This window comes from Staurois parvus, unplaced genomic scaffold, assembly GCF_062004578.1.
Source record: "Staurois parvus isolate SC_StPar_1 unplaced genomic scaffold, SC_StPar_1.0 ptg000642l, whole genome shotgun sequence".
Taxonomy (NCBI): domain Eukaryota; kingdom Metazoa; phylum Chordata; class Amphibia; order Anura; family Ranidae; genus Staurois; species Staurois parvus.
This window is the reverse complement of record NW_028318438.1, coordinates 106,582-228,477: the sequence shown is the minus strand read 5'-3', so window position 1 is coordinate 228,477 and position 121,896 is coordinate 106,582. Positions and strand designations below refer to the sequence as shown.

Below are 121,896 nucleotides of genomic sequence, written 5' to 3'. Positions count from 1 at the left end.
GCTTTCTGAGCTCCTTATGCAGCTGAGAACAGAGGGTATGTGATCACTTATAAAAAAGAGAAAAAAGGTGTTTTTATAATGTTAGTGTATGTGTTTTTTTTTTTTTTCTTTTTTCTATCTTTACACAAATGTTTTGTCTTTCATTTCTATCTTAAACTGAATGGGTTTTTTTTTTTTTACAGAGGGTTCACAAATACTTTAACATGTATTTGCTGTATATAGCCAAGGGAAGAATGAATCCTGTCAGCTTATTTTATGCTGATTCTCTGTCCTGCTAGGGGGTTTCCCTTCACTTCCTGTTTCAGAGACACAACAGAAAGTGATAGGAAAGTGAGGCATCATTCACTCCAAACAATATTCTTCCTTGATCTTAAAATGGGGAGTGGATAGAACTGTATCCATAAATGCATTCATGTTGCCTTGCGTTGCAGCAAGGCAAAAATAATGCTGCCTGCATAGTTCAGCAGGGGTTGAAGCTTTGAACTGCCTCTGACTGCTACTGTAACATGCATTAAACATGCTGTAAAGGCACCTATAGTGTTTGGGAAGCATTCAAGATGCGGATGCAGAGAGTTAAGCATGCTCAGGATAAGGAACACAAAATAAAATCGGCACAAAGGGCCTTTGAGGAGCATTACTTGTTAAAATTCAGTGCCGGTGGCCTTAGGCCTTGTTCACATGTATAGAGCAATAAAAACAGGTGATTGAATAGCAGTTTATTGCCCCTTGAAAGATCACATGCAGTCCCTCAGGGTGTTACACATGCAGAAACACAAATTATATATCATATTGCTTTTGTCGGGCAGTACTGCTGCCAAATGCGACCAAATCAAGTGAATGGGTGGTACCGCAAGCCAAATGCACAGTATTTACATAGAAAATCTCCATTCAGTTTAAAAACAAAAAAGGGGGGGGGCATTTAGGAGATGGCAGAATCACTTCCTTATAAAATTAGGTGCACCGCTACAGTAAACATAACCACATGTGTAAAATATGCATATATGAATATATAAATGAGAACATCCAATAAAGTGACCAGTGACAAGGTGCAAGCAAATCAAAGTGACTCAGTGGTATCATATAACTCTGTCACTATGTAGTAACCAGCGGTGCATGAAATAAAGTGCTATAAATGGTAATCAAAAATTGACCAAAATTGTGCCTCCCACTTGTTAAGGAACCAAAAGTAATGGGACAATTGGCTTCTCAGCTTTTCCATGGCCAGGTGTGTGTTATTCCCTCATTAACCCAATTACAATGAGCAGATAAAAGGTCCAGAGTTTATTTCAAGTGTGCGATTTGCATTTGGAATCTGTTGCTGTCAACTCTCAAGATGAGATCCAAAGAGCTGTCACTATCAGTGAAGCAAGCCATCATTGGGCTGAAAAAACAAAACAAACCCATCAGAGAGATAGCAAAAACATTAGGTGTGGCCAAAACAACTGTTTGGAACATTCTTAAAAAGAAGGAACGCACCGGTGAGCTCAGCAACACCAAAAGACCCAGAAGACCACAGAAAATAACTGTGGTGGATAACTGAAGAATTCTTTCCCTGGTGAAGAAAACACCCTTCACAACAGTTGGCCAGATCAAGAACACTCTCCAGGAGGTAGGTGTATGTGTGCCAAAGTCAACAATCAAGAGAAGACTTCACCAGAGTGAATACAGAGGGTTCACCACAAGATGTAAACCATTGGTGAGCCTCAAAAACAGGCCAGATTAGAATTTGCCAAATGACATCTAAAAAAGCCTTCACAGTTCTGGAACAACATCCTATGGACAGATGAGACCAAGATCAACTTGTACCAGAGTGATGGGAAGAGAAGAGTATGGAGAAGGAAAGGAACTGCTCATGATCCTAAGCATACCACCTCATCAGTGAAGCATGGTGGTGGTAGTGTCATAGCGTGGGCATGTATGGCTGCCAATGGAACTGGTTCTCTTGTATTTATTGATGATGTGACTGCTGACAAAAGCAGCAGGATGAATTCTGAAGTGTTTCGGGCAATATTATCTGCTCATATTCAGCCAAATGCTTCAGAACTCATTGGACACTTCACAGTGCAGATGGACAATGACCCAAAGCATACTGCAAAAGCAACCAAAGAGTTTAAAGGAAAGAAGTGGAATGTTATGCAATGGCCAAGTCAATCACCTGACCTGAATCCGATTGAGCATGCATTTCACTTGCTGAAGACAAAACTGAAGGGAAAATGCCCCAAGAACAAGCAGGAACTGAAGACAGTTGCAGTAGAGGCCTGGCAGAGCATCACCAGGGATGAAACCCAGCGTCTGGTGATGTCTATGCGTTCCAGACTTCAGGCTGTAATTGACTGCAAAGGATTTGTAACCAAGTATTAAAAAGTGAAAGTTTGATTTATGATTATTATTCTGTCCCATTACTTTTGGTCCATTAGCAAGTGGGAGGCACATATGCAAACTGTTGTAATTCCTACACCGTTCACCTGATTTGGATGTAAATACCCTCAAATTAAAGCTGACAATCTGCAGTTAAAGCACATCTTGTTCGTTTCATTTCAAATCCATTGTGGTGGTGTATAGAGCCAAAAATGTTAGAATCGTGTCGATGTCCCAATATTTATGGACCTGACTGTATTCGTCGTGTATATGGTGTTGTGGTTTTTTTTTTTTTTTTTTCTTTTTTGTAATACTGCGTTTTTTGATTCGTTTCAATGGGAAGGTGCTTGCTTCTTTTTTTTTTTTTTTTTTTTTTTTAAGCACATCAATGCAGGAAGCAAGATGGAAGAAACACTGATCAGTGAAAAAGGGGCCCAAGGTTTCCGTCTAGTGGTGATCTTCCAAATGAATCTGAATTTGTGTCCCTCAGTGGATGAGAAAAAAGAAAAGTTTTGTCCTTACCTCATCAGTGAGGGCAGAGGAAAAGCAAAGGAAAAAAGTATCAACCCCACCTGTTTTCTGTACTGGATTATTGGAGGATGTTTCACTACGTATTGCTTTCAGTAAAGCAGCTGCTGTGGGTATTCGGGTATTTGTATTCTTTTCATTGCAAAGGAGTCTGTAGCTTGTACGAAATATAAAGGCATTGCAAGGTTAGCTTGAAGTTTGTAAAAAACATTTGTATGAAAACTAACCTGAAGAAAAACCCACAAAATGTTCTTCATTTCTACAGAGTTTTTTCACCTGAATTAAAGTTGGCTGGAGCAGGAGATGCTGACAGTGGAGGTAATCATTGTGTTTGTAGTGTTCTTAAAGAATAAGTGCACCTTTCCACAAAAAATAATTAATGCACATTTTTTTTGCAGGTAAAAAAAATTTGCATTTATTATTTTTTGGTGTTGGGAGCCTGTAAAGCATTGCACTAGCGATCAGTAGATCGTTGGCGCCATGCAGGTCTTTTGCACACTGTCAGTGTATCTGCTTGGTCGTACATCCCGTACAGGGAAGCGGATACTTGCTGACAGGAAGACTCAATGAACTATGAAAGTGCTTACAGTGCTTGGGTAGTTCAGTGAGGTTTACAAGATGACCGCTGCTAAGGCTGTTGGGACTTGGAGTCCATTCATTCACAAAACACTGTCAATGAATGACATGGCAGTGTGGGTGGAGCGCCGCTGCGCTGTTTTTAAAAACTGACAGCTAGCATGGGGAACTTCTCCCTGTACTTCTGTCACGGGGGGGGGGGGCAGTGGGCTGCGACTGAAGGATCGGAAACATTTTACAATACATGTTCCACCCTAAAAACATGTGACATGTGAACTTATCCTTTCATGTATTTTTTTCCTAGCAGAAATGAAGTCCATAAATTACCATTGCTGTAGATGTAGTTTGCTTTTTTTTTTTTACCATCATGCCTTACTTCTTTGCTAGTGTCCTAGGAGTTTGGATGCCTTTTCATCAGCAACAGCTTTGACAGAAATTCCTGAGCTCAACTGAGCTAAATTGTGGGGTTAGCCTGGAATGTGACCTTTTGGGCACTGAGATCTGCTTTGTAGCCGTTTCCAGACGTCTGTGTACTATTAGCTGCAGTGTGCTCTCAATGCCCAGAGCTGATGCACAGCCTCTGGTGTGACTCAGTCTCAGAGGACAATGGTAACTGTTAAAATGATACTAAAGCTAAAAACAGCCCTTTGCTTGCCTCTATCAGGTCCTCGGGGTACTATTCCTCCCATTGACACCAAAAAGGAGGATTTCTTCCACTAGCACAAACTATGGGGCATTTTTCTTTCCACTGACACCAATGATGGGGCACAATTCCTCCCACTGATATAAACAAATAGGCACTATTCCTCCAACTAATGCCAAGGATAAGGGACTAATCTTTCCTCCGATACCAATGATGGGGAGCTATTCCTCCCCCTGACACCAATGATGGGGAGCTATTCCTCCCCCTGACACCAATGATGGGGAGCTATTCCTCCCCCTGACACCAATGATGGGGCACTATTCCTCCCACTGTCACCAATGATGGGGCACTATTCCTTCTAGTAATACCAATGATGGGGCACTATTTCTCCCCCTGACACCAATGATGGGGCACTATTCCTCCCACTGTCACCAATGATGGGGCACTATTTCTCCCCCTGACACCAATGATGGTGTCGGGGATCGCCCAGGCGCAGTGCACCGCCCTGTACAGGGACGCGGGCGCTGGGACCTGGCCGACCGCGACAATCGAGTTCGCGCATGCGCAGTAGAGACAGCAGGCACACGCCTGGCACCAATGACAGCGCAGGGCGGGATATTTAAATGGCCCTGAGCTGTCATTCAGTGCCTTCTGGTCTCCTTGTATCCTGTGAATAGTAAGTTGCTGACCCGGATTGTGCCCTGACCTTGCTGCTTTCTCCTGTCTTGACCCTTGCTTGCCTGACCTCTCTCCTGGATGCCCCCTATTGGATCTGACCTGCTGTTGCTGACCTGGCGTGTGACCCGACTATTCTCTGCCCGCTGCTTTGTACTGCACCGTCCCCATAGTTACCGACCCGGCCTGCCTGACTTTGCACTTGCTCAGCCATCCATCCATCCCTCTCAACGGGGTCTCCTGGCGAATACCCCTACCACTGACTGGTATCCTCAGTAGTCACGACCTGGTCCCGGGCTACTCCAAGTCCATCCCCACCATCAGGGGCTCTGGTGAACAAGTATTCTGGGGCTTAGACTCCGTACGCTGGGGACGCCTGATCAGTGGAGTGCTAGTGGTACCGCCGGGCGGTCCCTTACAGATGGGGCTCTAATCCTCCCCCTGACACCAATGATGGGGCACTATTCCTCCCCCTGACACCAATGATGGGGCACTATTCCTCCCCCTGACACCAATGATGGGGCACTATTCCTCCTAGTAATACCAATGATGGGACACTGTTCCTTCAACTAATACCAATGATGAGGCAGTATTCCTCTAGTGATACCAATGATGGGGCACTATTCCTCCCACTGTCGCCAGTGATGGGGCACTATTCCTTCTAGTAGTACCAATGATGGGGCACTATTCCTCACACTGATACCAATGATGGGGCACCATTCCTCCCACTGTCGCCAATGATGGGGCACTATTCTTTCTAGTAATACCAATGATCAGGCACTATTCCTCCCACTGATTCCAATGAGGGTGCACTATTCCTCCCAGTATCGCCAATGATGGGAGACTATTCCTTCTAGTAATACCAATGATGGGGCACTATTCCTCCTAGTAATACCAATGATCAGGCACTATTCCTCCCACTGATTCCAATGAGGGTGCACTATTCCTCCCACTGTCGCCAATGATGGGAGACTATTCCTTCTAGTAATACCAATGATGGGGCACTATTCCTCCTAGTAATACCAATGATGGGGCACTATTCCTCCCACTGTCGCCAATGATGGGAGACTATTCCTTCTAGTAATACCAATGATGGGGCACTATTCCTTCTAGTAATACCAATGATGGGGCACTATTCCTCCCCCTGACACCAGTGATGGGGCACTATTCCTCCCCCTGACACCAGTGATGGGGCACTATTCCTCCCCCTGACACCAGTGATGGGGCACTATTCCTCCCCCTGACACCAGTGATGGGGCACTATTCCTCCCCCTGACACCAGTGATGGGGCACTATTCCTCCCCCTGACACCAGTGATGGGGCACTATTCCTCCCCCTGACACCAGTGATGGGGCACTATTCCTCCCCCTGACACCAGTGATGGGGCACTATTCCTCCCCCTGACACCAGTGATGGGGCACTATTCCTCCCCCTGACACCAGTGATGGGGCACTATTCCTCCCCCTGACACCAGTGATGGGGCACTATTCCTCCTAGTAATACCAATGATGGGGCACTATTCATCCCACTGACGCCAGTGATGGGGCACTATTCATCCCACTGACGCCAGTGATGGGGCACCATTCATCCCACTGACGCCAGTGATGGGGCACCATTCATCCCACTGACGCCAGTGATGGGGCACCATTCATCCCACTGACGCCAGTGATGGGGCACCATTCATCCCACTGACGCCAGTGATGGGGCACCATTCCTCCCCCTGACGCCAGTGATGGGGCACCATTCCTCCCCCTGACGCCAGTGATGGGGCACCATTCCTCCCCCTGACGCCAGTGATGGGGCACCATTCCTCCCCCTGACGCCAGTGATGGGGCACCATTCCTCCCCCTGACGCCAGTGATGGGGCACCATTCCTCCCCCTGACGCCAGTGATGGGGCACCATTCCTCCCCCTGACGCCAGTGATGGGGCACCATTCCTCCCCCTGACGCCAGTGATGGGGCACCATTCCTCCCCCTGACGCCAGTGATGGGGCACCATTCCTCCCCCTGACGCCAGTGATGGGGCACCATTCCTCCCCCTGACGCCAGTGATGGGGCACCATTCCTCCCCCTGACGCCAGTGATGGGGCACCATTCCTCCCCCTGACGCCAGTGATGGGGCACCATTCCTCCCCCTGGCGCCAGTGATGGGGCACCATTCCTCCCCCTGGCGCCAATGATGGGGCACCATTCCTCCCACTGGCGCCAATGATGGGGCACCATTCCTCCCACTGACGCCAGTGATGGGACCTGTCACGTTTCCCAGAAGACTATGGGGAGGGAGGATAGGAGGACAACTTCCGCTTCAGATCGCCTGCGCGATCGCAGTGGAAGTGGTACCTGTAAAATTCGGGTAAATGTTAATTATGTTAAACATCACATCACACCCCTATCTTAAAGCAGAATTTAACCCCCCCAGAAATACTCGCTTCCAGTGATGCAGTGGTTACATCCCAGGCTGGCAGCTGTAATCTCCCCAGCTACTTCCAGATTTTTGGCCTCTTGGTTAGTGGTGGAATGACATCATGTTATGAATGCACATGGGAGTCATCCATTCTTGCACAGCCAGGGCAGCTCCATGTGCGTTCAGTAGAAGAGTGCAAGCAGGCACGTATGTGTTTGATATTGCAGAAAAGGCGAAGAGCTACTTGTTTGCAATTTTTTTTTAATAGTTAAAAATAGTAAACCCTCACCTATACCCAGTGACATGACTGGCCTTGGGTAATTCAGAGGTGAAACAAATCCTCCTACATAAGTTGTACCTGCCTATCTGCAGCCGTTTGTCCTGCACATCCTTGTTAGACTCAGAGATTAAAAGAATTTTTCACTGACTCCCAAAGCTGGAGGCATGGAGATACACACTGTACAAGAGCTCTGAGAACTGTTTGGAGGGAAGAGATGCACCCCCTTCACACAGCACTTAGCAACATAGCTGAGGCTGTCAATCACAAGCTGTGCGCTAGAGATCCCGATCCGCCGCCACCTTAGCTCTTGATGTCAAGAAAACTTGTCAGAAGTGGCTCATGATGATAGTAGAGGAACTTGACAGCAGAGAGAAATGACACTTGCTTGGGCTTTGGAGAGAGGCAAGAAAACGCTTTAGAAATATGTACTTTGCTGAGTTTCTTTTATGTTATGGCAAAAGACACATATAAAATAGGTGTTATCCAAACTTTGCAAAAGTGGAAAAGCACTTTTAAGAAAACAAGTTTGTTGAATAAGGCTGACTATATATTTTTGTAAATTTGTGTATTTGAACTTGTGTTTTTGTAACCTAGCATTTCTTTTTGTAATTCTTTTGCAGGTGTTGAAACAGCCAATTGTCTCAGTAAGGAGTAAGTAAAGTGGCAAAAAAATTTTTTTTTCTTTTTTTTTTTTTCTAGAACTTTTGTCAACTTAAAGCACAAATATTGTAATTCCTGCTATGCAAACAATTTTTACCTCTGCTTAGTGTGATACATTAGAAGACAATTTATAGATGTGATCACTGCATTAGTTTTCTTTTTTAATCTTTTTCTTTTCATCTGGTGATGTAAGTCTGTTATTTTTCAACAGAACAAGCTGTTCTATAGATGTCGCAGTTAGGTTTGAGACCTATAATTTGCCACTGACTGGGGGGTGCTTACAGATTTTATTTATGTAAAACCGTTATCCCAAAAAGAAAATTGTTGCTGTAACTGCTTTAAGTGTTAGCTGGAGAATGGCTTCAATTTTATTGTATCTAAATCTACTTGTCTAAACACTACCTGCACTACACTTCAGGGCACATATTTTCAAAGGGCCTCGAAAGATGTTAGGTAGTCAGGAAACTGGCTGTCGCATTTTGACAGGCCCTACAATTTGGTTTAAGAAGTTAAAGTTAAAAAAAAAAAATTAAAAGTACAAGTCCCTAAAAATAAAAAAAAATGTAAAAAAAAATAAAAATTGATTTTTTTTCTTTGTTACTGTTCTACTGTTACGATTTTACAGTTTTATTTTTATACATAAGTCAGTGTGGGCAGCGCTGTTGTTTGAGATTTTTCATCCGTAGTTAAAGAGCATATATGTCGAAGCATGGGGGCCTGGGGTGGCCAGTGGGTGGATGGCCCCTACGCTTTGGTATATATTTAAGAAAAAAAATTGGCAGAGATTTCTTCATCCACATCGACCGATATGAATAGAGGAATCTGTTAGGTCCTTTTTTTTTTGCTGAACGACAAAAGAAGAACATTTCATGTGTGCCCACCATTAGAAGTGGGTGCATGCAGGGCGGTATATTCTAATGGTGGGCATACCACACACTTTCTGGTAGAGATTATTTTCTCTTTTTTTTCATTCTGTCCACAGGCTGCATAAAAAAAAAAAAGAACATAGCATATACACCAAACAAGGACCAAAGACTGCAGCTGAAGGCATCATGCTGGTATAACTTTTTTCAGCCGGCGATCGGCTTTCATGTAAAAGCAATCCTAGTGGCTAATTAGCTGCAGGATTGTTATTATAAGCAGCGGGAGAAGATGCCCCCCTCCCCCACTTCCTTCCACGGCCTTCTCGGGCAGTCCTGTGCCATCGGGGGGGAACCTGAGAATGCAGCCGGTGTTTCTGCCAGCTGACCATAGAGCTAATTGGAGACCAGAATGGTGCCAATCATCTCTATAGTCTAATAAATTGGAAGCTGCGAGCATTTCATCACTTCAGTTTCGCAGGATATAAACAGCGCCATTTGTAATTGGGAAAGCATCTGATCACACCGATCTTGGTGAGATTAGATAATGTAAGGGCAGAGGAGAGATCTAGAGTCTGATAGACCCCAGATTTCTCAAAAAAGAATATGACAATGCCCATTGAAGTTATAGGGGATATTTGCATTCCCTGTGATAGCATTAAAAGTGATTAAAAAAAAAAAAATGAAAGGGAAAGTGTAAAAATTGAAAAAATCAAAATAACTTAAAAAAACAAAAAAACAAAACACCCTCTCCCCCCCCGCAGGGTCTGTCCTAACAGAGGGGTAAGGATTCAGGAGCTATGCCATTGTATGTTAATAAGAGGTAGCTTAAGCTATCCTTAGCCTTTCTTGTGGGACAGACTTGCCCTAAACATATTCAGAAATGCTTGCAGTTAGCCATTAAACCTTCTTCTAAGAAACATCTAAGACAGTGGTTCTCAACCTTCCTAATGCCGCGACCCTTTAATACAGATCCTCATGTTGTGGTGACCCCCAACCATAAAATATTTTAGTTGCTACTTCATAACTGTAATTTTGCTACTATTTTTAATTGTAATGTAAATATCTGATATGCAGGATGTATTTTCATCGTTACAAATTGAACATAATTAAAGCATAGTGATCACAAAAACAATTATAATTATAATTCATGAAGTGTTTTACCTCCAATACTTCTGCTTTCCACACAGTAGCTGCTTTCAACACAGTAGCTGCTTTCTGCACAGTAGCTGCTTTCTGCACAGCAGCAATATGTGTTTTCCAATGGTATTAGGCGACCCCTGTGAAAGGGTCATTCGACCCCCAAAGGGGTCGCGACCCACAGGTTGAGAACCACTGATCTAAGAGGTAAAAAAAAATGTTTTATAGTTGGTTTCCCAAATCTAATTGCTGCTTACTAAATCTAGAGGGTAGAAGAGTAAGTTTGAATACATACCTTATTTCTTGCTTCAAACGTTTTCCTCCATGATATGCGACCGCTCCCCTGAAGCCTATTGCTTTACCCTAAGACTTAACAAGCGTGTAACCATTTTTTTGGGGGGAGCGAGGCACTGCAAAGTTTATTATCTTAGCATATTCCCAGGAGTTCAGTTTTAATATTTGCGTTTTTAAAAGCAGAAATTTCACAGCTAAACACAGGGGATTAGGTTATTTACCAAAACAGGAGAATGCAAAATCTAGTTCAGCTCTGCATAGAAACCAATCGGCTTCCAAGTTTTATTGTCAAAGCTTAAAGTGTTACTAAACCCACAACATTAAAATCGGTCTGTATATGCAGTAAAGCATGCTTGTTATACTCACTGTGGAACCTAAGTTATTAATCCTCTGCATTGTGTATAAAGGATATTTAATCCTTTATTCTCTGCCCCGCCTCTTGTTGAAATTACCACCTGATATAGAGTGAACCATCACCTGCATATGCTCAGTTTGTTGTGTATTGCTAGAGAGGTTTTTTTTTTTTTTGGGAGGGTGCATGTGATCAGCACAGGGCCAATCGGCACTGTCCAGGCAGTGGCCAAAGGTTTCACATCCTCCTAGAGCAGAAAGAAAACTCCTCCTACAAGCTTTAATCAGTGCTTTGCTAAAGTCACAAGACTGCTCTAACTGATGAGAAAAGGTATTTAGCAGTTTATATTTACTAAAATAATTGCACTTCCATGTTCTGTGTACTGTATGAGACCAGATATAGTGAATGCAGGGTCCTGGGTTTAGTAACACTTTCATTGAGCAAGTTAGAAGCTGACTGGCTACCATGCACAGCTGTACCAGTTTCTGAGTGCACTGTCTGTAAACCTCTTCTACTTTGTAAATATGTGCATTGAAGTTTTGTTGTAAAAATCGTCTTGAGATAAAATATAGTTGCAATAACTTATTCAACTTAGTGAAATGACTCCTAAAACATTGGCCTTTATGCTGATTATTTGATATCTCCATTTACAGAAATGAAAATCCAGATAGTAAATGTCCCATAACTGGTAAGAAGGATTTTTATTTTTTTTCTTTTACTTGATTTGATGAAAAGATATGCGAGTGAAGATTTTTAATTCTGTTTGTACAATCTTTTCAGGAATGGACAGATTGCTTCATGGACCTCTTCAAGCTCCAGCTCACCAAGCAGAGGTATATGTGGTATTTTGCTTGTTGGAGTTCCTCCACCCTTCCAGGTTTTAGAGCTGTAGTAAAAATTGTGCAGTTCACTATGCCATGTTTGTATATTGTTTTTCCTATGAAAGTGTTCTTCAGAATATTTTAAAAGCTAGGTTCACCCTTGTTTAAAAAAATATAAATACTTTTTTTTTTTTTTTCTTCCCAGGAGCCTGCATAGCATTGCATCCACAGTCAGGGGATCATAGGTGAAATTTCAGGCTCCTGCAGACACTTCCTACAGCTCTCTGTCTCTACAGGCTGTCAATTTCAGAGCGATAGGAAGTGTCAGCAGACTACCAGCATGTTCATCAGCGCGCTCATAGTCCACTGAGAATTACAAGCCACCTGCCACGGTGGCAGATGGGACTTGTTTTTTCACTCACGAATTGCTGTGAATGACACACAAATAATTAACCAATTCCCAATATCGCTTTAGCCAAAATATGGCTACAGCGCAATCATCCAATTCTGGGAGGGGAACCATGGACTTTCTCCCAGAACATTGCCACCTGCGTGCCCCCCTGGGTTGTGCATCGGGTGCACTCTGTGACCGCTGTGTCCTTCGGATGCAGCTGATCGCAGATTGCGGTAAAAGACCGATCAGCTGTGTCCAATCACAGCTGTTCACATATAAAGAGACTTGCCAGTTATCAGCAGTTCTTTCCTCACATGCCGTGTCATTTTGAGGAAAGGAGTGCCAATAACTGGCAAGGCTGTCGGACACTAATCAGTGCAGCCTCATCAGTGCACATCAGTGAAAAAGAAAAATTACTCATTTGAAAAATGTTATAACCGGAACTAAGAAAAACGTGTTTTTTGGGGGTTTTTCACAATTTTCAGTTTGTTTTTTCATTTGTTTAGCAAAAAAAAAAAAAATTGAGTGGTGATTAAATACTACCAAAAGAAAGCTCTCTCTGTTTCAAAATAATTATAAAAATATCATTTAGTTACAGTATTGCATGACTGCTCAATTGTTATTCAAAGTGCAACAGCACTAAAAGCTGAAAATTGACTTTGGCAGAAAGGAGGCGAAAGTGCCCATTATTGAAGTGGTTCAATGTGACTGCAGCTGTGGGGAGAAGAACTCCTGCCTGCTGTAACGGGGGAAGGCTGGGGTTAGCTGTGTTTGTAGTAACAGGTTACACCCTAAATATGAATGTACCATGTTACTAAAGGTAAACGCAGCCTTTAACCACATCCCCACCATTCTATAGCAGATATACTGCTACAGGGCGGCAGGGGTGTGCAAAATCATATACATATATATATTTATTATAATGTGTGATTTTATATTTCCAGCTAGGGGGCGTGCGCCCTACCAGTGCCGCCATTCTGGGCCGCGACTGTAAATCACTGGGTCGCAGCCAGTGATTATCCGCTGGCGCCCTGTGATTACCGAGGATCCCCAACGGGGAAGAGGACTTGTGTACTAACAGTCCTCCTCCCTGTTGGCTCGGGCACACTGCTCTGGATGGCTGTGCACTGCACCGCTATCCAGTGCAGCATGCTTACAGTGAAGCACCAACACACTGCTCCCCAGTAAAACACTCCCAGCACACAGTTAACCCTTTGATCGCCCCTCATGTGTCAACCTCTTCCTGCCCAGTGTCAGTCCTTCTTTTTTTTTTTTTTTATAGCACTGATCACAGTATTGGTGTCACTGGGGATGTCAGCGACACCAAGTCAGTTCCCCCCAGTGTCAGAATGCCCACCCGCAGTCCCGCTATAAGTTGCTGATCGCCGCCATTACTGGTAAAAAAAGAAATTCAGTATATAGACCATTTGTATACACTATAACTTTCACATAACCCAATTAATTTACACGTATTGGGATTAATTTTTTTAGCAAAAACGTAGCAGAATACATTTTGTCCTAAATTTATGACAAAATTTTTTTACTGGACATGTTTAATAGCAAATGTCAAAAAAAAAATTTTTCTCAAAATTTGCAGTCTATTTTTTTTGTCATAGCACAAAAAATAAAAACTGCACAGGTGAGCAAATACCACCAAAAGAAAGCTCAATTCGTGGGGGAAAAAAAAGGATGTAAATTTCATTTGAGTGCAGTGTTGCATGACCGCAATTGTCAGTTAAAGTAACGCAGCGCCGTAACACAAAAAATGGCCTGATCGGCCACACAATACACACTGTATAGCACTGATGCAAGAAAAGCTAGCAAATTTTGAGTAAGGGTTTGTGGCCTTTTTGTGACAGACTCCTCTTTCCTGTCACTTTTAACCACTTGCCTTCCTGAGGATTTACCCCCCTTCTTGTTCAGGACTTTTTTGCGTTTACGGCGCTGCGTTAATTCAACTGACAATTGCGCGGTCATGCAACGCTGTTCCCTACTGAAATTTCGTCCTTTTCCCCCCACAAATTGAGCTTTCTTTCGGTGGTATTTAATTGCCTGTGCGTTTTTACATTTTGTGCTTAAAAAAAAACAAAAAACTGGCAATTTTGAGAAAAAAAAATATAGTAAATACTTTTTGCTATTAAACGTGTCCAGTAATTAAATTTAGGCCAGAATGTATTCTGTGACATGTCTTTGCTAAAAAAAAAAACAAAAAAACCCCCAATATGTGTAAATTTAAATGGTTTACGTGAAAGTTTTAGCGTATACAAATGGCAGTATAGATACTGGAATTTTTTTTTTTTAACTAGTAATGGTGAAGATCAGCAACTTATGGCGGGATTGCGGTTGGCATTCTGACACTGGGGGGAACTGACTTGGGAGTTTTTACTAGGGGGCTGTGTCAGTGTGCTTCACTGTAAGCACGCTGCTTTGGATGGCTGTGCTGTGCACAGCCATCCAAAGCAGTGTACCTGAGCTGACAGGGAGGAGAACTGTTAGTAAACAAAACCGTTCTCATCCCAGTCGGAGTTCGTCGGCAATCACCGGCTGGGATCCGGTGATTGACAGCTGCGAATGGCGGCACGGTAGGGTGCTCACGCGTAAGCCCCCTACCTGGAAATGCAAAATCAAGGGTATATATACGTGATTTTGCACACCCGTGCTGCCCTGTAGCAGTATAGCTGCTATAGGGCAAACGGGAAGAGGTTAAATAACTGGAAATAAATCATAACTCAAGTAAATGTCTTTTTATTTACTGGTTTTGTTCACATGACAAGTTTATACATTCTTCAGCTGTCTAAAATTGCAGAGAGTACAGAATGGTAAAGCATTTGTTTTTCTATTTAAACTATTTTATTTGAGTTATGCAATTTGATTTAAATGAAAGCAATTCCTTTAATAAAATCTCTGCTTATATGGAAGCTATTTTTCACCTATCCTACAAAAAAAATGGTCCTTTTACTTCTAGCTTTGCTGACTCAGAACATGCATACAGATACAGGATCAGCGCGATAATCAAGCAAATAGCTTTTTCAAAAAGTTAATAGCAGTTTTATCACCTGTTTATCGTGACATTGAGGCTGGTCATAGATCATTCATTTTTATTATGATCATCCAGCAAGTTGATTGAAAACATACAGATTTCCCTTATCCACAAAAGCGAGGGAGATAGAGGAACACGCCCTGCTGTGCTATTGTATTCTGAAAGTGGGGACAGTTGGATAGAACTGGACTTGAATATAAACATACACACACACACACATATATACATACACACATTTAGAGTATATGTGTGTATATATATGTGTATATATGTATATGTATATATATTTTTAGGATAACTTTTTAGTACTTTGCTCTTTCCATACCATCTCCATTTATTTATTTTTTTCTTTTATATAGTGGAATAATACGAACTGCATTAAAGAGCAAACAATTTATTTCTCATCCGACAACGATATGACTGCAAGCAATACAGTAGCTATTGATGGACTCATTGAAGAAAAACCAAGGAAAATAGATACCAGTTTATTTTTGGCAAGCTTAAAAGCCCCAACAAGTGAGGAATCTAGCAACTTTGATTTCAAGTTTTCAACAACTGGTCAGAAGCTTTGGGATTTTCAGCCTTCCACTACTTCATCTACTCAGTCAACAATAAAGTTTGGTGACTTTTTAGCACATTTGGGAAATGAAAGCACAACCTCTTTAAAAATAGAAGGCGTAGACAAAGAAAATATTTTTCCTTTTGTTTCTAAAGAAAATCTGTTCTCCACAAAGACCACACTTCCATTTTTTGATGCACAAGAAAATACAGGAAATTATACCTGTGTGTTCAGGGACCAAGAAGATGGGCTTGATTTAACGAAATGCCACACAACAAATATTACATCTTTCCTTCCAACAGTCAACCATCAACTGACCAATTTAAGTTCAGGCAACCCTTCCTATTCCAGCACTCGTAATAAACCAGAGTTTAGTCTTTTTGAAGGAGCCAGTGTTAAACCACTGAAATCTGTTTCCACTGAGCAAACTCTACTTTGTGAAGATGACATGGATATGACATTTAGTCATACAACTCGTATACGTAGTATTTTAAAGCAAAACCCTTCCCCTGATAAAACTAAGACTTCTGCTGCAAACAGTAATCAAAAGACCATTATTTTTAATGATGAAAATGAAATGGAACTTGCCAAAAAGGATTCAGTTTTCTTTAACAGCCGTTTTAAAAAAGACAGACAATCTATTCAAAGAGACAGTATTGTGTTCTGTGGGGATCAAGAAATACTTTGTCAAGAAGAGGATATGACCAGAAGCCATACAGTACCTATTGCTGGGCCAGCAATATGTGACATGTTTAGTAAGGATATGACTGGTGACACTATCCAGTCGGGAAAGAGACAGCGAAGTTTTGGATTACTGGTGCCTTCTTCCAACTCTAAAAGTAATATAAATGGACAACAAGGTTTGGTACAGTCGAATCCTTTATCCCTAAAGTCAGTAGGAGACATTACGCAAAACAAAACCAATTTAAGCAACACTGATGTTGAACATAAAGGTGGCAATGAGAATGTAAAATTTAAAAATCCATGTTCAATTTCAACAGCGAATGACCCACTTCCTTTCACTGAGAAAACCATTGTGTTTGCATGTGAGCAGGATGATATGGAGATGACCAAATCTCATACCATTGACAGTAATGCACCTGGTGTTGCAAGTAATACCTGCATTCCAAACCCAAGTCTTAATGATAAAAGAACACAATTTTTTGGTTTACAATTGTCTGGCTTTAATAAAACTGTTTTCTTTTCAGGTGATAGTGATGACGTGGATCGCACACAAAGTCATACAGTGCACATAGATCAGAAGTCTGTAGTAAGAAATAATTTACCTAATGGTACACAAACTTGTATTCTTAATGCTACTAATCGGACAAAACACCTTCAAGAGGACATGGAAATGACTGTGGCTGAACATGATTGCTTACAAATTAGGTCTCCATTAGCTGCATTGGATAGCAAGACGGTGGTATTTACAGATGAGCAGAAAAATATGGACATTACACAATCACATACTATTGCTATTGATGGTGATGCCTGGTACAAAGGATTCAAGTTGGATACTGGTGATGGCAATAACGAAAAACGTGATTGTGTTTCAACTGGGGAAATAAATAGAGTGCTTGGATCTAAGATAGACCGCAAACATACATCAGCGCAGGCTTCTGTAGATGACAAAATGACATCACTGACCAATAAAAGTCTTGGATTTCATGGCAGTTGTGTCCGCCCTGCTGGAGTACTGTCTAGGAAGTTAGGTGGCCAATACAAAACCATTCAAGATAATACCACACTTTTCCTCTCAGACCAGGATGACATGGAGTTGACTAAATCTCACACCATTGCCATTGACAGTAAAATGGTGTCTGTGCCAGAAAGTACCCATAGGCTAAATTCAATCCTTAAAGACAAAAAATCAAATGGTTGTTTAAGGTTATCTACCATACACAATAAAAATGTTTTCTTTTCAACTGATTGCGATGACCTGGAGATGACACAAAGCCACACAACTTGCATTGATCAAAATCATTTCACCAATGCAAAAGAAAAACGGTTTTCAAAAGCTGTTGATCAGACTAGACATGTGTTGGATGACATGGAAATGACAATGGATGAAACTGCTGGTTTACAAATGGGTCCTGCTATAAATGAATCCAAGAATAACAAGACAGTCCTATTTACTTGTGACCAACAGGATATGGATATCACACAATCACACACTGTTGCCATTGATGGTGACACCCTATCAAAAAGGTACCAGTCTGACACCTGCCTTGCCGATAACCAAAGGGATGCTTTCACTTTGGCTGTGCCCAGATGTCTACCTGACAAAAACATTGTACTTGAATCAAAGAATGATTGTGGGAGCTTTGGTAAAATGGAGTCCATTAAAGAGGATACCCTGGTGCCATTAAGCAAATTTAAATTAAGGTTACCAGACAGTTGTATGAATATCAGTAATATGTCTTGCCGGAAATCGACTAGTCATTTAAAAGGCAACCATGGTGTTGTCTTATCTAATGAAGATGATATGGATATGACTTGTGCAAACACTGTCAATATTAAGAGGATTTTAATACCGTGTGAATCTACAAATAATAAAGCAATGACCCATGCCCCTTGTCCTGATAAAACCATTGTGCTTGAAGATGACATGGAATATACAAAAAGCCACACAGCAGTCATTGATGGGATAAACACAAATGTATCACCAAGTCAGTCTGTCCTTTTGCAATCTAGGGCATTTTCTGCTGATGACATGGACATCACAAAGTCAAATACAGTTTTCATTGACAATATAGTAACAGATGAAAGGGCCAAAAATACCCAGCAAAATAAATCTAAAAATACCTATATAAAGTTCACTAGGCCTTCTGATCAAACTCCAGATGACCTAAAGATCACCTTTTATGCCAAACCGCTTATCACTGATAAGACAAAAGATGTTGAAAAAGTATCTACAATGTCTGTCCTGTCCAAAGACAAAACATTGAATTCACTGGACCAGGAAGACATGGATTTGACCCGGGCAAATACTATAGCTATTGAAAACAAAGTTTTGAGTGAGGTAGAGGAATTGCAGTCTACACATTTAAACAAAGCACAAAATGGCTTTGCATGTAATTTTGCATCATCATATAAAAATAATCAAGTCCATTGTTGTGTTAGTTCAGCAGATAGTAAGGAAGCTGATATGGACATTACAAAGTCAAACACAGTGTTTATTGATCATATACCTGCAAGAATGGAGACCCACTCCATGGTTAAGTCTAAAGAAGTTCTTCCTTCACAGAAGACTATTGCTTTACATGCTGGAACTGAACCTATGGCTGGTCAAACTGAATTAAAAGTTATTAATAGTGAAGAGGTAACCAATAATGCAAGAGCCCAAATAAATGAAAATGTTTGTTTGCTATATGAAACTTCAATTAATAGGCCTTTAATGGCTGAAAACAACACATCAGAAGATGAAGAGAATTTAGTGGTACTCCCCAGTAAACCTTTTATAAAGAAATTGCCTTGTGCACAAATTGAGTTGGACCTTTCCAGTTCAAACCATGTTTTCATTGGCACCTCAGCTACAGAAAGTATACCTTTCCACCAGAAATCTCTTTGTACCTTTGATGAAACTGTCTATCAAGTACATAACATGTCAGAGACCGCTGCGAACATTGATCTCATAATCGGCAACAACGATAAACACCCTAGTAAGGGTTTCTTTGATCAAACGATATGTAACCAAGGTGAAATGGAAATAACAAAGTGTCATACCACTGCCATTGAAAGTAAGATGATAGGGACTACTCCTTCAAAGTCTCCTGTGGAGAGTAATGCTCCTGTACATAAAGGAAAGGGTATGCCTGTGAAATTAGCAGTCAATAAAGATGCAGAGGTGTTAAAGAGAGACACTTTTACTGGAAATAAAGGAACCCATCAAAGACATATGAATGAATATGTGCGCCCATGTAAACAAGAAACTATGGAAATCACCAGAGCTCACATTGATGTTGCAAAAGTCAGCTCTGTTGAGGAAAATCGTTGCGAAAATGTACAGGTTGTAAAGTTTGTAGAAATGTCAGACAAACTATCTGGGACATCACAAAACTGTGAAGGCAATTTAAAATGGCCCACAGATCAAACCGAGAAAAAGGGATTTAAAAATAGTAACTTTACCGAATCCTTGCCAAGTGGGACAATAATTTCTTCTGAGGAAATGGAACTCGCACAGATTGATTCAATGGCAGTTGGTTTACCTGACCAAGGAGAAAAAGCTAACTATGCTGGTATTGAAAAAACATGCTTGTTTTTAGGAACGGAGATGGATGTTACAAAAAGTAACACTGTGTTTATTGACCAGGAGTTCAAAGAAGTTGAGCTTGGCACATTTAGAAATGAAATTAAGAGACCTAGCATGCTAGTGTCTCTCACGTCTGATCATTTTAAAGGCATTGTTTCAGACCAAAAGGATGCAAATACAGAAATGGATATGGCTTTAGATGACAAATCTGTTATACTTCATGGGCTAACAGAGCGCATTGCCCCATCTGTTGGTACAGAAGCTATACTGCTGAGTACACAGACTGCAGGTGATCATAAACCTAATAATGCTTTTTCACAGATTTCTGACTTGTGTGTTTCTTCTGAAACAAGTGCCAGTTGTGCATCTCAGAAGCAGGAAACTGTAGCTGAAAATCTCTGTAGTGAACAATCTGAGGCTTGTGTGATTCAGAACTATCCAGGTGCAGTGAAAGACTACCAGGTGACAAAAAAGCCAAGATTATCAAAAAGGGTATCCTTCTGTTTTTCTGAAAAGGACATTAGAGTTGGGGAATCTGTTGTAGAACCAAATACTGAAATTAATTTGGAAAACAAAGAAAAAATGTTCAATATCCCAAAAATACAATATGACAGGAGCCAGTTTAAGTCTGGAAATATAAATGAACACACTGGGAATATATCTGTCAAATTTGATTTTACAGACAAAATATTGACCAGCAGTTTACCAGAGAATAACCAGCATTTAAACTGTTCTGTTGCCGAAAATATTGTTGTTTGCGCCTTAGATAAACATGTAAATGAGGAAGTGGCTAATAATGTTCAAGAGGATGTGTCATTACTTGAACGAAAGAAGAATGAAGAAAACTCACAGAAAGAAAAAAACAGGCGTAGAAGTATTGCAGATATCCAACTGAAAATACGAAGTTTAACAGAGAAGTCAAAGAACAAGGCAAACAATCACACTGCACCAGTCCCATGTTCTGCTGCATTGTCCACACTGCCTCAGACTCCAAATCCCACGAGTAAAGGTTTTATACCTGAACAAACTTTGCTCAATGAACAGGTGTCCATCAAAGACGTCCAAGCTAATGAAAGTAAACCCAAAGGGAAAGACAGTGGACCAACAAAAGAAACGTGTTTGCAAAATAGACTGTCTGTTAATATGCTTCAGCCAAAGTTACCCAGTAAAAGGCATTCTGGCACTTGTAACTTTCAAGAGTTGGCTTCTTCCACCATTTCTAAACCACCAGCCCAAACTTCCCGGACATCCTTGAGTCTTCTCAGGGCATTTTCAGATGGTGACAATGGTCATTGTATAGATGAAGAGATTCTTCCTGCTTGCCTAGATGAGCACGATGGTAATAGTTTGTTCAAATATGAGGTACCAGAAGGTGCTTGGCAAGAGCTGTGTGAAAAGGAAGCTTTGCACAAAAACCTGAATGACTGTTTATCTAAAGACTCTGTAAATAGTCACAAAAGAGCCAGAGACACTGATCAGGATACAAAATTACATAGAGAAAAGAGAGTCAGAAGAAACGATGACGCACAAAATACACAGGTGGGTATGATTGCACACATCATTCCAAAACTTTTTAAAGATTTAAAAGGAAAAATGGTTCTGGAGCCATGGCAAAAATATTAATGTATCCGGAAATTGCCTTGCTAACCAATTTCATCTCATAATAGACAAATAGTTATGTTGCACTTGTTCATTGTTTTGGTTCATTTTTCCCAACAATGTCTGCTTTGGTGTATGTACCAAATGCACTTCAAAATGTTTGGTTTTGCAAACTTAGTAGCACTACCACACTGCATTGCCAAGGAAAATGAAACTGGTCTTATTTTTGCAACTTTTCTATCACCTCTCTCCTCACTGTCCAATTAGTGTTACTTGCCAGTGAAAGGATCACAGAAAGAGTATTCACCTGTTCCTATACCATTGCTCCCTCACTGGCCAAACCAGCTCAATTTCCTTCAGTTGCTGGCAAATGAGATGTTGGAGCCAGTAAGGGAACAACAAATTAGGACAAGGTGAGTAGACTACTTCTTTAGTCAAGGTTTAGAAAGTGTATCCAGATTTTGAAGGCTCTCGGTTTCCATTAAGGACTTTTCCTGCAACTTTCTTTCTGCTGATATTGTACCACTGTTTGACACAGGAGGCATCACTGGAACAGAGGGTAATGGAAAATGTTCCTCTTTGTAGACACAGACTTTAATTAACACCTGGCTGGCGTTCAAACTCTCATGCTTTCTGTAATTGGACCTTTACCACTTGGCATCTGTTGTAGTGTACTAATCTGCATTTTTCATGTAACTATCCCTATGTTGTATAGACATCTGTGGGTTTTAAAAGTCCAAATGAATGCTCTAGAAATGATTATTCTTCTCATCATACAAGCAAAACTATGGAACAAACTTACTGCAGTAGTAGCTCCCAAGATTCAAGAGGAGAAGGGATGTCTGTCGAGCTTAGCAGTGAGTATTTATCTGGTTGTTTTTTTATAATACAAATCTTCAAATTGACTATATGTGCATGGATGTTGTGTCAATGAAATTTGTTTTGAAGAAATGCAATGTCTTAATACAATTAAAGGGAATCTACTTGTTTTCACATTTATTTTTATGTTCCTAGTTTAAAAACAAAGCACCTCCAAAACTAATCATCCATTAAGAATAAACCACTGTCATGGATGTACATGTCACATGATTTAAGCCCACATGTTTATCAAACTCAATATATTCAGCATAAAAATACACTAAAGCTGATTTTAGCACATTTAACGTGGTACCTTGGCAATGTTTGGAAGTTATTGGGTTGCTTTACAGCAGCCTGAGTCACTTCCACCAGAAATCAGTTTTAGTCAGGAGTGTGATTAAAAGCACTTGCTACCAGCCACTTTTATATGCTTTCGGAGATTGCCGTTTTTACTACCTCTTAGTGGTAACAAAAGAGCCACAAGATAGAATTTCTTAACTGCATACCATTTTTGGTGTTCAATAATTTGTGGCTAATAGTCTTATTCTCTTTCCACAGGTCAGCAATACAGTCAGATGGACTCTCATTTACCATGGGATAATGGATGTGGGCAAAACTTGTGGCAGGTAAGTGATGAGATCCATTGAAATTGTACCACAAACTGTCTGCTGTAATAATGTTGTACATCTACATTAATGACTGATGGTTTTTTTGGCATTCATACAATATTAACTAGTGGTGTTCACGATACTTAAGTAAAGTTAAAGTGAACCTAAACTCAGAGTTAACATTTTCTGTTTTACATGTTAAATGTTTTTAAGCAATACGGTGAAAAATGTACTTTTTTTTGTTTTTTTGTCCTGATGAAAAATAGCAGTGCATTTCCTAGCATTAGACTATGACTAAGCACTGCTGTGCCTAAAGCCTTGCAGCTGTGTGTCTGCATAAGGAAAACATCTAAGGCACTGCTGCCTGTGACCAATAGTCTCACAAGTAGAATTTGTTGACATCACTATTGTGCTGCTCACTGTTCACCTTGTTGCAGCAAAAGCTCTACCTGGTGACCTATAGAGCAAGAATCACTGTTTTCTGCTCTTTGTTCTGTGGTTAGCTACTTTCTGCACCTCTAATGCTGCTTTCTAAACCACAAGTTATAAGAGGGTCAGCACTGGCATGAGAAATCAAAGCCCTGCCTCTACCAAGATGTTCGTCACTGCAAAGAGACACACTGCAGAACATTTCATGTTACATGTTAATCGGAAGAATAAGCTACAGGAATCCCAGAGATAATATTGGCAACTAGTCATTTTCCCTTTGTTTGCCATTTTTGGGCACGTCTTCCCAGTTCAGGTCCTTTTTAAACGCTTGTCTAAATTTCGTTCATTAAAGTCATGTGTGACCTGTCATTCTGTGGCTTTCATGTGCTTTCTCCATTGTGATGTGGACATGCAGCTTATTGAACCAGCATTGACAACAGTGGAAAAAAATACTACATGTCAGCAGTTCTTCAGCACACTAATGAAATGTCTGAAAACCTTCTGCTTAGGGCTCCCCCTCAATTGCAGTAGTGTGGAGTGGTTCTCTAATGTTTTATGACACTTCATTTGTGTTTTTGACAAGATAAGCCAGGAGTAATGAACGAATGAGCCAGAAGACCCTGACTTTTTTTTTTTTTTATACATGAAACAATGTTTCGTGTAATCAGATCCTCCAATAACACCCACTTCAAATGGTACAATATGTTTTGTGTCTGAACTTTCTGCATCTGGATTGTTGAACTTTATGCATAACAGCTTGATAGGTAATGTCCTTTTTGAGAATTGGTGCCCAAAACTGAACTGCATATTCCAGATTAGGTGTTACTAATGATTTGTACTGGGGCCAAATTTTGTTTCTCCCTCTCACTGGAGTCTTTACCTCTGCATGCAGCTTGGCATTGCATGCTTTTGTTAAAGTGGAACCTTGCCCATAACACCTTGGAAAAAAAAAAATGTTCTTTAGTAGGAACATACATTCCACATTAATAGTTATGCTACCAAAATGAGTGTGTGCTGTAGATTGCCTCCAGAATTGTTCCCGTTTGTTCTTGCTGGAGGCTGACATTTTGCTGCAGCTCAGAGCCCCCGAGCAGCAGTAAATCTTTAGACTGTCAGCAGATCGCCCTTCACAAATTTGGCACAGTGCCAAAAAAAGAGAGCAACTGCTCATGTGCAGAGTAGGGTGAGATGGTGTATTACTGGATTTTAAACAGTATAGGCACTTGTTTTTAATGTTTTACATACCTATACCTGCAAAAAGGGCCAGCCTGTAGTGATCTAGTAGGTTCTGACTAACGTTCCACTTTAATAAATTATTGTGAATGGTTTGCTTAAAGGAAAAGTATAGTGGATATTCAGTGCATTACTATTGTTTTTACTTAGAAGACTGAACATTTAAAAATGCGACACTCACAAATGTTTCTCTATGTTTTGTATTAACCATTTCAATACCGGGCAATTTTACACCTTCCTTCCCAGGCCATTTTTCACGTTTCAGCGCTCTCACACTTTGACAATTGCGCGGCTATACAACACTGTACCCAAACTAAAATTTTATCATTTTCTTCACACAACTAGAGCTTTCTTTTGGTGGTGTTTAATCACCGCCAGGGTTTTTATTTTTTGCTAAATTAACAAAAAAAGACCAAAAATTTTGAAAAAAAACCCACGTTTTTCTTTGTTTCTGTTATAAAAGTTTGCAAATAAATAATTGTTCTTCATAAATTTAGGCTAAGATGTATTCTGCTACATGTCTTTGGTGAAAATAACCCAAATTAGGATGTATTATTTAGTTTGTAGGAAAGTTATAAAGTTCACAAACTATGGTATAGATCTGAAAATTGATCAATCCTGAAGTACTGACAGCCAATCTAATTTCTTGAGGTCCAAGAATGTCAGAATAGTACAGATATCCCCAAATGACCCCTTTTTGCAGAGTAGACAGTCCGACGTACTTCATACGAGGCATGGCAAGTTTTTTTGAAGTTGTATTTTTTTGTAATTTTTTGGAAAATGAAAAAATTAAAAAAATTATTTTCACTATTTTTTTTTTTTCATACTGTCACCAGTGCAGTACAGCGTCATCATATAACTGGCATGGCGGTGAACAGGGACACTGACTGGTGACAGTATGGGGGAAAAAAAATATATATATTTTTTTTTATTACATTTTTTTTAAGATTTTGTTTTTCAGATTTTACTATGGCCAAAGTAGTACAATGTTACCATAGTAACATTGTACTACTTTGGGGAAGTGATCAGTAATTTTTTTTTTTTTCTACACAATTTGCTAATAGTAAAGAATTACTTTGCTATAAGCAAGCATTTACCTGAATGACATCGATTCATTCAGGTTTTTTTTTTGTGCTTAGCTGTGATTTGGCCACAGCTAATCACATGACATGTGCATGTGACCTGCTGTGACCAGTCACAGCAAGACACTAGTATACAATGGCTGGCATGAATGAAGCCATCCATTGTATACAACTGTCATGTGACCTGCTGTGATTGGTCACAGCAGGTCACATGGTACCGGCAACGGGGGCCGGTACTCAGATCTGTCATCGGCCGTGTCCGAGGTACACGGCCGGTGACAGATCGCGCCGCTGCGCGGCTCTGCAACCTCGCGAACTGCGCATGTGCGGGAGGACACCAAATGGCGTACACCCCAGAAAGCTAAACCATTTTTGTGGCCACCAAACGGCTATAGGCCGGGCGGCTAATGGTTAAATACAGCAGTTTGTAGATTAGTCACTAGAGTGAGTAAACGCTCAATTTGCACTCTTAATTTTGAGGAGGGCTACTAGTTAGTACCTCTAAGCAGGAAGCAGATCCTGCATATGTAATGGGTAAATATAGTCTCCCTCTCCTATATAGAACATTTTAAAATCATTAGCATATCGGCAAAATCAAATATGAACTTTCTCGTCTTCCTGGTCTATGTGGGTGGATGGAAGGTAGCACTGCACATAATTTCCCTCTTCACTGCTTGGCCCTCAGGAAACTACACATCGCATCACATATTGGGATGTTCGTTTTCTGGTTGGAAGTTACTTCGGAAGGTCTGAGTGGTGTCAGGGGAAGTAATTTGTTCTTTGTCACTGCGAGCTATACCTACAATCCATATAAATGACCAACTAGTGCAATATCCCCATATACAAATTATACGTCCCTGGTGGTATAGTGATAAACAACTGATACCTCTTGAACTGTGCAAATATACAAACTCAATAAACTAGTGCAATGTCCTCACATATAAAAATTATACGTCCCTGGTGGTATAATGATGAACAACTAATACCTCTTGAACTGTGCAAAGTGATACTTATATCCAATTAATTAAACCAATTAAATAAGATATTAATTACAATGAAATAAATTGTGATGCCACACTGTGCAAAATCATAAAAAGTGTTCAAATGACGTCACTCCATGCTGCAATTGTGCTCTTCGTGAAAATCTTGACGTGACTCCCCTCAATAATAGCCAAAGTGCCCCCTCACCGGAAGTACGTCACCCCTATGACCGGAAATACGTTGACGCGTTGCGCCACGATCACGTGGCTTCTTCAGGATGCCGCATTGGATGGCCGGACTTCCTTTTAACTACTGGGGATAATCTACAAGGGGCGTGTATATTTGCTCCATTTTCATGGAGCCCACTATGCATAGGACAGCCGCGATCCGCCGCTAGTTCCCCTGGTTTCCCATTATGCCTTCTCTACTGTTCCCAAAATAATACAAATAACCCCCCGATAAAAAACCTTTATTAAACCCCATGGTTAATATTATTAAAATATGGTAAATATTATTAAAATAGGTATATGCTCTATACCTATATATAATTATATGACAAAGGAAAATATAAATATATACACACATAATAGGGGGATAAATCAATATATGTGTAAAATCACACATATCCACTACTAATGATTCCCCTCCCCCATAAACATATTTTTAAAACTACCCCATTTCATAAAATTAATTTAATATATTCTAATTATTTTAAACCTATTAATTTGAAGAAATATTAATTAAATTAATTTACACCTAATTCTACATAATTTAATAAAATCCAATAAAAACATCATCCGATAAAGACTCCTGTATAATACCCATACCACATGTTCACATAGATGGAATCATATATTTTTAAAACCAATTTAAAACATTTTAACCTTTAAACCAAGTAATATCAAAAGTCATTAATGAAACAATTGAGGTCAAATTCAATATTTAAGCCTCTAGGTGTCAGCGTTTGCATAAGAAAAATCCATTTGGACTCCGCCTGACTTATTGTTCTCACTTTGTGGCTCCCTCTCCAGTGTTTTCTATATCGTTACACCCCCCAGAATTTCAATCCCGAGGGGTCATTCCCATGATGACTAGCGAAATGTTTGGAGACACTATGTTTTGGGTTACCCTTTTGTATATTTTTCACATGTTCTCTCAATCTCGCCCACAAAGCTCTTTTAGTGCGTCCCACATACTGCAGACCACAGTTACACTCCAGAACGTAAACGACACCTTCAGTTCTACACGTGATAAAATCTTTAATCTCAAATGACCTCCCATTGCTATTAGATGTAAACTCTTTCTTCTTTTGATTCTGCCCTTTTGTGACTTTGCAGACACTACATTTTTTACAAGGATAAAAACCTGTAACATTAAACAGGGTACTTTCTCTATTCACCTTAGGTGGATCTAATACATTCTTCATAATTTTATTCCTCAAAGTAGGAGCTCTCCTGTAGATAAATTTGGGTTGTTTTGGCAATATATTGCTTAGTAGGGGGTCCATCTTTAAAATGGTGGAGGCAGTGGAGGAAAAACACCTGGCAGAGATATATGATATATATATATAAAGCTTTATGACCCGCAAGGGTCGAATGTGGAAGGTGAGGGGGCACTTTGGCTATTATTGAGGGGAGTCACGTCAAGATTTTCACGAAGAGCACAATTGCAGCATGGAGTGACGTCATTTGAACACTTTTTATGATTTTGCACAGTGTGGCATCACAATTTATTTCATTGTAATTAATATCTTATTTAATTGGTTTAATTAATTGGATATAAGTATCACTTTGCACAGTTCAAGAGGTATTAGTTGTTCATCATTATACCACCAGGGACGTATAATTTTTATATGTGAGGACATTGCACTAGTTTATTGAGTTTGTATATTTGCACAGTTCAAGAGGTATCAGTTGTTTATCACTATACCACCAGGTACGTATAATTTGTATATGGGGATATTGCACTAGTTGGTCATTTATATTGATTATTGAGTTTGCATATTTATTTAGGTATGAGATAATCTTCACTATTATTTAAGTTGAGCGCTTCACCACTTATATAATTTTGTTTGCACATATCTTGCGGTATAGAGAATAGGTGATAGCAGCTAACTCACTAGGGTCTGTGGAGCGCAGGGGGATTTCTGTATATTTATACCTACAATCCGCTATTCACTGTGTTCTTATAGGAACGACTCTGATGGGCTCCACGTGTAATCACTGCACACCGACTTGTAACCTCCTGCTCAAATGGCATGCTGGAATGGCTTAGAATATGAATACATGCAGGAAGATCTTTCTAGATTAAATTACTAGCACCCATTGGTCTTGGAAGCTGAGATTATAATGCCATCCACAGAGGTACTCTAACTGCACAGTGGCTCAGCCTGATGAGATAGGAGCTTCTAATGTCTGGTCCCATGAGTGGGGCTTTAAGCTGATCTTTCAGCTATATCTAAAAAAAAAAAAAAAAAAAAGCCACTACATTTCCTTTTAAATTATTGGTGATTGTAACCACTTTCCTGCCACTTTATAGCAAAAATTACTGCTGCAGGGCTGTGCAAAATCACGTGTATATATCCGTGATTTGCATTCCCGGGTAGGAGGTGCGCACCGACCTACCCACGCTGCTATTGGCGTCTAGAGATGTCAATCACCGTGTCTTGGACGGCGATCGTCGGGTAAAGCTGATAGGGGAGAGACCTGTGTGTAAAAAAAACACAGGTCTCTCTCCTTGAAGCATGGACATGCTGTTTTGTATCTCTCTGCACAGCAGAGAGAAACAAAACAGCATGCCCACCTAGTAAAACACAGCACACAGTAAAACACACAGTCCTGCCCAGTGTCATTAGTAGTGTCAGTGCTTTTTATTAGCTCTGATCACTGTATTAGTGTCACTGGGGATGTCAGTGGCAGTTAGTTCCCCCCAGTGTCAGAATGCCTGACGCAGTTCAGCTTTAAGTCGTTGATCGCCGCCATTACTAGTATTAAAAAACTTAAAATTCCAGTATATATACCGCCATTAGTAGATACTATAACTTTCACGTAAACCAATAAATTTACACGTATTGGCATTTTTTTTCAGCAAAGACATGTAGCGGAATACATTTTGACCTAAATTTATGAAGAAATTTAGCTTTTTTTAAAAGATTTTTATTGCATATGTTTTATAGCAAAAAGTCAAAAATATAGATTTATTTTTTTTTTTTCTTCAAAAAAAGTTTCTAGCGCACAAAATAAAATCGCAGAGGTGGTCAAATACCACCGAAAGAAAGCTCTATTTTTGGGAAAAAAGGACATACATTTAATTTATGTTCAGCGTTGCAATTGTTCCACGCATCGCAATTGTCAGTTAAAGTAACGCAGTGCCGTATTGCGAAAAATGGCCTGGTCAGGAAAGGGGGAAAATCCTCTGGAGGGCAAGTGGTTAACTGTGTAAACAGAAGTCCAGGAGCTGAGGTTTTACATGCTGTGGAGTAGTACATATTGGTCTAATGTAGAGATCCCTGTTTTCTGCTCCTATATATTCTGTTGATAGCTAATTTCTACACACATTAAGCATGTTTTCCCTGCAGAAGAGATGCTTAAGGGTAGATATGATGGCAATATATAAATTTCTTTAGCATACATCACGAGACACAGAGCAGGCTATTCATGACTATGTGGGTTCTATGCTACCTATAGGTGAATGGACACTGCTCGACCAATCAGAGAGGAAATCCTCCCCATTTAACCCCTCCTACACAGGAAGTACTTCCGTTTTTTCGCCAGTGTTTGTAGGGTGGATGGTCACTAAAGTGTTGCTTGTGCTCCTGGGGCATACCTAAGGTCCTTTAAGAATCAGGGACTTTATTCAGATCCATTCAGAAAGCTATTAGCTAAAAAGGATGGTACCCGAGCCTTGCTGGATAAGGAGAAGAATCCTCCAGGTTTTGCCTGTAATGCAGCCTTAAAGCGCTGGACCCTGCGTAATGAAACCCTGTACAGTAAAAAACTGACCAAGATGTTTTCCAGTGGCCCCACTTAATGGGAACTGGGTCCTTGAAGGTATACATGATGATGCCCACCGTGATGGGTGAAGGTTGGTTCCTGGTGGAAGTCAGGGACCTGCGGTGGGACTGGTAAGCTACCTCCCTTTTTTTTTTTTTTTTTTTTTTTTTTTTTCCATTTAAAAATCATAATAAAAAAAAACAATATTTGGAAGGAAAAAGAAAGGTATGTTTTTTTTTTTTCTCTTAGCATTTGGCCAATTTGCCACCAGGGGGAGTACACCTGCCTGTTCTTCGTCTTCTTTTTTTTTTTGCGCCTTGCAGTATGGCTTGCTGTGGGGCACGCGCACATTTGCAGTAGCGACCGGAAATGGAAGTTGGTCATATTTATCTGACATCCTGGACACGTGCGCTGATGATGATGCTGCTGCACTCCTGTGGCTAGGATACAGAGTAGGCTGATCTAAGGGGGCACATGAGTACTTCCCTCGGGGGGAGCATTGACCAGTCAGACAGGAGGCTGCCTCTAGCTACCCATAAGTCAGCAGATTGAATTGAGTGTTTTGAATCACACTATTTGCATAGATGTATCTTGTCTCTGTGTTTACTGGTTGATGGTACACAGGTCTTAGCACTAAGGGGAGTAACGTCTTCCAGAAAGCAGAGTGCTCCGCTGTCAGGTCCTGATGAACCTAGTCGGAGATCCGCTGTGATATCCTCTCCTGAGAGGCCAGAAGCGACTGCACAATCTAAGCCACTGCGTTTATCTGGCATTGTGGCTACTACTTGTACATCTGCTTTGGTGTATGTAACCAAAGATGATCTTGCTTTAGCCTTAGCAGGATTAGAGGATAAGATCGCAGGGATGATTACGTCTGTTTCTTGGAGGAATAAGAAGCAGGAGAGATCTCCATCACTAGAGCCACCAGTCCTGGAGCAAGAATGGGTGAAACCTGAGGAGCTGGAAGAAGGTCAGGCAGTGGAGTCTGTCTGGGGGGGTCACAGCCTGAGGAAAAGCAGGCGGTTTCTGCCTCTCAATCTCAGAGATTTTTAGTCCAGGACCTTATTGATATGGTACATTCTGGGTTCAGGCTACCCCAGTAGAAACCTCTGAGGTTACTTATTCTTCTCTGGGCTCTTTAAAACTTCCAGAGTACTCAAGCCTTTCCAGTGCATCCTCTCCTGGAACAGATTATGTATGCTGACTGGGATCACCCAGAGAGGTTTTTTGTGCCACCAAAGAGTTTTTCTTTCTTATAACATGGAAGGGAAGTTTAAGAAGTGGGGCGTGCCTGTAGTGGATTCATCTGTTTCATCCCTGAATACGTTTTTAACATGTCCTGTGGATGATGTATAGGTCTTCAAGGATCCAGCAGATAAGAAGCTGGAATTCCTCCTTAAGGCTTCCTTCTCCCTGGCAGGCTCTGCCACACAGCCAGCAGAGGCAGCTATTGGCACTTGCCAGAAAACAACAAATAAAGGAGCACTAACAACCTTGTGGAAGTCAATAGTCACAAGCCCAGGAACAGTTAAAATCGAGGAATGTAGGAGTGTGCAGATTGATACATCACCAAGCCAGTGGATAGGGGAACCACATTCCCACAAGCTGAAGGATGACACATGATCCTGGACCCAACAGAAGTTTGCTCAGCCCAGGATCCTCAGGACACTGAGAAAGGAGTGTGGATGGCCGCTGCTGGGATCACTAAGACAGCACATTCACTGGAAGTCACATGTCCCATATCCGGTTGTTATGTCATACACCTGGCGAGAGACTGCCCAAGCAAGGGCTGGTCAGGGCAAACTGAAAAATATACAACTGGCATATGACACAAACCTACAGTAAAAAACAAAGCGTGATACAAAGAGTTAAAATTCAGACAATATTAAGTCCATGTCATAGGAAGTCCATACACATAAAAGCACCTAAAGTCCATAAAAGCACCTAAAGGCAGCTCCACCAAAAGACTAGAATGTTTCTCTGGGAACACAAGGCGGTGCCTCTAAGTGCAGCATTAAAAGAAAACTGTTTAAAAACCATAATTGTAGCACTCGCATTTGTGAAGAATTGAAATACCCATGAGAAATGACCATGAGTAGTGTAAGGACCGCTGCCACTCGTCAGATGTGTAAGTAGCGGCATCCAAGACCAGATGGAGCCGAAGGATGAACCGGACATCTGGGCTCCTTGGAGGGCATTGGCTCCTGTAGTTGAAGCAAAAAACCGGAACTGGAAGTGGCATAAAAAACCCCACTGTGGACCGGAAGTGGTGTCATGGATGTTGGGTCTGTAGCCTAGGGAACGCATTTTGGAGCACCAATCGGCTTCTTTGTCAAATCTGATTGGCTAGGATGGCAATCTCCATTTGTATTGGTGTGTGAAAATAAGGAAGATCGTGGGAACAGTCACAATCAATTAACGTAGCAGCAAATGTATCAAAACGGTCTTGTATGCTATTAGGGAAAGTTGTGGGAACAGTCGATAACATAGCGGCAATGTGTCAAAACAAAAAACCATGTGATGTGTATGCACTTATATCAACGCAAACACACATACACATGGGTGACCACATGAAAATAAAGAGGCAATAACAATGAAAGAAATCAGTAATAATGAAACAAAGAATGAAAAATTAATAAATATTGAAAAGAGAAATGTCAATTCTGGAATCCAGCACTATTTTACACTAAAAAGGTGGCTAAAGATATAATAATAATATGATTATTACATATATAAATAATGAGATAAATCATAGTGGTTTTTTTATATAGAGGTAAATAGTACTGTAATAAGCCTGATACATAAGAGGGGGGATATGGTCCAGAAAATGTGGAACGATGTGCGTGAGTCCACGACGTGGAACACAGCTATATTACCAAAAATCAAATAATAGTACTAATTTCATTTCTGTCTCTTCATTGAGACCCATGGGGGCCAGCGTGTCCAGAATGTATATCCAGTAGGTCTCTTGTTCACATAATCTTTTGTAACATTCAGAAGGGGGGTATGTGTTAGGGATCCCCTCAATGACTCAAAACATTAGACCTTCGGAGCATTCCATGGTGCTCTTTGAAGTGCCTAGGTTCACTGTGTTTTTCAACCCCTTCCTCCACGAATTGGCGATGCTCGCCGAAATGTTTCCTCAGTGTCCGTGTGGTTCTACCCGTGTAGAATAATTCGCAAGGGCATGTGAGGCAAAAAATGACATATTCAGAGGAACAATTGTGAAAGGCTTTGATATCATAAGTTTTGTTCCTGACCTGAAACTGCTTTTGACCATGTATAACATGTTTACATGTTAGGCATAAGGATTTTTTGCGCTGATACATTCCTTTCAAAGAAAGGGGTTTGGACAATGGTGCAGTTTGTTTCAATTTGCTGGGTGCAATTTTGTTTTTAACACTAGGGGCTTTTCTATATGTCATTTTGGGTGCCTGGGTGATAGCAGAGGATAGATGTGGGTCCTCTAACAAGATGGACCAATGTCTCTTAAAGATTTGTTCCATTTTCCCATGTTGACAATGAAATTGGGTGACAAAATGAACAGGGTTAGTGGTGTCAGCTGGACGTTTGGCAACAGAGTTCTCTTTGAGGTAGAGTTAATAAGCCTCCTTCACCTTGTCTGCTGGATACTGTCGCAAACGCGCGCATCAGAGATGGACACGGTTCAACCATTTTGGCTTCAACCTCCATCTTGGCAGAGGAATTGACCCTCCTGATATGTTATTCCCTCATTCTCGTCCCCCCCCCTCCCTTCCTGAAAGGCAAAGTGACAGATGTGTGAGTGTGTTAAAAGTGTCACAGGCCAGATCCCAGCAGGGAGCCAGGTGGTGCCTCACTGCCTGGAGAACATGTGTAATTTCACACTTCGTGAAAAGATAACAGAGCCTTCCCAGGAGTTGAAAAGGACTCTGGGCTAATAAACTTAACTCAGCATAGGTGACAGAATTAGCTGAACACTTCTCAAAAATAAATTTTTCCCCTATGTTTCATATCTTGGAATATGAGACTTGCATTAAAACCAGACTTCCTGTCAGATTGGCTAGGAGCAGGCGAACAGTTTGATGGGTCATTCGAATTATCTCGGACCATCAGGGGAGCCGGAACAAAGAACTTGCGAACTGTGCCACATATAATTTCATAATTCATATCTAAATAATCCTCAGGATTATCTGCATAATAAAATACCTGCGGGTGGACTGTAGCTTGTGCAGCTGGGAAGTTATGAACCAGAATATGAATTATGAAAGATGTGGGCTCCAGTTTAGGGTTCCGCCCGACGATCCCTCCCTGCACAAGGGATTGGTTTGTTACTTCAGAACCACCCCCTGCTGGGAAACTTTAAAACCGGCTGTCAAGCCTAAGGAAGGTAGAATTGAAGACATCTCTCATTTTTCCATCGTAACAGCGTGAGATCAAAGCACCATTCTGCTCTAAAAAACTTGGATCTGCTTACATCAAAGGCTTACTGGCAAGTAACTCAACCCTTTAACTTTTGTTATCTCTTTGCTGTGCTATGCTGTTTGTGTGTGTGTGTATATATGTATATATGTGTGTATGTGTGTGTATATCTATCTATCTATCTCTATCTAGATCTATATATATCTAGATCTATATATATCTAGATCTATATCTATTAGTTACATCTTCTCTGTAAATATTTTTATTGTACCTGTTTGAGCCTTTTAGTAATAAATCTCTCTTTCTGAAAGTGTTGAACTGTTTCTATAGTTCTTAATTGCAATTTACGAATCCCTGCCTTTTAAAGAGACGCTATTTTGTTTAACTCTCTGTATAACCGGCCTGTGTCAATGACCAGGTTATGCAGACGATTATTTCAATTATTATAGTGTTATAACTGATAACGCGAGTTTCCTCTTTCTCTGTACAAAAAGGAGGTGGTGGCAGTGTGGAGGGTTAGTTGTGTAATTAACCCGACCCAGTAACAATCGCTCAGGTCGCAGGTACATAGATTGTAGTCCATTAGCTGGAAAATCTTTGTGCAGGGTTTGGCTGGGCGTGGTATTGTTACGCACGTCACATCGTGGTTTGGATCGGCCAGTCCTTCGGTCACAAGTTTGGTGAGAAGGTCTGGGGTCTGACGCTGCAATCAGGACATATTAGACGTCGCGATCGTGAGATTGTCGCATGTTGGTGGCTGCGATCCGTGACAGATACCCCTTGTCGAGAAACTTTTGTTTCATGTATTGGCCTTATTGTGTATAGTCCTATGTCTTAATGCAGTTGTGGCGCAAGTGACAAAACTGGCTTTTGGGAATATTATTAACCCAACTGGGATGGTGACAACTGGAAAAATGTAGAAAGGAATTACCAGCCGTTTGTTTAGTGTAGTTGGTGGCATATAAGGTTTTCTCTTCGTGACATAGTGTTAGATCTAAAAAATCCAGAGAAGAACTGTTAAACACAAATGTAAAAGACAAATGTATTGGCAATACAATAGGAGTCAAAGGCGTGGACATCAGAATCTGAACCATCCCAAATGATGATCATGTCATCTAAATACTGCCCATAAAAAACTATGTGGGCAGAGTAGAGATTTTTCCGCCAAATGTAACGAGCCTCCCAGAAACCCATAGTTAAATTGGCGTAACTGGGGGCAAAATTAGCCCCCATAGCTGTGCCAGTAATTTGTAAATAAAATTAGTCGTCAAAACAGAAATAATTGTGGGATAAACAAAACCTGGTAGCTTCCAAAATAAAGTTGGCCTGTGAATGACTGACTCAAGGGGTCTTCCATGAGAAAGTGTTGCACAGTTCAGGCTTATTACAGTATTATGTACCTCTATATAAATAAACACTATGATTTCTCTCATTTTGTATATGTACTAATCATATCTTTAGCCACCTTTTTAGTGTAAAATAACGCTGGATTCCATAATTGACATATTTCTCTTAATATTTATTCTTCATTGTTTTGTATTTTTTGTTTAATTATAATTACTAATTTCTTTAATTGTTGTTGCCTCTTTATTTTCATGTGGTCGCCCATGTGTATGTGTGTTTGTGTTGATATGTACAGTTGCAAGAAAAAGTATGTGAACCCCTTGGGATTACGTGGAGTTTTGCATGAATTGGGCATAAAATGTGCTCTGAACGTCATCTAAGTCACAACAATAGAAGAACACAGTCTGCTGAACATAATACTCCACAAACATTAGATGTTGCCATGGTTTAATTTCACATAACATGTAAACATTCACAGTGCAGGGAGGAAAAAGTATGTGAGGCCCTAGCTTAACCACTTGAGCCCCAGAGGATTTACCCCCCTTAATGACCAGGCCTTTTTTTGCTGTTTGGCGCTGCACTAATTCAAATGATAATTGCGCGGTCATGCAATGCTGTACCCAAACAAAATTTACGTCCTTTTTTTCACACAAATAGAGCTTTCTTTTGGTGGTATTTTATCACCTGTGCGCTTTTTATTTTTTGCGCTATAAACAAAAAAACCACGAAAATTTTGAGAAAAAACAATATTTTCTACTTTCAGCTATAAAAAATATATCGTAAACTCAAAGTTAGTCATAAATTTAAGCCAAAATGTATTCTGCTACATGTTTTTGGTAAAAAAAATCCCGTGCATTAGCGGGCAAACTGGCGCTATCTAGGAGGGGCGCTAACACAATCGGAAGTCACCAGTGACACTAATACAGTGATCAGTAAAAATCTGTTCACTGTAATCAATGACACTGGTGACAGGGCAGTGAAGGGGTTAACTGGGGGGGGGGGGGGCGATCAAGGGGTTAAATGGGATTTCTGGTGCACTAGCGGGCAAACTGGCGCTATCTGGGAGGGGCGCTAACACTATCGGAAGTCGCCAGCGACACTGATACAGTGATCAGTAAAAATCTGTTCACTGATCAGTGACACTGGTGACAGGGCAGTGAAGGGGTTAACTGGGGGGACGATCAAGGGGTTAAATGGGATTACTGGTGTACTGGCGGGCAAACTGGCGCTATCTGGGAGGGGCGCTAACACTATCGGAAGTCGCCAGCGACACTGATACAGTGATCAGTAAATAGTGGTTCACTGATCAGTGACACTGGTGACAGGGCAGTGAAGGGGTTAACTGGGGGGGGGGGGGGCGATCAAGGGGTTAAACGGGATTACTGGTGTACTGGCGGGCAATCTGGCGCTATCTGGGAGGGGCGCTAACTCTATCGGAAGTCGCCAGCGACACTGATCTGTAAAAATCGCTTCACTGATCAGTGACACTGGGACAGGGCAGTGAAGGGGTTAACTGGGGGGGGCGATCAGGGGGTTAAATGTGTCCTAGAGTGTTCTAACTGTAGTGTAGTGCTTGTGTACTCACTTTTTGGATGTCTTCTTCTCTGTCTGGAACGGAATGTGTCCAGGCAGAGAAGAATGACATCATATCCTGCCCTGTGTATATGTCAACACAGGACAGGATAGGACAGGGACCGATCATGTGATTTCAGACAGAAATCACTGGCTGAAATCTAATGATTGATCCCTCCTGGATCAAATCGTGTCACCCGCGGGTCGGCGGGAGCGCGCGCCCCCTGCCGGCAAAAATGTCTGGAGCGCGGAACCCGTTTTAAAACGTGGTTTTGCGCTCCACTGCCGCCCTGCACACGTATATACACAGTGGCAGGGCGGCAAGCGGTTAATGACTTCTCCCAGAGCTAATTGGAGCCAGGAGTGAGCCAACCTTGACTCCAATCAGTGTGATGATATTGGATGTGTTGCTGACAGCTGTCCTGCCCTTAAAAAACACACACCTGTATTGGGTTTACTGGTTTCAAGAAGCACTGTCTGATGTGAACCATGCCTCGCAGAAAAGAGCTCTCAGAAGACCTACGATCAAGAATTGTTGACTTGCATTAAGCTGGAAAGGGATATAAAAGTATCTCCAAAAGCCTTGATGTTCATGTGTCCATGGTAAGACAGACTGTCTACAAATGGAGAAAGTTTAGCACTGTTGCTACTCTCCCTGGGCGTGGTCGTCCTGTAAAAATGACTGCAAGAGCACAGCGCAGAATGCTGCATGAGGTAAAGAAGAATCCCAGAGTGTCAGCTAAAGACCTACTGAAATCTCTGGCACATGCTAACATTTTTGTTGACACATCTACAATAAGGAAAACATTAAACAAGAATGGAGTACATGGGAGGACACCACGGAGGAAGCCATTGCTGTCCAAAAAGAATATTGCAGCACGTTTGAAGTTTGCAAAAGAGCACCTGGATGTTCCACAGCACTACTGGCAAAATATACTGTGGACAGATGACACCAAGATTGAGTTGTTTGGGAAGAACACACAACACTATATGTGGAGAAAAAAAGGCACAGCACACCAACATCAAAACCTCATCCCCACTGTAAAACATGGCGGAGGGAGCATCATGGTTTAGGGCTTCTTTGCTGCCTCAGGGCCTGGACAGATTGTTGTCATTGATGGGAAAATGAATTCCAGAGTTTATCAAGACATTTTGCAGGAAAACGTACGACCATCTGTCTGCCAACTGAAGCTCTGCAGAGGATGGGTGATGAAGTGTTGATAATTTCAAAAACTTTTGGATGGACATCTTGTTGAACACACTATACAGAAATATGAGAAGTGGTAGAAATATACTGTAAATATCTACATCCATGCAGGTTGAACTGGATGAACAGGTGCCTTTTATTCAATCTCACAAACTATGTAACTGTGTAAGTTAAACGTAAGTTGTTCACAAACCGTTTTGAATTACTTTGTTTTTTTGATCATGTTTGTTAATGGGTTGCAAAGGGAAGGAATTTAATGCAATAAACTTGAAAATTACTAACCTATTTTCCTCCATAGAAATTCCAAGATGGAACTATTACAGTTAAGGAGTTCTTTATGCTACTTAGAATCCGTATTCTGATCCAAAAGCCAAGATACAGTGAACTTCCAGTTAAGGTAAGTTTTTTTTTTTTTTTTTTTTTTTTTTTTTATTTTTCTGTTTTCTACCTTACAACTTTTCATAGCAAAGGTTGCTACAATTTTTCTGTACTAAAAAGTGAAAGCTGTCAAAGCATATGCTACAGTGCTGAGGTTACTTGAGTATGTGTTGGAGCTGCTGTCTACTATTTAATAATAATTTAGCAGCCTTTCAGCTCCTTCGATGGATCTCTCGTGATGCTAACGAGCTGTGTTGGTTTTGTTTATTGAGGGGCACAGGAATTCAGAAACAGCCTGGTTATAATGTCATTAATGTAAAGTTGTAAATGAACTCTGTATAACCCCTTTTCTTCAACATGCTTCATTCAACTCCTTTTCTCCAGCATTGCTGAAAAATGTATTTTTTGCTAGTCTTCACGCTATGGTATTTTTCCTCATTAACATCAAGATTTCTTGCTACACCTGCTTCTTGAGGTGGTCTCTACATAGCAGCCATCTGGATTGGCGGTTTCCTTAGGCTGATTTTGGAGACGATACACAGATCCCTCAGGACTAGACATGCGGAGCTTTTCTGGAATGTGACCTTCAGTTACAGGGCTTTACATAGTGGTGCTTCCGACCTTAGTGTATTGTGTTTAGCTGTGGAGCACTTTCTGGGTCCAGAGCCATGCCACAGCCCCAGGTGTAGGACCCTGGCTGTGAAGACGCACTTAGTGGGTGAGGCGTTTTATGCTGGAGCATCCGGCACCACCCTTCTCTTTGAACTGTCAGGTATAATTTCCAAATTTCTTACCACAATCCGTTTTACTGCAGTAAGGGTTAAGACTGACTGACGTCACCTGTTGGATGGAGTGCTGTGTGCACTCTCTGCACTGTCTCCTGCCATTCAGCCCACCATTGTTTGTGCTCTTAAAGCACCACGTGAATCTATGGTCCATGTTTGCTACTGACCTACAGAGACTTGGTCACCTTTAGCTGTCACAAACTCTGGCAGCTACTGCTGATTAAGATTTCAGTGCACTTGATGCTATGTCTCACATTGAACCTACTTGAATTTCCTTTGTGAGGTTACAACATGTCTTCACTAAGATGCAGAGCACAGTCCTGATGCCCATACACCTATAGTTATGCTTCACCATTTTACACAGTATCACCAGAACGGCCTGTTGTCTGTAAAATGGAACCTGGGACCCCTATTGTGATCCTTGCTTCATTAGAATCTACTTCAGTTCCCTTGAGGGTGGCTGGACCTCTCCCGTGACCACCCCTGACTCCCTGCTCCTTGTGCTCAGATATTGGATTACTCTGTCTGCAGGCTTCCCCTTTAAAACCGCTCTTTCTGTTCCCCAGTGCCCCGGATGGCCATATAGATGTCAAAGAAAAGACTCACATTATGTGAAAACATCCTTATATTTTTTATTCTATAAAGATGAAATATATTTTCATAAAATAACTTATTAGCAGGCATACTGTACATTCAATTACAGACACTCCAAATAACATGCAAGATCAGCAAATAGTATGAGTGAACCGCCAGCCGATCAGACCTTCACTACTCTCCCAGCTACAGCTAACGCACACTCTCCAGAGTAGCCCCCAATATTGGTCTTTGATGCCCTATGCATTTCATACTACAGCAGCTTGATCAGGAAGTTTATTCCTCTAGATGGGTCCTTGGGTTTTTTTTTTTTTCTCTCACCCCAGCGTTTGGGTGTTCAGGTTACCCCATTTAGCTCATAACCATGCCCATGTCTGGCATTTCTTTTAGTTACCCCTCACCATTATTCTGGTGTTATTGTATCATCCAAGGCCCCTTCATAAGTTTCCCACACCCTGGGTCCCCTGGTTCCTACAGGCAAAATTTTGATTTCAGAAGTAGTAGTCAACACAAACTTTTTCGGGAAGTTCTATATCATTGAATAATATGAAACATCTCATGGTAATTGGTAACCCTCATCCTTACTCATTTCCTGAAGGACATCTGACCTACAAGATCAGTAGGCACCAGCTTTTACTACTCCCTTCTCTAGTAAAGATTTGACCCCTCCGTGTCCCCTGGTGGTACCTGGGGAGGGGGAGGGTATCCCAATATCTGAGGGTTTTGTCCTGTTTATCAGGGAATCCTGAGTCGGTGTTCTGACCTGGTCTCATTCGGATTTGTGACCTGGTCTGCTGCAGTCCCCCCTCTCCATCCTCTTCATCCTCTCTCTGTCACTGACAAAGCAGGAAGGAAAAAGCATCATGTATAGGAATTGCCACCCAGCATATTTGCACGGTTACAGCTGATCTGCCTCCTGCTGCCTACTGAGCCAATAGGTTGCTGCAACCCGCCCACCTCCTAAGCCCACCACCTTTGAGAAATAATTGAGATGCCCTGGGGATGCACTCTCTCTCTTGTGCTCTTTTTCTCTTTTTATTTTCTTGTTCTCTTTTTTTGCTCTCTTTCTACCTTTCTCGCCCCCTCCCTTTCTCGCCCCCTCCCTTTCTCCCCCCCTCCCTTTCTCCCCCCCCCTCCCTTTCTCCCCCCCCGCTCTTTCTCGCCCCTCGCTCTTTCTCGCCCCTCGCTCTTTCTCGCCCCCCGCTCTTTCTCGCCCTCTCTCGCCCCCCGCTCTTTCTCGCCCTCTCTCGCCCCCCGCTCTTTCTCGCCCTCGCTCCCCCTTTCTCGCCCTCGCTCCCCCTTTCTCGCGCTCTCGCCCTCTCGCTCTCGCCGGTGATTATTCTCAGTGATGTGACTAGGATTCCTACCCCTTGCTCTTTAAAATCTAACTAAAGGCAAAACTTTTAGTTTTGGATACAGTGGAGATGGATTATTATTATACAGGATTTATATAGCGCCAACAGTTTGCTCAGCACTTTACAATATAACGGGAGACAATACAGCAACAATACAGTTCAATACAAGATGGAAAGCTTACAATCTAGGAGGGAGGGGTTAGTGGTACAAAAGGTAGTAACTGTGGGGGATGGACTGGTTGGAAGAGTAGAAGATCCCATTATTAGCTGAGGGCAGGATAAGCTTCCCTGAAGAGAGAGGTTTTCAGAGATTGCCTAAAAGTGAGCAGAGTAGGCGATAGTCTGATAAATTGGGGTAGAGAGTTCCAGAGGATGGGGGAAGCTCTGGAGACTAGCATGGGAGGAGGAGACAAGGGCGCTAGAGAGCAGGAGGTCTTGCAGAGAGTACGGTTTGGGTGATATTTAGAGACCAAGATCGTTGATGTAATTTGGGGCAGAGTTATAAATGGCTTTATACGTTATTGTTAATGTTTTGAATTTTATCCGTTGGGCAATGGGAAGCCAGTGGAGGAATTGGTGGCAGAGAGGGGAGGCAGATACAGAACGGTTAGTAAGGTGGATAAGTCTGGCAGCAGCATTCATGATAGACTGAAGAGGGGATATCCTGCGATTAGGTAGGCCAATGAGGAGGGAGTTACAATAGTCAAGGAGAGATATAACAAGGGAGTGAATAAGTTGCTTAGTGGTTTCTGAGGTTAGGAACGGGCGTATCTTGGAGATGTTGCAGAGGTGAAGTCTACAAGATTTGGACAGTGATCTGATTTGGGGGTGAAAGGACAGATGGGAGTCTAGGATTACACCTAGTACCCTGGCATGAGGGGAGGGACTGATGATTGTGTTATTGATCTTGATGGAGAAGTCAGGGGAGGGGGCACAGGCTGTGGGGAATACTAAGAGCTCAGTTTTGGAAAGATTGAGTTTGTGGAAGTGGAGTTACATCCATGCCGATATGTCGCTTAGTAGGTTAGTAATGCAAGAGGAGACTGAAGGGGTGAGGTGAGGGTTAGAAAGATAGATTTGTGTGTCATCAGCATAGAGCTGGTACTTAAAGCCATGGGAGTTTATCAAGTGACCAAGGGAGGAGGTGTAGATGGAAAAGAGGAGTCCAAGGACAGAACCTTGAGGGACCCCTACAGAAAGAGGGAGAGAAGAGGAGGAGGCAGCGTTATAGGTAATGCTGAAGGAGCACTGCGATAGATAGGAGGAGAACCAGGAGAGAGCAGAGTCTCTGAGACCAAGAGAGTGGAGTTTTTTGAGGAGGAGGGGATGGTCAACCGTATCAAAAGCTGCAGAGAGGTCAAGTAGTAAGAGTACGGAGTAGTGGCCATTGGTTTTAGTAGATCATTAGTGAGTTTCAGTAGGGCGGTTTCAGTGGAGTGTAGTGAGCGAAAGCCAGACTGTAAAGGGTCAAGAAGGTTGTTGTCGGTGAGGTGGGAACTCAGGTGATTGTAGACTAAGCGTTCTAGGAGTTTAGAGGTGAATGGCAGCAGGGAGATGGGTCTTAAGTTGTTCAGGTTGGTGGGGTCCAGGGAGGGCTTTTTAAGTAGGGGAGTGATGTGCGCATGCTTTAGAGTTGAGGGGAAGGCACCAGTAGAGAGGGAAAGATTGAAGATGTGAGTGAGATTAGAACACCTGTCAGTTTTTATTGTTGCCTTTGCCTCCATTAGGGAGATTCACACTCTCTATCTGTCCTGTTTATTGTTACAATTGAAAGTAAAAGAAATTCCCAAATTTTGGGTGGACATCAGAGCAGTAATAGAGGGGAAAGCTACCAATGGAGAAACTAGTCTCACTTTGGAGGGATTTTTTTTTTTTTTTTTTGCTATGATACAGGAAGTGGAAGGAATTCTCCCATATGGGACACAGATGGCAAAGAAATTGATGGGGGGTTATAACCCTCTCGCTATCCAAAATGAAAAAAAATTTGCATTTAGTTACACTTTAACTAAGGATGCTTCTCTGATCCTGAGCAGGTTAGTTGATTCTTAGAATAACGTTTTGTTGAATAAGGGTTTGGCTGGTTTGCAAAGTTTGCTCTGTCAGAATTCTAAGATCACTGTAGGTGTTTATTTGATGGGTTCTTCTTACTCTTGTGTTCTTCCGTTGCACCTTGTTCTCCGTACTCTCTTTGGGCAGTATGACTTCAAGGTTGGTGTCCTTGGGGTTTTTCCCAGTCTTAGGGGGTCATTTTATTGTTCTTTGCGATATTATGCTGTGAAGACATCCTGTTGGTATCTTGAGATTGGTTGTCTGACCAGGTACCTCTTTCCTTATCATGTGACCTCTTTTTCCGGAAACCTAAGGGTTAAGATTATAATATTTCTCATGTTAACCAGCTGGTCTTCTCTAATGGAATTGTTTGTACAAGGCTTCCTCTAGGGTGCTTGATGGATTGTTGATTGGTTTTCATAATCACTCACTCTTTCAGGTATAACCATCCCCTTGGCAGTGATTTTTCTGTCTTGCTATGAAGCCCCAGCTTGATCCTCTGTGACGTCACCTTTGTCTTCACAGTTCCCCTGTCTTGCAGAGAGCGTCTCCTTATCTGCCTCTGCTTTGGGCAGGAGTCTTTTAGATATGTTTGAGCTCCCAAATTCTTCCTGGGCCTGTCAGTGGTTGTTGACCACCCCTCAGTTTGACTGCTTTTGAATGTTTATAAACTCCTGTATCCCTTGATTTTTGTACTTGCTGTAAATGTTTTTTTGAAGTTTTTAAGGGATATACGCTATATTGCCAAAAGTATTGGACACCCCTTCAAATCATTGGATTCAGGTGTTCCAATCTCCTCCATGGCCACAGGTGTATACAATCAAGCACCTAGGCATGCAGACTTCTTCTACAAACATTTGTGAAAGAATGGGTCGCTGTCAGGAGCTCAGTGAATTCAAGCATGGTACCGTCATAGGTTGCCACACGTGCAAAAAGTCCATCCATGAATGGGTTTCCATGGCCGAGCAGCTGCATCCAAGCCTTACATCACCAAGTGCAATGCAAAGCGTCGGATGTAGTGGTGTAAAGCACACCGCCACTGGACTCTAGAGCAGTGGAGATGTGTTCTCTGGAGTGACGAATCACGCTTCTCTCTCTGGCAATCCGATGGATGTGTCTGGGTTTGGTGGTTGCCAGGAGAATGGTACTTGGTTGACTGCAATGTGCCAAGTGTAAAGTTTGGTGGAGGGGGGATTGTGGTGTGGGGTTGTTTTTCAGGGGTTGGGCTTGGCCCCTTAGTTCCAGTGAAGGGAACACTTAAGGCGTCAGCATACCAAGACATTTTGGACAATTTCATGCTCCCAAGTTTGTGGAAACATTTTGGGCATGGCCCCTCCCTGTTCCAACATGACTGCACACCAGTGCACAAAGCAAGGTCTATAAAGACATGGATGAGTGAGTTTGTGATGTAGAAACTTGAGTGGCCTGCACAGAGTGCTGACTTCAACAGAGTTGAAGCTGTTATAGCTGCAAAGGGTGGGCCAACTCAATATTAAACCCTATGGACTAAGACTGGGATGCCGTTAACCTCATCCCGACCTCCTTATAGCAGATATACTGCTACAGGGCGGCAATGGTGAGAAAGATCATGTGTGTATGTATATGTGTGTGTGTGTATATGTGTGATTTTGTGTTTCTGGGTAGGGGGTGCGCGCCACCATTTGCAGCCACGGCTCTCAATCACTGGTTCCCGGCCAGTGATTACCCACCAGAGCCCTGTGATTACCAAGGATCTTTTTCGGGAAGGAGGGCTGCTTTTTCTACTAACAGTCCTCCTCCCTGTTGGCTTGGGTACACTGCCATCCAGAGCAGTGTGCTTACAGTGAAGCAGCAACACACCGCCCCCCAGCAAAACACTACCAGTTTTTTTTTTTTTTTTTTTAAACACTGATCACTGTATTGGTGTCACTGAGGATGTCAGTGGCACCAAGTCCGTTCCCCCCGTGTCAGAATGCCCGCCAGCTGCAGTCCTACTATAAGTCGCTGATCGACGCAATTACTAGTAAAAAAAACAAATTCCAGTATCTATACCGCCATTTGTAAACGCTATAACTTTCACTTAACCAATTAATTTACACGTATTGGGATCAAATACCACCGAAAGCTCAATTCATTGGGAAAAAAGGACAAATTTCATTTGGGCGTAGCGTTGCATTACTGCGCAGTTGTCGGTTAAAGTAACGCAGCACCGTAACGCAAAAAATGGCCTGATCAGGGAGGGGGGTGAATCCTCAGGAGGGCAAAGTGGTTAAAGTTCATGTGCAGGTAAATGCAGGCATCCCAATACTTTTGGCAATATAGTGTAAGTGCCACTTGTCTGAGTTTTTTTTTTCTTCTGACCTTTGTACTGCTTTCTCACAAAGCTGCAGAATGCTGGGTAGAGGAGAAGCTATACAGGGGTTGGTGCACATTTTTCTGTTTGCTAGTGTCCTAACCTCTGTAGATAATGGTATATCCGGACTGTTTCTGATTTCCTTCCCCCCCAGTGGACTTCAAGACACAGATTTTACTTTTAGGGTTCCTTTACACAAAGTGCATTGGGGTGCATTTGTGAATGTATGGCAACAAAATTATAGTGGTTCCCTAAGAATGTAGTCCACCCCAATGTGTTTTCCCAGCACTGAAAAAAGTGTAGCATGTATTACTTTTTTTTTTTCCAATGCAGCATGTTCAATTGCATGCAAACGCACATAAACGCAAAGCACTGCAAGGTACACAAATCATGACCTAACCTCATGTAGGTAACGGTATAACCTGACTGTTTCTTATTTCCTGTGTTTGGATTTCAAGAATAAGTTTTCACTTTAAGTACAAAAAGTGTATTTTTTTCTAGTGCATTAGGCAGTCTGTTTAAATGAATGGGCTACTTTTAGGGCAAGGCACAATGTGCATGCGGTACGCACCACAAAGATGTAAAGAAATTATCCACAAGACCAAGGAATTTTTTTTTTTGCGACTCTACATTTGCTCTCTGTTTACACTTGTGTTGTGTTTGTGCTGTAATTGTGTCAATTACTGAGGTTTTAATTTTGCTCCTTTTGATACAGCGTGGAAACTATGAAACCTCATCTTCTACAGACTTGATGCTAGATCTGTTCATTTATCAACCTAAGCTTCAAGTATACGAGGAGGAATGCCATACCTTACACCAAATAACTGAAGAGTATGTGTTTGTTTTTTTTAAGAGATGTAACTTACATTTTCATAAGTTTTATTAAGTCCTCATGCACACTGGATGTTTTTACAGTGGCTGTTTTTGACTTTTGACATACTTTTCTACAGCCTGTAAACTCCCCAGCATGTTATACTATGCATGCACACATAGACTGTAAGCGTTTTTTGGCTGGAAAAAAACCCAGAGCTGGTGGGTTTCTAGAGGAACACTGAAAAACGCGGTAAATCGCAGCAAACCAGCGTTTTTGGGCAAAAAAAAGTTTTCTTTTTGGTTAAAAAATGCAAACGCTGAAAAACTCACATTTTTAACTTGACATTACACAGCTAACGTTACCAGCGTTATGAAACCGCCCTGTGTGCATGGAGCCTAATAGCAGTCTGAGGGCTACAGAATATTTTTTAAACGTGCACCTTTCCACAAAAAAAAGTCTTATATAATCTAACCATCTTTTGAATGGAACATTCTTGTTAACATCTTTTTAAAGATGTGCTAGATTAATTTGCTTGTTAAATCTTATTAGGTTGAAGTTGTATACAGATATGCAAGATAAGCCTCTAATTGAGGTTAGCAGCCTGCTGTGGGAAGCTATGAGGATGTGCTCAGAAAATGAGGTACTAAATATGTTAACTTGATGCATTTACTTTGATTCTGAGAGTTTTACATCAAATAGTTATATATTTGCTTGATTTCTGATAGCTGATGTGCTTTGGTGCGACACTAAAAAATATGAAGTCTATGTACTCCAAGAAAAGCAAGATTTTGGCTCATGAAGCAAAAGTATCTATTTACAGCAAGCTACTTCATAAAGCTGAGGTAAATGTGATTATTGTATATTAAAGTATTCTTTCTCTCCCCTTTGTGTATGTATGGGTGTTTGCCTACCGATCTATTTATATTCCTGATCCTACCCACCGTGTGTTGCTTGATTTCTCATACAGAGTGTGTGACTGAAGCTAAACGTCACCTAGAACAGACCTTGAAATTTCTGCTCGCATTTGGCGAGTGGAAATAATGTGGGGGTGAGTGTGTGCCAACACTCTGCAGGAGACAGGCAGTGGCATGCTGGGCTGTATATTATTCCACAGTGAGGAAGGAGTGGGCGGGGCCATGAGCTCCACTGACTCTCTGACCAATTCTAGAGCAGTGGGTGGGCTCCACTCCGGTGTATGGGGACAAAATGGGTGTGACTTGGCATGCAGTGGCCACTCTGATCCCAAGAATCGGACGCCGGAACCCCGACATTTCACCCCGCATGGCACTGCTGTTCCTGGAGCTGAAGGAGGGATGAGGAGCCCAGGTACTCGGGGAGAGGACAGAGGACATTCCATTCGGATGGATGATAGCCACTGACAACACAAGTAAGAACCTCTCCAGTGCCCCGAACTGTGGATCTTTGTGCCGGGACATACCATCATTGTGTGGGGACTCAGCATTTGTATCAGTGGTTGAATTGTACCCTATCATCGGTATCAGTAAGAGGGACAATGCCCCATGCTTGGTGTCAATGGGAGGAATGATGCCCCATCATTGGTGTGAGTGGGAGGAATGATGCCACGTCATTGGTGTCAGTGGGAGGAATGATGCCACGTCATTGGTGTCAGTGGGAGGAATGATGCCATGTCATTGGCGTCAGTGGGAGGAATGATGCCATGTCATTGGCGTCCGTAGGAGAAATAGTGCCCCATCATTGGCGTCAGTGGAAGGAATAGTGCCCCATTGTTGGTCTCAGTGGGAGGGACAGTGCCCCATTGTTGGTCTCAGTGGGAGGGACAGTGCCCCATTGTTGGTCTCAGTGGGAGGGACAGTGCCCCATTGTTGGTCACAGTGGGAGGGACAGTGCCCCATTGTTGGTCACAGTGGGAGGGACAGTGCCCCATTGTTGGTCACAGTGGGAGGGACAGTGCCCCACTGTTGATCACAATGGGAGGGACAGTGCCCCACTGTTGGTCACAGTGGGAGGGACAGTGCCCCACTGTTGGTCACAGTGGGAGGGACAGTGCCCCACTGTTGGTCACAGTGGGAGGGACAGTGCCCCACTGTTGGTCACAGTGGGAGGGACAGTGCCCCACTGTTGTCAGTGGGAGGACACGATTCCCGTGTGGTTTTATCAGTTGTAATGGAATGCGATTTCAAGCGTCAGCTGTGTTGAGAAAACTGAATTGGCATAATGCTCTTTGTAGAGGCCCAGGCTCACAAGTAGAGAGAGAATTCAAAACTGCAACTGTATGAAAATCGTAAGACAAATGCAGTGCTATACAAGCTGAATCACACCACAGGTGCTCCTAGAATTGAACTTAAAGACTAAAGGAACTCACACTGCTTCAGTGTGAACCTAGTCTTATTGCTGTATGTATTTTGTTCTACTGATGGTTATTTGAATATGATTCTTTGATGTAAACAATACCGCACTTCATCTCTGCTCTTGTCTGCTAAATGATAATTCTTTCAATAAAAATATTGCAAAATAACTTTTTTTGTTAAGGTTAGTTAATAAACATGTGAAAAGACTAGAGCTCTAGGCTGGCTGAAAGCAATAAATATAAAATATTCTTATGGGAGATTTATATCGAGCCTATAATTTATAATCTGTAAATTTTGTCAAAGATTGGATTATTCTCTGGCTTCTGATATTCATTATTCATATCACATTTGCAGGTTCACGTGGTAGAGGTACAGAGAAGACTAACAGAGACTACTAAACTACTTGAAGAAGTTGATGATTGTATATCCAGCTTACAAATCGGTAGGTTTTTTCCTAAATGTTGATTCATCTACCTCAACCTACAGAAATAGCAAAATCCACTCGTTCATGCTATATTCACACTGAGCAGACCTTTTTAAGGCTATTTTTCAAGTGGGTTTTTTTTCATGTGTTTTTTTCCGAGCAGATTTGCAAATTATAGGCGTTTTTTATTTGGCCATTTTTACGGTGGCCAATAGGAACCTGTGTAGATGTGTCCTAGGTGCATACAACAGAAAAGCCAGAATAAAGCACATAACTGCAGTACACAGAAGTACCGTTCTTTTCTCCTTGATCTAGGGAGCAATGCAGCTGTTCCACGGGGTAGCAAGTTTTGTCTCGCTACCTTCCAGGCTCTGATGGTTCTTGCCCAGCTCTTATAATGGGGATCCTTGGGATCATAGACGCAGGGGTGGCCACGAATGAGAGCAATGAAGGTCTCAGCTTCCAGAAGCAGAATCTCCTCCATTTTGATCACAAGATGTATGTTTTTAAGGTGTGGAGTGATGCTAGAAAAGGGGAGGGCAGCTGCTGTTTGAGATGAAAACGCCTGAAAAAATACTCAAAAACGCTAATTTCTTGCTGTTCAGGTATTTTCCATTCAAGTCTATGAGGACTAAAATGCTCAAATCTGCCTGAAAAGTAGCACATACTTTTTTGAGTGACAGGCGTTTTGCTACAGGGGACAAAATGCTCAAATGTGAACAGGGGCCATTGAAATGGATGAATGAATAAGTTTCCTTGTTGAGCGTTTGAGCATTGAGCTTCAAGTTGAAAACACTTAAGTGCGAACGGAGCCTCAAGGTTTGATATTCTTTGCATTGTGAAGTTCAAATAAATTGTAACACTGGAATTTTAAGTCTAGTTGCCTTCATGTAAGTTTAGATGTTTCTGAAGGTGTATTCTTCAGGGAATTAATTTGCTTTATACACAGTAATAGATAAAGAAGAAATTTAGAAAGAATCCAAAATGTTAAGCTCTGGGGAGAGCACAAAAGCCTGGGTTATTGGGGTGTGACAGCAAATTGTATTATCTTTTTTCTCTGTGTTCATACTTAATGCTGATATGTTTTAACCATTTCAATACCGGGCAATTTTACACCTTCCTGCCCAGGCCATTTTTCAGGTTTCAGTGCTCTCACACTTTGAATGACAATTGCGCGGTCATACACATTGTACCCAAACTAAAATTTTATAATTTTCTTCACACAACTAGAGCTTTCTTTTGGTGGTTTTTAATCACCGCCAGGGTTTTTATTTTTTGCTAAATTAACAAAAAAAGACCAAAACTTTTGAAAAAAAAAAACACGTTTTTCTTTGCTTCTGTTATAAAAGTTTACAAATAAATAATTGTTCATAAATTTAGGCCAAGATGTATTCTGCTACATGTCTTTGGTGAAAATAACCCAAATTAGGATGTATTATTTAGTTTGTAGGAAAGTTATAGAGTTCACAAACTATGGTATAGATCTGAAAATTGATCAATCCTGAAGTACTGACAGCCAATCTAATTTCTTGAGGTCCAAGAATGTCAGAACAGTACAGATATCCCCCAAATGACCCCTTTTTGTAAAGTAGACAGTCCGACGTACTTCATAAGAGGAATGGCGAGTTTTTTGAAGTTGTGTTTTTTTGTCATTTTTCGGAAAATGAAAAAAATTATTTTCACTTTTTTTTTTTTTTTTTTTTTTTTTTTTTTTTTACATACTGTCACCAGTGCAGTACGGCATCATCATATAACTGGCATGGCGGTGAACAGGGACACTGAGTGGTGACAGTATGAAATAAAAATAAATATATATATATATATATATATATATATAATTTTTTTTTTTTTTAATTTTATATTGCATTTTTTTTTTTTTTTTTTTTTTCATATTTTACTATGACCAAAGTAGTAAAATGTTACCATAGTAACATTTTACTACTTTGGGGAAGTGATCAGTATATTTTTTTTTTTTTTTTTTTTTTTGTGCTTAGCTGTGATTTGGCCACAGCTAATCACATGACATGTGCATGTGACCTGCTGTGACCATTCACAGCTAGGCACTAGTATACAATGGATGGCATGAATGAAGCCATCCATTGTATACAACTGTCATGTGACCTGCTGTGATTGGTCACAGCAGGTCACATGGTATCGGCAATAGGGGCCGGTACTCAGATCTGTCATTGGCCGTGTCCGAGGTACACGGCCGGTGATAGATCGCGCAGCTCTGCAACCGCGCGAACTGCGCATGTGCGGGAGGACGCCAAATGACGTACACCCCGGAAAGCTAATGCATTTTTGCGGCCGCCAAACGGCTATAGGCCGGGCGTCTAATGGTTAAAGTGGAAGCCCGTAATACATTATTTCAGGTACATGTATAGCTCCGTCAATTTACGCAGCGCTTTACGTATATATTGTACATTCACATCAGTCCCTAACCTTCAAGGGGCGTACAGTCTAAGGTCCCTAACTCACATTCATACATACACATACTAAGGCCAATTTAGACAGGACCCAATTCACCTACCAGCATGTCTTTGGAGTGTGGGAGGAAACCAGAGTACCCAGAGGAAACCCACACAGGCACAGGGTGGTATGCAAACTCCAGGCAGGTGGTGCCGTGGTTGGGATTCGAACCAACAGCCCTAGTACTGCCAGGCAGAAGTGCTAACCATTTAGCCACTGTGCTGCCCACACATTTCCTTCAATGGTTTGACATCCTTCTTCGGCGCTGGTGTAATCTGTGCTGGGCTGTGGCTGTTTTCATTGGCCAGCACGGGATGACATCACTCCTGGGCAGAAGTTAGATCATATTGACACACTGGATCTGTGTCAAAATGTAAACAGGCTGTATTGCATAGCTCAGTGTACATATTAAAGAAGACTGCAAGCAGGCAGTTAGGTTTATTTTATTGCAGCAGAGACATGTGAAGCATTATAAGAGCCTTTCTACTCGCAGTCTTTAAAATTGAGATGTTAGTTCCTCAGGATCTGTTCTAGTCATTAAATGCTGGTTTAAATGGCTTCCTATGCTTTGCTACTCTTGTCAGTGCTCTATTAGTCCTGTCACAATTTAGTTTTATCACTAGCAATATAATTTAAATGTTCGAATGTTTTATATTATGCACTATAATTCAATGTACTTTTACTTATTGCTTTTATAAAGATTTTTATTTTAGTTGTCCAGTCTCATGAACAGTTTAAAAAAAAAATGTTCTCTTTATAGAAACTGCCAAACTGGAAGACGGATTAAAAAATAACTGGGCAAACATCCCACGTAGTAAAGTGATGCAGTGTGGTGAGTAAAGGCAATTCTATCTTTCTGGAAACCCTGATGTTTGGCTTCCCTTACAAATCAGCAATGTCCATGCTACCTGTACCTGAAACAACCTGAAACCTCTTCCTTATCTGTGAGCTTTTATTATTGTAGCTGTGGGAATGTGTACATGTGAGCTAGCTGTGTACAGTAATGCAATTTTTATTGCTCACTATATTTATTTTTTTGTTTCTGTTTGCAGAGTTAGAAAATTTGATCTCTCAGGAACAGATTGGTATCCGGTAAGATGGATAACACACACACTTGTTTATTTTGTCACTTTAAAATTGTATATTGCGACTATTTCTAGTAAGTGCTAGCTTTAAAGGACATGTCCAGGTTTAGATACAAAGTTATACTATATTTACATGGTGGCTTAGGGTTGGTTCACACCAGATGCAGTCAAATGCATTTTTTTCTGCATCAAAAACGCATGAATAGTACGTGATAGGGATTACAGTGTCATAGTTCATACCAGTGCAGTGTGTTCCAGTGTAGAAAAAAAATAGGCCATGCTGCATACTTCTGTGCTAAACACTTGCATCAGCATTAGATAAAAGGCAATTCCAATGCGACACTGGTAAGAAGTGGGGGGTTTTTGTTTTGTTTTTTTTTTTAAATTTCACCTCTCCCTCCAGGTTATCCTTGCTGCCTAAGCCTAGGTTCACTTTATAGCCTGCATGTGAATAGCACAGGAACCGAACTGCATTCTGTGTGGTGCAATTTGAGACAATTTGTTTTGAAAGTACCAAAGTAGAGCAGGCACTCCTTTTTTTTTTTTTTTCTTCTTTCTTTTTTCTTTTTTTGAACTACACTGTAATCACGTTATTGGCTTTTACTATAGGATCCAGTTTAGGCAAATATATTGCCTTTGTGACCTGCATTTGGGGTGTTGTTCACTTTGAATTGACACCCACTGCAGATCGTATGTTTGCAATACGATGCGAGAAACACACAAGGATCACATGGTTGCCCTCACCGCATATGTATGAACTGGGGTTAAGAGTCAATTCACATCATGCCTGCACAGGACGTGCTGTGCAATTCTGTACGGTGCGATTTCAGTGCATGCACTACTTTTTAAAACGCACTGCAACAGATCACATGGTACAAAAGTACCATGAGATTTGGTGTGGGCAAATGCACTGCATTTTTGACTTGTGTTTGCGGTATCACTAGCTTTCTGTTGACACCCACTGCAGATCGCAAACAGAGTGCGTTTTGCATGCGGGTTGAATCACCCAGGAACGCACAACGTGTTCCTGTGTGGGGCATGGTGTGTACCGGCCCTAAAAACTTTTCTCCCAGGCACATTCCATTTACACCTGAGCATAGCAGAAAGATGCATTCCCGGTTTTTTTTTTGCGCGTAAACGCACATGAATGGGCTGCCTATGCACAATGAACACTGTCACGTCAAAACGCACAGCGCTCCACAACCAGGAAGCTTTCTGGGGCGTTTGTTGCATGCAGGGCAGCCCACTTAAAGGAATGGGGCTGCCTTATGTGTAGGCAGCAAGGATGACAAGGGAGGAGAAGTGAGGATTAAAGAAAAAAACATCCATCCATCACAGTTGTATAGGATGTCACAAAGCTTCTTATCTATTGCTGTTGCATCCTCTGAGATAACATGGAAATCTATGGAGCTGAATTCACACTGAAGTCTAGTGCACTCTGCTGAGTCCCATTCAAAATAATGTGATATCCCTTGTCATAAAGAGAGGAAAAAAAACCCTGGAACACATCAAAAGTGCAGGTAAACTCGCATGCTGAAATCTGAACTGCGTTTCTGTGGTGTGAACTGGACCTTTCTCTTATGGTATGGCTCATTCATGCTAATGGCAATTTACTGCATGAACAACAGTGAGAAGATTTTTGAACAAAGGATGTAAATATCTTGGGAGGCCGCTGTCAGATGTAAGTAGGCACCTGAGCGGAGTAGGTTAAAGCGGAGCTCCAGTCAAAATTTTAAAAAAGTCAGCAGCTAAAAAAAACTGTAGCTACTAACTTTTCAAAAACAAGCAGTCACCTGTTCCTTGATCCAGTGGTGTCCTCAATCAGCCGTGTTCACTGGCCATCCTGTGTCTCTGGTGCATGCATCTTCAGTGTGAGCATCTGGCTGTGACAGCTTGCGGCTCCACAGCCCGGTGCCCACTGTGCATGCGTGAGTAGCGATGCGCTTTTTGAATGGTCCCGTAGTCTTCTGGGACCTGTCACGTGTCCCAGAAGACTACGGGGAGAGGGGGAGGACACCTTCCATTTCCGATCGCCTAGGCCAGCCTTTCTCAACCTTCGTGATGCAGAGAAACCCTTGAAGTAACTTTCCGGTCTCAGGGAAACCCTGCTAAAAATTACTATATCTACAATTCATGATGCATTAGTGTGATGGTCAGTAGGAAGAATGCTCCTTACACTTGTGGTCACTGGAAAGAATTACTCCCTTTATTGATGGTTAAAAAGATCAATAGTGTCAGTGGGAACTTATCTGAGAGGCAGAAGTTGCTCATTGCTCAAGGAATCCCAAGCATCCTCTGGAGGAACTCTTGGGTTCCATGGAACCCTCGTTGAGAAACCCTGGATAGACGGTCGCAGTGGAAGTGGGAGCGGGTACCTGTCAAATTCGGGTACCCCCTCTCTCCCCCCGCTCCTCAAAAGTGCCAATCCCTAACGGAGTGGGGGACGAGACCTTAAAGCAGAATTTCTTCTTTTGGGTGGAGCGTTGAGAAGTGAGTGAGAATTTTTTTAATCCTTATTTCCAAAGAAGATAAGATAGAAATTAAAGCTACTTATATATCTGACTATTTTGTAGGGAAAAGTCACACTTGGAAAAACGAAAGGAAAAGGTCTTGACACGCCTTGGTTGCTTGCAGGACGAAGCACGAGGCCTTGACAGATGTTTGCAGGAACCTTGGTAAGAATAACCATTTTCTTACATATCCAGGAATGGCTCCAACCACTTGTTCTTTATTGGATGAAAGGGGCATATATATATATATATATATATATATATATATATATATATATATATATATATATATATATATATATATATTGCTTGTTCTTCACTACCACAACCATGGTTTTTCAAAACACCTTCTGATGAGCTGTTGCCATTTGACCTATGTGCCTGTGCATGGTTTAGCATAGAATACATTGGAGTAGCTCCTGGAAAAAAAAAACCAGATGGCTGTTTAGAGAGTTTAGTTTAGAGCGTAACCTTCCCTTGATAAAGTGGTTGTTGGCCTCATACATGAAATATGAACAAAGCATATCCTTCTATATTGTGTTTGTGTTTCAATCCAGAGCACTAAGTGTCATTTCTGCCCTCTGCCTCGTTCCTCTGATATCTGCAGGAGTAATTTCTGACAAGTTTTCCTGACACCAAGAGAAAAAAAGGTGACCGGGGGGGGGGGGGGGACCTCCAACAAGGTACACCTATTAGAATGCCCCTATACAAAAGGTGCCCCTACCAGAGTACCCCCTTAGATCAGTAACCCTCATCAGAGTGCCCCCTCAGATCAGGTATCCCCATCATAGTGCCTCTTTACATAAGGTGTTCCCATTTGGATACCCCCTTAAATAAGGAGTCCCCCATTACAATGCCCATCAGAGTGCCCCCTAAACTCAGGTTTTTCCTTCAGAGTGTCCCCATACATCATATTCCCCCATCTATCAGTGCTCCCCCATACATCAGATTCCCCCATTAGAGTCTCACTACAGATCACCAGAGCCCATAAAAAACCAACAGGTGGCAGGAGCTCGGAGGAGAAGCGAGCCACAGGGGGTGGGGCACACACGAGAGGTCATTGGCTGCTATAACACTGGCAACAAACCTTCTCTGGCTCTGACACAGCAACAGGTTTCTCACTCCTGCAGGTCCTTCCTTGGGGATCTTTGTGTCAAAGGAGAAATTTTTTTGCTGCCTTCACCATGGTTCTCGATCAGCTGGCAAACATCTACAAGGATTTGCAGCAAAGTAACTGTAAATGGTCTAGGTCTCAGCCACCGCAGCTGATACATTGAGTTTCTACTTCAGGGTCAAAAGTGATAGGATTTAGGGTCATGGAATGCGTCCAAAGTGGTCAACTCCTAGATTGTAAGCTCCAAGGAGCAGGGCCCTCCTATCCCTCTTGTATTGAACTGTATTGTCTCCCGTTATATTGTAAAGTGCTGAGCAAACTGTTGGCGCTATATAAATCCTGTATAATAAATACTTTCCTATGCATGTTCACCTTGAGGAGGATTTGTACAAGGACTGGGTCTATCTGGATAAGGTGTTTACACAACAATATCTAATGGAAAGCTGTATCCTCAAAAAGTGGATTGTCCAAGGGTGGACACTGCTGTCTTATTTAAATAAGACTTAGTCCAGGAACTCCTTTCTGCTAAGGGGGTTTCAGAAGTTGATTTAAGCAGAACATACTGTAGTTTTTCTTTCCTTTTCTGCAGTGCCTTATCTTAAGATTGCAGCTGGAATATAGTTATGGCTGTGTGTCTCTCTTGGTGCCAAAATCTGACGCTTTTTTTGTGTTACCAAAGGGTTCCCAAATGGGATAGGTGGCCTCTCAATCCACAATTGTTAGGTGGAATCAGCAGATCATTACCTGAAGAGGATGGTTCCCTACTTTCCTATGAAGTGCTGTTGCTCTTTGAGTTTTCAGCATCATGCCTCAGTTTCATGTCCTGTACATTTACTACCTCGTCTTCCTTACACGTGTTTGTCAAGTTTTACCAGGTGGATGTTCAGGCTGCTTCAGACATCGGCCATTGATGGAAGGTCCTCCAGGCAGTCCTGTGAGGACCATTACTCCTACTTTTTTTTCTGTTTCTAAAAGATTGGTTGTTGCTGTGCCTGGTGACTGTTTGTTGTTTTGCAGTTGTCCACCCCTTGCAGAATTGCTTTTGGATGGCCCAATGGCCTGAGAATTAAATTCCCATGTTTTCTGTGATGTATGATTTTAAAAACTGGATATATTTTTTATTTATCTCTAAAATCCTTTTCTTGGCATTCCTCACATGCCACAGTTTCCTCCGCTCTTGTTTCCTCTCTGATATTGCTTGCTGACAAGACTGAGGCAATGCTGAAGTGGAAGGGGTTATGCAGGGCTCAGTCAAGCTAGCCTGTGACCAATCACTTGGAGGTGGAGCATAACCCAATGCTCTAATAATTCACTCTCCTGTGTCCTGTGATGTATTCCAAGAAAAGGATTTTACACATGAATATTTTTTTTCTTTATCATACAATATAGGGCACAGGTCTTCAAATCATATTGGTATGGGTTATATGCCACACGTTCAGGTAACTGAACACTGGCAGAGCCACTTAAAGCACTGCTTCATATAACAGCTCCTACCATGCAAGCCTCCATTTTTGTTACTAGCAACTTTAAGTGTTGGATGTATTTCTCTGTGTGAGAAAATGTTGGTAGTTGGGGAACAGTGAAATCTCCTATCAAGAAAAGTTTCAGGCTGTACCAGTAAGCAGCGGCATTAGGTGTGCACTTTCCCGATAAGTGCCCCCCGGGTTTGTACAGAGGGGACTGTACCAGGACCCCTCGTGAAGGTACGAGCGGGCATGCCTGTAAGTTTGCAACTGCATTAGACCTGGTGTATAGGGGATACATGGTGCAGGGTGTGCATTTCCAGTGGGTGCTGTGCAAGTCCAAGGCCATGGTCCACCTCTGGAAGGGAACCCTGTCTTTGAAGATCTCCCTCTTATTGAAGGGAGAGATGTACCCAACTAAAATGGGTGAAGTTACACATAGTTTGCCCTAGGAATCCTGCCAAAGTTGTGGTAAGTTTGGTGCCAGACCGTTAAAACCGTTTTTTTGTGGCTGGTGTTCCATCACTGACTGAGTACTGTAGTGAGTGGATCGGAGTTGCAGACCCTTTTGTCGGTGCCATATTGCTTCTTCTATCTCTGTATAGGTGCATGTGCAGACACCATATTGATTTTTGCTTGGCTAGAGTGTGTGTGTGTGTGGGTGCCATTTTGTCCTCTGAAACGTAAGTGCAGATGCTCTACTGTCCAAGAAGGCATATGTTCAGGTGCCTTTTTCTGTTAGAGCGCTTTTTAGGAGGGAGAGCATGAGGCAGGCAGCTTTCTACTATGGTCTCCACTGCCCAGCAGACAAGTACAGTGAAATCAGCCATCTGGCAATGTGGTTATTGCCTAAAGAGAGGCATGCCTTAAGGGGAGTGGACACTGCAGGTGGTCTCAGCTACCTTTTAATCCTGAGTGGAGGACGTCACACACAGTGAGGAGGTTGAAGACAGTTTGGCCAACGTCCAATCACTTCCTACTATCCTACGCGCTGTACAGTTTCCAGCAAGGGACTCGAGATCTAAATGTTTTTCCCCAATCAGACAGTCAGGGCTCCCCCTGTTGTCAAACTCAGGTGCAGTATTTTTTTTTTTTTTTTTTTTTTAAATCAGATCTTTTTTTTATTTAAGTATGGATCCATGTACAGTATACATATAATCATACAACCACAATCTCCAACGGAGTGTGGCGTTAGTGTCAACAAGTTACATCGTTATAATGTGAAAGGGATACAAAGTCATGTATTCCGAAGATATAAACAACACATCCACTTGTGTGGTTCTTTCAGATAGGGGAAAATATGCTTTGAACAGGGCCTCAAAAAGCTTATCCACAGAATATGAGAAAGTTGGTATGGAACCACAAGTCTTGTTGAGACAATAGAGATTCGAAAGCAACCTTGGGAACAACCTATTTCTTGTAGGATTCCTCCTCAATGGGAAACCTAATGGGCAAAGCACTTTGGAACAAATATTTTTTGGGAAATTTCCAGTCCTCATCCAAAACATCCTTATAGCGATTCTAAAGGTTAATTTTTTTGGTAAAATAAAAGACATGTCTATACTTATCTCCTGTGTGCAGTGGTTTTGCACAGAGCAGCCTGGATCCTCTTCTCTGGTCCCCCACAGGCTCTCCTGGCTCCTCCTGTCTGCCAAGTGCCCCCACAGCTAGCAGCTTGCTATAGGGGCACCCACTGCTCTGTGTGTCCATTCACACATGGAGCCACGACTTGGTCCCGCCCTCTCTCTCTCCCCTCATTGGCTGACTGGCTGCGATTGACAGCAGCGGGAGTGAATGTCTCATGCTTGCTGTTTCAGCCAATGAGGAGGCAGAGACCCGTGACAGCCGAGACTATCAATCACATCACTGGCTTGTGATGAGGCTCAGATAAGTATTGAGAGGGCTGGGGGAGCTGCTGCACACAGAAGGTTTTTTTACCTTCATGCATAAGACTTGGTTGTTTTTGACAGATTTCAAGGTGTGGTGTCCCACTCCACAGGATCCTTGCCACTAGAAGATGCTGTGGGACATACATTAGTACAGGGCATGCATGCGCCACCCTGTTTGGACATACTGATTCCTTCTTTGGGTCTGTCTCCTGGGCAGGTGTGGCCTGGCAGCCCCACTGTGAAAATGAATCCCACCTACCTGTGCTACTGAGCAGGCGCATTTATTTTGATATCGGTCCCTTTGCATTTGGGACACCAAGCTCTTAGGATGCACCTTGCAGAAGCTCTTCAGGCCACCATATGACTGGAGACCCCAAAGCCTCCGTTTGGTGGGACACCACACCTTGAAATCTGTCAACAACCAAGTCTTCTCCGTTGCATCCTCATGCTGAAGTGAACCTGTGCAAGTACTAAGTAATTTGCTCAACGATACCTGATAGTAGACTGTTTTTACAAAAAGTTGTCCCCTTTTTTAAGGCGTCATTTTCCTTGACTAGTGCAGTCATGCATCCATTGGGGTTTGTCAGGCTTTGCTGATATGGGCTAAGTGTATGGCAAAAAGAACCTGAACATTCCGGTCCAGTTCATTGTTCAGACAACACTTGAAGCTCTTCCTTGAAACGTTGTGCTTCTGCATGTATAGATGGGACACTTGTCCGTGTGTCTGAGGTGTGCGCTGTGGCTTACATGCTGACCAACTGAGCTCCCCTGAAAAAGCAGTCAGAATGCAAATTTTTCAAAAAGTGAAAACCTCTCTGGCAAAATATGGATATGTTTCTCCAGAACATCATCTGAGGATTGAGCATTCTTACTTCCAAAAGAAGCATCAGAAGCTATCTTCCAAGAAGAGTTCCTCTTGTTCTTTTGAGAACTAGGGGGCGAAACAGAAAACTTTTTCAAAAGAGAGACCTGGAGCCCTAAGCCTGCCAAGACGGGTGACAAACCACCTTCCCAATAAAGAGGACCCCCTCCCCACTTGTGCAAATGAGAGGGACATGTGGGCCCAAAACTTTTTGTTCAGAGTCTAAAGGCTGGAGTTTCATGTTTTGCCTTCTCCATGTTGGCAAACACCCAAAAAAGAGAAGTTGCAGTGCTAAACACAAAAGTATGGAATAATACCAAAAGATAAATGGTGCCGAGACAGGAAGTGACTTCTCACTGTCTGTATAGACGTGCTAAATATTAATGGCCGCTGTTATTTGTAAGTTTATGAACCCCTGAGGATGCGCTGTCGTGCGAAATGGCCTTGGGTTGTTAGGCATTATTGCTGAAGGTCGTGCTGCCATTCTGAGTGTCTGGTGGCCCTTTATGTAAGTGAACACACAGCGATTTCTTTGTTTTTAATTGACCATTTTATCTGTGTATAAATGCACTTTATAGATACTACTATACTATGAGAGATTCATTGGTGGCTTTTGAAGGATGAAAGTGCATGTACTGACGTCTGGTGCAGCGGGATATGAGGAGAACTATTGAGTTTCCTGATACACTGAAGGATCATACCTTGGGAATTTAATATCATACAAACGCTATTACTGCTTTTCTAAACAGTATCATCTTCTGGTGTGTTTTCTTTGTAGCCATTGGTGGAGGTAACACGTCTGTGGTTCCTGGATCACTGGGTGAAGATTTACTATACAGTGGACATCGAATTTTATTTTTTCACACTTCATGGTATTTATCTATTGACATCATTCAATATTTTTGTGTTTAGCGCTTCTCTTTTTAGCACTTATAGGATCTTGGTATATCGGTATCCATTGCATGCAGTTACACATCATATTTTTCACTTTCTGATTTTTTTGGATTAGCGCTGACCTTATTTTGTTTTTTATATTTTACCCAAATGAGTGCAGTTCTGTTGCACTGGAACAGTTGTGCTTTCAGGAGTCTGACTTTCCCAGAACCAGAGAGATTTTATGGTTCTTATTCCAACCTGTTCATGGTGCCCAAGCCAAATAGCGATTGTGTGGTACAGTCTGAGCCTGAAGAGCTTGAAGAAGTTCTTAAATGTTCAAAAGTTCAGTATAGAATCTGTAAGGTCAGTGGTTGTTTGTTTGTCTGGGGGATTTCCTGGGCTCAATGGAAATAAAGCTAACTACCTCTACCACCCTATATTTTCACTTCACTACCTGTGTTTTGATGTGGGGGATTCAACATTTTCAGTTTGTGCCCTTTGGCCTAACCACATGACCACAAGTTTTCACAATGGCCACAGTTTTGGGTCATCTGCAAGCCAGGGGAATCCCAATTCTGGGATATCTAGATGATCCACTCCTGCAGCAGTAATTGAGAGGAGGCCTCAGGGCCATTATGCAGAAGATAATGCAAGTCCTGTGGAACTTTGGCTAGGTCTTCAATCTGGACACAGCCCTGCACAATTTTTCCTTCCCACCAGAAAAGGTTTTGGACTCTTTGGCCTAAGATGCAAAAATATAATTCCCTGGAACTCCGCTTCAGGAGGGTGCTGGAGTTGATGCTACCCTTCTTCGAGGCAGTCCCATTCAGTTCATTCAAGACTCTTGCAACTCAACTTTGTCAGTGTGGGTTAAAAGGACTCTCTCTTTGGATTGCGTCATGTCTTTGCACAACAAAACCAGGTTATCCTTGGAATGGTTTCTATCCAGCCTGGAGTTAGTATCTTCTACACCATGGTGAGAAATGATTTCCCTGACTCTTACAACGTACGCCAGCTTGCTGGGCTAAAGAGGAGTTCTGGACTCCCTGGCAGTCCAGGGGTTGTGGTATTCAGAGGTAGCTTGCATGGATCACAGGACAATTCAGATTGTCCTCCAGCACTGGACTTTATTTCTCTGGGGGCTGCCATTCAGGGTCCAATCTGCCACAGCTGTGGCATTTATAGATCACCTAGGCAATACCAGAAGGCAGGGTGCTCCTCTTGAAGCAGAAATCATTCTGACTTGGGTGGAACTCAAATTTTCTGGTTGTGTTGGCAGTAAACATTCCTAGCATGGAAAATCGGCAAGCAGATTTCTAAGTTTCCAACAGCTGGACACCAGAGAGGAGTTCCTCCACCCTAAGGTATTTCACCAACTTTTTGTTTTGAGGGATGCCAGGCATAGATGTAACTGTGTCCAGACACTGCCACAAACTGGAAAGATAACTTCCCTTGCCCGGACCCCTTTCCCAAGCTCAGCTTGGCTGCTAAAGACCAAGTATTGTGAGGCTGGGTTCTTGCTGACTCTAAATTCTTGCTTTTTGAAGGCCAGAAATCCCTCTTTGTAAGGTTAGTCGCTGCATGTAGAAAGCATATTTTGCTTGATGCAAAAAGGAAATCTTCATTCCAGGAAATGCTCCATGGTACAGGTATTCTTCTTTCTTCATTTAGAACTGCACAAGTTTTTAGTCCTGAGAAGTATAGCGTTGGGTTTCTGACTTGGTAATGCTCTTTCAAAAACTGTTGGCTTCTCACTCTTTGTTCAGAGCCTGTGCAAGGATTTGCTCACATAGTTCCACCAGTATGCTTCCTGCTATTTAGTGGGACCTCAGTTCTGTGTTGGCACTTGAGAGGCCACCGTTTGAACCCAGTGGTACTAAACCTAAAAGCAAACAAATTTATTGAAACTTACCCATTCATAGATGTGGTGACTGCATTTGTTTTCTTTTTTTAGGTATTCATTCCTTTAGTTTCACGTAGTGATCCTGCTAGTAAGTCTGTTGTTTTACAACAGAACAAGCTGTCGAGCTGATGTAGCATTTAGAGAGCTGAGACAAACCATTTACTACTGACAGGAGTTCTAACAATGATCAGCTTTTATTTATGTAAAAACCTTATCCCAGAAGGAGCAAAACTGTTGCTCTAATTGCTTATAAAGTGGTAGCTGGAGTTTGGCTACAATTTCAGTGTATCTAAATCTGTTAGTGCCTGTAGCACCAACCTTCCCCTAGATTGGGCAATGTTGCTGTCCAAAGGTTTCTCTGCTGTTCCTTAAACCAGAATGTAGGTACTCTTAATACAGAAAGATTGTTACTGGCCAGATCACCAGGTGACATGAAGAGGGGGGGGCTAAAACTGTACACATCCATTTTTGTTTTTGGTAGAGACTTTTTAAGGAGTCTGCTCTCTACTGCTTAGATGTGGTTAGGGCTGTAAGAGTATACCTTGCACAGCCCTCGATTTGTCATTCTGACACTCTGTTTCTGTTCATGCCTGATGGCTCCACACTCGTCAAAAGGATTAGGCAAATTATTAGAGGCGTATGACCTGGAAGGTAGGATTCCTCCCTGTGCTGTGAAGGTGCACTCTACCAGAAATGTTGATGCTTCATAGGCTTTCCAACAACAGGCCCTAATTTCCTAAGTCTATAAGATGGACACTTGACCTTCTGCTCATACATTCGCTAGGTTTTATCAGGTAAATGTTTGGGTCTTGGTGGATGCTGGCCTCAGTTGGAAAGACCTACAGACATTCCTGTAAAAGCCTCATAACTTGTTCCTCTTCTTAGGTTAAGAAAATTGTTCCTGTCTTGGCCTTCTGTTGGCCGCCTCTCATGGGATTGCTTTTGGAAGTCCCAATAGTCTAAGAAGTAATCCTCTTGCATCCTGTGATTGTACATTTAAGAAAATTGATTTTTCTTGCCTGTAAAATCCCTTTCTTTGAGTACAATAAATGACACAGGTCCCTGCCCTCTGGTTTCACTACAGTATTGTAGCTGACAAAGCAGAAGCAATGCTGGAAGTGAGAGATGTTATGCTGGCCAATGTCAAGCTTTATTTGCCAGTGTCCGATCACATGGTGTCCTGTGACATACTCCAAGAAAGTTTTTAAAGGTAATTTTAAAAGTCCCTTTATAGGAATAATGGTGCCAAAAATGTGAGTACATCCTAAAGCAGTAACTAAAGGCACGGAATAACTCTCAGACACATTGCATAGCTGGTCACTGGATGTGTGACAACAGAATCGTAGCCATACATTTTGAATATTTTACACCCTCAAGTAGCGTAACCCATGTTTTAGGTTTTCTATGTGTAGAGCAGAGGGTGATTAGTTGGTAATATGCAAGGGGGGTAGGTAGAGGTCTGGGTTACGGGGTAAAGTCAGGGCAAAAACCATGATAGAGAAGGATGCGGGGATAAGGATAGGGCAGGAAAGAGAAAAAGGGGGAGGAGAAGTTCTGATCTGGAGCAAATAAGTCTGGTAGGGGGGTGGGGTATGCCAGTATGCAGGCATTCAGCATGCATACATCTATGTGGGGGAACTGCTGTGTGAAACAGATGTGATGGGTCCAGCTTCAGGGTAAATTTTTAGTTGATCAGTGAAATCACATTTGCCTGCATTGTTCATCAATCCTTCAGTGAGGATGTAAATTTCTCCATTGTCATGACTTCATCAATTTTTGCGAGCCAGTGCACAACTTTCTTCGTTGAGGGTCTCTTCCATAAAGACAGAATGCCTGTATTTGCAGCATTAAATAAATAGATAAGCAAAAAACTTCTTCCTGATAGGGAAATGAGGTGAAAAAGTAGGGGTGGGGGGTCATTTTGGAGAGAGTCTTATTATTTTGAGTAACTTTGGTAACTCTGGACCAGAAGTGTTTGTCTATCCTCTGCTTTAGCCCTGGTTCACACTGTTGTGACTTGCCATGCGATTTGACAGTTCCAAATTGCATGACAAGTCGCACCCTAACGTTGACAATGAAACTGTTCAAATTAGTCCAACTCCGTCAGAGTCGCACCGGTTTTGAAAATAGTTTCTGCACTATTTTCGGTGATTTTAGGTGCAGCTTTACATAGACATCCTGTGCATGAAGTCGCACAGATGTCAGGCAAGTCACACCTGAAATTTCACTGACCTGAGGATTTGAAATAGTGCTACTTCAAATGAAGTAGTTCCAAAGTCTATTTCAGTGTGAACCAGGACTTAGAGTATAGAGATGAGTGATTCTCATTGCTCTGGACTTCCCCAGACTGATGGGGTACGCCAGTCTGGTATGATTCTTGTTGGGTACACCATGGGCTCAACTAGATCATTAGGATCTTTTGTCTTGGGGAATGATTTTTTACCTTCCTCTTGGGAAATGATATTTTACCTTCCTGCTTCATGGTTGCTGGCTTTATTGGCATGGCTGTCCATGCCCATGTTTTGAGAGATGGAGCAGCTTGGATTCTGTGATTCCTTTTGTGCTACTTCTTTAAAGTTTATCAAAGCATACCTCACTTGATAGCATACTATCACTCTCTATCTCTTCCCCCCCCCCCGTAAAAAAGAAAATACAAGGACAACTGCCCAAACAGCATCTACAGATAAAATACACACAAGGTTGTCGCTCACGGCTGTACCATCGGATTATATAATATGCTTAATATGTGTTTACATGCGTAATCATGTCACGTAATGATATTTATAGCGATGAACCCTATAGACAAAAAAAAAAAAAGAAAAAAACACTTAACTTGCTCTCTCTGTGCTCTGCACCATTTGGAGTTGGAGAGAATATTAGCTGTTAGAGGACGTTATTACAGTACATAGTGCAAATACCTTAGCCAAAATGGGAGGGAACACGGGTAGCTTGTTCATGAGAATGTGAGCACTTCTAACAAGGGGATTTCTCAATTAAAAGTATATTAGATGTCTAACCAAACCAGTGGGCGATCCACCGCTCAATAGTCTATCCTTCACTAAATAAAACACGAGTTAGAGCTGTATATGTGAGGGGTTCAACAGAATCATCTAACCACCCCAGCAATTTAAGATCTACAGGGAGAGTAAGAGTGAAGATTTTATTGATCAACGTCATTACAGAGGTCCAATAGCGCACCAGTTTAGGGCATTTCAACAGCATATGTAGCAGGGTACCATATTCTATAGCACAAGGTGGGCAAAGGGGAGCGGCTATCCTGTGCCAATCAAATAATCTCTGGGGAGTGCAATACGTGCAACGAACAATGAAAAGCTGGGTAAGCTGTTGTGATGAAGACACAGATGCTAATAAAATATTAGAAAGAATCGTGGACCACTCTTCATCAGAAATATACTCTAAATCCCTGGACCACTGCAGTCTACAGTTAAGGGACATAGCCCTGGATACCCATTGGATTAATGCACTATATAGTGAGATCCGTCCCTGTTTGCTCGGGGAGCGCACTAATCGACTAAGAGGAATGGGGTTACCCAAGATGCACGAGGAAGCCCTGGCCTGTGCCAAGATGGCGTGTATAAGTTGTAGGTGTTCAAAAAAGACGGATTTGGGCCAAACTCCACCCTTAACTGCCTCCCGCCCGCCATATAGTGACATGACGGGTGCAAGGCGGTTCTCTCGTTCTGGGAGGATGTCATATGATGTCGTCCCATTTTAAGAGCGCATGCGTGGCTCCGGGAGCGCGCAGTGCGGCGATCTGTGGTGTGCGGTGTCCCTCGGATACAGTGGATCACCAATCAACGGAAAGAGCCGAAGATGTCGGCTTGGTCATGTGATGAGCTGTGTCCAATCACAGCTGATCGCATGTAAATAGGGAAATGCCGGTTATCGGCATTTCTCTCCTCACGAGCTGTCACGCTGACAGCTCGAGAGGAGAGCAGAGCCGGTAATCGGCATCCCTCAGAGGGGACATGTGCACTGGTCATCAGGGCACTGATGATCAGTTTGCCCTGATGATCTGTGTAGCCCCAGGCGTGCCACCTGTCAGTGTCCATCAGTGCCAGCTGTTAGTGCTCATCCATGTCACCTGCCAGTGCCCATCAATGCCACATATCAGTGCCTACCAGTGCACATCAATGCCACATATCCGTGCCCATCTGAGCTGCCTTTCAGTGCCACCTATCAGTGCTGCCAGTCAGTGCCGCCTAACAGTGCCAGTCAGTGCCGCCTAACAGTGCCGCCTATCAGTGCCATATGAGTGCTGCCTTTCCGTGCCCATCAGTGATGCCTGTCATTGCCCATCAGTGCCACCTATCAGTGTCCATCAGTGCCCATCACTGCAGCCTCATTAGCGCACATCAGTGAAGGAGAAAAATCACTTATTTACAAAATGATATAACAAAAACTAAGAAAAAATGTTTGGTTTTTTTTCAAAATTTTCAGTGGTTTTTGGTTTAAGAAAAAATAAAAAACCCAGAGGTGATTAAATACCACCAAAAGAAAGCTCTATCTGTCACAAAAAAATGATAAAAATGTCATATTGGTACAGTGTTGCATGACCGCGCAATTGTCATTCAAAGTGTGACAGCGCTGAAAGCTGGAAATTGGCCTGGGCAGGAAGGGGGTAGAAGTGCCCTGTAGGCTAGTAATTGTTTGAAAGTCTTTCATCAATTGCTCACGGTACAGCTGAGGGACATATTTAAGGCCCGCAGCTGTCCACGCCACAAAGCCCTTCAGTTTCGGGTTCCGGGTAGTTATGGTTATTGAATGTGATAAAGCCTTGATATTGGAAATATTTCGTCTTGCTCCATGCTCTGTCAATCAGTGCCAGAATGGGAAACTGTGCTAGGGCTTTAAACTCACCTGCTTCCAGGCATTCCACCAAATTATCTGTGGACAGGGTCCCTAGAAGAAGCAAGCTGAACGGGTCTGGGTGTGTATTATCCTGCCAGGGTGTAAAAGTGTTGTAGCTGGGCTGCAATATAATAAAGAAAGGGGTTGGGAACCGGAAGGCCTCCCATATCCTTCCTGTAGAGTTTCTGGTTTAATCCAAGGTGTGTGCATCCACCAGATTAGGTGTGAAACACAGTATCAGATCTTTTAAAGATCCGTATAGGAATGCAAACGGGCATTGTGCAGAATATAAAGAAATTGAGGGGCCCATATCATTTTGATTAAGTTACATCTCCCTACCACGGAAAGAGGGAGTTTAGTCCAGCTAGTTTTTTGTTGGAATTTTTTAATTAACGGAAGTAAGTTTAGGTCTGTATATTTCGATAGAGTGGATTGAATGATAATACCCAGATATTTAAAGGAGTCCACTATTTCAATCTGCGCAGCTTCAGCTGGTATAGGATGCGTAAGGGTGTCCAGCGGGAGAAGGGTGGATTTATCCCAGTTTATTGAGAAGCCGCCAAATTTAGTGATTAATGTCATTAGGCATCTCAACAGAAGGGTGTCATTGGCATATAACGCTACTTTCTCCATCGGTTCCCTACAAAAACCAACAATACCTGGATCTTCTCTAATGGCAGCCGCTAGAGGTTCTATCGCTAAAGCGAATAACAGCAGGGAAAGAGGACAGCCCTTCTGTGTCCCTCTTCCTAGTGTGAATGAGGAGGATAGAGCATTATAAACCCAAATATGGGCCGACGGGGCACGATATAATAATTGAATCCAAGAAATTAAGGTGTCCCCAGGGTAAACTTTGCAAGGACTAGCCAAAGGTACCTCCATTCTACACTGTCAAATGCTTTAGCAGCGTCGAGTGACAAAATTGCCCTGTCACCCAAATTGTCAGAAGGGATTTGAAGGTTAAGAGAGCCTACGAATATTGATTGCCGTAGATCTGTTGGGAATGAAACGTGACTGATCTGGTCGCCAGTACTTTAGTACTAATTTTGAGGTCTGGAGTCAATAGCGATAGGGGACAGTAAGACTCCACTAATGTGTCCTTTCCCGGCTTCAAAAGTACAACTGTTATTGCCTCATACATGGAGGCAGGCAGGAAGTTCTGTTCCAATGCCACCTGGAGTATTTTAAGTAGCTCAGGTAGAAGTATTCCACCAAAAGATTTGTAAATTTCCATTGGCAGCCCATTTCCACCGGGAGCTTTGAGATTGGGATATGAAGCTACAGCCATCTGCAATTCTTCAAGAGTGAGTGGTGCATTACCTCCCTAGCGGTCTGATTATATCCATATTTCTGTGCTCAAAGTGGTACATTTTTTGCATGGAAATATGTATTTTTTTTTTTATTGTAGGCCTGTAATTTTTAGGAATAACTCACTGAAATCTGTCCGAGCAAGACTCTAGTAAACATCCTGGGTATGTTACAATTTGAAACACGAAATCATAAATTATAATTTAATAAATAATCATAAAAAATAATATAATAAATTTAATTAAATAATATAATCAAACCAAAAACACTGAAATTTGAAATATAGCGCCAAGTTTGCACATCACTGAGCAAAATCGTTTTCAGTGTCTGATGATGAATTTCCCCATGAATCATCACTCAATTCTGCAAACTTGCCAAGTTTAACCACTAGTTCCTTTTGGCGGTCTTTAGATGAGCACTGAGGGAGCGGGTCTCCGCCATGTTGGACAGGCTGCGATGCGGCATCCCCCTCTTCCGTTTTCCTTGTCATGTTCTTAGCGCTGTGGAGTAGCGGAGGCAGAGACAGGATGTCAACCAGAGCTGTGCTGTCGGTGACCCAGATAAATGCGGCCCAAATGGAGGATTTTGGCAGAGCTGTGCAGGAACCCGACCGCTGACATGGACGGCTAAGCCCCACCCCGTAGCGGGTTTCTGAAACACATGGCAAAGTGTGCATTTTCTGTATTTTTGGAAATACACAGATGTGAATGGAGCCCCATTGTTCTGTGTAAATGCACAAATTTCACTTTCAGGCAATAACACCCAGAGTAGAGGGAACGCTTGTTTTTTGGCTTGTTTTTCCAGTGACACACATAGGACAGCCTGTTGATTACAATGGGCTGCGCTACACGTGGCAAAATGGGACATTTTAGCATGATCCATGTTGCACATTTTTTACTGCGCATTTTGCTGCATTTGGCACCCCTTTTTGTTTTTTTATGTGGCAAAACGTGCTTGTTTCTGTGTTTGCTGTACCATTAATAATTACACTAAAAGCGCAACTAGGTACTTTTATGTGTATAAGGGTGGTCATACACTATACAATCTGTACGATCTCCTTTAGATTTACCAAAATTACACTATATTGCCAAAAGTATTGGGCCAGCCCTCCAAATCATTGGATTCAGGTGTTCCAATCACATCCATGGTCACTGGTGTATAAAATCAAGCCCCTAGGCATGCAGACTGCTTCTACAAACATTTGTGAAAAAATAGGTCGCTCTCAGGAGCTCAGTGAATTCAAGTGTGGTACCATAATAGGTTGCCCCTATGCAATAATTCCATCCATGAAATTTCCTTGCTACTAAATATTCCACGTTCAGCCTTTGGTGGTATTGTAACAAAGTGGAAGCAACTGGGAACAACAGCAACTCGGCCACGAATGTGGTAGGCCATATAAAATGACAGAGCGGGGTCAGCGCATGCTGACGTGCACAGTGCGCAGAAGTGGCCAACTGTCTGCAGAGTCAATAGCTAAAGACCTTCAAACTTCATGTGGCCTTCAGATTAGCACAACAGTGTGTAGACAGCTTCATGGAATGGGTTTCCATGGCCGAGCAGCTGCATCCAAGCCTTACATCACCAAGTGCAAAGCGTCAGATGCATTGGTGTAAAGCATGCCACCACTGGACTCTAGACCAGTGGAGATGTGTTCTCTGGAGTGACGAATCACACTTCTCTGTCTGGCAATCCGATGGACGTGTCTGGGTTTGGCGGTTGCCAGGAGAATAGTACTTGACTGACTGCATTGTTCCAGGTGTAAAGTTTTGGTGTAGGGGGGGATTAAGGTGTGGGGTTGTTTATCAGGGATTGGGCTTGGCCCCTTAGTTCCAGTGAAGGGAACTCTTATGGCATCAGCATACCAAGACATATTGGACAATTTCATGCTCCCAACTTTGTGGGAAGAGTTTGGGGATGGCCCCTTCCTGTTCCAACATGACTTCGCACCAGTACCAAAATCAAGTTCCATAAAGACATGGATGAGCAAATCGTGGTGGAGGAACTTGACTGGTCTATTGGGGTGAGGTCAGGACTCTTTAGAACACCTTTGGGATGAATTGGAGTGGAGACTGCAAGCCAGACCTTCTTGTCTGACATCAGTGCCTGACCTCACAAATGTACTCCTGGAAGAATGGTCAAACATTCCCATAGACACACTCCTAAACCTTGTGGACAGCCTTCCCAGAAGAGTTGAAGCTGTTATAGCTGCAAGGGGTGGGCCAACTCAATATTGAACTCTACGGACTAAGACTGGGATGCATTTAAAGTTTATTTGCATGTATAGTCAGGCGTCCCAATACTTTTGACAATATAGTGTATATAATAGGAGGACACAGCATCTATCCAATATCTTGGCCTGAGCCCGTATGTAGAGTCGATGGGGTAGCCAGGCAAATGCATGAGGGGAGAGATCTAGGGGATGCTGTGAAAAATAGTTGATGGGTGAAGGGTGTGTACTAATGAGGTCAGTGCAGGATGTGTGTGCTAATGAGATCAGCTGGTACAATACTTCCAGGGTCCTATTGGCTCCTCTGTCTATATTCCAGGAACTGAAAAAGCTTTCTAAGAAATTTACCAAAGGATACGGTAAGGCCCTGCTCTCCAGATCAAAATGAGCTTGTATATATTTGCAACTGAGGTACATTAGTTGTATATTGGTGCATAGGGTAGCTGGATTTTATTAAAAAAAAAAAAGTGAACTTAGCCCTTATGTACACGAGCCGGTGGGCTTTGAAAAATCTACAATTTCTCAGATAAGATTTGCCTTTTACACATTTCTCAAGTTAACACAGTTGATCAATTCTCTTGCTGTTTGATGCTAATGAGGCAATTAATTAGAAGCTGGATCTCAGTGGATGGACAAGCATATTGCCAGTGAAAGACTTGACCAACTATCTGACAGCTCCATTTTAATTGGTTTACACACCCTCCAAGTTTGAAGTGTGAAATGTAAGTGTTGTAAGTAATCTAATTTAAACTATTACCTGATATTTTATTTGTTTTTTAGCTTTGCAGAATGGGATATGGTTAACTGGACAAATACAAGAGCAACATTTGTTTTTCTGTATGATTCTCTGGAAATTACCATCATGTTTGGAGATGAGATTGGTAAGTGTTCTATTGAAATCTTTAAAAAAAAAAACCCAAAAAAACAATGCTTTGCTGAAGGGTTTTTTTTGGGAGCAAGTGTTTGGTCATCAGAACTAGGCCCCTCTTCACTGTTGACAGCACATATGTCTACCTCAGCCCATTCAAATTCTTTCAAATTATCTTAATGGAGGTGTTGTCTTGGAGTAGATATGGAAAAATAATGGGTTAAGAGCAAGAAACAACCAGTAATCAAATCTGCCAGTGTGTCAGATCTTGCAGGTGGCAACTGTGAAATGTTTGCAGACTCTTGACCAAGTTTCAACAAAGCATGTTGAAAATTGACACATTTCTTAGGTGTGCAGTGCAAGATATAGGATCTTTATTCTTAACCATGGGCTTTGCTTCCATCTTCATGAGATTGGGCCCTTCTGATTTGGAAGGGCACAGCTATAGTTGATCAGCAAACCTTTTCAGTAGATCGCCTAAGGGCTTGTCTCTGTTCCCCAGGAGAATAGATGCTCTGCCAAACCACATGGGGCAATGGAGAGTCTTATACGGCTTGGTTGCTACAGCCAGCAGGCTAAGAGGGATCATAACCATACCCTGCACCCACATGAGGCCTGTAATGCAGCTGATCAGCTCTGGATCCTTTGCAGTCCTATCCAAAATGCTCTACATGCTCATGGGCAGTTATTCCCACTTCGAAAGGGAATTGAGTCTGAGAGTACTGCAGGGCATGCCTGCAGAATGGGTGAAGATTGAGCCCATCAGCCTTGCTGCCTGGGGTGGGCGAGTATCTCCTTACTAGTAGGCAAAAGTGTCCATTTTCCCTGCAGTGTACTGTCTAGTTTTCTTGTAGAGAAATTATAGAGCATTGTGGACAGTCTGGTGCCGTGCACGATGACAACTTTGCACTTGTCTGTGAGCTTTTACTGATGTGTTCTTGCAGCTCAGAACAGCCCGAGTTTCAGTGCAGAGCATGACAACTTCAGCACAGACCAAGTATTGGGGACATTTGACTACAGGGAGTGACTACCTACACAGCTGTCAGCTGGGTGGCTCAGCCCTTGCAGTGTAACTGGCCTATAATTCTTCAGTAAGACATGACCTTGCACAGGAGGCGAGTATGAAAGGGAAATGGGATGCGCTCCCAAATTCCTCAATCAGGCAGGCGGGATTCCACTACACAGTTTGCCCTGTAATGGCTTCTTAAAGGATAAGCTTGGTTCTGAATTCCTGCCGTATTTCCACTCTTCCAGGGGCACAATTTTTTGTTTCCTTTGGGTCAGGGGAGGAATTCTCCACAGCCAATTTTAGTCTGTGTGATCAGCTCTCAGGTTTTTACTGGCTTTAGGATTGTTTAGGCCCTGGATTATTCACATTGTGGGGTATTTGGACAGCCTTTTTCTCAGAAAGCCGTTGGCTTATAAAATGTCCAGCAGTTTACATAAAATGTCCAGCAGACAGCACAGGTCTTAAAAGGTTTGGCTGGGTGCCGAACCTTCAAAACTCGGCCTCTGTACTGGCACAGCATCAGGAGCATTTAGACTTCATCCATGGCACAGGTGAAGGTACTTCTTCCGCAGGAAAAATGCAGACCTTTTGATGTAGTCCCCTAAGTCCACTTTCACTCCAGAGCTCTGCAGCTTAATATCCTGTTGAACTCAAAAATCACGAGTCCTGGGTTCTGCCATTGCATCCTACTCCCAAGACAAGGTTGGCACATTCCCCTACTGAAGCACAGAGGAGAAAACCTGTTCAGGATTCATAGTTGTCTGAGGAGCAGAATTGCTGATCAGCATCCTAGAAGTTCAGCTGGCTCTCCTACACTGGTTTGCCCACCTTCGGGGTTTCCCTGTCATGGTGCAGTCACAGTGCCACAGCTATAGCATACATCAGGTGTCTAGAAGGGACAAGATGTCACGCTGCTTAGGAACAAGTGGACCTGATCCTCTCTTGGGCAGAACTTCCAGCGCTCTCTGAGTCGTACAAATTTCTGGTGAGCAAAATTGGTAGACTTCCTCAGCCATCAGCAGCTGAATATGGGAGAATAGGACCTTCATCCAGAGGTGTACACAAAGATTTGCTTGTGCTGACAAACACCTAACATTTATAGGTAAAGTTGATTAAGGGAATATCCAATTGCCTCTCAGGGGATCAGGAAGGAAACTTTTTACCTGCAGGAGCAAATTGGATCATGCTTTGCTCGGTTTTTTGCCTTCCTCTAGATCAACTGTGGGTATAGGATTATAACTTTTTTTTTTTTTTTAATGGTTGAACTGGATGGACTTTTGTCTTTTTTCAGCCAGACTAACTATGTAACCTACACAAAAAAAGCACAAAAATTAAATAAATAAAAATAATCACAAATAAATGTCCGTGCAAAAATATATATATAATATTTCAAACATAAGTCCTTATTTTCCCAAAAGGATTTTCAAAACAATGTTCCAAAATGTGCTTCCACCTAATCACCATGTGAAAAATAATATTGACCGCACTCACCAGATGGAGGTGAGTAATAAGCCTCATAGGATATAAGGGATCCTATAGCCCCTCAGGAGGAACTCAAATCGCCTTCTTCACCCTGCTTAGATACAGCAATCGACTCCACTCTACTTCTCCATGGAATCCTCAATAGTGTGCAAGGAAAAAAAGGCTACATAGTGTAATACTGCCACTCAATACCATATAAATCGATAGAATAAGGACACTCACATGTTTCAATAAAATAACAGGCCTTGTTTAATAGCCTCAAAGGCTTCAAAGGAACAAGTTTCCAAATTGTAAATATAGGGATCTCACGCTTTTAGGATCACTGTAGAGGATGACCAGCTTTCCACCTCAAAAATGGCTGCTTGAAACGCAAAAGTCGGCGTGCGTTCCAAATACTGGAAGTGACGTAGGCCAAGAAGACGGCAGACCGGAAGTGCGTCAATGCGTTTCACCCCACCCACAGGGCATTTTCAAGCTTTTACTTGAACTTGGAACGCACGCCGACTTTTGCAGTTCAAGCAGCCATTTTTGAGGTGGAAAGCTGGTCATCCTCTACAGTGATCCTAAAAGCGTGAGATCCCTATATTTACAATTTGGAAACTTGTTCCTTTGAAGCCTTTGAGGCTATTAAACAAGGCCTGTTATTTTATTGAAACATGTGAGTGTCCTTATTCTATCAATTTTATATGGTATTGAGTGGCAGTATTACACTATGTAGCCTTTCTTTCCTTGCACACTATTGAGGATTCCATGGAGACGTAGAGTGGAGTCGATTGCTGTATCTAAGCAGGGTGAAGGCGATTTGAGTTCCTCCTGAGGGGCTATAGGATCCCTTATATCCTATGAGGCTTATTACTCACCTCCATCTGGTGAGTGCGGTCAATATTATTTTTCACGTGGTGATTAGGTGGAAGCACATTTTGGAACATTGTTTTGAAAATCCTTTTGGGAAAATAAGGACTTATGTTTGAAATATTATATATATATTTTTGCACGGACATTTATTTGTGATTATTTTTATTTATTTAATTTTTGCGCTGTTTTTTGTGTTTATTATTGGTGGTTTTCACTGGTGCACAGCTGCATAATTGTATACTTTCTTTGATTGGCGCTGGGATTTTTTAGTTAACTATGTAACCTGATATGGATCTTTTGGTGTCAAGAGTCAACAGCATACTGGACAGGTTAGTGTGCTAAGCCAGGGATTCTAAAGTGTAGATGCCCTGGTGACTTCTTGGGATCAATTTTGACTTATTTATCACCCACTGCAGCTTCTTCCTCACCTGTTACTCAGAATAAAGGTGGAAGGCATTCCAGTGTTTCTATAATAAACATAATCATGTTTAGGTCTATTTTAAAAACTATAGGTGGAACCCACACTAGCAGCTAGCACAATATTGCAGGTTACAATGCATAAAACATAAATTGATAAGTGCAGCGCTAGGAAAAAAATATAAATATGCTTTTCCATGAAAAAGAGAGTCCAATCTAAAAATGTCAAATATATAATAAAAAGTCCAGCAGCAGAGAAACAGCATAGATCCAATAAGTGCCCAGGAGAAATCATTCACCAACACCAAACCCACTGTCCCTTTCCTGCCTTTTTTGTATTTCACACCTTAATTGAACTGATTTTGGACAATCCAGGCTAAAGAACCTGTGTCCTTTACAGTTTAGGATACAGATCCCTCCTCTCTAATTTCTTATGTCTCATGCTTATTGCTTGCTGACAAAACTGACATGTTGTACTAGTACCCAGTTTTGTGAAGGTGGCAGTATAACCCATGTTTGACTAAAGATCCTGTGGATGTACGCCTGCACAATTTTCTAATAATGACTTTTGCAGTTAGACCTATGCAAAAACCCAAACCTGACTGGTTATCTGGTTAACTTTAAATTAAATTTTTATGCATCAGTGACAGATGCGTGAAACATTATGGATTTACCTATGAATTTGGTCATTTGGGAGCTCTGTCATTAAATGAAGTTTAAAGAATATTACTCAAAACAGAATTATCTTCATTGTGTTAATATAATTTTATGTGCCTTTAACAGATGGGGAAAAGTTTAATAACCAGCCCTGCAGAATAATTTCTAGGGTAATTTTGACATCTCAGCTAAATGGTGAGTATAACCTTTCTTTGTTTTTTTACAATATATTCCTTTTTTTTTGTCCATTGAAGGACACAGGAAGTCTTTAACATTTTGGCTATATTGCTGCCTTCAGGAGCATTGGACATGGCAAACAAACTGTAGGACAGCCAAAGATAAAAACTACTACTACCAGCTTGCCCCAGGTTTGTGGTACTGGCCTAGGAGAATGGACTGCTTTTCTTTCGGTCTGCTGTGCCAACACTAACTTTTTTTTCTAGCACCTTTTTTCCCGCTTTACGCCACCTGACTCGCTACCAGTTGTCAGGGTTTCATCAGTATCTGCTATGTACCCGAAGTCTATATTTTGCCTGACCACCACAGTACTGCTCTGATCTTAGACATGGGGGCGAAGGAGGGAGATTTGGACAGTCTGTTGTACTAGGTGACTCCAGCTCACATTTTACAAAACTATTCGAGGGCTGCTTACAGCACCCTTTCTGAAAGTGAAACCATCTGTAGACTAAAACTGTTATCCTGTGATTTTAAAGTCTTTTTTGTGTTTGGAGTCCCCTTTGGTGTCCAGTTTTGGCAGGGCTCTCCCTCTTTGGCTGAGGCTACCTTAGTCATGCAAGATCTCATGACCCATATTACCAAGTTGTTTGTGGACTGTGATCAAAGGCCGCAAACCTGCTTATATGCCCTCACCTGCAAGTTCTGTATCTGACCTGCCCACGATCTTAGCCCAGCCTCTGAGCCATCTGCTGTAAAGACATTATGAATTGCTCCAGCCCCTGAAACTGATTAACTTGCCTCTGAGAAGTTGCAGTCTACTAAATTAATATATACTGTTTTGACTACATACACACTGCTCAAAAGAATTAAAGGAACACTTTTTAATCAGAGTATAGCATCAAGTCATTTACACTCCTGGAATATTGATCTGGTAAGTTAAGTAGCAGAGGGAGTTGTTAAATCAGTTGCAGCTGCTTTGTTGTTAATGAAATTAACTTCTTCAGCCCCAGCCACTGCATATGTACGTTTGCAGGGCGGCACGGCTGCGCAAAACCACGTTTTAAAACCTGTTCTGCAAAACAGGTAGGGGGCGCACGCCCGCCCTACCTGTCCCGCGGTTGTCAGCAGCGGGTCTCCGCCGCCGGGTCACGGCCGGTCATTACCGGCCGTTTCCCCGTGATGAGCGGTGTTCGCTGACAGAGAGCAGGGCTGCATTGTCTATACACAACCCTGCTATCTGTCAGTTGCCTGTCAGCTCGTGACAAGCTGAAGAGGGAGAGAAGAGTTTCTCTCTCTCTCGATCAGCCTGTCCCCATCCAGCACACCCCCCCCCCCCCCCCCCCCGCCCCCTAGTAAAATACTCCCCTCTCACAGTTAACACTAAAAATGTTAACCCCTTCCTCCCCAGTGCCATTAGTACAGTGTCATTGTGTTTTTATTTCACTGATCACTGTATTGGTGTCACTGGGGATGTCAGTGACCCCAAGGCAGTTCCCCCCCCCCCCCCCCCCAGTGTCAAAATGTCCGCCGCAGTCCCGCCATAAGTCGCTGATCACCACCATAAGTCGTTGATCGCCGCCATATGTCGCTGATCGCTGCCATTATTAGGATAAAAAAAAATTACAAATGGCGGGAAAGATACTGAAAGATTTTTAAACGCTATAACTTTCATGTAAACCAATTAATTTACACGTATTGGGATTTTTTTTAGCAGACATGTCATAGAATGCATTTTGGATGAAATTTGTGACAAAATTATATATATATTTTTTTTTTACTGGACATGTTTTATAGCAAAAAGTCCAAAATATGGTTTTTTTTCCCTCAAAATTGTCAGCCTTTTTTTTTATAGCGCAAAAAATTAAAACCGCCCAGGCGATCAAATACCACCAAAAGAAAGCTCAATTTGTGGGAAAAAAAGGATGTAAATTTAATTTGGGTGCAGTGTTGCATGACCGCGCAATTGTCAGTTAAAGTAACGCAGCCCCGTAACACAAACCTCTTCTGTAACCGCTTCCTGACCACCCTACAGCAGAAATACTGCTACAGGGCAGCATGGGTACACAAAATCACATATACGTGATTCGCGCTCCCATGGTTTTCACACCCCTCCCAGATAGCGTCAGATTGCCCGTCAGTACACCAATCATCACATTTAACCCCTTGATTGCCAGGAGCACGCTCATGTACAATAAACCTCCATTGCTAGTATAGTGTCTGAACGGGTCAATATCTTTGATCAGGTCAGCACTATACCAGCGTTCACATTAGTATAGCGTCCCCAAAAACGCAGCGTTAGCGGGATCAGCCCTGGCACCTGCCAACAGCTGCATTTAGCCCCTACACTTACCCACCCTTCTCCCCCAGCAAGTGCAGTGTCAGTAGGTCACTGTCACTTTATACATTGCACACAAAACTGCAGTGTTTGCAGAATCAGGCCTGATCTCTGTTAGCACTTGCCGGTAAATTTTGATGACTCTTATATGCAGCAGAGTGCCAATACTAGTCCCGCTCTACCTTTTGGTGAGCTGGCGAGTACCAGCGGTCTAGTACATCTTGATCTTTCACATACCTTCTTGATTTTTGGAGCTGTTTTTCACGGAATATCTGTATGCGTTGATTGTGGATCAAAGCATTTTATATGCACAAGAATTTATCGCCGCCAACCCAAATTCAAACCATGCCAGACCATTCGCATGGAAACTCATTACGGTTTTCAAATTTACATTTTTTTTTTTTAGGCCTAACCCTCAACATGGGCATTACTAAAAGAAATGAATTGCGGTTGTATTGGTCCGCAGACCCGATTAATCATATGCCGTGTTCTCTGCTGCCGTGGCCAGGCATAGATATGTGTTTTATGCATTTCAGCGACAATACACTCTGTCATCCTCGGGGTAACCCTGAATTTGACCGGCTCCACAAAATTCAGCCCCTCGCAAATCACCTTAACCTAAAATTTGCAGATGTCTATACTCCCCGGCAAAACATCTGCATTGAGGAGTTCCTTATTAATTTTTCTGGCTGCCTTGCATTCAAACAATTTCTCCCCTGCAAGCGTGCCAGATATGGGGTCAAGATGTAGAAGACCTGTGAGAGGACAACAGGCTATACTTATAAGTTTCGGATTTACGAGGGAATAGATAGTCACGTGGAACCCGCCTGGATGCCCAGGCTACATGGGGAGCAGTGGCAAGATATTTTGGGACCTGGTGTCAGCACTTCTCCATATGGGGTACCACTTATACCTGGACAATTTTTATTCAAGCGTGCCACTATTTAGACATTTATTCAATCTTGCAACTGGCACTTGTGGCAAAGTGTGACCTAATGTGTGCCCACCATTAGAAGTGGGTGGATGCAGGGTGGTATATTCTAATGGTGGGCATACCACACACTTTTTGGCAGAGATTTCTTCTCATTTTTTCATTCAGTCCACTGGCTGCATACAAAAAAAAAACATAGCATATATAACCAACAAGGACCAGCAATGTACTGGTACATCACTGGATTTGAATGGTTATACCATGATGATGCCTACAGCTGCAGGCATCATCCTAGTATCGTTTTTTTCAGCCGGTGATCGGCTTTCATGTAAAAGCAATCCTAGTGGCTAATTAGCTGCAAGATTGCTTTTACAAGCAGTGGGAGATGATGTCCCCGCTCCCCCGCTGCCTTCCATGGCCTTTTTGGGGCAGTCCCGTGCCATCAGGGGAACCTGAGAATGCAGCCGGTGTTTCTGCCAGCTGACCATAGAGCTGATTGGAGACCAGAATGGTGCCAATCATCTCTATAGTCTAAGAATTCGGAAGCTACAAGCATTTCATCACTTCAGTTTCGCAGGATATAAACAGCGCCATTTGTAAATTGGGAAAGCATCTGATCACACTGATTTTGGTTTGATTAGATAATGTAAGGGCAGAGGAGATATCTAGAGTCTGATAGAACCCAGATTTCTCAAAAAAGAATATGACAGTGCCCATTGAAGTTATAGGGGTTATTTGCATTCCCTGTTATAGCATTTAAAAGTGATTAAAAAAAAAAAAATGAAAGGTACAATGTAAAAATAATAAAAAAAAAAAGCAAAATAACTAAAAAAAAAAAAAAAATTGCCACTCCCATGCGCGCACACCTGTGTGCACAAGCCTTGACCCTGTGCCGTTATGTAAACAGCGGTTGCACCATGCATGTGAGGTATTGCCGTGAACGTCAGATCAAGGGCAGTAATTCTAACACTAGACCTCCTCTATAAATCTAAAATGGTGGCTTTTAAAGCGCTGCCTATGGATATTAAAAATGTTTGCAGTTTGTCACCATTGCACGGGGCATGCGCAGTTTTAAAGCATGTCATGTTTGGTATCCATTTACTTGACATACCATTGTCTTTTATATTTTACCAAACAATTGGCCAATATATTGTGTTTTTGTGCATTAAAAGTAAAAAAAGTGTATTTTTTTTTTTTTTTAAATTGCTTTTGAAAAATCGCTGTGTGAGTACTATGTGCCATAAAAAATTGTAGTACCCACCATTTTATTCACTAGGGTGTCTGCTTTAAAAAAATATATGTTTGGGGGTTTAAATTAATTTCCTAGCAAAAAATACTGATTGTTTTTTTTATGTGAACAAAAAGGCTTGGTCTTCAGGTGGTTAGAAGAGTGAATGATGTGTGGCATAAACTTCTAATGCTGGGCATAAAACTCCCCCACCCCCCAAAATTACCCCTTTTTGGAAAGTAGTCACCCCAAACTATTTGCTGAGAGGAATGTTGAATCAATAGAAGAATTTATTTTTTTACCACAAGTTTTTGGAAAATGACAAAAATAAATGTATTTATTTTTTTTACACAAAATTGTCACTTAAATGATTTACTGCTCACACATGCCATGGTTATATGTGGAATTACTCCCCAAAATACATTTTGCTACTTCTCCCGAGTATGGGGGTACCACATGTGAGAGACTTTTTGGCAGTCTAGCCAAGTACAGGACCCCAAAATCCAATAAGCATCTTCAGGCTTTTAAAGGGCTTTATTTCCTCATTACACTTCCAGACTACCTATCACAGTTTCGGAGGCCCTGAAATGCCAGGATAGCACCGAACCCCCCCAAATTACCCTTTTTTGGAAAGTAGACGCCCCAAGGAATTTGATAAAAAGCACGGTAAGTATTTTGCAGATCTCATTTGTTGCCACAAGTTTTTGGAAAATGAAGAAAAAAAACAAAAACATATTTTTTCTATTTTTTTTTATATTTCAAAACCTTGTAAGAAAAAATGAGATCTGCAAAATACTCACCATGCCTCTTTTTAAATTCCTTGGGGTGTCTACTTTCCAGAAAGGGGTCATTTGGGGGGGTTTGGGGCTATCCTGGCATGTCAGGGCCTTCGAAACTGTGATAGGTAGTGAGGAAGTGTAATGAGGAAGTTACGCACCTTCAGACTTTCAAAGTGGTCATTGGATTTCAGGTTCCTGTATGTGGCTAGGCTCCCAAAAAGTCTCACACATGGGGTATCTCCATACTCAGTAGAAGTAGCAGAATGTATTTTGGGGTGTAATTCCACATATACCCATGGCTTGTGCGAGAAATAAATCATTTAAATGACAACTTCGTATAAAAAAAAAAAAAAAAGTGTTTGTCATTTTCCAGAAACTTGTGGGAAAAAAATAAATCTTCCATGGACTCAATATGCCTCTCAGCAGATAGCTTAGGGTGTCTAATTTCCGAAAAGGGGTCATTTGAGGGTGTTTGTACTATCCTGGTATTTTAGCACCTCAAGAAATGTGATGGACAGTCAGAAAGTAAAAGCTGTGTAAATTCCATACCATAGTTTGTAGATGCTATAACTTTCACAAAAACCAATCAATATACACTAATTGGGATTTTTTTTAACCAAAAACATGTAGAAGAATACATTTTGGCCTAAATTTATGACAATTTTAGTTTTTTTTAGATATTTTTTATGACCAAAATGAGAAAATATTGTTTTGGTTATAGCGCCAAAAATAAAAAGTGCATGAGATCAAATACCACCAAAAGAATGCTCTATTTGTGTTAAAAAAAGGACACAAATTTCATTTATGTACCGTATTGCATGACCGCGCAATTGTCTGTTAAACTAGCGCAGCGCTGTATAGCAAAAAAATGTCGTAAATTGCAGTATCTATACCATAGTTTGTAGACGCTATAACTTTCACACAAAGCAATCAATATACACTTATTGGGATTTTTTTTACCAAAAACGTAGCAGAATACATTTTGGCCTAAATTTATAACTAACTTTGAGTTTACTATATATTTTTTATAGCTGAAAGTAAAAAATATTGTTTTTCTTCAAAATATTTGGTCTTTTTTTGTTTATAGCGTGAAAAATAAAAAGCGCATAGGTGATCAAATACCACCGAAAGAAAGCTCTATTTGTGTGAAAAAAAGGACGTAAATTTCGTTTAGGTGCAGCATTTCATGACCGCACAATTATCAGTTGAATTAGTGCAGCGCCGAGTAGCAAAAAGAGGCCTGGTCATTAAGGGGGGTAAATCCTCAGGAGCTCAAGTGGTTAACAGGTGCACTAGATGGGCAACAATGAGACGAAACAGGAATGGTTTTACAGGTGGAGTCCACTAACATTTTTTTTTTTCTACTCGCCTTTTCTGACTGTTTTTCACTAGTTTTGCATTTGGCTAGGGTCAGTGTCACTACTGGTAGCATGACACGATACCTGGTCCCTACAGAGGTTACACAGGCAGGCCAACTCCTCAAGGATGGCACATCAATACATGCAATTGCCAGAAGGTGTGTTGTGTCTCCCAGCACAGTCTCAGGAGTATGGAGGAGATTCCAGCAGACAGGCAGTTACTCTAGGAGAGCTGGACGGGGCCGTAGAAGGTCCTTAACCCATCAGCAGGACCAATATCTGCTCCTTTGTGCAAGGAGGAACAGAAAGAGCACTGTCAGAACGCTACAAAATGACATCCAGCAGGCCACTGGTGTGAATGTTTCTGACCAAACAATCAGAAACAGACTTCATGAGGGTGGCCTGAGGGCCCGACGTCCTCTAGTGGGCCCTGTGCTGTCCACCCGGCATCATAGAGCTCAATTGGCATATACCATTGAACACCAGAATTGGCAGGTCCACCACTGGTGCCCTGTGCTTTTCACATATGAGAGCAGGTTCACCCTGAGCACATGTGACAGATGTGAAAGGGTCTGGAGAAGCCGTGGAGAATGTTATGCTGCCTGTAACATTGTTCAGCATGACTGTTTTGGTGGTGAGTTAGTGATGGTCTGGGGAGGCATATCCATGGAGGGACGCACAGACCTCTACAGGCTAGACAATGGTACCCTGACTGCCATTACGTATCGGGTGTCAGACCCTATGCTGGTGCAGTGGGTCCTGGGTTCCTCCTGGTGCACAATAATGCCCAGACTCATGTGGCAAGAGTATGCAGGCAGTTCCTGAAGGATGAAAGAATTGATACCATTGAATGGCCCCTACGCTCGCCTGGCCTTAAATCCAATAGAACACCTCTGTGATATCATGTTTCGGTTCATACATGTATATGTATGTATATGTTCCCACTGTGGACCCAGCAGCATTCCACCTTTACAGAGCGCTTACTATTCCATTAGGGGGCACACCTACCTTTATCAACCCAACTGATAAGCAGTTGTAAGCCCGTTCTGGGGCTCTGTTCTCGTTAGCAGTTCCTGTCTTTCATAGGATTCTGGCTGGGATCTTGCTTTGGTATACTGTTTGAATGGACAAAATCCCTTAAAAGAGAACCTTTTTTTCTATGTTGATACTTTGCTTAACCACTTCAAGTTCGGACACTTTCATCTCCTTCCTGTCCAGGCCAATTTTTAGCTTTCAACGCTATCACACTTTGAATGACAATTGCGCGGTCATGCAACACTGTACCCAGATGAATTTTTTAGCATTTTTTTTTAGATAGATAAAGCTTTATTTTGGTGGTATTTATTCACCAATGGGTCTTTTATTTTTTTTGCTATATAAATGAAACTGTCCAAAAATTTAAAAAAAAATAAGTGTTTTTCTTATAAAATTTTGCAAATAAATAATATTTCATCATAAATCTTGGCCAAAATTTATAAAGTTATCTTTTTAGTAAAAAAAAAAAAATAACCCAAGTTAGTTTTATAACCAAAAATTATAATTTGTTAAATGTTTACATTATTTTATTTTTTATATTGTTTTTTTTTTTTTTTTCACTAAAAAGATAACTTTATAAATTTTGGCCAAGATTTATCTTTTTAGTAAAAAAAAAAAAATAACCCAAGTTAGTTTATAACCAAAAATTATAATTTGTTAAAAAATGTTTACATTATTTTATTTTTTATGGTTTTTTTTTTTTTTCATGCTGTCACCCTAGCAGTACAATGTCACCATGGTGACACTGTACTACTTGTTGAGGGTGATGAAAATTTTTTTTTTTCTTTTACACCTATTGCTTATACACCCATAAAGGATGTAAAAGCAATCATTTCTCCTTCTCTCTGGCTGCATTCTTGCAGCCATTGAGAAATGCTGTGTGAGCTGTGATTGGTCACAGCTTGTCACATGGTACAGGGCTGTTGGGAATAGCCTTGTACCATGTGACCTCTGTGATGATTCACAGATTTCACACGTAGTAAGCAAAGATGTCAGAAGTGACATCTTGCTTACTACTTTGCATGCGATCACTGATTAGCCAATCAGTGATCACATGATCGGGACCTCGCACAGAGGTCCCGTCCAATGATCGATGTTCCACTGTGTCCAGAGCGCGCGCACAGATTGAAAATACGGGTGCCATTTATGAACGGCAACCCGCCCCTGGACTCCCACCGTCCTGCCGTTTATAAACAGACGGGAAGTGGTTAAAGAATGCATGGAGCAGATAGCTGTAGTGTTAGATTTCAGCCCTTATGGTTTGCCTCCTATCTCATTTTACACGTATCACTTATCAGTTCATATGTGTTGAGAGCTTGAGCTAAAGTGCAAAACCCTGTGTGTTTATAACATTGTTTAAACATTAGGAGCTGACTAAGGCTGTATGGGCGTTTAGGCATGCTGTTAATTCCAGCGGCAAGAATCTACTGATTCCTGGGCCTGGGATTGATAGCTGTGTGCAGCTATTCATTGTGATTACCTGCAGTGATCGCATTTTGTGTGCGTCCAGCCATGGTCACTGCAGATAATCACTGACTGTGTGAACAGTCCCAAACAGCTGTGGCCACCAACAGCTGTATTTGCACTGTACAGGTCCTTTGGCCATGCCTGCACCTTGGGTGTCTGCCACGAAGCACCAGGTTGTCCCTGGCTAAGTGGCTCAGAAATTCAGCTCTGGAGCTGGGTAAATACTTCCTGTGTTTGTTGTGTTTTTTTTTTTTTTTTTACTTATAACGAATTTCAGCCTGTCAGAGAGGAGTCCTCATTACCCTGTCTGTGCATTTGGTAGTTGTCAGAGTCTCTTCTGCCAATCAACACCCACATCCAGGAACTCTAAGTGATAAGGTCTGTCTCTACAGTGTTGGACTTGCCTACTGAGGGGTTATCCAATCCGGATTCAGAAAATACCACAGCATTGGTGTATATCAATGATCAGGGAGGAACCAGAAGCGAGACCCAGAACTAAAGATGGATCAGATTGTGTCCTGGACAGAACTTCCCACCTTGTTTCTTGTGTACCTCTCAATCGTGGACATTTGGCAGGCAGACCTCCTCAGTCAGCAGCAGCTTGAACCCTGGGGATCCGTACACCCAGAGGTGTTACAGGACTTGTGTTGTGGGTGAAGAACACTGACTTTGAATATCATGGCCTCCATTTTCAACACCAAACTAAACAGGTTTATAGGGATCCTCTAGCGGAAGCAGTGGATGCTCTGGTGGCTACTTTGGATCCAGTGCACCCTGATATTTTGGCTTTCCTCCTCTGAAACGTCCTCTACGCTTTGCAGGATCAAGTTTGAAAACATTCTGGTGTTTCTCGTTGCGCCAGTCTATCCCAGGCGTATGTGGTACACTGACCTGGTAAGACCCCTAGCAGATGTTCTGTGGGCTCTACGAGCTTTTAAGGATCTTCTGTCCCAAGGAATGATTTTCCATTCTTTATAGTACTTTGTTTTAATGGAATGTCTGCTGAAGCCCAGGTTCTGATCGACAAGTTATTTATGAGTCTGATTATCTACAGTGCTAAAAGCTACAACATCTACTGTTCACAAGGTATAACATTGGTCCTGGAAGGCATTCTTAACTTAGTGTGAGCCTCTGGGTTTCAACCAGCATGTGGGAGTGGACCAGTTTTTTGCTCTCAGTACTCTCAAGGGTCAGGATTCTACCCTTGTAACCCGGGTTCAACTGTTTCCCAGATTTGCAAGGCTGCCACTTTGTTGTCACTTTGCACATTTTCCAAGCTCTACCAGGTGAACATTGTGTCCTCACTCTGAGTGTAGGATCCTTTCAGCAAATCTTTGAGCTGAAAGCAATCTCCAACTTTATTTTTTGTTCTTGTTGGCATTTGTTTGCTGTGTTGCCAACACTTAAGTTGGACTACTTTTGAATGTCCCAAAGGTGAAAGACTTCCTGTGTCCCTCGATGGACTAGAAAGAAAATAGAGTTATTATACTTGTCATAAAATCCTTTTCTTATAGTCCTTTGAGGAACACAGTTCCCAACCATCTGTGTTAATTTTCATGCTCTTTGTACTGCTATTAGTAGTAGGAGGGGTTATCCTGGGTTGGCTTACAGTTTTATTTTGCCAGTGTCCAATCGTCTGTAGGCAGCAGTATAGCTTAAAAATTAGACTTTCAGTCTCCCTTAAACTCCCAGCAAAAGAGTTTTTTACAATGAGCACATACTGCTACAAATGATTCTGGCTGAAATATTTTTTTGGATTTGAAAGAAGTTGTTATGGTTCAGGTCACTTCTTATTATAAGTGCTGAACAACTTGACACTGTTTCAGCACATAAATCCAGTGAAATCTGTATAATTGAAATTTACCAGACTGAGCAATTTCAGGTTTTCAGATTGATTCAGAGGACTATACAAAAATTATTCTGACATGACACATTCACTTAATATCGAGAGCTTTTGCACTTTTATCTGGAACGTGTTGGCTGTAAGAATTTGTAAGTACTACATTTTGGTTGCTAATTGGGGTTACATAATACGTTTTAACCGTTTTTTTTTATTTTGCTTAAGAAATGAAAAGAAAAATGTGTTTTGGAATCAGTATGGTTTGATGGACTGCACCAGGAATATTTCTTTCTCTTGTACACGTAAAATCAGTACAAAATCCTGTGACTTTTAGGTACAATTTTCCCCTCTCAGTGCAGAGCTGCTATCAGTTTAAATAATGAAATAAAGCCTAAGTATAGTTAAAATAAATTAAAAAAATATATATATTTTTTGTAATAATTATTACCTAGGTGGATGCAGCATCGATCTGATGCTGCTTCTGTCCCCCACCAGCTCAAAGGGTGAGAACTGAGCGATCAGACACCTCTGATCGCTCATTTTTCCCTGCCACTCTGAGCAGAGCGCTGGGCTGAGTAGGGGGAAGGAGTAGCTGGCTCAGGCTCTCAGTGGCTCGCTTAGAGGCTGAGCCAGGTGCTGGTCCAGACATCTGGGTGGATCCTGATTTTAGCCATGCACACTGGGTATAAAAATACTGCTTATACAGGCATTTGGCTTTTTCTTTTTTTTTTCTCTCTCTTTAGCCTGTATAAACACCCTATGTTAGCCTTTCCGTCCATGCACAATAGGGCATATAGAGGCATATTGCAGAGAAGGGTGTTCAGGGGAAAAAAGTGCATTTTTGAGAGGAGCTTTCGAGCAGAAAAAGTGCTTGACACTCATAAACAGAGTGTTAAGGAACATTTGGCATTTTCAAGTGTACATTTAAAAATGAGGATAAAGTTGTGGAAAAGAAATTAAAAAAAAAAAAAAAAACACTTCTAAAACCAAATACCCATACTTGCTATGAGCCACTAAGAGCATTTTTTATGCTGGTTTTTCAGCTAGAAATTCTAGCATTTTTTTCTGACCCTAATGTGCATAGACCCTAAGAGAACTTGACTTTGCCCACCCTTTTCTCCCAGCTGCTGCATTCATAGAAGCAATACAACAGCTTCTATGAATGAAACAGTATGTAAGAACAGAGGATAGGAGGAGATGGCTCCGCCCCCTCCATTCATAAATCCTGTTTTATTCATGGAAGCTATAGTACAGGTTCTATGAATGGAGCAACTGGGCAGAAAAAGTGGACATAGGATTTCTTGATGAGAGCCTGTGACAGCCTCTTAGTTCTATTAATCTCTGTTGCATAAGAAGATTGGAGGGGAGGGGACAAGGACTGTGAATTTCTACTAATAAAAGAGGTATCCGCACAAAGGACACATTCTACTGACTAACTTATGTCCCATGTGCTGCTTTTCTGTTTTTCTTAGGCTTTAAATATATAATTGCTACTAAGAAAAAGGGTGAGTGGTTTTTTAAAGGAAAGAAATGTATTGAGTTTTGCATTTAACCAGCTCCAGTCTGAGCGAATTCTGACATTTCTCACATACATGTAAAGTCCGCATCAGCATTTTTTGGCTAGAAAAGTACTTAGAACTCCCTAACAGTTATAAATGTATTTTTAGGCAGAGGCCCTGGAGAATAAAATGGTGGTTGTTGCAATTTTTTTCGCACAATATTTGCACATCAGTTTATCAAACGCAAATTGTCAGGAAAAAAATACACTTCAATGAATTTTATTGCACACAAATGCAATATAATACACAATTCTTTGTTAAACATAAGATGTTACATTGAGTGAATGGATACCTAACATGCTATGCTTTAAAATTGCATACACCCGTGGAACAGCGCCAAACTTTGGTGCCGGAAAATCTCCATAGACGATGTTTTAAAAGTCTTTATAGGTTACCATTTTAGAGTTGCACAGGAGATTTGGCACTAGACTTATTGCTCTCACTCTGCCATTCGTGGCGATACCTCACGTGTGGTGCAACCAGAGTTTACATATGCTTGCAGGACCTACATGCATGTGAGCACAAGGAAACGGAAGCGCTTTTAACATTTTTTTGTTTTAGAAACTGTATTGCTTTCACAAGGTATGAAAAACGTCCCTTGTGATAACATCTTTGAGAGATTTGGGGGAGGAATAGTGCCCCATCGTTGGTGTCAGTGAGAGGAATAGTGCCCCATCACTGGTGTCAGAGGGAAGAAACGTGCCCCATCATTGGTGTCAGTTGGAAGAAACGTGCCCCATCATTGGTGTCAGTGGGAGGAATAGTGCCCCATCATTGGTGTCAGTGGGAGGAATAGTGCCCCATCATTGGTGTCAGTGGGAGGAATAGTGCCCCATCATTGGTGTCAGTGGGAGGAATAGTGCCCCATCATTGGTGTCAGTGGGAGGAATAGTGCCCCATCATTGGTGTCAGTTCGAGGAATAGTGCCCCATCATTGGTGTCAGTGTGGGGGGAGGAATAGTGCCCCATCATTGGTGTCAGTTCGAGGAATAGTGCCCCATCATTGGTGTCAGTGTGGGGGGAGGAATAGTGCCCCATCATTGGTGTCAGTGGGAGGAATAGTGTCCCATCATTGGTGTCATTGGGAAGAATAGTGCCCCATCTTTGGTGTCAGTGGGAGGAATAGTACGTCATTGGTGTCAGTGGGGGGAATTGTGCTCCGTCACTGGTGTCAGTTGGAGGAATAGTGTCCCATCATTGGTGTCAGTGGGAGGAATAGTGTCCCATCATTGGTGTCAGTGGGAAGAATAGTGCCCCATCTTTGGTGTCAGTGGAGGGGAATAGTGCCCGGTCATTAGTGTCAGTGGGGGGGATAGTGTCCCAACATTGGTGTCAGTGGGAGGAATGGTGTCCCATCATTGGTGTCAGTGGGAGGAATGGTGTCCCATCGTTGGTGTCAGTGGGGGAAGGAATAGTGTTCCATCGTTGGTGTCAGTGGGGGAAGGAATAGTGTTCCATCGTTGGTGTAAGTGGGGGTGGAATAGTGCCCCATCGTTGGTGTCAGTGGGGGTGGAATAGTGCCCCATCGTTGGTGTCAGTGGGGGGTGGAGTAGTGCCCCATCGTTGGTGTCAGTGGGGGGAGGAATAGTGTCCCATCGTTGGTGTCAGTGGAGAAATAGTGCCCCTTCATTGGTGTCAGTGGGAGGAATAATGCCCCATCATTAGTATCAGTGACACCAATGATGGGGCACTATTCCTCCCACTGACACCAATGACACGTAACTTGCTGACCCCTGCTCCAGCCTAGGTGCTACTGCAGCCAGCATACCTGGTTGCAGCAACACCATCAGCACGGCACACTTACCTGTCAGCTGTCCTTCACTCCGGCCTCTCACTCGATGTTTGCGGGGCCCCTTGGCTCCGCGTCCTCGCAGTTGATTGGCCGCTTGTGTGCCTTTCCTGAGCTACAGTTCTGGCGCCCAATCACCGGTGAGGAGGCGGTTAATATAGAGATGTCTACATTTTCCACTATAGGAAGATGTAAGTGGCTTAGTGGATTTTACTTTTAATTTTTTTTCAGGTACTTGTATAGCGCTGTCAATTTATGCAGCACTTTACTTATATATTGTACATTCACATCAATCCCTAACCCTCAAGGGGTGTACAATCTAACGTCTCTAACTTCCATTCATACATACAGATACTGGGGTTAATTTAGACAGGATTCAATTAACCTACCAGCATGTCTTTGGAATTTGGGAGGAAACCAGAGTACCTAGAGGAAACCCACGCATGCACAGGGAGAACATGCAAACTTCAGGCAGGTGGTGCCATGGCAGGGATTCACACCAACAACCCTAGTACTGCCAGGCGGATGTGCCGACCATTTAGCCACTGTGCTGCAGGATTGAACTGTGCTGGTTTAAAGAGCACCTCCAGGCAAAAATAATCTAATGGTTACTGTTTAACCACTTGCTGCCCGCCCACAGTACATTTACTGCAGGTGGGTGGCACAAACAGGCTGGTCGACATACCAGACATCGCCCTGTACATGTACACTAGTGCGCCCCCTGGGGAGCGCAGCGGTGAAATCTCCAGACTGCTGTGGACACAGCAGATCACGGCACTCGGTACCCAGCCACTGATATCATGTGATCATTATGACCAATCATAGCAATTACATATTTATGTAAGGAGACTGTCTATTTCATTCATGACTGCTTGATTACTGTTGTGATGCTGTGATTGGTCCACAGCTATCACATGGTAACTGGCTACTTGTACCATGTGATTAGCAATAGCCAATCACTGCATGTCAACAGTAACTAAGCTGTTATGAATGGAAACCCATTCATGATTACTAAAACTATTGCTATTGACAGTTATAAGTAATGACCGAGTGAAAACAAAAATTGCAGGATCACCAATCGCTGTCACCAATCAGTATCCCCGATCACTGCGACACCAGTCATATGATGACGCTGTACTGCACTGGTGACCGAATGTATAAACAAAAGCAAAATGAGAGAAAAAATTCTTAATTTTTCAAAATAATAGTGACAAAAAACTTCTTGTAAACACTTGCCATGCCTCTTACTAAATAACTTTGACTAATTTCCAAAAAGGGGTCATTTGGTGGGATATGTACTGTCCTGGCATTTTAGGGCCTCTACAAATGAGTGGTGTGTGGGGTACATCAGGTCAACCTTCAAAATATTAGCCATAGTTTTTAGACTTTATAACTTTCGCACAGACTAAATAATATACAGTGATTTGGGTTATTTTTTACCAAAGAAATATAGCAGAATACCATTTTGTCCTACATTTATGAAAAAGATGATTTGTTTGAAAAATGTTAGAAACTAAGAAAACACACATTTTATATATATATATACATACACACACTATATTGCCAAAAGTATTAGGACGCCTGTCTTTACACGCACGTGAGTATTAACGGCATCCCAGTCTTGGTCTGTAGGGTTTAATATTGAGTTGACCCACCCTTTGCAGCTATAACAGCTTCAACTCTTCTGGGAAGGCTGTCAAGAAGGTTTAGGAGTGTCTATGGGAGTGTTTGACCATCCTTCCAGAAGCGCACTTGTGAGGTAAGGCAATGATGTCAGACAAGAAGGTCTGGCTCGCAGTCTCTGCTGTAATTCATCCCAAAGGTGTTCTATTTGGTTGAGGTCAGGACTCTGTGCAGGCCAGTCAAGTTCCTCCACCCCAAACTCGCTCATCCATGTCTTTATGAACCTTTCTTTGTGCACTGGTGCGCAGTCATGTTGGAACAGGAAGGGGCCATCCTCAAACTGTTCCTACAAAGTTGGGAGCATGAAATTGTCCAAAATGTCTTGGTATGCTTATGCCTTAAGAGTTCCCTTCACTGGAACGAAGGGGGCCAAACCCAACCCCTGAAAAACAACTCCACATCATAATCCCCCCTTACACCAAACTTTACACTTGGCACAGTGCAGTCAGGTAAGTCCCTTTCTTCTGGCAACCGCCAAACCCAGACACGTCCATCAGATTGCCAAACAGAGAAGCATGATTCGTCACTCCAGAGAACACGTCTCCACTGCTCTAAAGTCCAGTGGCAGCGTGCTTTACACCACTGCAATGCATTTGGCGATGTAAGGCTTTGATGCAGCTGCTCGACCATGGAAACCCATTCCATGAAGCTCTCTACACACTGTTGTGCTAATCTGAAAGGTCTTTAGCTATTGACTCTGCAGACAGTTGGCTACTTCTGTGCACTTCAGCATGCGCTGACCCTGCTCTGTCATTTTACGTGACCTAGCACTTCGTGGCTGAGTTGCTGCTGTTCCCTGTTGCTTCCACTTAATTATAATACCCCTAACAATTGACAGTGGAATATTTAGTAGCAAGGACATTTAACAGATGGACTTATTGCACAGGTGGCAACCTATCACTGCACCACCGAGGTGCTTGATTTAATACACCTGTGGCCATGGAGGTCATTGGAACATCGAAATCCAATGATTCGGAGGGGTGTCCAAATACTTTTGGCAATATAGTATGTATACAATATCTCCCAGAAGTGAGTACACCCCTCACATTTTTGTAAATATTTGATTCTATCTTTTCATTTGACAACACTGAAGAAATGACACTTTCCTACAGTGTAAAGTAGTGAGTGTACAGCTTGTATAACTGTAAACTTTGTCCCCTCAAAATAACTCAACACACAGCCATTAATGTCTAAACAGCTGGCAACAAAAGTGAGTACACCCCTAAGTGAAAATGTCCAAATTGGGCTCAATTAGCCATTTTCCCTCCCAGGTGTCATGTGACTTGTTAGTGTTGCAAGGTCTCAGGTGTGAATGGGGAGCAAGTGTGTTAAATTTGGTGTTACTGCTCTCACTCTCTCATACTGGTCCCTGGAAGTTCAACATGGCACCTCATGGCAAATAACTCTCTGAGGATCTGATAAAAAGAATTGCTGCTCTACATAAAGATGGCCTAGGCTATAGGAAGATTGCCAAAACCCTGAAAATGAGCTGCAGCACGGCGGCCAAGACTATACAGCGGTTTAATAGGACAGGTTCCATTCAGAACAGGCCTCGCCATGGTCGACCAAGGAAGCGGAGTGCACGTGCTCACCGTCATATCCAGAGGTTGTCTTTGGGAAATGGACGTATGAGTGCTGCCAGCATTGCTGCAGAGGTTGAAGGGGTGGGGGGTCAGCCTTTCAGTGCACAGACCATACTCCACACACTGCATCAAATTGGTCTGCATGGCTATCGTCCCAGAAAGAAGCCTCTTCTAAAGGTGATGCACAAGAAACCCGCAAACAGTTTGCTGAAGACAAGCAGAGTAAGGACATGGATTACTGGAACCATGTCCTGTGGTCAGATGAGACCAAGATAAACTTATTTGGTTCAGATGGTGTCAAGTGTGTGTGGCAGCAACCAGGTGAGGAGTACAAAGAAAAGTGCCTACAGTCAAGCATGGTGGTGGGAGTGTCATGGTTTGGAGCTGCATGAGTGTTGCCGGCACTGGGGAGCTACAGTTCATTGAGGGAACCATGAATGCCAACATGTACTGTGACATACTGAAGCAGAGCATGATCCCCTCACTTCGGAGACTGTGCCGCAGGGCAGTATTCCAACATAACGACCCCAAACACACCTCCAAGACAACCACTGCCTTGCTAAAGCTGAGGGTAAAGGTGATGGACTGGCTAAGCATGTCTCCAGACCTAAACCCTATTGAGCATCTGTGGGATATCCTCAAATGGAAGGTGGAGGAGCAAAAGGTCTCTAACATCCACCAGCTCTGTGATGTCGTCATGGAGGAGTGGAAGAGGACTCCAGTGACAACCTGTGAAGCTCTGGTGAACTCCATGCCCAAGAGGGTTAAGGCAGTGTTGGAAAATAATGGTGGCCACACAAAATATTGACACTTTGGGCCCAATTTGGACATTTTCACTTTTGTTGCCAGCGGTTTAGACGTTAATGGCTGTGTGTTGAGTTATTTTGAGGGGACAGCAAATTTACACTGTTATATAAGCTGTACACTCACTACTTTACATTGTAGCAAGGTATCATTTCTTTAGTGTTGTCACATGAAAGCAGGCAGGTTGACACACAGCTTTAACAAAGCAACAGTCACCTCTCCCCCACCGGCCTTGCATGCTAAATGTAGTTTAGTGTCAAGCCATGCAGCCAAAGTAAAGGTAGATCACAACAGCTGTGGTCGGTAAGTGATCACATCCAAAACAACATCACAAGGACAGATGGTCACAATCACAAATCTTTTTTACATGACTGTGTAATGAAAGGGTTAAAATTTAGTTTGAAACCTATAATAATTTGCTTGACTTGTATTGGTTTTTGGAAAGTAACATGAGTGGTACCAGTGCAGTTCAACCTGAAGGTTAAATGATCACAAGTATGCTGATGCACTGCTGATCTTTAAATCAGAGAAACCTCGCCTTCCTGCCAGTGGGAGTACTGTGACCACTTTCATTGCTAATAAATACATTTGCATAATACATACTGTAATATGTAGGTGCTTAATGTGTAAAAAACAAAAACAGAAGTTAGCTCTGCTGTAATTGAATCACAAGTGCTAAAATACCAAAATTGATGGGCTATTTATATACATTTGTAACCCTTTGCAATTTATTTATTTATTTTGCAGAAGAAGCTGCACCGCCCTCATCTCTTTTAGTCCACAGATTGATTTTACAGTATTTAGAGAAAAAGGACTACCTACATACGACTTGTAAAATGCAAAGCAATGTACCTCAGGTAATGTTACTTTAATTTGTGTTTGTTTTTTTTTAGTCCAGATCGAATTTAATTTTTTTTTCTGGGTTAAAGTTATGTATCCTTTAAATGAGGGGAAATAACCAATGTGCTGGTCTTAATGGTATATGGGATTTCTTTAATTGTACATTATAGGACATAGGAGCTTTAGTCTTAACCATGGATGAATGAAGGTGATTCACTTGTTCCGCAAATGCTTAATTATTGTGAGACCATCCAACGGGAATTCAGTTGGACAGTTCCACAGCTTCATCAAACATTAGGGAAGCACCAAAACTACCGTATTTTTCGCTCCATAAGACGCACTTTCCCCCCCTAAAAAAAAATGGAGAAAATGTTTGTGCGTCTATCATACCGAGCCGGCCGCTCGTTTCTTCTCTGTAGACTGCCAGCGGTCCTACCTGTTCCTCGGTCCAGCGGTGTCCTCAGTCTTCTCTCCCCGGTGCCGGCATGGGCACCCGGCTGTGACAGTTTGCGGCTTCACAGCCGGGTGCCCACTGTGCATGCGCAAGAAGCACCGCGTTTTGTCAATGGCCATGTAATCTACTGGGACCTGTCACGTGTCCCAGAAGATTACAGGGAGAGGGGGGGGGGGGGGGGAAGGACAACTCCGCAGAAGTGGGAGCGGGTACCTGTCAAATTCAGGTACCCGCTCCCCCAAGGTCCACAGTCTTTGGTCATCTCCTGTACTATGTCCACAGTCTCTGGTCATCTCCTGTACTATGTCCGCAGTCTCTGGTCATCTCCTGTACTGTGTCCGCGGTCTCTGGTCATCTCCTGTACTGTCTCCGCAGTCTCTGGTCATCTCCTGTACTGTCTCCGCAGTCTCTGGTCATCTCCTGTACTGTCTCCGCAGTCTCTGGTCATCTCCTGTACTGTGTCCGCAGTCTCTGGTCATCCCTGTACTGTGTCCGCAGTCTCTGGTCATCTCCTGTACTGTCTCCGCAGTCTCTGGTCATCTCCTGTACTGTGTCCGCAGTCTCTGGTCATCTATTGTACTGTGTCCGCAGTCTCTGGTCATCTATTGTACTGTGTCCGCAGTCTCTGGTCATCTATTGTACTGTGTCCGCAGTCTCTGGTCATCTATTGTACTGTGTCCGCAGTCTCTGGTCATCTATTGTACTGTGTCCGCAGTCTCTGGTCATCTATTGTACTGTGTCCGCAGTCTCTGGTCATCTCCTGTACAGTGTCCGCAGTCTCTGGTCATCTCCTGTACTGTGTCCGCAGTCTCTGGTCATCTCCTGTACTGTGTCCGCAGTCTCTGGTCATCTCCTGTACTGTGTCCGCAGTCTCTGGTCATCTCCTGTACTGTGTCCGCAGTCTCTGGTCATCTCCTGTACTGTGTCCGCAGTCTCTGGTCATCTCCTGTACTGTGTCCGCAGTCTCTGGTCATCTCCTGTACTGTGTCCGCAGTCTCTGGTCATCTCCTGTACTGTGTCCGCAGTCTCTGGTCATCTCCTGTACTGTGTCCGCAGTCTCTGGTCATCTCCTGTACTGTGTCCGCAGTCTCTGGTCATCTCCTGTACTGTGTCCGCAGTCTCTGGTCATCTCCTGTACTGTGTCCGCAGTCTCTGGTCATCTCCTCTACTGTGTCCGCAGTCTCTGGTCATCTCCTCTACTGTGTCCACAGTCTCTGGTCATCTCCTGTACTATGTTTGCAGTCCATTGGTTCAGAATATTTTTTTTCCTGTTTTCCTCCTCTAAAATCTAGGTGTGTCTTATGGTCAAGTGCGTCTTATGGAGCGAAAAATACGATCGCTCTTATCGAAAGGATGTAAACGTGATTATATCTTGGGCAGAACTTCACATGAAGGTCCTGTCTCCACTGTTCATTTTCCAGGTGTGAAAACTTGGTAAGCAGACTTTCTCAGTCATCAGCATCTGTATCCAGGCAGATGGGCTCTTTGTCTGATGGTGTTTCAAGTCTGCCCGCATCCAGATGAACAGGCCTGTTGCTAGGAACCCTTGGGTCTTTGCAATGGACACTGACACCAAGGAATTAGTTCAACCTGGTTTAGCACCTTACCACCATTCCACATTCTTCCTCACCTGCTTCCCAGGATTGAGGTGAAGGGGATTCCAGTGATCCTCATTGCGTCAAATTTACCCTGGAGGACCTGGTATTCATACATACTCTCTCCTGGCAGACGATCCATGGGCCTTTCTGGATTTGTCCAGACCTCCTGCCCCAAGGATCACTGTTCCATCCTGCTTCCCAGATGCTTGACCATATTTGAAACCCCTATATCTAATACCCATGCAAGGCAGGCATAGCATGAGGAACCGGAGAGGAAGCTGTTGATGGAGTATACATCGCTGGGGATACAGTGTGGACACTTGATATCACCTGCATGAAGATTGTGTATTGGACTATATATATATATATATATATATATATATATATATATATATATATATATATATATATATATATATGACATGTTCACAATAAGTGGAGATTTGTATTAGAGTGTATTGTGATATATTGTTTGCTCTGATCACTTGGTCACTTTGATCATTCCTGTAGGGAATACACGTGTTACACTTTATTGTATTAATACTGTATTTGCACGGTTGCACTTTTATATGATATATATTTATTTTGTATTTATATATATATATATATATATATTTATTTATTTTAGATTTAAGGTTTAGCGCTGCACTATTTATTTATTTATCACTCATCACCTCTTCCCCATATGATCTCCTTTGTCATGTTGGAACCTCAGTCTGGTTCTGCAGAAGTAGCTCTTTTAGACTACTAGGGATATTCCCTTGCCTGACCTTACCCATAAGGTAACCTTTCTAGTTGCTATCACCTATGCATGGAGGGTCTCTGAAATGGTGGCCTTGTCCTAAAAGGAGCCTATATTAGTATTACAAAAGGACAAAGTTGTCTTTTAGGCCTAAGGCCTCCTTCCCCTCAAAGCTGATCTCTGTCTTCCAACTTAACCAGAATATCGTCCTTATGCCTGGCTTAAGAACATCCTAAGGAAATTTTTCTCTAAACATGGTGTGACCTATGAGACTTTAACTCTCTGCTGCGGACTCTATTAGGCAAAATCTTTTGTGCTTTTGGTGGTTGGGATCAATCTCTCTGATATTTAGTTTAGCAAGAAAAGATCTTACTCTTTAGCTTGTCATGAATGAATAACTCAATCATTTTGTGACTGTGCTCTAATTTGAATCCTTGCAGCTTCTTTTTGATGTGTCCCTTGTGGTGAGCAGATGTAAACTACTTGGAGAAGAGATTGAATACCTAAAAAAATGGGGTGCGAAGTACAACATTGTGAAGACCAACGTGCAAAGCAATGAGTAAGTGAAATTTCTGAAATGCCACTGACAGTAATGCATGGTGTGTTCCCATACAAGTTAAATTTCACCCAAAAGGAGAAGTTCCGCTTGTTTGCATCATCATTGGATGGGGAAGTGGATACCTGGTTTCAACAGGTACCCACTCCCATTTGTGGCTGGATTGCCTTGGTGATCCGAGCAGATATTCGCCTTCCTCCGCAGCCTTTTGGGACACATCACAGGTCCCAGAAGACTGCAGGACCATTCACATAGCACAGGTTGCGCATGCACAGTGGGAAACAAGCTGTGAAACTGCAAGGCTTCACTGCCGGTTTCCCTTTATTTAAGATGCCGGCGCCTGGTCCCAAAGCTGATTGAAGAATGGGCTCATGTGAGGACAGCGCTGGATCCTTGGATAGGTAAGTGTCCTTATATTAAAATTAAGCAGATACAGTATTTGTAGGGGGGAGCTGAAGCTCCTCTTTAAAGCAGTCTAGTTGAATAAAAAAAAATACAAAAACTGTAGTTGCTGACTTTTAAATACAGTCACTTACCTGTCCCTCACTCTAGCGGTGTCCTCACCACGGTTGATTTCACCGGCCGTCTTCTCTCCCTGGCGGCAGCATCTTCAGTGTGGGCACCCTGCTGTGACAGCTTGCGGCTTTGCAGCCGGGTGCCCACTGTGCATGCGCGAGAAGAGCTGCGCTTTGTGAATGGTCCTGTAGTCTTCTGGGACCTGTCGCGTGTCCCACAAGACAACGTGGAGGGAGGGGGAAGGACAACTTCCGCTTCCAATCGCCTTAGGCAATCACAGCGGAAGTGGGAGCGGGTACCTGTCAAATTTGGGTACCCACTCCCCAAAGGTGCCAATCCTTAACAGACCTCTATCACTGTAAGTTGTATTGTGAAAGTGCACCTGTGCCAGACAATTAGATTTTTTTTTTTTTGCTTTTTACAAATTCTTAGCAAATCTTAAAAGAATTTTTAAACAACCCATTACTGACATCTCTAGCTGCATGTACTGTGAAGTAATTCTCAAAGATCCGAGTTTAGTTTCAGTCACTTCCTAGCAGCTTTCAGCACCTGGTGTTTTGTTTACATTAGAATTAGAGAAAAAACTACTTCAATGCCTTTAGGCTGCATTTACACAGGAAATTTGCACATTCTGCAAATGCCAGCAGCCAGAATCTGGATTCCTGTGGTTGGAATGACAGGTGTGTTTCAGCCATTCGGCCCATACAATGCAATGACAAGCTGACAGTGATTGCAGCTCTTTTACTGTTCACACAGCCAGGTAATCGCTGGCTGTACAGACTGTCATGAATAGCTGCGTCAACCTGTCATTGCATTGTGTGGACTGAACGGCTGCATCTCTCCACACATACCTGTCATTCCAGCTGCAGATTCTTGGCCCTAAAATTCTCAAGGTGTGCTAATTGATTATGTGAATGCAGCCTTATAATGAACTTTGAAGATCCATTTTTCTGCAATGCTTTTAACTACAGAGGTGAATGAGGGCTTGTTTTAAAGTACTAAATGCTTTATGTTTTATGAGTTATTTACCTCATGTTTTTGGTTCGTTAGTGAGATAAATAACTCGTAAGGTGATAGTGAATTGACATTTTCAGCCTGTCATGAGATAATTTTAGAAAATGTCACCTGATTCAATTATCTCATAAGAGATTCTTAAGTGAATGGAGCCCAGGAAGTGAAGGGAAAGCTCTCCAATGGAACACCGATGGTAAAAATAAAATTGGCAGGGGTTATAACCTTCTCTTGCTTTATACAAAGTGAACAAAAAAGCTTGAATTCCATCCCATTCAGCAGAAATTGGCCAAAATCAAAATTCGAGTCTTGGGTGGCCCTGACTAAAGTAGATTTTTCAACAGACTTTTGTAAAAGGGGACAGTCAGATCCAATAAGATGCAATTACTGTTTGGGTATTCTGACAGCCTTAGCACCTGCAGCTGTTGGAATACTATATCCAGCAGGGGCTATTCCTCCTTTCATGCTTTTTAGTGTGGTTGTAGAAATCTGTGTGTGACTAGTTTTAGAGTATTGTTCTAGCCCTCCTAGTCTGTACACAGCTGAGAAGGGAATTGCAGGAGACTGATATCAAAAAGTTTATTATAGTTGTGCAAAATTTCTATATATACATATACATTTTTTGTGGGTCAAATTCTTGCTTTATATAGAACTCGCATGCCAATGGAGAATTCAGCAGGAGTTTGGGAGCCCAATTCTGCGAAATACAAAAATTCTCCCATACACTGTACCAGCACTGCAAGCAGTAATTGCTAATTGGGAAAGTAAAAGCTTTTTACTTTTCTGATCCTCCACCAATGCTCCAGTGGTGGCGTTTCATAATGTCATCATGTTCATTATAGGGCTATGAATGCTGCTTCAGTCTTGGTGATATCAGGGCCATGGGTGACTGGTCCAGCAGCACCGATGGCTTTTTATTTATTTTTGTATTTTCTGTGGTTTTTCATTTTTTTGTAACTGTAAAATCTTTAAAGTGGTAGTAAAAAAAGGGGGAAAAAAGATTTTTCCTGCAAGGTAATGTCCTAATGTGCTAGTTTGCCTGAGAATGAAGCCCTCCAGCAGCATGCTGTCACCACTGCAGAGGCTTCCATCTTCACTTGGTCCTTCTTCCGGGTTGCGGCCACTTGCTGCGATGACGTCACTCCTGCGGGGGAGCTATGGCTGTGGCACACAGCTCTGAAGGAACGGCATACCTGTGCCATTCCTTCAGAGTGCATGCACCATTGATCTCACCGGCTGCCGCTCACTAGAATACCTTCTAAACGGTGCATGTTTAGGAGATATTAATTTTATCTACAGGTAAGTTTTCCTGTAAGCTTACTTGTAGGTAAAAGTAAAAAAAAATTAGTTTACTACCACTTTAAATAAATACCTAATTTGGGATTATTCATTTATCAGTAAAGATTTCTAATATTCCAGTTAGTATTTGGCTTAATTCCTTGATGAGAATAAAATTAACAATTCTGTTTTACAATGAACAAATAATCTCTTGATGAGAAAAAAAGGTGGGATAGTATTTATGTAATCGTCATACTAGATCTATATCAAGTCGCAGTTTTGTTTTCAAACTTGTTAAATCCTGTAAGTGGCAATCTCCATCACCATATTACAGTGGTCAACCAAACCCATGCACGTTATACATCCCCACATGTTTTTATTTTTTTTTTTTTTTGTTTCTTTTAGAGTGAAGCTTCTATTTTCAAGCACTGCAGCTTTTGCAAAATTTGAACTGAGCATACAGATTTCAGAAATGTATCCAACACATCCTCTGTCCTTCACAGTACTAAATTACATTGGGAACACTGAGTGAGTACATTATTAATTGGAGTGTTTGGGGAAACTCCTTAATGATCTGGAAATGAGAAATAGCTGCAATGTGTAGCAGCAAAGCTAAGCTGTAGCTTCAGATGTGATTGTATATACAGTAACAAATACCTGAGTGCATGTTAAACTCTTCAATTTTGCTTTTTCCACCGGTATTGGTACTTCAGTGTTAAATGTTTTTTCTTTGCAGATATAGCAGAGTAGCTGCAGCTATTTCCAAGGTTCCCGTGGGCCTGTGGCTTCTGAAGAGAGTAGTGAAAAGTATCCATGAACATCTGCTTGTTTAAATCCCAGATCAATGCTTGAATGATGCTAAATCGCATAAAACACACAGACTTGCTGAGAAATGGAGCCAACAACATTGACTGTCTTTTGGATCCAGAATTTTGAGACGATATTGAAGCTTTTACCAACTGATAAAGGGTGTAAATATGTTTTATGTGTTTAAAATTGAGCTACATTGCACAAGTATGGTTAGATTGTGAATTGTTTGATGGAGCAACAGTAAATCATTTGGAACCAGCATTTTTGCATGCTTCACCCTATTCATCTTGTTCAGCTTTCTACATTTGAAGGAAACTATTCTGAAATATATGGGATGCCGTTGCGTACTTCTGAAAATGCTATCTGGTTGCCAGTTCTACAAACACTTAATGGCTTCAATATTTTGTTTATCTGTGACCCAGAGCTAGTACATAGATCAGTACTTGTCCAGATTCAGTGGATGAAATCAGAAGATCAGCTAGATACTGATGTAATTAGCGGTCAGCGGTGACAATACAGGCTTTTCTAAAAGATTGCCTTTTTTCCTTCCATAAAGTTGTATTGCTGACATGTTAGGATTATACATTTGTGAGATGGTTTGTGAACCCTTATCTGGATTTCTGCATGAAGTTGCATAATTAGAAAGGATTTTATTTGATACATAATACGCATATTTTACATTATTCCCATTATACCTTTTATTACCTTTAAACCAATTTTTTAAACAAAGGTAATTAATAGTAACTGTCGGAATTGACAGTAGCTGAAGCTAAACATTTTCTGTAGCTGCTGATTGGACCTGCTCAGTCATTAGTAGTATTTTTGTTTTTTGTTTGTTTTTTGTTTTGGGTGATTCATGTTTGCAAAACAATTTGCACATGTTTATATTTTTGGGATGTCTTGCTTTTAATCAGATGGGGTTGAAGTCAGGTCATTCCAAAATATGGAATTTTGTCTGATTAATAAACTATATTGTTGGTTTACATACTAGCTTATTTTTTCTATTTAGTTTTATATTATGGGTTCTACTGTCTCGTTTCTTGATAAAGCTTGGAATTTACTGGTCGCACAACGATTTGTTATATCGTCGGGTGAGGTTGGTATTTAATGTTTTACATCTTCCAAAAGTAAAATTGTGTACTTTTACCAAAATGCTCCACTTTTGTTGCATCTGCTCACAGAGCGTTGTTCAGTGGCCTTCAGAATGCTGGTGTGGGAGGAATGTAGTGTCATCATTCTGCGTGATATCATGATCCTGAGAATGTAAGTGGTCTTGCAAGCAGGAACTCCTGCACAGATCCAGAAGGATTGTGACTTCTCCTTCTCCTGCCTGTCAGTTTAATTACAGCCTTAATGGGGCAATTTGAGATTGGGGAATGTGATAAATAGACCTTGCCTTTTAGTGCAATGTGTGCTATGACAAAGAAAGGCATTTAATCCTGCCAAAACTCTGTTGTTAAAGACAGGTAGTACAGTAGCCTATACCTACGTGTTAATTTGTTTCTGAACAGCAGTAAGGATTATAGCAATGTAGTTTTTGATGTGTGTGTAAAATGAGCCTGTCTGTTAGGACATGCTGAAGGTCACATTCATTCAGAAATTTCCTTTCGTGTGTGTGTGTGTGTGTGCGCGCGCACGTACGTGTGTGTGTATGTATATATATATATATATACATGTGAGGAACAGATCTATTTGAACACCCTGCGATTTTGCAAGTTCTTCCACTTAGAAATCATGGAGGGGTCTGAAATTCACATTGTAGGTGCATTCCCACTCTGAGAGACAGAATTAAAAAAAAAAAGAATTCAGGAAATCACATTATATGATTTTTAAAGAATGTATTTGTCTTGCACTGCTGAACATAAGTATTTGAACACCAGTGTTAATATTTGGTACAGAAGCCTTTGTTTGCAATTACAGAGGTCAAACGTTTCCTGTAGTTCTTGACCAGGTTTGCACACACTGCAACACGGATTTTGGCCCACTCCTCCACACAGATCTGCTCTAGATCTGTCAGGTTTCAGGGCTGTCGCTGAGCAACACGGAGTTTCAGCTCCCTCCAAAGATGTTCTATTGGATTTAGGTCTGGAGACTGGCTAGGCCACTCCAGAACCTTGATATGATTCTTACGGAGCCACTCCTTGGTTATCCTGGCTGTGTGCTTTGGGTTGTTGTCATGTTGGAAGACCCAGCCACGACCCATCTTCAATGCTCTGACTGAGGGAAGGAGGTTGTTGCTCAAAATCTCACAATAAATGGCCCCATTCATCCTCTCCTTAATACAGTGCAGTCGTCCTGTCCCCTTCACAGAAAAGCACCCCCAAAGCATGATGTTACCACCCCCATGCTTCACAATAGGAATGGTGTTCTTGGGATGCAACTCATCCTTCTTTTTCTTTCAAACACGACGAGTGAAGTTTAGACCAAAAAGTTCTACTTTGGCCTCATCTGACCACATGACCTCTGGATCATCCAGATGGTCATTGGCAAACTTCAGACGGACCTGGACATGTGATGACTTGAGCAGGGGAACCTTCCGTGCAATGCATGATTTGAAACCATGACGGCGTAGTGTTCTACCGACAGTGACCTTTGAAACTGTGGTCCCAGCTCTCTTCATGCCATTGACCAGCTCCTCCCTTTTAGTTCTGGGCTGATTCCTCACCTTTCTTATCAGTGATACCCCACGAGGTGAGATCTTGCATGGAGCCCCAGTCCGAGGGAGACTGACAGTCATCTTTAGCCTCTTCCATTTTCTAACAATTGCTCCAACAGTTGATCTATTTTCACCAAGCTGCTTTGCAATTGCCCCGTAGCCCTTTCCAGCCTTGTGGAGGACCACAATTTTGTCTCTGTTGTCTTTTCACAGCTCTTTGGTCTTGCCAATGGTAGTAGTTGATGTCTGACTGACACTGGGGTGGGCAGGTGTCTTTAAAGAGCTCAGACAGGTGCTGCTAAGTTAGATTAATGAGTGGAGTAGAGGTGGACTTTTTTAAGGCACAGTAACAGGTCTTTGAGTGCCAGAATTCTTGCTGTTTCTTAGGTGTTCAAATACTTATGTTCTGCAGTGCAAGACAAATAAATTCTTTAAAAATCATACAATGTGATTTCCTGAAATTTTTTTTAAAAAAACTGTCTCTCAGAGTGGGAATGCACCTACAATGTGAATTTCAGACCCCTCCATGATTTCTAAGTGGGAGAACTTGCAAAATCGCAGGGTGTTCAAATAGTTCTGTTCCTCACTGTGTGTGTGTGTGTGTATATATTGTAAAGATATAAATATAAACATACCTGTTGTAAATATTTGCCACTTGTCAGCATTTACTTTCCTTGAATATATTTATGTAACTGGTTTTAAATGTAAGTTTGTTGTCTTTAAATGTTATTTAATGCCAGAGCATTGTATTAATGAATAAAAAGGTGAAATAAATTGTTTTTTTACATAGTTTAAGCAGTGCATCACATTGAAACCTATTTTTTTCAACAATATTTTGTAATTAAAGGTTTAAAATCACTCAGTTTAACAGCAAATGTATATTGATTTTGTATGTTTTCTTTATTGTGTTTTTATTATGGTTACGACTAAAAAGTATTTTTGAAAATGTAGCTAACTATATATGGACATATGAATATTTATTATTACCATTGTGGGCCACCACTGAAGTTTTTGGCCCCTTTGTCACATGTATACCAATAATCTTTTCTTAGCTGCTGCTTGTTTTGGGTTTTTACCCTCTAACGAGGTTAATCTTTTGAAGAATATGTAAACCCTCAGCTTGTAAAACAGCCCATTCAATTTAAAATAGAAATGAAAGGCAAACATTTGTGTATAGATATAAAAAAGTCTATCCTGAAGCACCCAGATCCTGCTTTAGCTTATGTTCTCGAGGTAGATGCTTCTGAAAATGCTGTTAGAGCTATATTGTCTCAACGACAAGGACCCAAGTCCCTCCTTCACCCTGTTGCCTTCTTCTCTAGAATGTTAAGCTCCCCTGAAAGGAACTATGACATAGGAGACAGGGAGCTGTTAGCCATCAAGGCAGCCCTCGAGGAAAGGCGCTACTTGCTGGAGGGAGCTTCACACCCTATCCTCATTTTTACGGATCACAAAAATCTGGAATACTTGAGAACTGAAAAACGCCTAAAGCCACAGCAGGCAAGATGGGCATTTTTCTTCTCCCGCTTTGTGTTTCACTTGACATACCGTCCAGGATCAAAGAACGGCAAACCCGATGCGCTCTCAGGCATGTATCATGACCCAATAGTACCATCTGAGCCTGACACGATCCTGCCAGCTAAAAACTTTTTACTCCTGCAAGCAGACCTTGTATCAAAAATAAAGGAAGCGGTAGATGAGAATCCACCCCCCTTGGAAATGCATCTTCAGCTAAGGGATGGCCTGTATCTGCATAAAGAACAGATTTATATACCAGTACAACTCAGGACTCTCATTCTTAAAAGATGCCATGACCATCCTTTAGCGGGTCACTTCGGGATCCACAAGACCTCAAATTTGGCCTCCCATTCCTTCTGGTGGCCAAAGTTAATGAAAGATTGTAAAAATTACGTTAGATCTTGCTCAGTATGCCTCCGAAACAAGTCTGATAGAGCCAAAACATGGGGCCTATTGGAATCCCTTCCAGTACCTGAAAAACCAGAGAGTATGATTTCTCTGGACTTTATTGTAGAGCTTCCCCCATCTGAAGGGTTCATCACCATCTTTGTCGTGGTTGATCGTCTGTCAAAAATGGCCCATTTCATACCCCTGAGTGGGACTTCTTCTGCTGCTGAGACTGCTTCTTCTTTCATTAAAGAGATTGTGCGGTTACATGGTCTTCCCAGCAATATCGTATCCGATCGGGGAGTGCAGTTCACCTCGTTTTGGAAAGCTCTGTGTGAGGCACTAGAGATCGAACTTCGCTTTTCTTCTGCGTATCATCCACAAATGAATGGGCAAACTGAGAGAACAAACCAGACCCTTGCACAGTATCTACGGTGTTTCTCTTCTTACTCACAGGATGACTGTTATATGCAAATTCTGCCAATGGAAGGACTGACACCCAATTCCATCCACTCTGCTACCAAACAGTCCCCTTTTTATGCCAATTATGGATACCATCCTTCCTTCCTCCCTGAAATTCCTGGAGAACCCGCTGTCCCGGCGGTAAAGGAAAGATATTGTATTGATTAGCAAAGATAGAATCCATGAAACGGCTACAGGCACCAGAGTCTATAATTGCTAAAACAGAAATAGTTCATCCAGCAAGTTGCAAGTGAAGAAGGAAGGAGAGGTGCGTTTGACTCGTTCCTTGTGGTGCATCATATGGAACCAGCTAGGAGAGGACTTAGGAGGTCTCACTGGACATGTCAGTACATAGTGACCCGCATCACCACAGTAGAGGTTGGAGTCTTGTCGTCGAAGACGTTCAGTAGAGGATAACGGTGGTCTCCAAAAGCTCCTACAAGGAGAATTACGAAGCCCCCTTTTGCTGGAGAGTATGTCTGATGTGACAGCTGTGGGTGAGGGGACAAGAGTCTCTATTTCAGAGCAGATCAAGACACCCCTGCTAGTTCTTTCGCCCTGCCTTTCCTGGAGCTGTCGGTCGATTTGAATGGCTAGGTTTATCAGGTCCTCTAGCCTGGTTGGTACCCCAACTCGGACAAGCTCATCTTTCAAGATTAGAGAGACCAAGACGAAACTGATGGCGGAGAACAGACTCGTTCCATTGAGTGTCGAAACTCCATACATGGAACTCGGTGACATATTCCTCTATAGGCCTTTGGCCTTGCTGTAGCTTGCTAAGCATAGATTCCGCAGTCTGACAACAGAAGGGATCAGCGTAAAGTTGTGACATGGCTGAGAAAGAGTCCGTAGAAGTCAGAGCCGGATCATGTTGCTCATGAAGGTGGTGTGCCCAGGACTGGGGTTCATTCTGAAGGAGTGAAATAATGAATCCCACTTTGGTGCTTTGTGATGCAAAGGTTCTTGGTAGCAGAGAAAAATATAGCTCACAGGAGTTACGAAAGGTTCGAAACCTCCTGCGGTCTCGAAACTCAGGTATTGGAACCCAGTGTTCCGGTGAAGGAGAAGTTCCATAAATCATGCTGAGCTCTGTCTGGGTAGTTATGTCTGAGACTGCAGAGGGACCCATGGCTGTTGAGACATCTGACTTGGTTGGTAGTTGGTTTTCCATGTACTCAAGGTTTCTTTGCAAACTCTGCACCATGTAAGACAAGGCAGAGATTGATTGACAGATGTTCCCCATTGCATAGGCCTCCCTTTCAGACTCCATCACTGGCTGACTGGTACTGTCACGTATTTGATTGGAGACTGAAATGACGAGGTCGGCCTCACTTGTGTCACTAGCCCTGACCCCACTGGAAGTGGAAGAGAGGGTGTCTAGGGACCAGGGGGACAAGAGCGCCAGCGGATGTTTGCAGCTCTTGCAGTTGGAGACTTTGGAAGACTGATGAACCTCCGATTCAGGATCAGTAGTGATATGCAGAGCTGGTATGGTAGGTCGCCAGGTGTGTACCAGAGAAAGGCAGGAAGCTGGGATGGGAGACAGGAGCAATGTCATAGGAATAGCCGGGGTCATCAACGGGCGGACAGCGAGGTACCAAATCAGAAGCAAGCCGAAGTCAGGAACCAGTATCAAGCAGGAGAGTAATCAGTCAGGTCAGGAACAAGCTGGGTCAGCAACAAGGAGATCACACAGGAATGAGTAGGAAACTGGGAACAGCTGAAGACCAGTCAGCACTCAGCACAGGCAGAGGCACCTTTTAAATGGTCTGTCTGGTGCAAATCTTCACTGTGCGTGATCGTGCATTTCTGTGCACATGCGCACGTCTATTCACCAGCCATCTCATGGGAATTCCCTTACAGAAAGAGAGAACTATAAAAAAAAAAAAAGAAAAAAATTGGAGAAACGGGAGACAGAGAGAGAGGAAGAAAAAAAGAGAGAGAGGAGAAAGAAGCAGGAAAGCGGAGGAGGAGCCTGTGCATGGCGCCAAACGGGAGTTCAGTTTAGAGCTCCCGATACCGGCCCCCTCCGTAGTACCGCCGACAATGGATGGAGGACAAGGGAGCCGCAGATAAGGACAATGTGAGTGCGGTCCCCTAGGATAGAGGAGAGTACCGCGAGTCTGCCCTGGAGAGAACCGAGAACTGGGGAGAGAGGATACGCGGCTGAGAGGGAGAGCGGAGATCCCTGGGAGGGGACGGGAGCTGAGAGGATGCCAAGCGATCACGTGGCCTGGCGCAGAGGAGTACTGGGAGAAGAGAAGCCGGCTGGCGTGGAGGAATGAATGTGAGTCCCGGCTTTGGTCTCCCAAAGAGTCCTAAACCACTCTGTGCCACTACAACGGAGAGTTCACCCCCCCTTTCTTTGGGCACACCTACTACCCGGAGAATATACTGAGGTCAGTAACCCCAAACCCCCCAAAAAGAAAAAGAGGAGAAAGAAGAAATCCAGGAAAGCTGCCCCACCCAGGAAGAAAAAGGAACTAAGAGGGTGAGTGAGAGCAGCAGAAAAAACAATGTACTGTATTGATAATAATTAAGCCTATGCTGGAGTGAAGGTGAAGAAACCTTGGGGTGGGTGGGGGGGGTACGGTACCCAGGAAGGACTATTAAAAAGCCTAAAAGAGGAAGGGAAAAGAGGTTGAATAACAGAGAGGAATCTGGAAAAGGACTTGAAGTATAAAGGTTTAAAGGACTTTTTTTTTTTTTTTTTTTTTTTGCTCTTTCTTACCTTTTTTTCCGCTCAGCTGACTGAACACTGAGAGGAGGAGAAGAGAAAAACAGAGAGAAAAATAATAAAATGAAGAATAAAACTGCAAAGGGAGGAGGTTCAAAAGTCTCTCAAACAAGCTCAATTAAAAAAATATATACCATCACAGGGAAATAGAACCCCGGAGAGACAAACAGTAATAAATGGTAGTGGTGAGATGGAACATAGCATCAGTGAAAGCTCTAGACTATCCCTGGGAATGGCAAATAGTAACCAAACTATGGAAGATATGGCTATGGGAAGATATGGAAGAACAAGAGAAGAGATCCCAATTGCCCACTAAAATTGAAATAGCGGATATGTTTAAAGAATTAGAAAAATCTATAAAGCAAGAAATGGGGAAACTACATAAAGATATGGGGCCGATATTGGTAAGATTGTCTAATTTTCCCTCCGTATCTTCGAAACATGCCCAAGCCATATCTATCATGGAAAAAAAGCTAACGTATATGAGAAAAGAGCAAAGAAATCTGCTATATAAACTGGAAGATCAGGAAAACTGACAGAAAAAGTAATTTACGGATACAAGGTCTCCCGGAGATACCCCAAGGAAAAGACCTGCGGGAAACAATAGGGAAGGTGTTTGATATAATATTGGAAAGAACTTTAACAGCTCCGCTTGAACTTGATGGGGTCTATAGAATAGGAAGGGTCCAACAACAGGAGGGAAGAAAGAGCAATCCGAGAGACTTAATTGTACAATTTCATTATTACTGAGACAAAGAGGAAATATGGAAAAGGGTAAAAGGAAGAGCAATAATAAAATATGGGGAAGTAAATATTCAGATCTTTGCTGATTTTGCAGCAGAAACATTGGTAAGAAGGAGAACTTTAAAACCACTTTTAGAACAAATGAGAAAGCAGAAAGTTCAATATAGATGGGAATTTCCCACCTGTCTGATAGGATGGAAGAATGCTCGATCGGCAAGATTGAGATTTCCTGAAGATTTTAGAGACTTTTGTGAGAGACTTGAAATACAGAAAATTAAATATTCCAGACTGGGAGGAAGGTCAGGAGGAGAGAAGTCAGTTGGGAAAAGATAGGTGGCAGGCTTCATAAATTGAGATAGGGTGGAGGTGGTAGTGAGAGAGAGAGGGAGGGATGGGGTTTGTGGTTTTTTTTTTCTTTTTTTTTTCTTTTTTCTTGTCCCCATGCCGTACTCACTGTCTCACGCCCTCCACTTTGAACTCGGCGGGAAGGGGGGGGGAGGGATAAAGCGCATGCCCAGAGCTCCACCTCAGGGATCTGAATCAAAGGTGGGATTAGGCCCACAAATGTTTCGTAGGCAAATTTATAGGCCTAACGGGGTAGGGTGGAGGGTGGGTGGGAGGGGAGGGGGTACTAGCGGTAACACTCTGGGTTAGGAGGAGCTGTGAGAGTAGGGGGAGAAGAGAGGAGGAGTTGGAGGAGAAAAGAAGTACAGTTTGTAACTTACAATGTTAATGGGTTGTATTGTCCTGGGAAGAGATTTAGGTTGTTTAGTTGCAACATAGAACATCTTCAGTGGTCTTTTTACAGGAGACACATCTATAGAGAGTCAAATGTTAGGCTAAATACTAGACCCAGTGTGGTACTATGCAGATTCTCCAATTAAAAGAGCAAAGGGGGTAGCTATAGGGTTTGCAAAGAATATAAGGTTTGAGCCGGAGAATAGAATGACAGATCCTGAGGGGAGAATTTTGTTTCTAAAGGGCAAATTGCAAGAAATTGAGTGCACAATAGCGAATATATATTGTCCAAATAAGAAGCCGGAGATATTTTTGAAGGGAGTATTGAAAAAATTGATGGATTTTAAAAAAGGCCGTCTGATAGTTGCTGGAGATTTTAAGATCTGTATGGATCCGCGGATGGATACTACCTCTTCTGTGCAGAGGGAGGAGAGTAGGTCTCTGAGATCACTAAAGAAGTTGATACATGAGTACCAACTGGTGGATATATGGAGAATTAGGCATATGAAAGACAGACTATACCTTCTCACATGCACGCGAGATATATTCTAGATTGGATTATATATTGATGGAACATCGATTTTATAGAGTTTGTGGTAGAAGTAAAAATTGAAGTAATGTCTTTATCAGATCATGCCCCTGTCACAATGAAATCAGGATGGGGAAGAGAGATGAAGGGAGGCTTAGTTTGGAAGTTGAATGAGGTACTTCTCCTGGATCATGAGATTGATCAGAATATCGAGGAGATCAAACAATTTTTTGAGGAGAATGATACAGGAGACGTGTCGGCGGCTACAGTGTGGGAGGCCCATAAGGCTTACATCAGAGGATTTCTTAATGCAATGGGGGCAAAAAAGACAGGGGGAAAAAAATTAGTGGGCTTCTAAAGGAAATATTTGAGCTTGAACAGGTGCATAAAAGTAAAATATCTAAAGAGATAATGCAGAAGGTAAAAAAAAGAAAGAGAAGAGCTAGAGACCTAGATGGAAGAGTTAAAAAGGAGAGTCTTCAATAAAGTAATAAGCGAAAGGTACAGATGGGGAGATAGGCCAGGAAAGTACTTAATGAGAGCCTTAAGGAAAAAGAAAAATAGGAATTGCATAGAAAAAAAAAAGAAACCCCAAGGGTGAATGGGTCCACTCAACTAAAGATATTGCTAGTGTATTTAAGGAATATTATAGTAAGCTGTATAATATCTCCCAAGAGTCTATAAATAACGCTAGAATTGTAAATAGTGAAAAAAGGACATACTTAAAAAATGCAGGTTTATCGAAACAGAGTGAAGCACATTTGGACTCCCTAGACTGAGAAATCACACAAGAAGAAATAAAAGTAGCATTAAAAAGTACTATGGCGGGGAAAAGTCCAGGGCCAAACAGGTATACGGTGAGATATTATAGAAAATACAAAGAATTGTTAATACCTAAACTGAAGATATATATGAATGCCCTAGGGGGTGAGATGGAAATGAGGTGAGAATCCCTACGGCTAATGTGGTTCTAATTCATAAGGAAGATAAGGATGTCGCCCAGTGTTCAAGCTATAGACCAATTTCATTGCTGAATATAGATACTAAATTGTACACAAAGGTATTAGCAAACAGGTTGAAAGATTTAATGCCCGATTGGATACATGGGGATCAGGTGGGGTTTGTCCCAGGGAGAGCAGGTAGAGACAACGGGTTGAGATATTTGTTGCTCATTCAGAAAAGTAGAAAAGAGAGAACCCTGGTGGTGGTGTTGTCAATTGATGCCGAAAAAGCGTTTGATAGAGTGAACTGGGGATTCATGATGGACACCTTGGAAGCTCTGGGGCTGGGAGTTAGAATGAGAGAGTGGATTGGAAAGTTATATAGGAAGGCCTTCAGCAGCTATTATGGTCAATGGAGAAAGGTTGGAATTTTTCGGGATGTCAAATGGAAAAAGACAGGGATGTCCATTGTCCCCATTGTTGTATGTTTTGTCTTTGGAGCGTTTGTTGTCTACAATAAGGAAGAACATAGATATAAAGGGAATACAGATAGGATATAGAGAACATAAAGTGGTGGCCTATGCGGATGGTTTGATCTATGTGGGAAACCCTAGGATAACACTCCCAAATTTAATGAAGATATTGAAGGAATATGGGGAGTTTTCAAATTTAAAAATCAACCCAACAAAAACGGAGATTTTAAATATAAATCTTACAAACCGTGAAAAAGAAACAAGAGGAATTTCCCTTCATATGGAGAGAAAAAGAATTAAAGTATCTAGGGGTAAAACTTTCTGCTTCATATAAGAATTTGTACAAATTTAAACTATATTTCACTATTAAACGAGATTAAAGAGGAATTGAAGAGATAAGGGGGAGGAAACCCGTCTTGGATAGGACGCATAAATCTGATAAAAATGGTGATTGTGCCCAAAGTCCTATAAAATATACCTCTGGAAGTTTGATTGGGACCATTTGAAATTTTATAAAGAACAAAAAAAATATATGGAGGAATAAAAAACCTAGAATATGTTATGAAACGTTGAGTAGAAATAAAGAGAGGGGTGGTTTGGGTGTGCCAGATTTTAAGAGAGATTATAACGCTGTAATAATGGCAAGAATTTTTGATTGGACGCACAATCTAGGGAAAAGTTGGGTCAAAATCGAAAATGCACTGAGCGGAACGAATTTGAGTAGGATTATATGGGTACCTGCACAATATAGGGGATTCGATGCTAGCACACGTTTGTACACTTTAAATATTATAAGAGTTTGGGATGTATTGCACAGACAGAAGGGGTGGGTATTTAATTCACTGTTAATGCCACTAAGGAACAGAGTTTTTCTCTCCAGGTAGGAGGGTATTACTTGAAAATGGATTATAAAGGAGGATGCGCAATTGAGAGATATAATGGTGGGGGAGGAATTGGGATCATTTAAGGAGTTGGAAAAGAAATGTTTTTCACTAAGGTAGATGAGTGGCGATATCACCAATTGAAACACTTTATCGGGAAACTCCCAAAACCTTTGAGAACTAGAAAGGATTGGAATCCATTTGAGAGGTTGTTAGAATCACGGGGAGATGGGAAACACGGAATTGCTAAAATATATAAAATCTTCACTGAGTTAGACACCAGCACAAAACCGTTGTATATAAGGAAATGGGAAAGATTTGGGGGTGGGAATAGCTGAGGGGAAGCAGAAGAAAATTATATAGATTAATTCATGAAAATATAAGTATGCGAGAGGTGAAAATAAATTACAAGTGTTTGATAAGATGGCACATTACACCGAAAGTTGAACATAAAATGAATGGGGTGAATTCACCATTGTGTTGGAGGGGTTGTGGAGAGATAGGCACGTTGTATCATATATGGTGGGAGTGGCCAAAAATACAAGTATTTTGGAAAAAAGTAGTTCACTTAGTGAGGAGGATTACTGAAATCAACGTTAGATTAGACCCAGAGATCTGTCTTTTCCATAATACAGAGTTATCAGTGAAATTATAGAAGGATTCAGGTATATGGTATTTTTTAAGTGCAGCAAAGGGATTGATATCCAGGTTCTGGTGAAAAAAGGATGTGCCGATGGAAGAGGATTGGGTAGTTAGCGTGAATCAGATTTGTGAGATGGAGAAACTTTATTATATGCATTTAGATGAGACATATATTATGTAAAATGGGAAGAGTTTAATGTGAAGGTGAAATATCTGAAGATATAACATCTAATAAGACGAATACTCTGATTGCTTTATACAGGGAGAGGTGGGGAAACGCAGAGTGGGTGGATGGGAGTGTGGGGGGGGGGGGGGGGAAGGAGGGAGAGGAGGGTAGATGGGAGGGGGGGGAATAGAGACATTTAGGGAGATAATTATTGTAGTAAAATGATATTGTTTCTCTTTTTTATTGGAGAAAATGATTGTAAAATGAATTTTGTTGAAAATCAAATATTTATAAAAAAAAAAAAAAAAGCAGGAAAGCGAAAGAAAGAACTATAAAGAGAAAAAAATGAGAAAAACTGGAGACAGAGGAAGAAAGAGAAAAAGAGAGAAGCAGGAGAGAAAGAAATAAAGAGAACTATAGGAAAAAATGGAGGAGAGAGAGAACTAGAAGAAAAAAAATGAGAGAAACGGATGAGAGAGAAACAGGAGACAGGAAGGAAAAGAAAGGAAAGAAACAGGAGACAGTGAGAGAGAAAGAGAACTATAAAAGAGAAACAGGAGACAGCGAGAGGGAGAGAGAGAAATTTGAGAAACAGGAAGAAAGGACAGCGTGAGAGAGAAAAAGACAAAGGAGAAAAAATGGAAGACAGAAAGAGAGAGGAAAAAAATGAAAGAGAAACAGGAGACAGAGGAAGAGAGAAAGGAGAGAAGCAGGAGACAGAGAAAGAAAGAACTATAAAAAAGAGAGAAAAAATTAGAGAAAGAAAGGAGAGAAACAGAAGACAGCGAGAGAGAACTATAAAAAAGAGAAACGGGAGACAGAGCGAAAGAATGCGAGAAACAGGAGGAAGAAAGAAAGCGAAAAAAAGGAAAAAGCAGGAGAGAGAGAGAGAACTAGAAAAAAGGAGAAAAACTGGAGATTGAGAGAGAAGAAAGAAAGGAGAGAATCCGGAAACGGCTAAAGAGAACTAGAAAAAATGAGAGAAAAGGGAGACCGAGAGAGAGGAGAGAGAAAGAAAGGAGAGAAACAGGAGACAGCGAGAGAAAGAAAGTAAGAACTATAAAAAAGAAAAAAAATGGGAGAAACAGGAGAGAGGGGAAAATGAGAGAAACAGAAGATAGCAAAAGAAAGAGAGAACTATAAAAAAAAGAGCAAAACAATTAGAGAAACGGTAGACAGCGCGAAAGAACGGAGAGAAACAGGAGACTGGGGGTGCTGGAGGAGAGGAGATGGGGGAGGGGGTTTCGGTAGGAGATGAGGGAGGGGGGGGGGAGCATACAGGAGCCGGTCGCATGCAGGAGATGGATAGGAAAGACGGCTGGGCAACACATAGAGAACTGCACGGTCCTCTATTATTATACAGTATTTTTATAGTGCTAAAAGGTTTGCTCAGCGCTGTACATTATAGTGGGGGACAGAACATGAAACAATACAGTAACAAAACAAAGCACGAGGGGGTCAAGGGCCCTGCTCTTTCAAGCTTACAATCTATGTGCCGCCCAGCCGCCTCTTCTATCCAGGTGGCCCCGACCCACCAGGCAAATGCCTGGTGGTGTGCCCTATGGCCAGTCCGGGCCTGGACCTGTGGTTTCATAGGCTTTTTCTCTTTTCTTCCTTTTTTTTTTTTTTTTTTTTTTTTTCTGTGAAGATCTTGTACGAACAGCCAGGCTGGACAATATAGATCAAGTGGTCACCCCACTCTGACCAACAAACACAGTCAGAACTTTAGCTATGCGCTGGTTTGGCTGTGACAACCCCATCTTGGACAGGGGCAGCTAGCATGTTAAACACTCCATGGGGCACACATGACCGGGCGCTGGAGTCCGCATCACAGTGTTACTCAGGCCAATTGCCTTACCCGCACCTTTCGCTGGACTGGTAAGTAGATGGCTCCCTTCCCTCCCTGGACACGGTGTGGGGTAAGGGTACTTTCTGGGGTGGTCCGCCCCCCCTAGCCTCTAGTATTCCTTCTGTCCTCCCTGACTGAGCTTCCCTAGCTCACCTTATCTGCTGTCCTCTCACACAGCTTCCTACTCCTCTTGTCAGTCTAGTTTAACTACTTGCCCTCCAGAGGATTTACCCCCCTTAATGACCACGCCTCTTTTCAGCGCTGCACTAATTCAACTGAAAATTGCAAGGTCATGCAATGCTGTACCAAAACAAAATTTACGTGCTTTTTTTCACAAAATAGAGCTTTCTTTCGGTGGTATTTTATCACCTGTGCGCTTTTTATTTTTGGTGCTATAAACAAAAAAAGACAGAAAATGTTAAAGAAAAACAATATTTTTTACTTTCGGCTATAAAAATTATATAGTAAACTCAAACTTAAGTTATAAATTTAGGCGAAATGTATTCTGCTACATGTTTTTGGTAAAAAAAAAAAAAAAAAAGCCAAATAAGTGTATATTGATTGCTTTGTGTGAAAGTTATAGCGTCTACAAACTATGGTATAGATACTGCAATTTATGCCATTTTTTTGCTATACAGCGCCGCACTAGTTTAACTGACAATTGCGCGGTCATGCAATACGAAATTTGTCCTTTTTTTCACACAAATAGAACTTTTTTTGGTGGTATTTGATCACCTGTGTGCTTTTTATTTTTGGTGCTATAAACAAAAAAAATTTTTTTTTTTTTAAAAAAAACATTTTCTCATTTCTGTCATAAAAAATATCCCCAAAAAACTAAAATTTCATCATAAATTTAGGCCAAAATGTATTCTGCTACATGTTTTTGGTTAAAAAATCCCAATAAGTGTACGTTGATTGCTTTGTGTGGAAGTTATAGCATCTACCTGGGTGGATTTGATTTAAATCACGATTTAAATCACTAGTCAGTAAGGCTTGATTTAAATCATAGTTTTCTACATAGACTAATTCTTACTGGTATAACTTTAATATGCAAGTAGATGAAGATTTTTAGAATAACTTTTCATATTAGTTTTGTTATCCCCAGTTTAATAGGTTAATCATTCATATTTGGACAACTTTTCTGTTGTACTTAGGAAGGAGAAAAATAATCATTACCGTAATAACAATTTAAAGAGATTTATTCAACTGAAACAACATTACAGCATATGTTATTTGCTTAAACAAACATGTTCGTTGACTAATTTGGCTAAACAAAATATATATATTTAAAGAAACTTAGACTGTCAGCCCCTTCCTCCTCACACTTAATTTCACTTTCTTCTTGTGCAGATCTATTCCACTCCAAACAATCAGAAAAATATTGTTTCTATTCACTGAACTTCTTGAAACTTAGCACTGAAGGGGTTGATTCTGTATTCATAGGTTTGTAGAAGTTAGAATTAAGGTCTTTTTCTTAACTCTGTTCATGTTATAACATTTTTGCTGTGAAGAAGAGGCATGTGATCTCCGCTGAGTCAAATTCAGTTTTGAGAACTGCAAAAGTAAACCAAACATCTGTGATAATATCTTGTGGGCAGAGAAACTGCCCAATAATCTTACAAAAACCTCTGGAAGAACATGACATTGTGAATGGATTCATGGAATTTATTTACCAAAAAAATTAAACATATACAGCCTTATTCTACATAATTAAAAAACTAATCTTTATTTCATGATGGAATAACCTTTGGATGGTAATATATTTTCCTCAAAAAGCATTTTATTCAAAAAAAATCCGATTTAAATAAAAAAAATCCGATTTTTTTTTTTTTATTTTAAAAAAAAAAAACATTGATTTTTATCCACCCTGGCATCTACAAACTATTGTATAGATAATGGAATTTACAGAGCTTTTACTTTCTGATTGCCCATCACATTCCTTGAGGTGCTAAAATACCAGGATAGTACAACCAACCCAAAATGACCCCTTTTCGGAAAGTAGACACCCTAAGCTATCTGCTGAGGCATATTAAGTCCATGGAAGATTTATTTTTTTCCACACGTTTCTGGAAAATGACAAAAACTTTTTTTTTTCTTTTTTTTTTTACACGAAGTTGTCATTTAAATTCTATATTTCTCACAGAAGCCATGGGTATATGTGGAATTACACCCCAAAATACATTCTGCTACTTCTACCGAGTATGGGGATACAACATGTGAGACTTTTTGGGAGCCTAGCCACATACAGGAGCCTGATATCTAATGACCACTTTGAAAGCCTGAAGGTGCGGAATGTCCTCATTTCACTTCCTCACTACCTATCAGTTTCGGAGGCCCTGAAATGCCATGATAGCACCATGACCCCTCCTCAAATTACCCCTTTTTGGAAAGTAGACACCCCAAGGAATTTAAAAAGAGGCATGGTGAGTATTTTCAGATCTCATTTTTTCTCAGAAGGTTTTGAAATATTAAAAAAGAAAAGAAAAAATGTTTTTGTTTTTTTTCTTCATCTTCCAAAAACTTGTGGCAACAAACGAGATCTGCAAAATACTCACCATGCTTATCAAATTCCTTGGGGTGTCTACTTTCCAAAAAGGGGTCATTTTGGGAGAAGGGAGGGATTGGTGCTATCCTGGCATTTCAGGACCTCCGAAACTGTGATAGGTAGTCAGGAAGTGTAATGAGGAAGTAAAGCCCTTTAAAAGCTTATTGGATTTTGGGGTCCTGTAC

The 121,896-nt window shown here is 41.9% G+C and overlaps 1 protein-coding gene across 1 annotated transcript; it reads left to right on the top strand.

Annotated features, from left to right (window-relative positions):
* Positions 1–3,101: 3,101 nt before the first annotated feature.
* KNL1 (kinetochore scaffold 1) lies at positions 3,102–105,426 on the top strand. The gene is made up of 21 exons (XM_089693939.1): positions 3,102–3,204; positions 8,086–8,116; positions 11,425–11,459; positions 11,552–11,604; positions 15,386–21,376; positions 22,152–22,293; positions 22,853–22,920; positions 39,442–39,540; positions 47,352–47,467; positions 48,000–48,090; positions 48,176–48,292; positions 50,135–50,222; positions 53,434–53,505; positions 53,726–53,765; positions 56,332–56,433; positions 73,563–73,663; positions 78,197–78,265; positions 97,386–97,495; positions 100,713–100,831; positions 104,039–104,161; positions 104,370–105,426. The coding sequence occupies exons 1-21, from the start codon at positions 3,102–3,104 to the stop codon at positions 104,464–104,466; spliced, it is 7,767 nt and encodes a 2,588-aa protein (XP_089550065.1). The 3' UTR covers positions 104,467–105,426.
* The last annotated feature ends 16,470 nt before the right edge of the window (positions 105,427–121,896 follow it).

Coding starts and splice junctions, on each gene's coding strand:
- KNL1 (XM_089693939.1), top strand. CDS start 3,102: ATGAAAACTAACCTGAAGAAAAACCCACAAAATGTTCTTCATTTCTAC. Junction 47,468..47,999: donor TTACACCAAATAACTGAAGA/GTATGTGTTTGT, acceptor AAATCTTATTAG/GTTGAAGTTGTATACAGATA. Junction 50,223..53,433: donor TATATCCAGCTTACAAATCG/GTAGGTTTTTTC, acceptor TTCTCTTTATAG/AAACTGCCAAACTGGAAGAC.